General features: G+C 39.8%; 5 protein-coding genes across 18 annotated transcripts; all 5 read right to left on the bottom strand.

Moving 5' to 3' along the window:
- Positions 1-9,996: 9,996 nt before the first annotated feature.
- On the bottom strand, positions 9,997-46,572 carry LOC130915778 (gastrula zinc finger protein XlCGF8.2DB-like). Of its 11 annotated transcripts, XM_057835865.1 has the most exons (5): positions 22,150-22,234; positions 21,792-21,875; positions 20,829-20,899; positions 17,441-17,545; positions 9,997-14,690 (listed from the first exon to the last, which is right to left on the bottom strand). In XM_057835865.1, the coding sequence occupies exons 4-5, from the start codon at positions 17,465-17,467 to the stop codon at positions 13,407-13,409; spliced, it is 1,311 nt and encodes a 436-aa protein (XP_057691848.1). In that variant the 5' UTR covers positions 17,468-17,545; positions 20,829-20,899; positions 21,792-21,875; positions 22,150-22,234; the 3' UTR covers positions 9,997-13,406. The 11 variants fall into 11 exon arrangements, with proteins under 11 accessions (XP_057691848.1, XP_057691839.1, XP_057691829.1 ...); XM_057835856.1 differs by lacking the exons at positions 20,829-20,899; positions 22,150-22,234 and adding an exon at positions 46,364-46,569; XM_057835846.1 differs by lacking the exon at positions 20,829-20,899.
- Positions 46,573-53,198: 6,626 nt separating this feature from the next.
- On the bottom strand, positions 53,199-58,692 carry LOC130915710 (gastrula zinc finger protein XlCGF57.1-like). Its single transcript, XM_057835716.1, has 3 exons — positions 58,549-58,692; positions 57,285-57,385; positions 53,199-55,353 (listed from the first exon to the last, which is right to left on the bottom strand). The coding sequence occupies exons 2-3, from the start codon at positions 57,288-57,290 to the stop codon at positions 53,542-53,544; spliced, it is 1,818 nt and encodes a 605-aa protein (XP_057691699.1). The 5' UTR covers positions 57,291-57,385; positions 58,549-58,692; the 3' UTR covers positions 53,199-53,541.
- A 4,552-nt stretch (positions 58,693-63,244) lies between these two features.
- On the bottom strand, positions 63,245-68,336 carry LOC130915857 (gastrula zinc finger protein XlCGF62.1-like). Its single transcript, XM_057836023.1, has 2 exons — positions 68,036-68,336; positions 63,245-64,480 (listed from the first exon to the last, which is right to left on the bottom strand). Exon 2 carries the CDS (start codon positions 64,397-64,399, stop codon positions 63,464-63,466), a length of 936 nt encoding a protein of 311 aa, XP_057692006.1. The 5' UTR covers positions 64,400-64,480; positions 68,036-68,336; the 3' UTR covers positions 63,245-63,463.
- Positions 68,337-70,831: 2,495 nt separating this feature from the next.
- Positions 70,832-91,732, bottom strand: LOC130923620 (oocyte zinc finger protein XlCOF6-like). Of its 3 annotated transcripts, none has more exons than XM_057849422.1 (3): positions 91,584-91,732; positions 89,745-89,872; positions 70,832-72,161 (listed from the first exon to the last, which is right to left on the bottom strand). In XM_057849422.1, exon 3 carries the CDS (start codon positions 72,088-72,090, stop codon positions 71,137-71,139), a length of 954 nt encoding a protein of 317 aa, XP_057705405.1. In that variant the 5' UTR covers positions 72,091-72,161; positions 89,745-89,872; positions 91,584-91,732; the 3' UTR covers positions 70,832-71,136. The 3 variants fall into 3 exon arrangements, with proteins under 3 accessions (XP_057705405.1, XP_057705415.1, XP_057705397.1); XM_057849432.1 differs by lacking the exons at positions 89,745-89,872; positions 91,584-91,732 and adding exons at positions 73,277-73,452; positions 73,642-73,732; XM_057849414.1 differs by lacking the exon at positions 70,832-72,161 and adding an exon at positions 77,951-82,009.
- A 1,312-nt stretch (positions 91,733-93,044) lies between these two features.
- On the bottom strand, positions 93,045-102,639 carry LOC130923635 (gastrula zinc finger protein XlCGF57.1-like). 2 transcript variants are annotated; one of them, XM_057849445.1, is made up of 3 exons: positions 102,546-102,639; positions 100,238-100,341; positions 93,045-94,996 (listed from the first exon to the last, which is right to left on the bottom strand). In XM_057849445.1, the coding sequence occupies exons 2-3, from the start codon at positions 100,290-100,292 to the stop codon at positions 93,558-93,560; spliced, it is 1,494 nt and encodes a 497-aa protein (XP_057705428.1). In that variant the 5' UTR covers positions 100,293-100,341; positions 102,546-102,639; the 3' UTR covers positions 93,045-93,557. The 2 variants fall into 2 exon arrangements, with proteins under 2 accessions (XP_057705428.1, XP_057705437.1); XM_057849454.1 differs by lacking the exon at positions 102,546-102,639 and adding an exon at positions 102,315-102,509.
- Positions 102,640-104,425: the final 1,786 nt, after the last annotated feature.

Genomic DNA, 104,425 nt, shown 5'->3' on the forward strand with positions numbered 1-104,425 from the left:
TAAACTACGAAGAAAAACTGCAGGGTGCAAGGAAGAACTACTTCGAGGCATGGATAAGGAACGGCCAGGAGAGGTCACTGTTGGCAAGAACCCTCCACTCTAAGCAGGTTGTTTCATTTGACTTTGATAAATTAAAAAAAAAAATCTAATTTCTATTATATTGTTTAAAATTTTGATTAATATGTGTATTTGTTTTAATTCTATGAAAGAAATGAATTAATACAATGTGAATAAAAAAAAACAATTTACAATAGAGGAAGTTAAAAAAAAAAAAGTCAATCACAGATCTTGAAAGACCATGACGAGAATCACGATTCATGTTTTGGGTCTTTCAACATCATACATACACATACATATATAAATATTACATGTGTTATGTATAAAGGATTTCGGCCTCCCTGCCAAGCCGCCAGAATAGCAACAGCCGAACCAGAAGTCTGCCAGAAGGCCAAATTCCGAGCATTCACTCCAGCGTTAAGCCTTTGTACTGACTCCATTTCGAACAGTTTAAAGAAAGCTCACCGGGAACAAGTTGACAATTTATTCGTCGACAGTGATCAAAAAGCAAGGCAAAACAGACGACGGAGCGGAAATACTGGATCCAGGGTCGACAAAACAATGGATACATCGAAATGTCCCCGAGAAGCGACGGTTGTTAGCGAAATGTTCAGTCTTTTGAAAGCTGCGGTGGAGTGGCCCGGGCCTCCCGGGGTGTTGTCTTGGGATCATCCTTCTGTGGCATGTTTGGGCGGTCAAGTTCGTGTGTCATCTTTCGTGGCTGGGTCGTGGTTGCCACGGCAACTGACAAGTCTTGACGTCGAAGGCGCCGAGCTATCAACTTGTTGTCTTGGTAGGGCGAGGGTGTTCTGACCCCACCGAAGAGACGCTGACGTCTTCTCCTTACCTTATAAGCTGGTCCACTTTACTGAGTCAAAGGGCATGGAGTAACGTCTCCTTAAACTATGGTTAAATGCTTTACTATAATGAATGTGTTAGATTAAAGCTAACAGTTAAACGGTGTCTGCGAGAAAGGTAACGGTCCCCTTCATGTATAATAATTATTACATATCCGATAGTTACTAATATGTATTTTATATATATATGGCGGAAATCACTCAGGTGACTTGAAGTTCCGCTCTGAGACACCCAATTTGGCCAAATTTCAAAATTGTCCGATATGCATGTGTGATACATCATTGGAAAGCGTAAAATCTCGACTTTCTGGAGGAAGAAAAATTTTGAACAGGAGGGCATTTAAAAAAGAAAAAAAATTTAAACAGCAAAACCCTAACTGGAGGCAAGAGCACGTGAGAGCAGAATTAAAGACGCCACAATTTTAACGAGATATTATCGCTTGCATACCATGTTTCGATCCAAAAACTCCATGTAACATGTATCACCAAGTGTCAAGACACAGCTGTGAATGGCCACAGTCAGATTTTTTTTTTTTCTTATTTCATGAGTGAAACATGGTGATATAAAAAGGGTCGCGATGCAGAAATCGCAGACAATAAGGAGTGGTTGAGATTTTCTTTTCATATAGTTACTCTTTTAAAAAGTTATTTTTCTTTTTTTGTTTGGATCGATTACTTATCATCTAACATAACTGAGAAAATGCGACAGTAACAAAAAAATACAATCAAGCGATAAGTTATGAGGTAGATGTATGTCACTTTTTCACAGACTTTTTCATTGACGTAATTTGTTTAAAATATGAGAGTAAATAATTTTTAAATTTTTTTTTTAAAACTAAATATTAGACATCAATTAATGATTCTAAGCTAAAAATGACAGACATTTTGAATAATAAATATAATTACTTACCTTCTTTTTATGGCTAGTTTAAAAAAAAAAAAAAAAAAAGCGGTTGCGCGACATCTGTAAACGGGGGTTTTCAGAGTAAAACGGACAAATTAAAAATAGTTTGGGGGCTTAATGCGCCATGAATCTGCTATGGCAGCATATAGACATATTGTTCTATCAAACACAACAGTTGTTTTGGCTTAAAATACAGCAGTTCATTTGAGAGAGGGGTGCAAGAGCAGAAACTGCTTTTTCAGCCTTGTCTGTTTTCCGCCATATATATATTATATACATAAAAGGGGACCAAGCGGGCTGGATCGGCCAGCCAAACCAGCTGATGTTGAAGCAGGGGTCTGATCGTCGCCGAGCCGAGGAAAGCGCATTCTCGGCGGGCACGCCTTTAACGGCCGGCGACCATGGTGTGCAAGAAGCCGCCAGTCGTTGGCAGTGTGGCCTTCTCGGTGAACAGGGAGTATTTTCAGCCACAAAATGCAAGCCAGCTCCTTATTAAAACATGTGCCACTATCCCAGTTTTTGACAAAATATAAAACACATAGCTTACTTACCTCACAATGGTCCCACAGTTGTCGGACTTGTTTTGGCCATTATCTGCGGTGAACGGGAACTTTTTGAAACCCAAAAAGGCTCCCACGTCTCTCCATGGCACATTGGGCTAGCATGATGCGAAAAATAAACGAAATAAATAATCCGTAAATCAGCTGAATCCGCAGTCGTTCTGCATACTGTAGTATTGGCTGGAAACTAATTATTATCCCGCTAACGTCACATTCGCATTCTTCGTCAATCAAGGAAGTCGCTCATTTTCATGACGTGGGATTAAAAAAAATTGACATCTAAATTAAAGACATTGTCGAAAAACAGTTCAATATAAGGTGAATTGTCATTTTCTCATGTTGATAATTGCTCTTTACCTTAAATTTTTTTTAAATCCGATTACTCGATGGAATTTTCAGGAAAATAATCACTAAAATTGCAGTATTGAGTTAATTTTGTCTACTTTTCTAAATTAGACGATTTTTCTTTTATCCCAGACAATAGTTATAGGTGGTTTAATCACCTGACATGTTTCAGCGAACACTTCCGCCTTCATCAGAGTCACTGGCTTTGGCGTGACGCTTCTTTATCAGCTGATGGATGAAGGCGTGACTCACCTGTCAGATTGACAGGCGAGCCACGCCTTTTCCCACAAGAAGGAATGTGAAAAGGAGACAAACAAGGGTTATATAAATCAATCACAGCAGCAACGTAACAAATCAGCCATCACCGATCACTGCAAAAGGGAAAACCACATCATGGACAGGGAAAAGGCCAGAGTCATCCACACCGAAGAAAACAAACATCAGTGCTGGCTCAGGGAGGCCATTGAAATCCGCAAGCAGGGCCCGAGGGCCATCAACAGGGGACGTACATGCGCTCTACAACCTGGACCAGCATCCTGGAAGAGTGAATGGTCAGCAGAGGGAGTGACTCGTCTGTCAATTTGACAGGTGAGTCAATCCTTCATCCATCAGCTGATGAAGACACGTCAAACCAACACCAGTGACTCTCTGATGAAGGCGGAAGAGTTCGGCGAAACATGTCTGGTAATTAAACCAACTAAAACTATTGTCTGGGATAAAAGAAAAATTCGACCAATCACTAAAATATTCGATACATGTAAAGATCAATAACAGATGGATTTTAAATAGATACGGGAATAGTGTGACCTTATTATTGCGATACATCTCAGAATCGATTTTTTTAACACCCTTAAACGTAGTATGTCAGTCATGGAACAATCTCAACACAAATATGGAGGACCAAAGCTGCCAAAATTAAAAATAAAAGTAATTAAAAATAAATCAATAAAAGGCAAAATATAAACGACCATAAATACAAATAAAAAATAGGATACAAAAATTAAAAATAAATACAAAAAAATATATGGAAATAAATAGCTACTTAAATAAAAGTAGAAATAAAAATGAATATATATACAAAAATAAGAAATTATATTAAAAATGAGAATCCAAATGAGAATAGGTCTAAAAAATACGGACAATATGGCGGCCGGATACAGCGACACATCATTTTGTGCCGTAGGTGAGTAGGGTCTATAGACAAGTTTCCTGAGCGAAATATGGGCGCCACCATCTTGGAAAATGTCTGCTTCGCATTTCCGGTCCCGTTGACATAGCAGTGTATTAGCAGTGTATTGACGACGATAAAACTACGAAATCAAGCCAGAGCAACCCATGGAATCTTCAAAAACTGATTCAGCACGACCTAGATGACACGTAGATGAGATTGGATAGCAGTTCGTGTCACTTCGTTGATCATTCGTGGACAAAATTATTAACAACGGTCAGCCTGTGTTAACGTGAGGAATAGATTGATACTACGGTCATTAGTGACCAAAATGTGGTGAAATTACAAGTTATATTACATTTGCCGACTGCAGAGGGGCTGACATGGATTGTTTTGTTACAAGGAAATGCTACAAGGTTATGTACATATGATATAAACACAAATAGTATGTCATTCTTTTTTTCTTGCAGGCATTGATCGCAATAGGGAATGGGACGTACTACGTCATTGTTTGGACGTGCCTCCATGCTGGCAATATGATTCACTTCCGGGCCGGCAGAGTCAATGCAGATTGTAACGTGTGGTAGTGCTAAGCTAACTCTTTCGGTGTTTTAGAAAGAAAATATGGGTGCTTATTGTTGTGTTACAGGGTGCAACAGCTTCTCCTACGACTAAAAAAAGGGCGAGGAAAACTGGACTCACTTTTCACCGTTTTCCTGCATGGAGGACCAAATATCAGATCACGAAGGCACGACGGATGGCTGGGGCGCAGCGGTTCGTTGGAAAAGCATTTCTCTTGATCATATTTCTGCTGGAATGAGAGTGTATTGCCCTCATCTCTACTCTTGTAAGTTGAACGATTTATCCGTTTTGGTTTCAATACGTTTTTTTTTGTTTTTTTTTTACTGTTGTGTAAATCTGCTTCGGTAGCAATGCTAACCTTCTCCTCCTCCTCACCTACCTGTTGTGCTACTAGGAAAACCTGCATATGAATTGCTGACAACACATCCCGATTGGTCACCATATCTCTTCTTGGGTTATTCTGAGGTCAAGCGCACCACATCGGAGCGTTATGAGAGGTTGGAAAGGCGAAGAGTGCACGCTGAAACTTCAGTTTGCTCTGCTCTTACAAACACGATCCCAAGTGTTGTTGTGAAAAGTCAATAAAATATGAATACCAAAACATGACTTGAACAACTTCTTGACAAACTGTAACTGCTTGTTGTTTACTTCAGGTCTTCATAATAAACAGGTGTAATAATTACAAAGTCAGGTGACTTAATTTTGTTATTGTATTTGGAATATGCATTGACAATTTTTGGACAGTGTTGTAGACAAGAACTGGGACTGATAAGTTGCAATAGATTTATTTCAAGTAATGCAATTTCTCCAATACGATATTTGAATTGACAGTTTAAAATCTTTAAATTAGTGCAGACAAGGCCCACCCTCTGACGGTGGCAGCAAATATTATATAAGTAATACACAAATACAAGATCACAATAAACGTGTCTTTGTCAAAGCAGTTTAAAACACTATTTACTGACCTTGGGTAAATTGCCAGACAGGATAAATATGTGCTTTAAAGTTCTTGCATTTCCATTTTAAGTATTGCAAGTACTAGTCTCCAACACAGTATTTTAGCTGAAAGTTTAAAATCCTTTTAGTACAAAATGGCCCACACTCTGGCAGGGGGCAGCAAATATTATAATACATAATACATTATAAAAAGCTATATACTATATAAATACAAGATCACAACAAAACCTGTATTTTTCAAAGCAATTAAAAAAACATCCCGTGGCCTTAGGTAAATAAAGGTGTATAAATATGTACTTTACAGTTCTTGCATTTCTATTTTAGGTATTGCAACTTTTCCAACACTATTTGAATTGACAGTCTAAAGCAGGGGTCGGCAACCTATGACACGCATTTTTTTTTTTTTTTTTTTGCCATGCCCTCGCGTGTCACTGGTTAACCCTTCGCGTGCCAGTGCTGACACGCGAAGGGTTAACCAGTGACACCCGAGCGCATGGCAAAATAATTAAAAAAAAAACAACATGTTTTTATTTTTTTTTAAACCTGAAATTAAGACATTTTTAGTTGCACGCCCGGTTATTTAGGGCTTTACAGGAGCGTCCCTCCCGACCCCTCTGCCTATAGCGTTATTTGCAAACAATTATGGATTTTGAGCACACTTCCAGCTCTTCAATTTCTCGATTCCTGCGCTCGTCGTTTTTTTTTTTTTTTTACTACTAACTACTACTACTAACGTGTCACGAAGCCAACCAGTCAGAGAGCTGGTGGAAGTACACAGTGTTACCAATCTGCACTTTTTGGTACTGTTACTCCAAGCCCCAGCGTGGAGGCAGGCGGGCCAGTAAGCGAGTAGACAGCCGGCGAATCGCCGGCGTCCGCGCCGGGAGCCCCGTCGCTTTAACTTTGAATTGAGATGCCGATGTCACACTCTCGCCCCGGCGCGGAGGCCGGTCGCTTAAGATACGGGGCTGTACACCCCTGTCCCGGCGCATCGCAACACTCCGGTTGGACCCCGATTGCCAGCCGTCAGGTCAGGGCAGCGGGTGAAGCGATGCTTGCACTGTAGTATGGAGTGGACCGGCGATTATACGTGGCTCGTTGCCGTCGATTCGTCCGGTGCTTACTTCGGAGAAGTGGCAATGTGTATAAAAACACTGTGACGCGTTGGATGGCGTTTTACTGGAGACTTTTATTAAACAAAACAAAAACCAGCGGGGGACACAGCCTCTTCTCTCCTTTTCACAGCGCTCTCCGCTCTCTCGCAACACCTTCCTTCGCTCCCTCTCTTTTTCTCGCCCAGACGCTCAATTCTTCTTCTACGCTTAACTAGCAAGCCGATCATATTGTCGGGGACAGCGGCCCCTTGGGGATACCGGTAACAACTGGTTGCCTGGTTACTTCTGGTAGCTCTTTTTGTGCATTATGCCTCGAGAGAGTTGTGTGTCGCACAACAAGTCTCAAATGCCACTACGAGACAAAACATGAAAAATCATAGAAATCAGGGCCAAGGAACACATTAAAGTAGGTATCTTTTATATTTGTTATATAAAATCTAAAATTGTGCATATAATTCACTGTTTAAGTTGCTAGTGAACAAGACAAAATGTAAGAGTCGGCTGTTCTGACTTTGAAGGCTCTCTGTACTGTGAGAGACCTGCACTGAGAATCACACCTGTTCCCCTTTGCATGCTGGGGTGTGTGTGTGTGATATGTTTGCATAAAATGGTGCAGCTGTACAGCTGTTATTACTGTTGCACTTATTTTCAAGTTTTGATATTTTCGACAATATGCATTAGTTTTTAGTTATTTGATGAAGACGAATGGTAGTTATACATATCAAATGTATGTCCATGTTTTTTTTTATTTGGAGTAAAATTACAGCTCTGCTGAATATATAGAAATTCGGATGCGCGTCATTAATCTTGGGGTGGCACACTGATTGACAAGAAAATTTGAAAGTGGCACTCCACACCAAAAAGGTTGCTGACCCCTGGTCTAAAGTCTACATAAGTGCAAATAAGAATATCATAATTTAAAAATAATAATAGAATATATAAATTCAACATTACAATGAAACGTGTCTTTGTCAAAGTGGTTTAAAAAAATAAATAAATAAATAAAAAAAAAACGTCACTGGCCATAGTTAAATAGCCAGGCAGAATAAATATGTGCATTAAAGTTCTTGCATTTTCACAAGTTAAAAGCCCGCAGTTCATCGACGAGAAGGGCAGACCCAGATGGCGTCTGCTGCAGGGGCTTGTTTGAGTACGACATAGGACAAATGGAACCACTCCATTGAACAAATTTTCTTTGTCAAATGAGCCAAGAAGAGAGATGGTGACCAATCGGGATGTGTTGTCAGCAGGTTTACCTAGGAACACAACAGGTAGGTGAGTCGTAGTAGGCGAGCATTGCTACCGAGGCAGATTTACACAACGGTGTAAAAAAACAAAAACGTATTGAAACCAAAAGTGGATAAAGCGTTCAACTTAAAAGAGTAGAGATGACAGGAACACACTCTCATTCCAGCAGAAATATGATCATAAATGCTTTTCCGACGAACCGCTGCAATCCAGCCATCCGTCGTACCTTCGTGATCTGATATTTGGTCCTCCATGCAGGAAAACGGTGAAAAGTGAGTCCATTTTTCCTAACACCTTTTTTTGTCGTAGGAGACGCTGTTGCACCCGGTAACGCAACAATAAGCACCCATATTTTCTTTCTAAAACACCGAAAGAGTTAGCTTAGCACTACCACACGTTACAATCCGCATTGACTCTGCCGGCCCGGAAGTGAATCATATTGCCAGCATGGAGGCGCGTCCAAACAATGACGTAGTACGTCCCATTCCCTATAAAACATTTAAACATGATTCCATATCTTGTTTTATTCAAAACGATTGGTGCACGTCCAAAACAGGTCAATAAATCACATTTATAAAAGTATTGCAAAAATAGCATACGAGAATGTGATATCAGACCGCAGAGCTCCGGAGCCTCGTGAACTAATAGCGACATCACGGAGGCCCTCGGCGGCATTTAGATGTGCTTTTTTCCCGTCCTCGGTAATTCCAGCTCCAATAGCTTATATTTAAAGATGCTGCCGTTCACAAGTTCGTAGTTGGATCACGGCGATCTCGGCGAACCACCGTCTCACAATTCCTGCCTCTCTCTCGGCCTCTCCCGGGGAGTCGAGCTGTCATCATCATTGTGGAACGCAAACGATATATGTTCGATATATGTCCATCAACGTACAAGTCAAGTTGTCTTCCCTTTTATAACAGCGTTTCCCAGCTGTAAACAAACGAAACGGTCAGGAAGGCATCATGGGACATTGAGTAGATCACATGAGGGCCACATGGCCCAGAACAAAGCAAATGCCTTTCGTCTTGCAATCTTGTCTGTGACGTTGGTGTGCACGTCACATTTGCATACAGTCAATTGTTGAGGTAATTCGATCACATCAAGTAGATTGACGAGCAAGTCCTTGTGTTTTACAGGTTTGCCAGTGGAAGTGATCACGCCTCTATTGTCCCAATATTTCGCAAAAGTATGAACAGAAGAAAAAATGTCTTTACTATTCGTATAAATAGTGACTTTTTCACCTTTCATTAGTTTACTGGCTTCCGTTAGAGCCACAAGCTCTGCAGCTTGAGCTGAATAGGAACCGGGAAGCGACCCAGCTTTCAGAATTTCACGAAGTCACGACCGCAAACCGTTTTCGTGTTTCATGCAATCTGTTTTAGAGGACCCGTTGACAAACAACTCCACTGCTTCTGGCAAAGCTGTATCGGTCAGGTCTAATTGCGCTTCGGTGGATTGCTCGGCAACCTCCTGGCAATCGTGTGATTTTCCGTCACCTTCTGTGGGAAGAACAGTAGAAGAATTTAATGTCGTAAATCTTTCCAAGGCCAAATTTGCTGTACAAGACAAATAAATGTCTTGCTGGCAACGTCGTAGACACATGTAACTCAGTTTGCATATCCTCTTCAACAATTCTGATTTTGCCCATTTCGCCAATTAGGGTGTCGCATTCACCGTTTTCTACTTTGAGGGAACACAAACTATTTGATGAACTAAAATGAACAAAAACATCACCATCTAGTAATTGTTGTCCCCGTTTGATCAACAATTGTCCATCTGGTGTGGGTACTAAGGCCAATTGTAATTTTGTCAATGCATCGCGTCCTAGCAAATTAACTGGACACTCAGGATATAGCAAGACACTGAGTGAACATGCAAGGCATTTTGGGTCTTTCATATGCACGAGGTTTGAGACTGGGATGGGGGAAGAGAGACCATTTGCTGCTCTGACCATCACTGTCTCCCCACTCGGTTTCACACCTGGAACAGGGTCACAGCATGTGGTCCTGCAAGAACCTGAATCACAGAGAAACGTCATCGGGGTGCCATTTACACATAATGTAATTTCTGGCTTACTTGGCATGTCACTTAAAAACAAATCTTCACAATATTTGTCGGCTGGGCTATTTTCTTCCAATTTGAAGTCATCTTCGTCAGAAAATAGTTGCGGGGAAACTAGTTGCAGTTTCATCGAATCGGCTAGATTAGTCTCTATTAATTTGCACTTTTGTGTACTTCTTGGAAAAACATTTCAACACTACCTTGTTTCGCAAATAGGTATACACCTGCGTTTTCTTTTTTACAATTTCTATCAGCATGGATTGCATGTGTTATATACTCTTGTAGAGTACTAGTTGGATAGCCAATCTGGTGTTTAGTAATCCAATCATGGATTCTCTTAGTGCTGTTTGCATGTAGAGCGTTCTGTAATTGTTGTCTGTACGGACCAGCATCATCATAATCTTCCATTAAACCACTGTGCTGTTCAAAAACTTCGGTCAAACGAATAACAAAATCCTCAAAAGATTCATCATTTCTTTGTTTTGTTTGACCAATTATACTGAAATCGGCTTTCCGTTTGAATTTGGTTCTCAAACGCTGATTCAATTCAGCAATTCTCCTTGTGAGCTCTCCGTCATTGTGCGCTAAAATATTCTCACCTCGTGTGGGAATATAATCACCTCGGACATGTGCCCAATCTTTGCCTAGAAGTGTCATATACACTTGTTGAATTTCTACACCATTCAAATGGTAAGATTCAATAAAGTGTTGCAAATCCTCAATACAATGGTTTACATTAATTTGAGGGTTTGTGACACCGTTTACCGCTTTTTTGACATCTTCAACTGTCCATGTACGATAAACTAACATTGTGGGGTTTCGTCCATCAGTGCAATTTGGATTCGCAACTTCAATCACTGGAAATGCGTCGCTTACAATTGGATTTCCTCCCATTTCCGGTAAACTGTGTAAGCTATGTTGCATTTGGCTACGTGTTATAACCTGCATTGCTGGTGGGTTATAAATTGGCAAAGTGTTACTTTGAATCGGTAGCTTTGGATATTTGGCTTCCGGAGGACAGACGGAAGTAGAGACGTTAGCACAGAGGGGTACCTCTTGTGCACTAGGTGAGACCTCCCCATTTACAAATTCCCCCTCCCGCTGCGGAGAAGCAGGAGTTTGATTAGATCTCACAGTCACATTGTCCCTCTTAAATTTATTGTATGCTAAGATACCATTTGACTTTGTCCGTTTCTTTGCTTCAGAAAGCCACCTATATGCCTCAGTTAAGCCAGGTTTTTTCTGTCTATCTCTATTGCCACACGCTTTCGCCTTGATGCAATTTATAATAACTTCGATCTCTTCAAAGTCCAGTTTACCATTAAAGTTAAACTTCTTTCGCCACTTCTTTAAGTACTTTTCTGAAACTGGGTAATGTGCCTTCATATACACGCAATCAATATGTTCAAACTTCGCTGTTCTATTCCCCTATGTTATCGATTTGGTGTAACGCTAACAGACTAGCTCCAATTACAAGTTACTGTCGAACACTATGTTTTACACACAATTTAACTCAGAAATGAGCATACTAGCAAACGTTTTAACGAACGACATACACAAAGGAACACAAGCTACATTAGCAACCAAACACATTAGAAGAACACGTTAGAAGCATCCATGTGCTCAGCACCCGCACACCTGTAAAACAGTTTTTAAAAAATTACACGTTTTCATTCACACCCCCTATTAGACTAACTATCGTTCGGGAATTTATTCAAGTTCTGAGAGAATCTTGAAAAGGCTTTTATACTCTTGTATAAAACCTAATACTTTTTTGAGTAACTTCTCAAGGATGGAATACCAAACCCAACTAAACCCCCTATAAGACAAAAGTCCTTCAGGTATTCTTCCAAGTCCTGATGAGAATCCTTGGAAAGGCTTTTATACGCGCGTATAAAACCTAGTAATTTATGAGTAACTTCTCAAGGAATACCAAACCTAGTTTCTGAGAGTTACCGCTCTCAACGATTACACGAACCGTCCTAATTTTTACAAGTTACCGCTCGGAGGAAACCATTGCAAAACCTATTTTAGTACGCTTTTACGAGTTACCGCTCGAAGGAATTTAACCTATTTTACACACACAGTCATACAACAAAAACTAAACCTACCTCCCGCTTGTTCTTCTACTGTGCTTCGGCAACACGTCAATCCTTGGACGCCAACAAACCAGAAAAATCACCTCACCTCAGTAAAAAGTTGAAACTTGATAGTGATAGTTCTTGCTGGCTGGCGTCGTCCAGATATGTTGCGTCCCGGCTCGAAAGGACCAAGAAAATGTTAGAGTTGAAGCTAGGTTTATGTACACCTAGCTTGGCTAAGAAGAACACGCAGGAAGTCGATGTAGCTTTTGTGGAGGTTGGATGCTGCTCCCCCCAAGCTGCTGTGAAGCAGCCTTATTTATTCAGGGGAAAACAATAGGATGGGAGGGGTCAGGAAGGCATCATGGGACATTGAGTAGATCACATGAGGGCCACATGGCCCAGAACCAGGGGTCGCGTTAACTGGATATTTTCCGTCGTTGACCGTTTTTTTAAAACGGTGATGGAAACAACTGAAGTCCGTACGTCATTTTGACAGGTTGCAATTCACACCCCAGACCACAGGGTGGCGAGTTAGCATATTAATTAGCTATTGTCTCTCTTAATGCATGACGTCGTTGGCTCTTCTGTCAGAATATTGTAGCGTCACCGGGGTCTGGCGGCGGCACCGTGATTGACACATCAACGCGAGGTTCTTATTGGTTCACCCGGTGTGCCAGCGCGTCATCCAATTGATGGACAAGATTGCCGCCTGTGTATAGACCCCAATCACATGACGTCACAACTCCGCCCCCCTGACCGGAGCCGCCATATTGTGTGTCAGCTCGTCATGTTTACACATTACCGCTACGTACATGCCTCCTATTACGGCGTGTTTTTCTGCTCGTTAATATTAATAACCAAAATGGTGAAGGCGTGTGTGGCGGTTGGTTGCTGTCACAGACAAGATAGACGGAGAGACTTGAAGTTCTACCGAATTCTGAGAGACCCGAAGATGAGAGCGAGATGGACTGCTGTAATTTGACAAGAAATCTGGGTACCAAACGATCACCACAGACTATGTAGTAGTCTTTTTATATCTGGTAAGATGCATTTAATATATATTTAGAAGATTTTGGGCTGACAACCACAATTAAGATCATTGTGTGACGTTGGTGATTGGGGTCTATTTCGTTGCCTCTTTTTCTTTGGGGGCGGAGTTGTTGGCGGTAAGCAGAGTAAAAAGGGAGAAAAATACCACGACTTCCGTGTCTAATTTTTCGCCGCCAAGCAAGCGTTACAATATTAATTAAAAATGAATGAATACTACATACTATTGAATATGTCATCATTATCATTTTAAAAATTTAAGTGACAGGTAAAAATAGACTATGACCGGATTTTTATGACACTGTCAGTCAAAATGACAGACAACGAAAATGTCTAGCGTAACCTCTGCCCAGAACAAAGGAAAGGCTAACTAGACAGAGGTTATCCTATCTGGTACCTAACTATAAGGAAAGCATAAATTTTAACTGTATGCACAACAATTCCAACAGTGCCTTGCTATAGTTTGTTTCTGAGCGAATCTTTTACCACAATGTGAGCATGCAAAAGGCTTTTCTCCAGTGTGTGTGAGCTTATGCCGTTCTAAATTATTCTTTTTCGAAAATCTTTTATGACAATGTGAGCATTCAAAAGGCTTTTCTCCAGTGTGTGTGAGCTTATGCCGTTCTAAATTATTCCCCTCGGAAAATCTTTTATCGCAAAGTGTGCAGGGGAAAGGCTTCTCTCCGGTATGTGTGCGCTTATGCCGTTCTAAAGAAGTCTTCCGAGAAAATCTTTTACCACAAAGTGTGCAGGAGAAAGGCTTCTCTCCAGTGTGTGTTCTTGTATGATGGTTTAAATCTCCCTTATCGATGAATCTTTTACCACAAAGTGTGCAGGCAAAAGGCTTCTCTCCGGTATGTGTGCGCTTATGTCTTTCTAAATGAGTCTTCTGATAAAATCTTTTATCGCAATTAGTGCAGGCAAAAGGCTTCTCTCCGGAATGTCTGCGCTTATGTCCTTCTAAAGTAATCTTCTGAGAAAATCTTTTACCACAAAGTGTGCAGGCAAAAGGCTTTTCTCCAGTGTGTGTGTACTTATGTCCTTCTAAAGTAATCTTCTGAGAAAACCTTTTATCACAAAGTGTGCAGGCGAACTGCTTTTCTCCAGTGTGGCTGCGTGTGTGTTTGGATAAATTTCCCTTAATGGTGAATCGTTTACCACAAGATGTGCAGCCAAAAGGCTTCTCCCCGGTGTGTGTACGCATGTGTACTTTTAAATACCATTTCGCTGAAAATGTTTTATCACAGAGTGAGCAGGGAAAAGGTTTCCCAACCGCACGTTTCTTTGTGTCTCTTTTCAATGATGACTTCTTTAAGGATTTTGAAGCATTTTGGTCACAGTCATCATCCTCCTCATCAGTATTAAAGTCAGAAGAATGTGATGTTACGTCGTCGCTGTCCGAAAGCGGAGCTAAGAGGCCGTTCGGTTGCAATCGTCCCTCTGCTTTTGTTGTCAAGTGCTGAAATGAGCTGTCGCTCGAAGGCTTCGCTGCTCCGCTCTCTGCGCTTGGTCCTTCGTCTTCTTCGCTCTTCACACCCATTGGAAACTTGGGGATTTCAACTTCCTGGTCTTCTTCTTTCATGTCGGGGGTCTCTGGCTCTGCCTCCTGTTTGATACACGCCATCTCGGACTCCTCTTCTTGTTTAACGTGTGGGGGATCCTGCTTGTCATGGTGAAGACCTTCGACAGTGACGTTTGCGGTACACTGGGTAAAATAAATAAATAAATAACATTTTAAATCATGGGTAAAGACTAAGCTTGAGAACGATAAACCGATACGACCAGATATCCGGTTTTCCAGGTGAGAGATACAGATGTATCGATAGTTAAGTTACCATTCGACAGTAATTAGCCATTAAATATTCAGTGAACCGATAGTAAAGATAGAATTCGGCTATCGCGAGCACAAGAATCAGCTTCTAATGCCTAGTTCAATGCATTGCTTAATATGATAATTTAGCTTTTACTTCACATGCTGCGCTTGTGTCTTTCAGTGAATGACACAAGAGCGCGTCATTCACCAAACAGTGCACACTTAGATCGAGACCGCACGCATGATATAATATGGACAAGCACTCACAGTCGTGGTTGCCTCAACTTTCCATGCATTTCGGCAGAACCGCTACTAGTCGCCGTCATTACCCGATCGTCACGGGCGTGTCATAACCAGTGTTGTTAATCTTACTGAAAAAAAGTAATTAATTATAGTTACAAATTACTTCTCCCAAAAAGTAATTGCGTTACTAACTCAATTACCTGAATGTAAGAGTAATTAGTTACTTGGCAAAGTAATTGGTGATAATTACTTTTTTTTTTTTCCCTCCAAAAAAAAAAAAAAAAAAAAAACATTGGCCACACTATATGAAGTTTTTTGTGGAGGTTTTTGGTACAATTGGCCCGAGCCCAATTCTTTACCCTAATTTACCCTTTACCCTGAATCAACTGTTAAAAGTTGTTAAAATTGCTCCCATTATTGCATTAGTTCCCTTCTCTCTACTTTCGACATATGAAAGTTTGAAAACTGTTTCATCATTTAAAGATAGATTCAAGTCAAGATTTTGCCGATTTAGAAGTATTTTAGATAAAAAGTTACTTAGGTTCGCGAGGAAGGTTCTCTACAACAGAGCCGTCCTAAAATGCCTACTGCTTTAAGATGGCGGCTGTCATTTTGCATCTAGTTATATCTATATACAGTACAAGTGATATCTACCATGTCTACCATATCTACAATAACATGCGGGCGTAGTTTGTCGGCTATCGGCTACAACATGTATTATTGGAGCTACCTAGCATCGCGTTTGCTCGGCGTTACAACTTTCTTGCCTCCTCCCCGCTCCTGCTCTGCTCTGTCGTCTCGGTGAGTCCGTCTCCCTCAGACTTTTCGACCAATATAGTAACGCATAGTAACGCATGCCTTTCCGTCCTCAGTAACGGTAACGGCGTTGCCAAGATGAGAAAAGTAATTAATTAGATTACCCACTACTGAAAAAAATAACGCCGTTAGTAACGCCGTTATTTTGTAACGCCGTTACTAACAACACTGGTCATAACAATGCGAGAGCTAACGAAACCACTGTAACGCACGCTCCGTAGCAATTTCTTCACAGCCCAAAACGAAACTAGTAGTGGCAACGAAGCAACATGCTAAAACAATGGACGTGCTGTGATTGATTTTCAACGAACCCTGGAAAACAAAAGTCGGACTTTGAAGTGATGAAGGCAGCCAGATCTGTTCGCATGGGACAGAGCTTGTGTGAAGTGTGGAGCAGTACAGAAATCGTGAGTTTTAACCCTGAAAATAACCCACTACAATGCTGGAAAGGGCGGCATATTGTTTCCACGAAACGCAGTCTGCTTAAACATGAACATATGGATTAGTTGATCTTCCTCAAGAAAAATCTGCCCTTCAAAAAAGATATGGACAGTGATGAGCAATAAAAAATGAGGAAGCACAGGCATAAGTGAATGACTTTGCTGTGTATTAGGTTAAAGTAATGATTATTGACCTGTCTGTCAAAAATGCCATGTTTTTATTCCCCCAATTATACCAGTCGTAAAGCATAATTTAATATTTATTTATGATAACACTAGCAGGTTTAATTTTTTTTTCAAGAGCTGCTGCATATAATTAATATTTTTTGTTTGTAAGATGTTTACGTTGAAAGTTTGCACTTAAATTACTTACCTCTTGTGTTAGAAACACCAGGAAATACAGTAATTGAATTACTGTACTTTATTGTTGTCTGGGACTGGAGTTTTATTGTATTATCAATCCCATCAAACAAAATGACAGTCATATAGTAAGCCTAATTTTTTTTCTCATAAAAAAATAAAACATTAGTATGAAATTTTGTTGTTTAATTTTGCTATTAAAAAATGTGGTATTTTTTATATTTTTAAAATACTGTACGACACACACAACAAATGTTTACTATCGTATCGTTTTCACTCTGTATCGAACTGTATCGTTCTTAAACTGTATTGAATCGTATCGAATCGCTCAGCCTAAAAAATGTATCGTTTTTTTAATCGAATCGTAACCTGTGTATCTAGATACATATCGAATCGGCTTCATGCCAGAGATTCCCAACCCTAGTAAAGACCCACTTTTCCAGACTGTCCTCTTAATCAGACAAGGGTTGCCTGGTTTTATTTCTTAAGGGTTTTGATGCTTTGAATTTTATCCGTTTTGACTTTTATCACGATACGTTGTTTTTGTTTATTTGTCTCAATGTCATTGTTTAATACTTTCCATCCTTTATTTATCATGAACTACAGTCATGTGAAAAAATTAGGACACCCTATGGAAGCCTGTGAGTTTTCTAACATATTTGGTCATATAGATACTTAATAGAAATTTTAACAATCTTGAGAGGTTCAAGTAATATAACTAAACAATTAAAAAACTGAAAAAAATGATTTGATGAACTTTCTCAAAAATGTAATGTTAAATACATTTGCCTCCTGTTTGATACACAGCATCTCGGACTCCTTCTGTTTCAAGTGGAGGGAATCGTGCTTCTCAGGGTGAACATCTTCTACAGTGATGTCTGCGGAACACTGGGTGGGAAAAAAAAAAAAAAATCACGGGATTTGCTAAAGTCGAGCTTTTGCCATGATATTCAGGTTGCAGCTTTTTTTATAATATGTGGAGAAATATACAGGTCATTTAAGGACCAGCTGTGATGAAAAATTTAAGGCCGTTTCAAACTAGCAGCACCCGAGTGTGAAGAGTTCAGTGGCAACCTATTCATTGTGTATTGTAACGTCCTTAACAATGCGAGGCCCCCTTAAGAGATGATCGGGCTGGGGAGCTGTGACGCAGGGGGAAGCGAGTACGAAGAATGGGAGAACGGTTGAGAAAGCGAGAGATAACGATCCCATGTCGCGGGAGCGCGCTGTTATTTTTTAATCGTTTTTCTTTATTGTTGTTACCAAAATAAAGTGGGTGAGCCAATACAGACTCCTCTCCTTCTTCCCCATATCCGGAGCATTACAGTAGTTTGGATCGGACATTTCGGCGAAAGTGAGCCGTGGACGGCAGTTTTGGACGGAAGGCCAAGTTTGAATGAATTTGCGCCGAGAGGCGGGGCTCAATTTTCAGAGCGCCGGCGCACTAACTCCGATAACGAGGGGCAGGTGTACTTAAATCTGTGTTATCAGGCTGTTTCAGCCGACGCAATCACGACTGACGAAACCTTGATCAAAGCGCTTTTTTCAAGTTTTGCGAACTCTGGGACACTCTAAAAATGACTGTCATACCTCTACTTGCTAAGTTAATGGTACCTCGACATGCGTTTGGGTGGAAATGTAGTTCACGAACAACAAAAAAACTATGAACCTTCCCACCATAACTAGTAAAACTCTTTAAAACGGCTATTACAATTTCCCCCTACTCCTTGAAATCATTCCGTTGACAGAAGGAGTATTATTGTTGAGGTAATGTAGCATGTATTAGGGCTAAACATATGGAAAAAGAAGGACTACGACGGGGGTCTGCAACCGGGGGGTTTAGAGCCGGACGGATATATATATATATATATATATATATATATATATATATATATATATATATATATACATGCAGTGGGGCAAATAAGTATTTAGTCAATCACTAATGGTGCAAGTTCTCCCACTTGAAAATATTAGAGGCCTGTAATTGTCAACATGGGTAAACCTCAACCATGAGACAGAATGTGTGTGTGTGTGTGTGGGGGGGGGGGGGGGGGGGGGGGGACAGAAAATCACATTGTTTGATTTTGAAAGAATTTATTTGCAAATCATGGTGGAAAATAAGTATTTGGTCAATACCAAAAGTTCATCTCAATACTTTGTTTTGTACCCTTTGTTGGCAATAACTGAGGCCAAATGTTTTCTGTAACTCTTTACAAGCTTTTCACACACTGTTGCTGGTATTCTGGCCCTTTCCTCCATGCAGATTTCCTCTAGAGCAGTGATGTTTTGGGGCTGTTGTTAGGCAACATGAACTTTCTACTCCCTCCACAGATTTTTTATGGGGTTGAGATCTGGAGACTGGCTAGGCCACTCCAGGACCTTGAAATGCTTTTTACGAAGCTACTCCTTTGTTGCCCTGGCTGTGTGTTTGGAATAATTGTCATGCTGAAAGACCCAGCCACGTCTCATCGTCAATGCCCTTGCTGATTGAAGGAGATTTTCACTCAAAATCTCTCGATACATAGCCCCAATTATTCTTTCCTATACACAGATCAGTCGTCCTGGTCCCTTTGCAGAAAAACAGCCCCAAAGCAGGATGTTTCCACCCCCATGCTTTACAGTGGGATTGGTGTTCTTCGGATGCATGTCAGTATTCTTTCTCCTCCAAAGACGAGAACCAGTGTTTCTACCAAAAAGTTCTATTTTGGTTTCTTCTGACCATAACAAATTCTCCCAGTTCTCTTCTGGATCATCCAAATGCTCTCTAGCAAACCGCAGACGGGCCTGGACCTGTACTGGCTTCAGCAGGGGGACACGTCTGGCAGTGCAGGATTTGAGTCCCTGGCGGTGCATTGTGTTACTGATAGTAGCCTTTGTTACTGTGGTCCCAGCTCTCTGTAGATCATTCACTAAGTCCCCCCGTGTGGTTCTGGGATTTTTGCTCACCGTTCTTGTTATCATTTTGACGCCACGGGGTGAGATCTTGCATGGAGCCCCAGATCGAGGGAGATTGATTATCAGGGGTCTTGTATGTCTTCCATTTTCTAATAATTGCTCCCACAGTTGATTTCTTTACACCAAGCATTTTACCGATTGCAGATTCAGTCTTCCCGGCCTGGTGCAGGTCTACCATTTTGTCTCTGGTGTCCTTCGACAGCTCTTTGGTCTTGGCCATAGTGGAGTTTGGAGTATGACTGACTGAGTTTTGGACAGGTGTCTTTTATAGCGATAATGAGTCCAAACAGGTGCCATTTATACAGGTAACGAGTGGAGCCTCGTTAGACCTCGTTAAAAGAAGTTAGACCTCTTTGACAGCCAGAAATCTTGCTTGTTTGTAGGTAACCAAATACTTATTTTCCACTCTAATTTGGGAATAAATTGTTTAAAAATCAAACAATGTGATTTTCTGTTTTTTTCCCCCCACATTCTGTCTCTCATGGTTGAAGTTTACCCAAGTTGACAATTACAGGCCTCTCTAATCTTTTCAAGTAGCAGAACTTGCACAATTGGTGGTCGACTAAATACTTATTTGCCCCACTGGACGTGAAGTGTGGAGTCTATATGGTACAGTATTTGTATACCGGCATGTATTGTTCGGTTGTGTTGAATGCATGCATGTTTCACAAACTTCAACAAATTACCCATCCAACCATCTATCCATCCATCTTTTACCGCTTAATCATGAGTTCATACAAAAAAAAAAAAAAGGAAAAACCAAAGCCTGTGTTTTATTGGAGGACATTCAATGTTAGCGAGCTGTCGGGCAGTGCACACGGAAATGCACTGTTTTGGACAGACCACTGACGTACAGTATCTTTTAAGAGCTTAAAAGTAACAATGTAATCCAGAAATACAATGGCTTTTCCAAACGAAATAAAATTATACACGTTTTGCCCTCTAAAACATTGGAAATACAGGCTAATTGGTAATAATTTGTTGTATGCTTTATAGAGCAGGGGTCCCCAACCTTTTTCGCACAACGGACCGGTGGTATTTGGGTCTTTTTTTCACGGACCGGTGTTCTGACAAATTTTGCAACCCATCAAAAATTGCAACGTTGCGGTTCTGCGAATGCACGTAACGTTAAACATAGCCACAAAATGCGCAAATGCAGCGATTCCAAAGTAAACACTACAAACTTTCTTGAAAGAAAGGAATATTAACTTACGTTTGATCATGGAAGGACTTGTAGAAAAGTTCTCCTCAGATACATCCTGCCATGTAACCTGCACACAACAACTGCACACCACTCTCACCATTAACGACTTCGCCTTATCGTTAAGAATTAATTAGGAAGCCCGCTTCACAAAGACACGATGTTGGAAATTGTAGCAAGGTTTTCAGTGCTCTCATAGCGATGTCAGGATATTCCGGCATGACTTTAATCTAGAACCTCAGTAGTTGTTGTCTCAAATGTGCGTTTAATAAGGTCGCCGTCATTTGCGATCTCTACAAGTTGATCTTCCGGTTGCACAGACATGCTCGAATCACTCGGTTTATTCACAAACGGGTCACGAATCCACTCCTTCGTAGTTCGTAGGTCTTCCAGGTTGTAGGCTCGTCAGATGTCCTTTTCGCCGTAAAAATATCTCCAAAGACGTCTGTTTTCCAGTCATCTTCGCTCGTGTGAGGGCTAATTATTTCCGGGAACAAATATGCTGCGCCAGCGGACTAGTAATACGTTATTATCGAGGACAAGCGCACATAGATATATTATATACACAAACAAGATGTATTGCTAGCAGTCCAATCAATGGATTTCTATGACGACATTCTAATCTATCCCGTAGTATTATATCTAGAGTAGACAGGGATATTGGTGTGTTAAGCAGGGGCACAGGGTTAATTCGACCAGAATGCGGTCGTTATTAAATTATTATTTATGTGTGGCCTGTTAGCAAATGCGCCACGGACCGGTACCGGTCCGCGGCCCGGCAGATGGGGACCCCTGTTATAGAAATTGTTGCTGTATTATACTTCACAACACAAGATCGTTTAATTTTAGCAGCTATGAGTAAATAAACAAATTATGTGTGTGCTCCAGAAACCCGACCATATGGATGATCCGCAATCACGTCAAAGCAAGTCTGATATTGCATGAAAAATACAACAACTTATGTGATGATCTTACCCTCATTTTCTTTTGTTTTTCAGTTGGTCAGCTGAATTTTCCTCTCGTCATTGACCTGGACTTTTGGGATTGCGTTGGCGTTCACTTCGTAGTAATTTGTTGCATAAAAGACAAGCGGAGAAGGGTCTTACACAATTAAATGTAATCACTCTCAAATTAACCGATCTACTTTTCCTGAAAACAAAGTTTGCAAATCGGAAGCGGCATTAAACCAAAGCAATCGGAGTGCTTTAACTTGTGTTAGCTCGCAAGCTAAGCTAAGTTAGGTAAAGCTACGCAACTTCAACATAAACAAACGACTTCCACTGTGCTTTAAATGGGACTCTTTAGTCCACTAAATTGTTACGTCGGTACTTACCCGATGAGAATGTTTTGACGGAGCTTTTGGTTAGGAGAACACTACGCAAAAGAACTGCATAACCCGGATGGGTAAACAAATGTCGTATCAAGTGAACCGGAAGTAGAAACGTTCAGGCGCTAAAACTTCAGCGTTATATGTTAAAGCGTTTGGAAGTTCCATCACGACTACACATCACTGGAGTAAAAAAAAAAAAAAAAGAAAGAAAATCAATAAATCTGATCAACATATAAAAATTCGAGTCATCGCTATCAATACCTCAATCTGAAGGCTCAGAATTTAAATATTTCGTAAATGTATACACTGACTTTGTCCAATTTACTGTACTGGTTGGTTGGTGTTATACTTACATAGCGCTTTTCCACCTTTACAGGCGCTCAAAGCGCTTTACACTATCTTACCATCCACCTACTGGTGACGCAGCACCAGGAGCAACGTGGGGTTCAGTATCTTGCTCAAGGACACTTAGGCGAGTTCATCAGGGCGGAGAATTGAACCCACAACCTCTGTGTTGGGGGACAACTACTCTACCACTGAACCACGCCACCCCTACTGCTTCGCCTGCACTTCTTCCATCAAAGAACTCGCTTCATTTTTAAGCATCGAAGCTTCTCAGGCTCACTTAATTTAACTTTTTTTTTCTCCGCAACCCATGAGATTTAATTTTTCCTGAAGTACGAAAGAAGAAGAGTGCTAGAAATAAATCGATGCGAAAAGAGGAAACGGCCAGATGTCGCCGTTGGCAGATGGCTCGACTCAAAGCGGGTTATTTCACAATACTTTCGTCAATGCAATGCGTATTATAATTGCTTATAGATTTTTTAAAATCATTATTCATGTTTATTTCTTACATTCTAAGCTACAAATGAAAATACAAACGGAAATGCACATTGGATATGTCCCCAAGTGATTTATATATCGAACGGAGATTAAAAATAGTTGACAGTTCAAGCCTTTTATTGTTTTAATATTGATGATTTTGGCAAAGAAAAAAAAGTCAAAGAAAACCAAAAATCCCTATCTCAAAAAAATTGCATATCATGAAAAGTAGGGTTGGGAATCTCTGGCATGGAGCCGATTCGATATGTATCTAGATACACAGGTAACGATTCGATTAAAAAACGATACATTCTTACGGCCGAGCGATTCGATACGATTTGATACAGTTTAAGAACGATACGGTTCGATACAGAGTGTAAACGATACGATAGTAAACATTTGTTGTGTGTGTTCGTACAGTATTTTAAACATTAAAAAAAGATTACAAATTAAATTAAACAACAACATTTCATAACAATGTTATGTTTTACTTTTTTATGAAAAAAGAAAAAAAAAGCTTCCTATATGACTGTCATTTTGTTGTATGGGATTGATAATAAAATAAGACTCGAGTGACAGAAAACAATAAAGTGCAGTAATTTAATTAATGTATTTCCTGGTGTTTTGAACACAATAGGTAAGTAATTTAAGTGCAAACGTTCAACGTAAATATCTTACAAGCAAAAAATATTAGTTATATGCAGCAGCTCTAGAAAAAAAAAGAATTAAACCTGCTAGTGTTATCATAAACAATAAATTATGCTTTACCACTGGTATAACTGGGGGAATAAAAACATGGCATTTTAGACGGACAGGTCTATAATCATTACTTTAACCTTATACACAACAAGGTCATTCACTTATGCCTGTGCTTCCACGTTTTTTTATTCCTCATGACTGTCTATATCTTTTTTGAAGGGCAGATTTTTCTTAAGCAAGATCAACTGATCCACATGATCATGTTCAAGTAGACTGCGTTTTGTGGAAACAATATGCCGACCTTTCCACCATTGTAGTGGGTTCTTTTTCAGGGTTAAAAACTCACGATGTCTGTACCGCTTCACACTAACTCTGTCCCATTCGAACAGATCTGGCTGGCTTCAAAGTCCGACTTTAGTTTTCCTGGGTGCGTTGAAATTCAATCGCTGCACGTCGCTCTCACGTTATGACGATCGAGTAATGACGGCGACTACCAGCGGTTCTGCCTAAATGAATGGGAAGTTAAGGCAACCATGACGGCGGTCGCCGGTCACCATCTAAGTGTGCTGTGTGGTGAATGACTCAAGTGCAGCATGTGAGGTTAAAGCTAAATTATTATCATATTAAACATCGCATTGAACTAGGCATTAGAAGCCGATTCTTGTGCTCGCGATAGCCGAATTCTCTCTCTACTATCGGTTAATTGAATATTTAATGGCTAATTACTGTCGAATGGTAACTTTACTATCTATACAGCTGTATCTCTCACCTGTAAAACCGGATAACCGGTCATATCGGTTTATTGTTCACAAGCTTAATGAAAAGGCACTCTAAAGAAGCTACTAAACCTAATCATCTGCATTAACGAATTAACTCAAAACCCCTGCGAAAGATTCCTGAGGCTTTTAAAAGCCCAAAACCGCAATCATGGGCAAGACTGCCGACCTGACTGCTGTCCAGAAGGACATCATTGACACCCTCAAGCAAGAGGCTAAGACACAGAAAGGCATTTCTGAGCTAATAGGCTATTCCCAGAGTGCTGTATCAAGGCACCATAGTGGGAAGTAAAAAGTGTGGCAGGAAACGCTGAAAAACCAGAAGAAGTGACTGCACCCAGAGAAAGATTGTGGAGAAGGGCCGATAAATAATTACCGATTCCAAACCTTGGGGGACCTGCAGAAACAGTGGACTGAGTCTGGAGTAGAAACATCCAGAGCCACCGTGCACAGGTGTGTGCTGGAAATGGGCCACGGGTGACGCATTCCCCTGGTCAAGCCACTTTTGAACCTGAAACAGCGGCGAAGCGCCTGACCTGGGCTACAGAGAAGAAGCACTGGACTGTTGCTCAATGGTCCAAAGTACTTTTTTCAGATGAAAGCAAATTTTGCATGTTATTCGGTAATCAAGGTGCCAGTTTAGAGGAAGACTGGGGAGAAGGAAATGCCAAAATGCCTGAAGTCCAGTGTCAAGTAGCCACAGTCAGTGATGGTCTGGGGTACCATGTCAGCTACTGGTGTTGGTCTACTGTGTTTTATCAAGGACAGGGTCAATGCAGCTAGCTATCAGGAGATTTTGGAGCAGTTTATGATTCCATCTGCTGAAAAGCTTTATGGAGATGAAGATTTCATTTTTCAGCATGACCTGGCACCTGCTCACAGTGCCAAAACCATTGGTAAATGGTTTACTGACCATGGCATTACTGTGCTCAATTGGCCTGCCAACTCTCCTGACCTGAACTCCATAAAGAATCTGTGGGATATTGTGAAGAGGAAGTTGAGAGACACCAGACCCAAAACTGTGGATGAGCTTAGGGCCGCTATCAAAGCATCCTGGGCCTCCATAACACCTCAGCAATGCCACAGGCTGACTGCCTCCATGCCACACTGTATTGAAGCAGTCATTTCTGAGTGCATAGCTGATATAATTAATTAAAGGTTGACTTTTTTTGTATTAAAAAACTTTTTGTATTGGTCGGATGAAATATGCAAATTTTTTTAGATATGGATTTTTGTTTTTTTCTGGACTTTTTTGCCAAAATCATCAATATTAAAACAGTAAAAGGCTTAACTACTTCAGTTGTGTGTAATGAATCTAAAATAGTTGAAAGTCTGTTTATCAGTACATTACAGAAAATAACAAACTTTTATCAAAATATGCTACTTTTACAGCCACTTTTCACGGCGCTCTCCGCGCAACTCTATCGCAACACCTTGCTTCGCTTTCTCTCTTTTCCTCGCCCGGACGCTTACTACTTCTTCTACGCTTAACTAGTAAGGCGATCATACTGTAGGAGACAGCGGCCCCTTGGGGATGCCGGTAACAACTGGTCTACTGGTTACTTCTGCTACCTGTTTGTACGTTGTGTGTCGCACAACAAGTGTCAAACGCCACTATGAGACAAAACATGAAAATTCATGGAAAACAGGTCCAGGGATCACATTAAGGTAGGCATCATTTATAGCGTATTGGCACGAATATAAGACGGTGTTTTTTGCATTGAAATAAGACTGAAAAAGTGGGAGTCGTCTTATATTCGGGGTCTAGACATTATACCCATTCACGACGCTAGATGGCGCCAGATATCATTGAAGCAAATGCTGAACTTGAGGAGTAATGTTCTGTCATGAAAGATCTCAGCTACTCTCAAGTTTAACCAGTTTGCATTATCTTATTGCAATGTTTTTTCATATTCAGATTTGTTTCAAGAGAACAGTTACAGTTAGACCTCACTTTGATGGTGAATGCAGTTATTGCAATTTTGTTGTTTTATCACAATAAATTGGTTTATTTACATTTCAAAACCCAGAAGCCATTCATTTACGAGTGTGATTGCACTTTAGTTTTCATATTTAAATGTTCGGATATTAAGATTTGAATGAGGCAAAATAACATGCTTTTTCTCCCAAATAAATTGTTATAATCAGGGGTGCACATAATTTTTTTGCCCAGGTTCTCAGAGGAGGACCTGGAGATGAGACTTGGTCCTCATTGAGCTTGAGAGCCGACCCGCCTAATGCGATAAATTTATGACAAGCTTTACTTAGAGCCAATTAACTTTAATTAATTATAGTAACAATTAATGCCTGATTAACATCAACTGGCACAACAAAATTGCCATTACTTTGAAGAGAAATGTAAAGAAATAAACATAAACGCACCAATTCAAAATTAAGGGCATTATGCGGCACCCACATTAACTCCAAGCCTTTTTAAAAGTGGGATGTCCTCCTCATAAGACCTCATTGAACGTGCATGTTTAGCTTTGTAAAATGCGAGCAAAAACACGTTTGTCAGTGCATGTCGCTGTTCATTACCTTTATTCTGCCACTTGTCCACAGGGCGAGTGGGGTCCTGTTTGATATCGATAGTTTGCTTAATTGCCACATGCTCTCTGTTTTTTTCGTGCTTTTCAAAGTTTGGATGGCTGAAATTCTTTGACCCTACATAAAATGCGCTGCTCTTATCGGCGACATTGTGATTCTCACGGCACATTTTGTACCGCATTTCCATGCGAGCATCATTTACTTCTAGCCACGGTACCTCCTGCAGCCACTTTTCAGCAAAAGTCCTTTTTTCGGTAGCTCCGGTGACGTCTCTGTCGTCTGTCTGTCTTTTGACGGGGGTGGGGGAACACGGAAGTAATTACTCAGTGTGGCCTGCCTCATCGACATTTTGAGAAGTTATTTTCTCGTGTCCGCCGCAAATACAGTGGTCAGCCATCGGTACGCAAAAGCGTATGGAACCCGTTGAGGGCCAGCGCGTTTGTCTACGTCCGGTACACATGCGCGCATGCGGACCACTTATGTGCACCCCTGGTTATAATCATTTGTTTCAGATGTACTGTAATTATTTTCTGTATAAAAATGAATTTGGTGTTCAAAAAATATTTTTTCAAACTTGAGTCTTGAAAAAGAGGGGGTCGTCTTATAATCAGGGCCGTCTTATATTTGGCCCAATACGGTATTTGTAATATAAAATCTAAACTCGTGCATATAATTCACTGTTTTAAGTTGCTAGTGAACAAGACGAAATTTAATAGTCGGCTGTTCAGTCTTTGAAGGTTAAAACAGCCCGCTCTGTACTGTGTAAGAGACCTGCACTGAGAATCACACCTGTTCCCCTTTTCGTGCCAGGGTGTGTGCGTGTGTAATATGTTTACATAAGATGATTGTTGGATGATGTTATTACTGTTGCACTTATTTTCAAGTTTTGATATATTCTACAACACGCATTTATTTTTCTAGTTAATTGATAAAGAAGAATGGTAGTTAAACTATTTCAATTTATGTCCATGTTGCTTTGTTTGGAGTCAAATTACAGCTCTGTTGGATATCAAAATTCGGATGTGCATCATTAATCTTGGTGTGACACACTGATTGACAAGAAAATTTGAAAGTGTCACTCCACACCAAAAAGGTTGCTGACCCCTGATCTAACACATCGGGGAAAATGCGACAGTAACAAAAACAAAAATACAAATAAGCAATAGTTATGCTGTAGATATCCGTGACTTTTTTGCAGAAAACAATTTTTTTCATTGTGACATCTTTGTTTAAAACTTTAAAATATGCGAGTGAATAATTTTTTTAAGTGTTGTTTTTTAACGGAATATTAGACATCAACTAAGGATTCTAAGCTAAAACTGACAGACATTTTGAATAATACATATAATTACTTTCGTTTTATGGCTGGATTGAAACAAAAGCGGTTGCGCGACGTCTGTAAACGGGTGTTTTCAGGGTAAAACGGACAAATTAAAAATAGCTTAATGCGCCATGAATCTGCTATGGCAGTTTATAGACATATTGTTCTATCAAACACAACAGTTCTTTGGGCTTAAAATACAACAGTTTCTTCCAAAGAGGAGTGCAAGAGAGGAAACTGCATTTTCAGTCTTGTCTGTGTTTTCCGCCATATATATTGGAGAGAATATTTTGTCACAGGCTGCAATTCAGAGGTTTTTACTAAGCTTGAGAACAATATACCGATACGACCGGATATCCGGTTTTACAGGTGAGAGATACAGCTGTATCGGTATTAAACTTACCATTCGACAGTAATTAGCCATTAAATATTCAATGAACCGATAGTAGAGATAGAAATCGGCTATTGCAAGCACAAGAATCGGCTTCTAATTCCTAGTTCAATCTATTGCTTAATATGATAATAATTTAGCTTTTACCTCATCGTGAGTTTCTAACCCTGAAAAATGACCTACTACAATGGTGGAAAGGGCAGCACGACCCTCTGGAGATTTTTTTCCCACGAAACGCTGTCTACTTGGACATTAACATGTGGATTAGTTGATCTTCCTCAAGAAAAAAATCTGCCCTTCAAAAAAGATATGGACAGTGATGAGGAATAAAAAAATGTGGAAGCACATGCATAAGTGTCTCTGCTGTGTATAAGGTTAAAGTAATATTATTGACCTGTCTGTCTAAAATGCCATGTTTTTATTCCCCCAATTATACCAGTGGTAAAGCATAATTTATTATTTATTTATGATAAAATTGCAGGTTTAATTCTTTTTTTCTAGAGCTGCTGCATATAATTAATATTTTTTGTTTGTAAGATGTTTACGTTGAAAGTTTGCACTTAAATTACTTACCTCTTGTGTTCAAAACACCAGGAAATACGGTAATTGAATTACTGCACTTTATTGTTGTCTGTCACTGGAGTTTTATTTTATTATCAATCCCATCTAACAAAATGACGGTCATATTGTAAGCTTTTTTTTTTTCATAAAAAAATAAAACACAACATTGGTATGAAATTTTGTTTAATTTTGCTATTAGAAATGTGGTCTTTTTTATATGTTTAAAACACTGTACGAACACAAACAACACATGTTTACTATCGTTGCGTTTTCACTCTGTATCGCACCGTATCGTTCTTAAACTGTATCGAATCGTATCGAATCGGTCGGCCTTAAAAATGTATCGTGTTTGAATCGAATCGTAACCTGTGTATCTAGATACATATCGAATCGGCTTCATGCCGGAGATTCCCAACCCTAGTTTTTACCCCGTGTGGCCTCTTGCGTGCCTTACTAAAGTTTGTTTCTGAGCGAATCTTTTACCACAAAGTGAGCATGCAAAGGGCTTTTCTCCAGTGTGTGTGCGCTTATGCTCTTCTAAAACAGTCTTCTGAGAAAATCTTTTATCGCAAAGTGTGCAGGGGAAAGGCTTCTCTCCAGTGTGTGTTCTTGTATGTTTGTTTAAATCTCCCTTATCGATGAATCTTTTAGCACAAAGTGTGCAGGCAAAAGGCTTCTCTCCGGTATGTGTGTGCCTATGTCTTTCCAAATGAGTCTTCCGAGAAAATCTTTTACCACAAAGTGTGCAGGCGAAAGTCTTCTCTCCAGCATGGTTTCTTGTGTGCGATACGAAATCTCCCTTCCGAGTGAATCCTTTACCACAAAGAGTGCAGGCAAAGGGCTTTTTTCCAGTGTGTGAATGCTTATGCCTTTCTAAATCACTCTTATAATAAAATCTCTTATCGCAATTTGTGCAGGCGAAAGGCTTCTCTCCAGTGTGTCTGCTTGTGTGTTTGTTTAAACCTCTCTTATCGATGTATCTTTTACCACAAAGTGTGCAGGCGAAAGGCTTTTCTCCAGTGTGTGTTCTTGTGTGAATGTTTAAATTTGCCTTCTCGAAGTATTTTTTATCACAAAGTGTGCAGGCAAAAGGCTTTTCTCCAGTGTGTGAACGCATGTGTACTTTTAAATAATGTTTCCAAGAAAATGTTTTGTCACAGAGTGAGCAGGGAAAAGGTTTCCCAACTGCACGTTCCTTTGTGTCCCTTTTCAAAGATGACTTGTTTAAAGATTTTGAAGCATTTTGGTTAAAGTCATCATCCTCCTCATCAGTATTAAAGTCAGAAGAATGTGACGTTATGTCGTCGCTGTCCGAAAGCGGAGCTAAGAGGCCGTCCGGTTGTGATAGTCCCTCTCCCTTTGTTGTCACATGCTGAAATGAGCTGCAGCCCGAAGGGTTCGCTGCTCTGCTCTCTTTGCTTGGACCCTCATCATCTTCATTCTTCACACTGACACCCATTGGAAACTTGGGGATTTCAACTTCCTGGTCTTCTTCTTTCATGTCGGGGGTCTCTGGCTCCGCCTCCTGTTTGATACATAGCATCCCGGACTTCTCCTTCTGTTTGACGTGGAGGGGATCGTTCTTCTCAGGGTGAAGATCTTCTACAGTAACGTCCGTGGGACACTGGGTGAAAAAAAAAAATCATTTGATTTGTTGATGTCGGCAATATGGAGACAAAAACGGGTAGTCCCCGGGACTACCCGAAATACGTCGACTTTACAACAAATTTTTAAATTATATTATTAAAGATACACCGATACCGATGCCAGTATCAGCAGGGGGGCGATCCAGCCCGAAATGGTGGTGTCGGTATCGGCGATTACCAACGAATAGGGCGCCGATGCCATTTACCGATAAACACTGAACACAACTTTTTTTCTCCTGACAGTCAAGCAGCTTTTTTTCTCCTGACAGTCACTGCAATTTGTGTTGTGATCACTTTGCATGCCAAGAAGCTATCACTACTGACCTGCTCCAGACCAATGAGAGCGGGGCAATAGCCTCTCTAAACCAATGCCTAGGCGCCGTCTTCATACGAAGGAAAAACAAACCAGAAGAAAAACAGAAAAACATGTTGGCGGTCTGGCAATATTTTAGCATCAAAACTTCGTCGAGTACAGTGGCTGCATGTAAGGTTTGCTGCCTGAATGTTTCAAGAGGTGGAATTAAATCATCCAGTTTCAACTCCTATAACTTGCTAGCTTGATAGCCGTCTGGAAAGCGTAGTACTTCCTGCGAATTAATTCAAGGGATCTCACACACCGGCCAAGCTATTGCTGCTTGAAGTCAAAGGTACTTTACTTTTCTTGTCTTTTACTGAAAGAAATGCTGCAATAATTTGAGACCTGTTTCAAATGTGCTCCAGAAGTAAGTAAAAGCTAAATAGCTAAGCTGTGTGTGCACTGTTTGCATTTGAGCGTTGATATAGATTGAGGGGCAGTTTACATGGCGACTCTGCGACACAAAGACGCAATGACAGAGTAGCGGACTCGCCTCGCGTACATACGGTGTTGGCGAAGACGAAAAATTCTGAATCCTGCCTTCAAAGTGAAAGTATCCGATTGCGGGGGGTTGAGGGGGACTTCCTTGGCATGCATATCAAAGGCTCCTGCGGCGCGAGACCGCGCCATTGACGTCAGCACTCGTACATGTCACATTAGGCGTGCGCAGCGGTGCTACTAAACATTAAAAACAGCAAATATGGCGGAATGTCGGCTTTAATTTACCGTTTTAATAATATTTTTAAATTAAATATGTTGAACGTTTCAATTTTTGTGCCTTTTTGAACAAACGAAAAATGACATTGGTTCGAGTGGGCGGGCATATTTTTTTCCAGGCTGAGGGAGCTTGTTGGGGTCAAAGTGCATCATTCTGTCGCCCCGTAAATCTGCACTGCCCCCTAGGGCCTGGCATGAATACTACATCGTTTTCATGCGGAATTGAGACATTGTTCAAATGGAGACGCAAATAAAAATTTGAAATTTTTCGTATTCTCGGAGAGTCACCATGTAAACGGCCCCTGAGTTAAGTTGCTGATGGTGCACAAAGAGGGAGGCTAATAGAGAGACAGGATGCTGTGGTCAATTATCATTATTATTGGGCCTGCACAATGTATAGTTTGAACACCGCCATCGCAATATATGCAAGCACAATAGTCGTATCGCAGGAAATGCAACTGTTTTTTAAAACATGTAAACTTTTGTTTTGCTTCATAAAAGCAGCACGTGTGCAGAGACTTGGCCTCACTGGCCGCTCGTCGTAGATTCAGAAGTGAGTGACGGATGCTATTATTCAGTTTTCACTCCATAATCCCTCCCTGCCGCTGCAATCGTGAGATAGAACTTCCGCGTCTGTCATATGACACGCATGTCAGCACTAGCATGCGAAGGGTTAACCAATGACACGCGAGCCCATGGCAAAATAAAAAAATAAAAAGCGCCTTTTTACCTGAAATTAAGGCATTTTCAGTTGCGCGCCCTGTTATTTAGGGGCTTTCCGGGAGCGCCCCTCCCACCCCCTCTGCCTATGGCGTTATATGCGAGCAATAATGGATTTTGAGCACACCTCCAGCTCTTCCTCAATTTCTCAACTCCTGCGCTCGTCGGATTTTTTATTCTGCGTGCTCAATTCAGCCCACGCTACTAACGTGTCACGAAGCCAACCAATCAGAGCTGGCGGAAGTACACTGTGTTACCAATCTGCAGTTTTTGGTAATTACGTTGCTTTCAACTCCGCACCGTAGTGTGGAGTGGACCGGTGATTAACGTGGCTCGTTGTCACCGAGTCGTCCGGTGCTTACTTCAGAGAGGGGGCAATGTGTATAAAAACACAGTGATTCGTTGGATGGCATTTTGCTGGAAACTTTCATTAACAAAACAAAAACCAGCAGGGGACACAGCCACTTTTCTCGGCTCTCTTCGCTCAAATCTCTCTCAACACCTTGTTTCGCTTTCTCTCTTTTCCTCGCCCAGACATTGACTTCTTCTTCAAATATTCGTCATATTGTAGGGGACAGCGGCCCCTTGGGGATGCCGGTAACAACTGGTTGGCTGGTTACTTCCGCTAGCTCTGTTTGTGCATTATGCCTCGAGAGAGTTGTATACATAAAATACAATATTGGTGCTACCAGCCTACACGACACGCTTTTTGCGACTCCAGGCATTTTTTTTTTTCCCGGTCCAATATGCATACCTGTCAAGTTGTTCGGTTTCCACGCAGTTTGTACATGTGAGCACTGATTTTTAAATCTGTACGTTTTTCTTGCATTACGTTTTTTTTTTCCTCCGTCAGGATTTTGTCGCCGTTTCGGGAACGAGACAATGCGCGTTGTGATGCGTTACTACGTTGGTTGAATGTAGGACTGCAGCTATCGATTATTTTAGTAGTCGATTAATCGATGAACTAATTAGTTCGAATAATCGAGTTATCGGATAAGGAACACGAAAAATTAAAATACCTGAGCTGAGCCACAAACAGTATAAAAAAATAAATAGATAAGGATCTATGTACAACAAAAGAACAATTGGCTAACTTAAATAGCAAAAGTCCGCTAGCTTAAATGCTATAAAATGCAAAGGTTTTTTTACAATGCTCCTAACAAATGGTTCGGACACATATTCCCACAAAAAACGGCTAAATATACCTATAAACTAAATTACGAATGCATTAAAACACGAGCTCAAACAAAAACTTAGCTTACCTTGGTCTGAACAGGGAACAGGTGGATTAAGCCATATGAGATGAGGCAGACCAGAGGGTAATGTATCAAAATAAACCATTACAACGCCACTTTAATAAAACGAATACTCGAAGAACAAAATTTAATTCGAATATTTTTTTCTAATCGAATACTCGAGTTAATCAATTAATCGTTCCAGCACTAGTTGAATGCTGCGAGAAAAGTCAAACACTGAGAGAGAAGAGTGTTTGTTGTGACGCTGTAGCAAACGCGATGCTAGGCGGCTCCAATATTTCCTGACTGTAGCTGACAGCCTACAATCTACGCCTAGATATCACCCGCCTATAGAACGACATGCGAAATGACAGTCGACAGCGTTAATAAACAGCCGCCATTTTGAAGCATTAGGCTTCTCAGAAAGGCTCTGTTTTAGTGAACCTTCCTAGCGAACTTAAGTGACTTTTTATCTAAAATACTCCTAAATCGGCAAAATCTTGACTTGAATCTAACTTTAAATGATGAAACAGTTTTAAAACTTTAACATGTCAAAAGTAGACAGAAGGGAACTAATGCAAAAACGGTAGCAATTTTAACAACTTTAACAGTTGAATCACAACATTAAACGATTTCCAAACATAGCAAAGGTTACTATGTTTTTTTTGTTTTTGTTTTTTTAATCTGTAGTGGGAAGGGCACTAGGGCCTTGGGGAAAACCTTGTGGCAGTAAGAAGCACCCCAGGGGAACAGTTAAAAAGAAAGCTACCAGCAAGGGGCGCTGACTCACTTTCCTAGAGGCAAGCCCGTGATCAGGAGCAATTCACCTCAGGTGCGTTAGCTAGTGATGGCCAAATGAAGCCTTATGAAGCAATGAAGCTTTGCAGCCAATTGGTTTGCACATGTAGCAAAGCTTCATTGTGCTTCATTTACTCTATGGCGCCATCAAGTGGTCTACAAGCCCAAGAGGTCAACATTGTTAAGAATTCAATGGTTATTTGATTATGAGAAAGATATGAATGTGCTTATGTTAGTAATTTAGTATGTGAACAAAATAACAAAACAAAAATAACAAAACAAGTACTAAGGATAATTTGTTATTCATTTTTGTTGAGAAATAATAGCTTTCCCACAGTGGCTGGCTTTAAACGGTTTCTTTTTTTTGGACAATATTTCACCAGCTTTAGAAAATATTCTTCTTTCACAAGGCACAGATGAAGCTGGGGTGCTGATAAATGTGAGTGTCAGTTTTTATAAATTTGGGTAGGTATTCTTTTGTGCCTCCCAGTACACTAATGGATTGTTCATTCTGTTGATGTTTGGTTCAGATAGGTACACACACTCACATTTATATTAATGTAGTTCTTCTCCCTTACCTTATTGAAAGCAATCAAATGAAAATGTTCCCATACAGGGGAGGATCGCTTTTTTTTTTTGCGCAATTTCCATCGCAAGCAAAGGACAAGGCTCGAAAAAAGATTGCACTGGTTGCACTGTTGCGCACAGATCATGTAACAAGTACAGGAGCCCGAAATGCACAAAATGTGAGATAACAGGCGATCGCCATTGCGTTTTGCAACCAATTTATACCGTTGTCTGTAGGCTACTGTGTTTGCAATGCGCGCCGAACGTCGGATCACTTCCGAAGCATATATCACTTCAGCCGGCCGGCGAGGCTTCTCACGTCATCATTTCCGGGTTCTGCCGAAATGACGCGCGCCTCGCTACAAGCCTCGTGGAAACACCCCTCCCATTACTCGACACAAGCTTCGGAACCTCGGCCCATTTCGTCCCATCACTAGCGTTAGCTCGGACGCCAAAGACTGCTGCGTGTGGCGTTCGGTGGATCTATGCTCACTATGGACATAGCAGAAGGTAATATTATTTTATTTGAAATTGTTGCCACAGTCATTATTAACTTAAACTGGGCATTCAATTTTAGCATCCAGGCACCTGTTTGGCCTCATCAGTAAAGTGTGTGTCATCGATTCTTCAAGGAGGTATTTAAGCAATGTGTTTTAAGTTTGTGTACATGCCTTAATTATGTTTTCTGCTTAATCTAATAGGACCCTGGCATGTGTCACTGTTTTTCCCCTTTCTAATTAGTATTTTAAGAGTTTATAGTTTTTATTTATTTGTTTATGAAGTTAATGGGATTGTGCAATTTGTGGGGCTGGCGTTTGCTGTGATTTCAACCAAAGTGGCTTGTAGTGTTGCCGTGTTTCCAGTGTTCTTTTAAGCAGGCCACTGATTATTAAAATTGTTTGTTTTTAAATTATACCAGCCCCACTAACTAGGATTTCTTGCATATGCACTTTCCCGTTTCTGTCTTTTGTTTCTTTTATTCAAAATAAATACAGTGTTTTGATCCAGTCCTAGCCTCTTGTTCAGTTTATTCGGAACATACCTGCATGTATTAAATTATTATGTTGTTGTGCCATTTCTGGCCACTACAATGGAAAAAAAAAAACATGAAAGGTAACACCAGTTACTTTGCCAAGTAACTAATTACTCCTATATTCAGGTAACTGAGTTGCTAACTCAATTACTTTTTGGGAGAAGTAATTTGTAACTAGACATGTGCCGGTTACCGGTTTCACGGTTTACCGTGGTGTGAAAACGTCGCGGTTTCAAAACCACTAAAATTTTCTGTCAAACCTTAGTAGGGTATTTCTATTTTTCATGTGCCAAAATGCAGCCGAAGTGGCTTGGTGCGGCACCGCTCACCCCTTCCCGTTTGTTGCCGTGAGTGTCACTAAACAGCCGGCAAACCCAAAAACAAATCCTCCAAACACAAGGCGTACTTTTCTTCAATTTATTGAGCTCTCAAATGGTGAAATATACAAATACATTTAAAACGCTGTACAATTGTATTTTTCCACGTGTGATTAGGTTCAACAGGATAGCAGTAGCTCCGTTAAAAAGTTCGCCAAAAACAAAACACACATTTTCCTTTCAAATTCAATATACAAACTAACTAAAACTTACAAAGACGAATGTTACCCTGGGCTAAACTGGGAGAGCAGCTTCTTTTATGTCTCACAGCCGCGGAGTGAGAGAAAAGCTTGAATGCAGGAGGGAAAGAAAAAGAATCGCGTCAAAGATCGCTAATTGAGAGTTCTCACTCCATTTTTTTTTTTTTTTTTTTTGGAAACCTTTCCTCAACAATATTTACATTTTAACTAATTTATAAAACTTATACATTTTTAACTAACTTATTAACTTATGAATTCTTTGTTCTTTTTAACACACAAAGGCATGGCATCATGTAGACTAGAGTTGACACAGTGACTGAAAATGGCGAAACTTCACTTGAGCTTCCCCCCTCAAAAAAGTCATACAGTATATATTTTTAATTTTATTTAGAAGTGTTTTTACTTTTTATAGCAATTATTTTGTTCTTACTCTAATATTGAGCAACTTGAGCTGTGGCTGTGGGTATAGTCTAGGTTCTATTTATTTTAATTACCTTGGTCTTTCTGAAAGAAAGAACAAGGTATTGTTATTGTGCAACTTTATTGTACTTATTATTTATTCATCTTATTCTCCGCGTTTTTTTGAGCCAACGCACAGCCCAAACCGTAGCACCGATCGGCACAGTTCAAGTATCGGCACGACCGGAATTTTCGCGTGACGATGGGAATTTTTCAAACCGCCACGAAAAATTTTCCGTTCGCCCGTAAACGGCAATTTTCCGAAAAATAAAAAAAGTTTCAAAATGTATCTAGTCCTACAATTTTTGACCAAATCACATAATTTGGGCATCAAAAATTCCGGGACGGTGAGGGGCATAAAAGTTGTATACAGAATTTGGCAAAAATTTACGGTTCCCCGGAAATTTGCCAAAAACTTTCCTATTCATTTTGAATGGAAAAAAAACGCGCGCTTCACAGCCCGAACCGTTAGACCGATCGGCACCGTTCAAGTATCGGCACGACCGGAATTTTCGCGTGACACAGGAAACTTTACAAATGGCCCCGAAAATTTTTCCGTTCGTCCGTAAACGGCAATTTTCCGTGAAAAAAAAAAAAGTTTCAAAATGTATCTAGTCCTACAATTTTTGACCAAATCAAATAATTTGGGCATCAAAAATTCCGGGACGGTGAGGGGCATAAAAGTTGTATACAGAATTTGGAAAAAAATTACGCTTCCTCGGAAATTTGCCAAAAACTATCCCATTCATTTCGAATGGGAAAAGTTCCCATTCACTTCCAATGGGATTTCCAACGGAATTTACATTGCATTGATGCCATTGACAGCCATGCATGTCGAATCTACTGATGCCAATGTACTTGGATTCAATTGACTATATAGATGTCGATGCCATTGACTGCCATGGACGTCCAAAATTTTTCCCATTCATTTTCAATGGGGAAAAAACAAAATTGCCCCAAATCAACAGAAAATGACCAGATATCAATAGGACGTGTCCCCCAAACTTCCCCAATTCCATTGACGCTTATGAAGGGTGCCGCCATTGACTTACATGGACGTCCAAAATTTTTCCCATTCATTTTCAATGGGGAAAAAACTAAATTTCTCCAAATCAACAGAAAATGACCAGATATCAATAGGACGTATATCCCAAACGTCCCCAATTCCATTGACGCTTATGGGGGGTGCTGCCATTGACGTCCATGGACGTCCAAAATTTTACCCATTCATTTTCAATGGGAAATTTTTTTTTTTCCCCAAATCAACAGAAAATGACTAGATATCATTAGGACCTGTCCCCCAAATGTCCCCGATTGCATTACCGCTTATGGAGGGTGATGCCATTGACGTCCATGGACGTCCAAACTTCCCATTCTTTTCCAATGGCATTTCTTCATGTTTGTTCATTCTATTGATGCCAATGTACTTGGATTCCATTGACGGTTATGTAAGTTGATACCATTGACGTCCATGGACGTCCAAAATTTTTCCCATTCATTTTCAATGGGAATTTTTTTTTTTTTTCCCAAATCAACAGAAAATGACTAGATATCATTAGGACGTGTCCCCCAAATGTCCCCGATTGCATTGCCGCTTATGGAGGGTGATGCCATTGACTTTCATGGACGTCCAAACTTCCCATTAAATCCCAATGGCATTTCTTCATGTTTGTTCATTCTATTGATGCCAATGTACTTGGATTCCATTGACGCTTATGTAAGTTGATACCATTGACGTCCATGGACGTCCAAAATTTTTCCCATTCATTTTCAATGGGAAATTTTTTTTTTTCCTCAAATCAACAGAAAATGACTAGATATCATTAGGACGTGTCCCCCAAATGTCCCCGATTGCATTGCCGCTTATGGGGGGTGATGCCATTGACGTCCATGGACGTCCAAACTTCCCATTCATTTCCAAAGGCATTTCTTCATGTTTGTTCATTCTATTGATGCCAATGTACTTGGATTCCATTGACGCTTATGTAAGTTGATACCATTGACGTCCATGGACGTCCAAAATTTTTCCCATTCATTTTCAATGGGAAATTTTTTTTTTTCCTCAAATCAACAGAAAATGACTAGATATCATTAGGACGTGTCCCCCAAATGTCCCCGATTGCATTGCCGCTTATGGGGGGTGATGCCATTGACGTCCAGGGACGTCCAAACTTCCCATTCATTTCCAATGGCATTTCTTCATGTTTGTTCATTCTTTTGATGCCAATGTACTTGGATTCCATTGACGGTTATGTAAGTTGATACCATTGACGTCCATGGACGTCCAAAATTTTTCCCATTCATTTTCAATGGGAATTTTTTTTTTTTCCCCAAATCAACAGAAAATGACTAGATATCATTAGGACGTGTCCCCCAAATGTCCCCGATTGCATTGCCGCTTATGGGGGGTGATGCCATTGACGTCCATGGACGTCCAAACTTCCCATTCATTTCCAAAGGCATTTCTTCATGTTTGTTCATTCTATTGATGCCAATGTACTTGGATTCCATTGACGCTTATGTAAGTTGATACCATTGACGTCCATGGACGTCCAAAATTTTTCCCATTCATTTTCAATGGGATTTTTTTTTTTTTCCCAAATCAACAGAAAATGACTAGATATCATTAGGACGTGTCCCCCAAATGTCCCCGATTGCATTGCCGCTTATGGAGGGTGATGCCATTGACGTTCATGGACGTCCAAACTTCCCATTCATTTCCAATGGCATTTCTTCATGTTTGTTCATTTTATTGATGCCAATGTACTTGGATTCCATTGACGCTTATGTAAGTTGATACCATTGACGTCCATGGACGTCCAAAATTTTTCCCATTCATTTTCAATGGGAATTTTTTTTTTTTTCCCAAATCAACAGAAAATGACTACATATCAATAGGACGTGTCCCCCAAACTTCCCCGATTCCATTAACAATTATGGAGGGTGCTGCCATTGACGGACATGGACGTCCAATTCTCCCAATCTTTTCTAATGGCTTTAACTTTGTTTAGTGCCAATGACTGGCATTATGGTCCATTCTATTGATAGACCTGAGTGGGGCTAAGATTTGTATCTCCACAGAGGAAAGACCAAGGTGTGTAATTTCTCCCGAAATTGCAGTTTCTAGTTATTATTATTATTATTATTCATCTTATTCTCCGCGTTTTTTTGAGCCAACGCACAGCCCAAACCGTAGCACCGATCGGCACCGTTCAAGTATCGGCACGACCGGATTTTTCGTGTGACGATGGGAATTTTTCAAACCGCCACGAAAAATTTTCCGTTCGCCCGTAAACGGCAATTTTCCGAAAAATTAAAAAAGTTTCAAAATGTATCTAGTCCTACAATTTTTGACCAAATCACATAATTTGGGCATCAAAAATTCCGGGACGGTGAGGGGCATAAAAGTTGTATACAGAATTTGGCAAAAATTTACGGTTCCCCGGAAATTTGCCAAAAACTTTCCTATTCATTTTGAATGGAAAAAAAACGCGCGCTTCACAGCCTGAACCGTTAGACCGATCGGCACCGTTCAAGTATCGGCACGACCGGAATTTTCGCGTGACACAGGAAACTTTACAAATGGCCCCGAAAATTTTTCCGTTCGTCCGTAAACGGCAATTTTCCGTGAAAAAAAAAAAAGTTTCAAAATGTATCTAGTCCTACAATTTTTGACCAAATCAAATAATTTGGGCATCAAAAATTCCGGGACGGTGAGGGGCATAAAAGTTGTATACAGAATTTGGAAAAAAATTACGCTTCCTCGGAAATTTGCCAAAAACTATCCCATTCATTTCGAATGGGAAAAGTCCCATTCACTTCCAATGGGATTTCCAATGGAATTTACATTGCATTGATGCCATTGACGGCCATGCATGTCGAATCTACTGATGCCAATGTACTTGGATTCAACTGACTATATAGATGTCGATGCCATTGACTGCCATGGACGTCCAAAAATTTTCCCATTCATTTTCAATGGGGAAAAAACAAAATTACCCCAAATCAACAGAAAATGACCAGATATCAATAGGACGTGTCCCCCAAACTTCCCCAATTCCATTGACGCTTATGAAGGGTGCCGCCATTGACTTACATGGACGTCCAAAATTTTTCCCATTCATTTTCAATGGGGAAAAAACAAAATTTCTCCAAATCAACAGAAAATGACCAGATATCAATAGGACGTATATCCCAAACGTCCCCAATTCCATTGACGCTTATGGGGGGTGCTGCCATTGACGTCCATGGACGTCCAAAATTTTACCCATTCATTTTCAATGGGAATTTTTTTTTTTCCCCAAATCAACAGAAAATGACTAGATATCAATAGGACCTGTCCCCCAAATGTCCCCGATTGCATTGCTGCTTATGGAGGGTGATGCCATTGACGTCCAGGGACGTCCAAACTTCCCATTCATTTCCAATGGCATTTCTTCATGTTTGTTCATTCTTTTGATGCCAATGTACTTGGATTCCATTGACGCTTATGTAAGTTGATACCATTGACGTCCATGGACGTCCAAAATTTTTCCCATTCATTTTCAATGGGAATTTTTTTTTTTTCCCCAAATCAACAGAAAATGACTAGATATCATTAGGACGTGTCCCCCAAATGTCCCCGATTGCATTGCCGCTTATGGGGGGTGATGCCATTGACGTCCATGGACGTCCAAACTTCCCATTCATTTCCAAAGGCATTTCTTCATGTTTGTTCATTCTATTGATGCCAATGTACTTGGATTCCATTGACGCTTATGTAAGTTGATACCATTGACGTCCATGGACGTCCAAAATTTTTCCCATTCATTTTCAATGGGATTTTTTTTTTTTTCCCAAATCAACAGAAAATGACTAGATATCATTAGGACGTGTCCCCCAAATGTCCCCGATTGCATTGCCGCTTATGGAGGGTGATGCCATTGACGTTCATGGACGTCCAAACTTCCCATTCATTTCCAATGGCATTTCTTCATGTTTGTTCATTTTATTGATGCCAATGTACTTGGATTCCATTGACGCTTATGTAAGTTGATACCATTGACGTCCATGGACGTCCAAAATTTTTCCCATTCATTTTCAATGGGAATTTTTTTTTTTTTCCCCAAATCAACAGAAAATGACTAGATATCAATAGGACGTGTCCCCCAAACTTCCCCGATTCCATTAACAATTATGGAGGGTGCTGCCATTGACGGACATGGACGTCCAATTCTCCCAATCTTTTCTAATGCCTTTAACTTTGTTTAGTGCCAATGACTGGCATTATGGTCCATTCTATTGATAGACCTGAGTGGGGCTAAGATTTGTATCTCCACAGAGGAAAGACCAAGGTGTGTAATTTCTCCCGAAATTGCAGTTTCTAGTTGTATATAATATTTGTTATTTTTTGTTAATTTATTTATTTTCACATTATATTCATGTTCCAATTTGCAAATATGTTTTGAAAAAATCCTGTTCGTGTTTTTTTTTCTTTTTTTTAAACCCATACATCTCAAAATTTTGGAGCTATAATTGCAATACCGTGATACCGTGAAACCGCGGTATTTTTGCTCACGGTTATCGTACCGTGAAAATCTCATACCGGCACATGCCTATTTGTTACTGTAATTAATTTTTAAAAGCAAGATTAACAACACTGGTCATAAAGATGAAGTCGGCAGAATGAAAACTGACGAAAGCGGAGATTTTATTTGGCCAATTTGTTGCCGAACACAATTTGCCCGCAACTATTGTTGATCACTTCTCAGAATTAGCAAAAGAGATGTTCCCTGACTCAAAGATTGCATCAGTCAGTTAATTTTATCAATTTACCTTGTTAATTTATAATTGGACACACTAACGAACTACCTTCAAGTCAAACTGAACAGCGAGCTGAAGTGCAAAGAAGTGCAGCCATCAAGACATGATAGAAATTGCCAAAAGTGCTACATACAATTACTGTATAACAAAAGTCACTGTTAAATTTGAGTCATTGTGATGTAGCTGAAGATATTGATTGTTCTTTGATTGCACCAGGTTATATGTTACAATATTACCAACAAAATCATATTATTTTAGAAATTGAGTTTTATTTTTGTTTCATATTGTACGCTATATACAACGTAAGATTAGTCACCATTAGTCACTATTTGTGAGATTGCCAACCGCCTCGAGTTGACAGGTATGAATATGGCTCTTTCACCATTTTGGGTTGCCGACTCCTGCGTTAACCGATCAACTTTTCCTGAAAACAAACTTTACAAATCGGAAGTGGCGTTAAGCCAAAGCAATCGGAATGCGTTTGCGTGTCTTGGCTAGCGAGCTAAGCTAAGCAAAACTAAGTAAAAGGGTATGTCAACCCCTGGGGAAATGTTAATATTCCATCATTTATCCATAAACGCGTGCCTTTTGTATTCATATCATGCCACTTCGTGTACCGTGATTTTCTGACGATAAGCCGCTACTTTTTTCCTTCATTCTGAATCGTGCGGCTTATAGTCCAATGAGGCTTATTTGTTGATTTATTTGGGTTAATAGGTAGCACATGCCTCCTAGCATTTATTGCAGCGCCAACAATGTAAATACCAATCAAAATTCATGTTCTGTGCAAATTATTTATTCAGTCACTGTTCCAACTGTTCCATTAATTGCTAGTTATGGCATTTGGGAACACTTTATTTGAAATGTGTGTCATGAGAATGTCATAATTATGACATGACACTATTATGGGCATTACTGAATGCTTATAACAGATGTCATTAAGTGTCATCCAGCAAGTTATGTTAAGAACTCTTTTTATGTCCAGCTCGGATCTTTTAAATCCATTCAAAAGTGAGATAATTTGCCGGATAACACTAATGACTTCTGTTATAAGCATTCATTCATGCTCATGACAGTGTCATGTCATGATTATGATTGTCAAATGACAGTCTTGTGGCGCCACTGTCAAATAGTGTCACCAAATAGCATAAATAGGAATTAATGAAACAATTGGAACACTAACTGAATAAATAATTAGCACAGAACATGAATTTTGATTGTTATTTTCATCTGGAGCACTGCAATGCAAACTAGGAGGCATGTTGGAGAGCAACCGGGTTGACAGCAGGTGGCAGCAAAGGTTGACTGTCTCCCCCAAGGGAGCAGTAATGGCCAAATGAAGCAATGAAGCTTTGCAGCCAAATGATTCAAAGCTTCATTGTGGTTCATTTGGTCTTATGACAGTCGTGTGATGCCACTGTCAAATGAAGTGCTACTAGTTGATATCTTTCGGTGTAAATATCCCATAATACAGTGAGGACAGTTGCAGCTTATAGTCCAGTGCCGCTTATCTATGAGCAAATGCAGTTTTTGTGTCACATTTGGTGGGTGGCGGCTTATAGTCAGGTGCGCCTCATAGTGCGAAAATTACGGTAATTACACACAAGAAAATGAGAGAAACTTGGATCGATTGTCAAGCTAAAACGACCGGCGCCCGAGATCTAGCAGATTGTGTGCGTGACATCATTACAAGTGAGGAGAGTGCCACCGGCCACTAGGGGGCAGCGCCTGTCTGCATCAATATAATTCCTTCTAGTGAGGGGAGTATTAGGGGTGTTTTGAGCTGTTTATGCTGTTGCATTGTGTTCGTCTTGCTCTGCACATATTCCAGGTTCCCTCATGAAGAAACACCCCTCGTTGTCAATAAAAGAGAATTCAGAATTGACTGTGAGGGGTGTTTCTTCAACAAGAAAAAGGCTCAGTGCTTTAATACTGAATGGCGGCGATGATGGCAGACAATTTTGTTTCTAATTCCAGCGACGAATCCAACGTAGAAGGGCGTAACGAATGTTCATCTAATGGTGACAAAGAGAGTTACGAAGCTTTAATTGGTGTTTTAGGTTACCAATTTGAGCCCAAACGAACGCCAATGCAGCGTAATGAAACGGTCACTGAGGGGAGCAATGACACTGATGAAACATCGGCAGCAGATCGTGTGGGAAACACCGAATGGTTTGTTTTGCATTTCTTTTTGTGAAGCTGATACACGACCGCAAATTAAAGTAATATATAGAATGATTATCATTTATTGTGCTATCATAGGTTTTCGCTTTGCCAACAGACACAAATATGAATGGGATTAAAGGATTTGTTCTATATATTTTACGAGCGATGATTAATACATGTGTCCAGTCCTATATCCAATGCGTGATATGTTGTTTTTTTTTTAATTATAAAAGAGTACTCACTCTGGCCATTTCCAGCTTAGCAACTACCCTCCTTTGCTTTGCCTGGGGTGGTGGGGTGGTCTCATCAGTGGCAGTCTTCGTCCTCTTTCTTCGTGTCTTGGGACATTTAGGTGGCTGTGCGTGTATGGTGGGCACCGCATCTGCTTTGAGCAGCAAACTTTTAGCAAAACCCGATTTCACTTGTCCATAGTTCAAGAAGCTTTCAGGTGGAAAATGCATACCACACAAAACCGTGCCGGAGGCTGGGTCTGGAAAATTAGCCCTCTTAGCACGGACGAACTTTACCCATTGTCTGCGTAGTCCAGCTTTTTTTTTCGCGTTCGGGAACTCATGGATACTATATTCCGATAAATAGCTATTTGTACACCACATAGCACAGCAGTTTGTAACCATTTTAGTGATGTTTTGGTCAAACAAACCGAGAGGACAAACCCGAACGCTTCTCTCTCGTCGATAAAAAAACAATGGCACCTGGCTCCGCCTCGACTTTCATTCCCTTGTAGTGACGTCGCCGCCCCCATTCGGCTGTTTCCGCAACACTTTCGGAAATGTTCGTCATTTTCGATCTATTTTCGATAATTGCTCATTAATGTGATTGATTTTTGTTAACTTTATCAATATTTGTTATCTTGGCACATAAAGGTTCTATTGATGTCTCACACCCCCTTTACGTTTTCATACTCTTTAAGTAAGCCTGCGAAGCTTCAACATCAGGCCAAACGACTTCCACTAAGCTTAAAGATGGGACGTTTTAGTCCACTAAATTCTTACTTGGGTACTCACCCGATGAGAACACTTGGAAGAAACGCGTTTCGTTAGAAGAAGGCTACAGGAAAAACCTGAAAGTCTGCGTTGCGTCAAGTGAACCGGAAGTAGAAACGATCAGTTGCTGAAACTTCAGGGTAATACGTTGAAGCGTTTGGAACCAAAACAACTTCAAATCACGGGACTCCAGAAAAAGACAAAAAAAGATATATATGATTGACATATCGGAATTTGCGTCATAACTATCAATAACTTAATTTTGAAGGGTCAGAATTCTGTTCGCAAAATCTAACAAAAATGCTGCACTTCTTCCATCAACGAACATAACAATGAAGTCGTTACATTTTAGAGCACTGAAGCTTCTCAGGCTCACTTTCTTTAGTTTTTTTTTTTTTTTTTTTTTTTTTTTTGCTAGCCATGAGACCGAGTTATTCCAAAAGTACGAAAAATGAAGCGTGCAAGAAATAACTACTTCGAGGCGAAGAGAAGGAACGGCCAGGAGAGGTCGCTGTTGGAAAGAAGCCTCTTCTCGTAGCAGGTTGTCTCATTTGACTTTGATAAATAAACAAAATATATATTTGCTAACATATTACGGTATTTAAAATTTTGATTCATATGTGTATTTGTTTTAATTCCATGAAATAAATTGATAAATTATTACAATACAAATAAACTATTTACAATAGAAGAAGTTTGGGGAAAAAAAGAGTCGATAACTATGGGGCACCGTTTGTAAAGCAGCAGATGCTCAAAATTACGACAACATTTTCTCACATTTAGCACAACACAATGTTTAAAACGTGGTGTGAAATTTTTTGAGTCACTTTTTTTTTTTTGCACATTTACAACATTATTTAGCAACTTAAATATTTATTTTTAAATAAGAAGTTTTTGACCTGATTGTTGAAATCCAAAACTAAATATTTAATTTAAATCTTAAATTTATATCCTATATTGGAAATGGTTGGAACTAAATATTTATATGCAAATTCACATGACCGGAGACCGGAAGTAACAAAATAAGAGCTGGTGGAGCAGCTGTCTGTTAACGTTGGTTGAAAATGAATAAAACCTACTCAACGGTGGCAGTCTGCTCTTGGACACGAGTCATTGTGATAATCACAATATATAGGTAAAATACATATTTAGGAGAAATTATTTAAAGAGTATTTTGTGTGCTCCAGCTTTTATTTTGTTACTTCCGGTCTCCAGTCATATGAATTTGCATATTAAGCTAAATATCTAGTTCCGACCGTTTCCTGATTTAACATTTAAGATATAGGATATAAGTTTAAGATTTAAATAAAATATTTAGTTCTGGATTTAAACAATCAGGTCCAAAACTTATTATCTAAAAATAAATATTTAAGTTGCTAAATAATGTAAATGTGCAAAAAGAAAAAAATGTGGCTCTAAAAATTTCACACCATTTTAAACACTGTGTGGCGCTAAATGTAAGAAAATGTTGTCATAATTTTGAGCATCTGCTTCTTTACAAACGGCGCCCCATAGATAACACATCTTCAAAGACCATGACTTTAATAATAAGGTGTTTTGGGTCGGTCTTTCAACATCATACATACACATGGCGGAAAACATACAAGATTGAAAAAACAGTTTCTGCTCTTGCACTCCTCTTTAAAAGAAACTTCTATATTTGAAACAAAAACAACTCTTGTGTTTGATAGAACAATATGTCTATATGCTGCCATAGCAGATTCATGGCGCATTAAGCCCCCACACTATTTTCAATTTGTCCGTTTTACCCTGAAAACCCCCGTTTACAGACGTCGTGCAACCGCTTTTGTTTCAACCCAGCCATAAAAAGAAGGGAAGTAATTATATTTATTATTCAAAATGTCTGTCGTTTTTAGCTTAGAATCATTAATTGATGTCTCATATTTTGTTTAAAAAAAAGAGAACGACTTTAGAAAATTATTCACTCGCGTATTTTAAAGTTTTAAACAAATTATGTCACAATGAAAAAAATGGCGTCTATAAAAAAGTCACGGGTATGTACCTCATAACGATCGCTTAATTGTATTTTTTTTGTTACTGTCGCATTTTCTCCGATATGTTAGATGATAAATAATCGATCCAAACAGAAAAAAATTGAAAGAAAAAAAACGTTTAAAAGGGTAAATGTATGAAAAAGAAAATCTCGACCACTCCTTGATGTCTGCGATTTTTGCATCGTGACCCTTGTTATATTACCATATTTCACCCATAAAAAAAAAAAAAATCCAGCTGTGGTCATTCACAGCTATGTCTTGACACTCAGTGATACATGCTACATGGAGTTTTTGGATAGAAACAAGGTAAGTACGGGATAATACCTCGTTAAAGTCATAGCGTCTGTAATTCTGCTCTCGCGTGCTCTCTACTTCAGATAGGATTTTGCTGTTTAAATTTTTTTTTTTTAAATGCCCTCCTGTTCAAAATTTTTCTTCCCCAGAAAATTAAGATTTTAATCTTTCCAATGACGTATCACACATGCATATCGGACAATTTTGAAAGTTGGCCAAATTGGGGGTCTCAGAGCGGAACTTCAAGTCACCTGAGTGTTTTCCGCCATATATAAGCATTACATGTGTTATGTATAATAATTATTACATATGTGTCATAGTTACTTATATATACATATATTAAAGAGGACCAAGCGGGCTGGATCGGCCAGCCAAACCGGCTGACGTTGAAGCGGGGGTCTGCTTGTCGCCAAGCCGAGGAAACCGCATTCTTGGCGGGCATCTTTACCGGCCGGTGACCATGGTGTGCGACAAGCTGCCGGCCGTGTGGATTTCTCGTTGGACAGGGACACCTACAAAATGCGAGCCACCATCTTATTAAAACATGTGCCGTGATCCCAGTATTTGACAAAATACAAAACACGTAGCCATCTCACCTCACAATGGTCCCACAGTTGTCGGACTTGGTTTGGCTCACACGCCTCTCGCTGGGACATTGGGCTAGTGTGATGCAAAAAATAAACGAAATAATCTGCAAATGCAGCTGAATCTGCAGTCGTTCTGCATACTGTAGTATCGGGTTTATACTGAAGATGATTATACCGCTGACGTCACATTCGCATTCTTTGTCAATCCAGGAAGTCGCTCATTATCATGGTGTGGGCTTAAAAAATTGAATAAATTTATCAATCTCTTCCAAACAAGTCCAAGTGGTCCATTTCATTCAGGAGCATAAGATACTGCGTGAAATATGAAATAAACATGCTTTTTGCCGTGATAGGCAATTTAAGTCTTTTGAGTGAAAGCAGGGAATTTTTTTTCTCGTCACATCGGAGATGCAATTGTTGGCTGTTTTCAACAATGTACATCTAAAATAAAGACATTGTCTATAAATGGTTCAATATTAGGTGAAATGTCATTTTCTCATGTATATTTACGTATAATTGTTCTTTACCTTAAAAAAATGTTTCATCCGATTATTCAATGGAATTTTCAGGAGAATACTCAATTACTAAAATAGTTGTATTGAGTTCATTTTGTCTACTTTTATAGATAAGTCGTATTTTTCTTTTATCCCAGACAATAATTATAGGTGGTTTAATTACCTGACCTTTTCCCAGTCCATGATGTGATTTTCCCTTTTGCAGTGATCGGTGATGGCTGATTTGTGACGTTGCTGTTGTGCTTGTTCTTTTATTGCCCTAGTTTGTCTCACTGTTAAAAGTTTGCTTTATTGTCAATTCTACCACATGTGCAAGGACAGACAGAGAAGTGAAATTGCGTGACTCTCTAACCTCAGTGGCAAGTAAAAAATGAAATAAATAAATAAATATAAAAATAGACAACTGTACAATCTGACAAAATCTATGAAACAAGACACAAAATAAAAACAGGTGAATGGAAAAGAAGCTGACTAATAGTACAAATGTATTGTTCTATATACATATACACACACACATATATATATACATACAGAGGGGAGAACAAGTATTTGACATTGGCAGTGTATCAAATACTTGTTTTCCCCACTGTACATACCAACATTCATGGTTGTGCAAAAAGGGTTGGTTATATAAATTGACTAGATGACTATTTATAAATGACTGTTATAAAGTGACTATTTATAAAGTAACTGTTATAAAATGACTATTGTAAAGCGACTGTGTGTAAAATGACTGTTCGTTGTGAAGTGGGACTGGGGAGTCAGAGTCCAGATGGAGTGGATGTGAGGAGCGATGGCAGAGCAGGGAGAGAGTTGAGCATCCTGACAGCCTGGTGGATGAAGCTGTTCCTCAGTCTACGATTTCTGGCTCGCTGACTCCGCAGTCTCCTGCCTGATGGCAGCAGGCTGAAGAGGCTGTGTGACAGATGGGTGTAGTCTCTTTGTAGGGCTTTGCGGGTGAGGCGAGAGGTGTACAGTTCTCCAAGAGAGGGAAGCGAGGTACCAACGATCTCTTCAGTGGCTCTCACCATGCGCTGGAGGATCTTCTTACAGGAGCTGGAGCAGGCTCCGTACCACACAGTGATGCCGCTGGTCAGGATGTTCTCAATGGTGCCTCTGTAGAAGGCTGTCCTCAATTTGCGGAGGAAGTAGAGGCGCTGGTTGGCTTTCTTGGCCAGTGATGCGGTGTTGGTGGTCCAGGAGAGGTCTTCAGTGACATGCACCCCCAGAAATTTGGTGCTGCTCACCCTCTCGACCACCGCACCTTTGATGGTCAGGGGCGCATGCTGAGGGCCTGTTGTCCCCTTTTCGGGATTTCCCTTTTGCACTGATTAGTGACAGCTGATTTGTGATGTTTCTGTTGTGCTCGTTCTTTTATTTCCCTTGTTTGTCTCACTGTTGTCTCCTTTTCACATTCCTCCTTGCGGGAAAAGGCTAGAGTCCTCTGCAGCGAAGAAAACAAACATCAGCGCTGGATCAGGGAGGCCATTGAGATCCGCAACTGGGGCCCGAGGATCATCAATAGGGACGAGGGGGCGTACATGCTCTCTACTAACCGGACGAGCATCCTGAAAGAGTGAATGGTCATCAGAGGGCGTGACTCGCCTGTCATTCTGACAGGTGAATCACGCCTTCATCCATCCGTTGATAAAGGCATCACACCAACACCAGTGACTCTCTGATGAAGGCGTGTTTACCAAAACGTATCAGGGAATTAAAGTGCCTGTGACACGAAAAAGCATGTTTACTTCATAATACACGCGGTATTTTACGCTCCTGAAGGAAATGGACCACTTGGATGTGTGAAGAAGCGATCGATATATTTAACCAATTTTTAAAATCCTGCGCTACGAAAATTACAGACCTCCAGCTTCGGTCTTGCTTTGAGGAAGAGGGTGCTGTGACGTGTACAGGAGAAGGAGTCCTCTTCACGATACAGCCGTACTGTTGTATGAGAAGGACTTTTTTTGCGGATTAATACGTTTATTTTTCGCATCACGCCAGCCAAACGGCTGTAGAAAAATCTTGCTGTAGGAGGGAGAGGCGTGTGCGCATTTTTGGGGTTTCAAAAGGTTCCCATTCACCGGTGGATATTGGCCAAAACAAGCCCTACTACTGTGGGACCATGGGACTTGCGAGGAAGTGAGTAAACATCTTGTTTTGTATTATTTCAAATATTGGGAACATTTTAATATGTAGGTGGCTTGCATTTTGTGGCTGGCAATCTCCTTGTCCCCTCGGCCGATGACCGGCAGCTGGTCGCACATCCCCCCGCCAGGTGACCACTATAGCCGGATTATTGTCCTCTTCATGTGCCTGCTGTTCTGTCAAATTTTCTGACCGATCAGAAATTGCAACTTTGTGTTAAAAATAGCCGCGAATACAGCGATTACAAAGTAAACTCTACAGACATTCTTGAAATAAAGGACTACTTACATTTGATCATGGATGGGCATGTAAAAAGCTCTCTTCATACACAAATTATCCTATTGGCTGCACAACAACTGCAGCCGCCCTCCTCCACTGAGTCTCTCGCTGTTTACGACTTCGCCGTGTAGTAAAACATTATTTTGCCATATTCGTGTTGACCATTTGGCAGCTTCACGCTCCTCCGACGTCGGCCGGTTTGTTCAGCGGTCATTGTCCAGCCGTTTCCCTGGCGAGCGCTCCTGTCCTTAGTAGCTGGGGATTGAGCTGTAAATTGCGCTCCGCCGGGCGAGTTGCCCATCGGCGAAGACAATCGACAACCCAGTTGTCATGTGAAATGATCAGGGCTAGTTATCTGTGATTTTCCGCTTTGAAGACTTAGAAACATCACTCGTTTCGGGTTAGCATGTCGGCTAGCTGTCATGCCTCTTGGTTTGTTTACATTCTCCGAAGCCGGGGAATGGAAATGACATAAGCCCCATTTAGGTGGCATAAAATATCGTTCGGGAGGTGCGACAGTAAAGGTGAAGTCGACAGTTTTGACCATTATGGAGTAATTTTGCCATGTCGTCTTGAATAAATGCATTTTTATTATTTCATATTCCATTTAGCACAAGATTGTTATTTGTCATGACCATGCCATTTATTTAGCTATTGGGGAAAAAGACTTGGATAAAAAGAAAATCCTGTAAAAATATTCGTCAAGTTTTCCCCGTTGTGAATAATTCCCACTCAATAGGCTGCATACTAAATCAGATGAAATCGTGACTCCGCTGACGTCATCCATCTGTTGGGGACGCTAGAGCCCCATAATGGTAGGCGTGGCTAACCGGCAGAAGAAAAGACTGATTTCTCGTCATCTGCGCTTTGCTAAATTGTTGTATATAGTCAAATCGTCTCAAAATATGATTTCAATTCACATTATAATGCTATTTAAGACTTTTTTTCTCCTGTTGTACGCACTTTAAACCACCTATAACTATTGTCTGGAATAAAAGAAAAAATTGACCAATCACTAAAATATTCGATAGCGGCAGCCCTATTTATTTCCACCAAAAACACACATGTAATGATCGATACAGACGGATTTTGAATATTTACGAAAATAGCGTGACCTAATATCGCGAAATATCTCAAAATCGATTTTTTAACACCCTTAAAAGCAGTATGTCTGTCATGGAACAATCTCAACACAAAGACATGTAACACAATTTATTCAATTTTAAATATATATATTGGATAGAAAAAGAACAGCAACTGAAAAATAATTTAAAAAACGTTATCAAAAGAGGCTTAAGGGAAACTGAACAAGGAAATTGAAATGCTTTTTCCACTGTAAATGCAGGAATCAGAATATTTTGTCAGGTGCTGATATTCAAAGGTTTTAACCCAGTGTGGCCTCTTGCGTGCCTTACTAAAGTTCGTTTCTGAGCGTATCTTTTACTACATTGTGAGCATGCAAAAGGCTTTTCTCCAGTGTGTGTGCGCTTATGCTCTTCTAAATAAGTCTTCTGAGAAAATCTTTTACCACAAAGTGTGCAGGCGAAAGGCTTCCCTCCAGTGTGTCTTTTTGTGTGTGTGTTTAAATTTCCCTTATTTGTGAATCGTTTACCACAGGATGTGCAGGCGAAAGGCTTTTCCCCAGTGTGTGTACGCTGATGCTGTTCTAGATAAGGCTTGTGATAAAATCTTTGATCACAAAGTGTGCAGGCAAAAGGCTTCTCTCCACTGTGTGTTCTTGTGTGAATGTTTAAATTTGCCTTCGTGGAGTATTTTTTATCACAAAGTGTGCAGGCAAAAGGCTTTTCTCCAGTGTGTGTGCACTTATGCCTTTCTAAATCAGTCTTCTGATAAAATCTTTTTTCGCAAAGTGTGCAGGCGTAAGGCTTCTCTCCAGCATGTTTTCTTGTGTGCGATACGAAATCTTCCTTCTGAGTGAATCCTTTACCACAAAGTGTGCAGGCAAAAGGCTTTTCTCCAGTGTGTGTATGCTTATGTCTTTCTAAACTAGTCTTCAGAGAAAATCTTCTCCCACAAAGTGTGCAGGCAAAAGGCTTTTCTCCAGTGTGTGTACGCGTATGCCTTTCTAAATCGCTCTTATAATAAAATCTCTTATCGCAAATTGTGCAGGCGAAAGGTTTCTCTCCAGTGTGTCTGCTGGTGTGTTTGTTTAAACCTCTCTTATCGACGAATCTTTTACTACAAAGTGTGCAGGCAAAATGCTTCTCCCCGGTGTGTGTACGCATGTGTACTTTTATATTACGTTTCCAAGAAAATGTTTTATCACAAATTGTGCAGGCGAAAGGGTCATCTCCAGTGTGCCTGCGTGTGTGTTTGTTTAAATTTCCCTTATGAGTGAATCGTTTACCACAAGATGAGCAGGCAAAAGGCTTTTCTCCAGTGTGTGTATGCTTATGTCTTTCTAAATTAGTTTTCAGAGAAAATTTTTTACCACAAAGTGTGCAAGCAAAAGGCTTTTCTCCAGTGTGTGTACGCTGATGTTTTTCTAAATCACTCTTACAATGAAATCTTTTATCGCAAATTGTGCAGGCAAAAGGCTTCTCTCCAGTGTGTCTGCTTGTGTGTTTGTTTAAACCTCTCTTATCAACATATCTTTTACCACAAAGTGTGCAGGCAAAAGGTTTTTCTCCGGTGTGTGTACGCATGTGTACTTTTAAATTACGTTTCCCAGTAAATGTTTTATCACAGAGTGAGCAGGGAAAAGGTTTCCCAACCGCGCATTCCTTTGTGTCTCCTTTCAATGATGACTTGTTTAAAGATTGTGAAGCATTTTGGTCAAAGTCATCCTCCTCCTCATCAGTGTCAGTGTCAGAAGAATGTAAGGTTATGTCGTCGCTGTCCGAAAGCGGAGCTAAGAGGCCGTCCGGTTGCGATAGTCCCTCTCCCTTTGTTGTCACATGCTGAAATGAGCTGCCGTCCGAAGGGTTCGCTGCTCCGTTCTCTTCGCTTGGTCCTTCGTCTTCTTTGCTCTTCACACTGACACCCATTGGAAACTTGGGGATTTCAACTTCCTGGTCTTCTTCTTTCATGTTTGGGGTCTCTGGCTCTGCCTCCTGTTTGATGTACGGTATCTCGGACTCCTTTTCCTGTTTAACACGGAGGGGATTGTGCTTCTCATGGTGAACATCTTCTGCAGAGACCTCTGTGGGACACTGGGTGACAAAAAAAAATTCACAGGATTAGCTAAAGTCGAGCTTTTGCCATCGTATTGAGGTTGTATTTTTTTTTTTATAATATGGGGTATATACAAAGCTCATTCGGCCCAAAAATTCCACATTGTGATAAAGGTAATTATTTTCCACAATGTAATACCAATTAAATTTTCATATATTTTAGTTTAATTACACACAGTTGACGTAGTTAAAGCCTTTTATGAGAACTCGTATGTAGATAAATTAAATAACTTCATATGTCATGTTTCCTTTATTTATCTCTGCAACTTGTTCAAAATGCTGCTACTTGATTTTTAACCAATCCACCCAGGTGCAAACATATTACCCCCGTGCCGTGCTATCATTCCACCACTGGCTTCCGGTTAATTTTCCAAATTATTTCCAACTTTCATTTTTTTCTTTCTATTCATGACCAGGCTACTTATTATTTGTCGGAGATTTTAACCCTTCATAACTCTGGCACGGTTCTTCGTAGGGCTGGGCGATATGGCCTTAAGTAAGTATCACGATAAATTGAGCAGATTTACCTCGATGACGATAAATGACGATAAATTCGCCCAAACGGACTGTTATATAACTTGAAAATTTGAATCAATGCATGGAATACAAATGAACCGTTTCTCGTTAAATTTATTTAACCAGCTTTCAATCTAACAATTGCACATGCAGTCTAAACACTAAGTATTAAAAAAAATCTTGTAAACAATAAGAATTCTAGTGTGAACATTTATAACAGCTTGTATGACTTGGAAAATGTACAACATTATAAAAATCAATATGATGACTGTGCAAACATGTCATTCTAACACAAATGACTTGCAGCTTTAACAGTACACTTCAGACAATTTATTGGTAATGGCTGCGAATTATTCAACACAAGTGTTTACATCAAGGTTTCAGTCCCCCCCCCCGAAACATTTTTTAATACATGCACCCCCCCACACAGACACAACCAGATTAAAGCTGTATTGCTCTGATGCCAATGAAACATTTAAGGTTTTATGATGGCAGAATAAAGCAAACACATACAGAAAAATAGCTGTGGCCATTAAACTGTCATATTATATATAGGCTTCACTGTTGGATTAGGCTACTTTATGCTGAGTGCTTTACCATCATGAAAGCTTTCAGAACAATCACATAGAGATGCCAAATAACGCGACATGATGATTTCTACATGAAGTCCGTGCCCAGTCCACTCATTAATTTCAGCCGTTTCGACAAGGTTAGAGCCGCTGTCCGACTCTTTCACGTTCATTTGTAGCCGTTGTTAGCTGCTAGCGTTAGCCTGCTAGCGTTAGCCTCTGGCTTGGCTACCAGAAAAACGCACTGAAAGCATCCTCTCCTAATATCGTGAGAACCAGGGAGGACAGCGGGTGAAAGTTACTTTTAGCGTTAGCCGTTAGCATTAGCCTACCGGGCTTCTGTTTGATTGGCTTCCTGAAAACCATGTGACTCCATACGTAAGCACACTGTCTGCTTTCTTAAAGGGGAATGAACATAGCCGAACAACACAGCGTCAAAGCGGGATAAAAAGACTATATTTTCTTGTTTTATTAAATTACCGAATTTACTGACATGGTCAAAATTACGTCGGTCATCGTGAAGAATTTCGGTGACGGTAAATTTTCGGTTTACCGCCCTGCTCTAGTTCTTCGTTCAACCAGCTTCTTTTGTGGCGTCTACATGGTACAGTATTTGTATCCCAGCATGTATTGAATATTGTGCAGTTGTGTTTAATGCATACACATTGCACAAACTCCGTCCGTCGGTCCGCCCGCCTGCAGTTTTGAGTGAATAAACAAGTTATGTGTGTACTCCAGAAACCCGACCTTATGGATGATCCGCAATCACATCAAAGCAAGTCTGCTATTGCATGAAAAATACAACAACTAATGTGATGAACTTACCCGCATTTTCTTTCGTTTTTGTCGTGACCTGAATTTCCTCTCCTCATTGACTTGGATGTTTGGGGTTGCGTTGGCGTTCACATAGTAGTAATTTGTCGCATCTTAAAGACAAGTCAGGAAGGGTTGTATTCAATTAAATGTAAACACTCTCTTGTTAACCGATTTACTTTTCCGGAAAACACAGTTTGCAAATTGGCAGTGGCGTTAAGCCAGTACTTCTCAAATAGTGGGGCGCCCCCCCAGGGGGGCGCAGAGCGATGCCAGGGGGGTGCGCATGTGACCTCGGGGAACATGCTTTTTTTTTTTTTTTTTTTGCCGTACTAGAATAAAGTGTACTTGTATATCCACTCAGTGGGTGGCAGTGGCGCTCTCATTTTCAGAGTGCACGCAGTATTTTTGAACTACGCAAGAGGACAGAACAGATATGAAGAGCTGTGCGCCGTTTTCGAAAGCCGTTTTCCGGCCGGACTCATGCAGCTACCCACCGTGTTCTCCGGTTCTCAGGTGTCCGCCCGAGAAGTGCCATTTTCGGTTTGGGATCGTCACGACGACCGGACTCACCTACAGTTCTCCCTCGGCCGCCGAGAATGCGCTTTTTTCGGGCAGTTTGCCTTTTGGCTTTGACCTTTAATACAGTGGGAGATGAGGAAAGACCACTGTTTACTGTGTCCAAAAATGATTATAGCGGACAGCCGGAAGCCAAATCCATTAAGACGCCACTTAAAGACATGAGTTAATGTTTCTAATCAATTTGAATTAGTTATTGTTTACTGATTTTATTACATTTTATTTTTCAGTATCCAATGGTCAAAAATGTACATCGAGTGTATTTTTTAGTTTGCATGAGATTTTTTTTTTTTAAATTCAGGCAACAAAACAATGTTAATAAAGTTACACTTTATCATAAGTTGATCTATGTTACTTTTTTTCTTTAATAGAAAAAAAGCACACAATGTTAGGCAGAGGCGTACTTATAATAGTCATATTATAGACAAATGATACTATTTACAGTGGCGGCAGAGAGTTTGGGGGGGGCGCGAAACATTTCCGTCTTCTTTGGGGGGGGGGGGGGGGCGTGACGGAAAATAATTGAGAAGCACTGCGTTAAGCCAAAGTAATCGGAACCATTTCACTTGTATTAGCTAGCGAGCTAAGCTAAACTAAGTTAGGTAAAGCTACGAAACTTCAACATAAAGCCAAACGACTTCCACGATGCTTTAAAATGGAAAATTTTAGTCCACTAAATTGTTACTTTGGTACTTACCCGATGAGAATGTTTTGAAGGAGCTCGTTTGGTTAGGAGAACAGTACACAAAAGAACTGCACAACCCGGATGGGTAAACATAAACAAATTTCGCATCAAGTGAACAGGAAGTAAAAACGTTCAAGTGCTGAAACTTCTTCTTGTTTAATGGCAGTTTACCCCTCGGTACCGTGGGGCATTACCGCCACCTACTGGGTTGACGATTTGGTACGAGATCAGGAAGTTACAGTCTAAAATTATTCTCTCCTGACAAGTAATGAAAAACACCCAGCGTGAAGACAAAACCTAAACCCCCCAAAATAAAATGAAAATACTAATAAATAAATCAAATAATAATAAATTACCCTCTTCCTATATCCTTTTCAACAGCCCTGTGTCCTTGAGAAATGTTATTAGCTCTTTTTTGAATATTGGCCGTCTTTACCTGTAGAACATTCCTCATCCCAAATGCCTCTTTTGCCTGTACCAGTACTGTTTTCAACCGATTCCTCTGCTCTCCCTATTTCCCACACACCATTAAAACATGTTCAACAGTTTCACGCTCCCCGCAGTATTCACATTTCCCATTTTTGTGTCTTCCTATCCTATGCATCAAATCATTCAGCCCCGTGTACCCTATTCTTAGTCAATTTATAACAACCTCCTCCCTCCGGTTGCTCCCTAATCTATGCTGAAACTTCAGTGTGATATGTTGAAGCGTTTGGAAGATCCAACACGACTTAGCTATATACTGTACTGCTTCCGCTGCACTTCTTCCATAAATGAACATTACAATGAACTCGCTTAATTTTTACCCATGAGATTTAATTATTCCTAAAGTACGAAAGAGTGCAAGGAAGAACTATATCGAGGCAAAGAGAGGGATCGGCCAGAAGATGTCGCTGTTAGCAGATGCCTAGACTCAAAGCAGGTTCCTTCACAAGACTTTGATAAATACAGTACATATTATAATTGCTTATATATTTTTTTTAAATCATTATTCATGTTTATTTCTTAAATTCTATGCTATAAATGAATGGATCAAACAAAGGAGTTGAAAATACAAACAGAAATACACATTGGCTATGTCCCCAAGTGACTCTATTTGATTTATATATCGGAGACTAAAAATAGTTGATAGAATAGGTAGTTTAAAGTCAGTTAGTAATGAACAAAAATATTGAAGTTGGACTAAAAAAGTCAAGTAATTCTATAATTATGTTTGCGAACCTGCTAAACATGGATCTTGCTTAAACACAACTGCTTTTATTGTCTGTACTACAGCAGTACCTAAGAAAAAAAGATTGATCACATTATGTTTTCTTTAAACAATTCTATGCTATAAATGAATTGATAATACAATGTTATGAAAAATTGAATTGAAAATACAAACAGAAATACACATTAGCTATGTTCCCAAGTGCCACGCCAGTCTAAAGTTGATTTTTGTAGGAACAGACAAGAGCGTTAAAAATAGTTTACAGTGGAGGAATTTGGGAAAAAAAGTCAACCATTATTGTCCAAAATAGAATTACTTGACCTTTTAATCATGCTTTGCAAACCTGATATACATCGATCATGCTTATGCTACTGCTTTTACTGCCTATACTACTGCAGTACCTCATAAAATAAGATTGTTGATACACCATGGTTTTAATAGGGGGGTAGGCAACGACGGCGACTCAGTCCATTTGAAAACAACAAGTGTGTCTTAGCCTGGATGGCGCCGAGATAGCAGCGAGCAGTGAGGACAACAATGTACGCACCCTTGCCGGGTTGGGGCGACAGGAGCTAGAATAGGAACAAACCCGGTCGTCAGATGTACTAGAGCCTGATAACAACTTTCGAAGATATGTGTAGGGGGGCATTTTTTGGCCACCTGCCTTCCCTCAATCTCCACGCATATGCTGAAGGAATCTGACCTTTGACCAGACCGCCGGAATCAAGCATGTTGGACCGCCGGACTCGCGCTGGCGCAGCTCCAACGACCCGGGCCAGCGGGACCAGGCAATCTGGCCAAAAGGGCAAACTCCGCGCATTCACCTTAGTCTTAACCCCTTGTCCTGACTCCATTTTGAAAGTTGGAAAAATGCTTCGAAACACAAGTTGACTACTTCTTCTGAGTCGACAGCCATCATACAGCACAGAGGGACCTAGGTGATGATTCAGGGTCACCTTATGGCAAGTCAACAAAAGGTTCCCCAGAAAAGTGACAGCGATTAGTTAAACATTCAGTCTTTTGAAGGCTCTAGGCAGGAAGAGGGGTGTGTTTGGGTATTGTTGGGCCGGACGAAGGGTGTGTGTTTAGGATAATTCTTCTGTTGCTAGGTCATGGTTGCTAAGGCAATTGAGGTGGGGGTTTGGCCTGCCTTGACGCCCGAGAGGCACCGAGCTTATCAAGAGTTGCTTTGGTAGGCCGGGGTGTCTTAACCCCACCGAAGAGATTATGATTGACGTATTTTCCTTTGTTTATCAGGCAAGGGCTGATAAGATAGTCCACTTCACTGTGTCGAACTCCTCCTCCGTCTCATGGAATGTGCTGATGCTGGCCTTCTGCTTTGTGAGGAGTGTGTCTGTGTTAATCTGCCTCCCCCCCCCCCCCCCCCCGCCCCACACACACACCTTTCACACTTTACAATATTGCTTCCTTTAACTATGGTTAAATGCCTTTTGATTATATCGCGTGTGCTAGAATAATGCAAATAGTTTGACAGTGCTTACGAGAAAAGGCACTATTTCCTTCAATGCATAAAAGCACACTTATATCAATTTATTCCCAAAACCTCATCCAGCATTCAAGTAAACATGTTTTTGTTTTATGTTTGAACAACATATGGCTTTCATTATTGCATTTTCTCTTTTTTAATGTGTACCAGAGAGGGCAAGGCAAGCCCTTTGGAACTGATGAAAACACAGGGCTGGCAAAAATAAGAAAGCAGGAGATATTTGTTCTCTGTGCTACCATATTTTTTAGTGGATTTATTTTGACAATTAAATAAAACACACGCTTTATCAAAATCATAAAAACCTTTGAATGTTTGGAAAACAAGAAAAATCGCTGCAAACAACTCAAATGTGAAAATACCCCTAACCAAGAAAAAGGCAGAAAAGGAAAATAACTACCCAAGTTGCTCGTTCAGCTAAATTCTTTAAAACATACCCGATTAAAAGGCCAAATAAAAGGAAGCCTAGTTGAAGGAAGTTTGGTCAAAGGGTGGCTTAATTAAACAGGGACTTGATTAAACAGCAGTTGACAAAACCACTCACGCCCCAGGTGGTCGCTGCTGATGAAACAAAAGAGTTAACAGTTATCAAATTCATGCACACCAGGGCAGTCACTAGGTTTTAAGAATAGGGTGTGCTTAGCCCCCATTACTTACACATGATGTAAGTGAACGTAGCGTACAAACACAAAACTTCAAAAACAGCTAACAAAGACTGATAATTTATATATACAGTATACTACCATTCAAAAGTTTGCGGTCAAAGCAATCCCCAAACTTTTGAACAGTAGTATATATATTGTGACCTCATGCAGGGGCAGGTAGTGGAAGACCGTTACATTCTTTGGCCAGAGATGAAGAATCCAGTCAAAATGGCCGTTGGCCAAAAGACTACACCTCCCAGCATGCCGCACAACTCCTCCAGGTGTGGCTGCTTACGCCACTTAATTGCAGCTGTCCTGGAGGACTATATAAGAGACGACCGGATGCAAATCTGCTTTTGTCTGAACCTGCTCAAATGAAGGATTCTAAATACTACATGCCTGCGTTTTTGCAGTAAAAGCCATAATGAGCCCAAATTTCAGATTTTTGAAAGGACGAATAATCCTAGGCGGAAAACACTCAGGTGTCGTGAAGTTCCGCTTTGAGGCCCCCAATTTGTCCCAATTTCAATCGTGTCCTCTTTGCATGTGCGATACATCATTGGAAAGCTTAAAATATTTATTTTCTGGGGGACGAAAAATTTTGAGAAGGCAGTTTTTTTTTACACCTTAAAAGTAGGGCAAATCAGGTGAGTGAAAAATATAGACATTTTTTTAAACCTTTGAAATTTTCTTTAAGTTTCTCATTTAAAAAAATTTTTTTTTGGACAACCATCCTAGTTCATAAAAAATAATGGACAATTCAAGATGATCCCCTTTGTCTACTCAACTCTTTGATCATCAATATGCATTCACAAGACGTGGGTGGATGTACAATTATAAAGGAATTTGGTGTGTGAGTAAATTTGAGTTAATTTAGCCCTGTGTTTTATTTTGTAAATAAACATGGCTAAAGGGGGAGTTGGCTGCATTGTTAATGATACTTTTACTGGTTTTGTTTTGGCTTGACTTCAATCTGTGCAAAGAAAAAATGATTTTTTCAATTATGATAAAAGATTGTTAATGCAAGATACTGAGAATAAAAGGCTCCATATGCATTAAGGGAACATATAAATGTGAGTACATAACACTATTTATTGCATTTAGCCTTGAAGCTTAGGAACTAGGCTTTATGATTTAAGCATCAAATGTATCTAATACTGTACATCGATATCATCCTGAAGGAATTCGGCCTTCCAGCCAAGCTGCCCGAACCGCGACAGCCGAACCAGAAGGCGTCCCGCTGGTGCCGCTCCAGCAATTCTGCCGGGAAGCCCAAACTCCGCGCGTTCACACCAGCGTTAGCCCTTTGTACTGACTCCATTTTGAACGGTTAAAGAAAGCTCACCGGGAACAAGTTGATCATTTATTCGTCGACAGTGTTCAAAAAGCAAGGCAAAAACAGACAATGGAGAGGCACTGCTGGATCCAGGGTCAGCAAAACAACGGATACATCGAATCTTTTACATCATAGTGAGCATGCAAAAGGCTTTTCCCCAGTGTGTGTGCGCTTAAGTTTTTCAAAATGATTCTTCTGAGAAAATATTTTATGCAAAGTGTGCAGGCGAAAGGCTACTCTCCAGTGTGTGTGCGTGTGTGTATGTTTAAATTTCCCCTTTGGGTGAATCGTTTACCACAAGATGTGCAGGCAAAAGGCTTTTCTCCAGTGTGTGTTCTTGTGTGAATTTTTAAAAGTTCCTTGCCGGCGAATCTTTTTTCGCAAAATGAGCAGGCGAAAGGCTTCTCTCCTGTGTGTCTGCGCGTGTGTTTGTTTAAACCGCTCTTATAAACGAATCTTTTACCACAAAGTGTGCAGGCAAAAGGCTTCTCTCCAGCGTGGCTTCTTGTGTGCAATACAAAATATCCCTTCCGAGTGAATGTTTTACCACAAAGTGTGCAGGCAAAAGGCTTTTCTCCAGTGTGTGTACGCGTATGCTCTTCTAAAACATTTTTATGACAAAATCTTTTATCGCAATGTGTGCAGACGAAAGGCTTCTCTCCAGTGTGTGTTCTTGTGTGAACGTTTAAATTTGACTTGGTGAAGTATTTTTTATCACAAAGTGTACAGGCAAAAGGCTTCTCCTCATCGTGTGTATGCATGTGTACTTTTAAATTACGTTTCCAAGAAAATGTTTTTTCACAGAGTGAGCAGGGAAAAAGTTTCCCAACTGCACATTGCTTTGTGTCCCTTTTCAATGATGACTTCTTTAAAGATTTGTCTTCCTCCTCCTCATCAGTATTAAAGTCAGAAGAATGTGACGTTATATTGTCGCTGTCCGAAAGCGGAGCTAAAAGGCCGTCCGGTTGCGATCGTCCCTCTCCTTTTGTTGTCAAGTGCTGAAATGAGCTGTCGCTCGAAGGGTTCGCTGATTCACTCTCTTCGCTTGGTCCTTCGTCTTCTTCGCTCTTCACACTGACATCTATTGAAAACTTGGTGATTTCAACTTCCTGGTCTTCTTCTTTCATGTCGGTGGTCTCTAGCTCTGCCTCCTGTTTTATGTACGGCATCTCGGACTCCTCTTCCTGTTTAAGGTGGAGGCTATCGTGCTTTTCAGGGTGAAGATCTTCTACAGTGATGTCTCCCGGACACTGGGTGGAAAAAAAAAAAAAAATCACGGGATTTGCTTAAGTCGAGCTTTTGCCATGGTATTGAGGTTGCTTTTTTTTTTTTTTTTTTTTTAAATAAAATAGGGAGAAATATACAGGTCATTCAGCCGTGATGAGACCACAGGATTGCAATGTTCATTGATAGAATATTACACTTAATATCACCAATAACGTTGCATCTTTAAAGTGCTATAAAATTGACTTGAAGTGATCAGAATGCTTTGTTTAAAAAAAAAAAAAGAAAAAAAGAAAACCTGGGGTGTTGTGTGGATTCTATTACGTTTCTGCCTTACAAACTATATGTCTGTAAGTATTTTACATCTATCTGTGTGTTTGAGGGGAAAAGAGAAATATGAAACAAATTTGTTAAGTCCTCCTGTATGTAAACAAACCAATACTTTAGAGAATTTTCAAGACTGCGTTTGATCACCGCGTGCGTGTGTGCATACAAACCTATACTTATAACCTGTGGCTTACATGAACTGTGGCGTCTACATGGTACAGTATTTATATACCCAGCATATATTGTTCAATTGTGTTGAATGCATGCATGTTTCACAAACGAATTACCCATCCATCATCTATCCCTTAATCATGGGTTCATACAAAAACACGAAAAGACCAAGCCTGTGTTTAATTGGAGGATATTCAATGTTAGCTAGCCGTCAGGCAGTGCACACGGAAATGATCTGTTTTGGACAGAAAACTGGTGTATTTTTAAGAGCTAAACAGTAACAATATAATCCAGAAATACAATGGCATTTCCAAAAGAAACAAAAATAGTCACGTTTTATCCTCTGAAACATTGGAAAAAGAGGTTAATGATAATATTTTTTTGTATGCTTCATAGTAGGGTGACCAAACGTCCTCTTTTGCCCGGAGAAGTCCTACTTTCACCTACTATCCTCGTGGTCCGGGCGGTTTTTTATAAATTCATAAAAATGTCCGGATTTTATGATTTTTCACGGGACCAATTTGAAGAGAATTCCTCTGGCTGCTGGGTGGCAGCGCCTGCCTGCGATGACATGACTCCGAGTAGTAGGGAGGGAAGGAGTAGTTCTTGTTTTTGTTGGCAGTTTACCCCTATCATGAGGCATTACCGCCATCTACTGGGTTGACGATTTGGCCACAACGCCTGCCCAGTTATTAGGTTTTTTACGATAAATACGTATATAATGGCAACTGTTGACTGCTGTCGGAGCTTTGACTGTAAAATCCCGTTTGGTATCGCATCGTTGCGCTGCCGATGATTGTAAACTTTTATAGCAAAGTTTGATTTTTGCCTCAGCTAGCTATCAGTAAGCTAAACCGCGCTAGGCATTATGGGAAACGTAGTTTTTAACTGCTACGTTTGGAAACATGCTGGTTGAATAGTTTGTCAGTTTATTTCGGTTTTTGTTTGTGTGCAATCTAGAACATTGAATGAGAATATCAATTGAATGGGAATAACAATTTGTCAAGGACAATTGTCGTTATAGTAATTTATAAAAATGTTTACTTGGCACATAGCCTACTCTGTCTATGTGTATTGACTGGGCTACATTTCTATGGGTCTGCATTATATATTATACGTATACGTAGACATACATACTGTATGTGTGTATATATATATATATATATATATATATATATATATTAGGGCTGTCAAAATTATTGCGTTAACACGCGGTAATTAAATTTTTTAATTAATCACGTTAAAATATTTGACGCAATTAACGCACATGTCCCATTCAGACAGTATTCTGCCTTTTGGTAAGGTTTACAGCAAGGCTTTTTATGCTGTCTAACAGCGAACTCTTGTGGTCGCTTTGCGACATGGTTTACTTTTTTCTTGCCAGTTCTATATGGCTGCACGACGTCTCTGTTGTGCTTATATGATCCTTGGACAAGATTTGTCCGTAAGTATGGTTGTTGTAAAGAATGTACATATTATGTTAATAAGCGAAATGTTATATTTTTTGTATGAGACGCTTTTTGTTTATGTTTAGTTAACCTGTATAGGGTGCTAAGCTAACGTTGTTGCTAATGCAATGCTTGTGTACTTTTTTTTTGTAGCTTTACGATGGTCTAAAGAGGAAAATGGTTTGAGGCAATTTTATTAATAAATCAGATGAAAAAGGAAGAAGTCTGATTATTAAGGCGTCGTTCACTAGCTGTCTAGCTTTGGAAAAAGTAGACACTTCGGCGTGAGGACAGCATAGACAGATTTAAATGACAGTAGAGTGAAATGCCCACTACAGTCCTTATGTACCGTATGTTGAATGTATATATCAATCTTGTGTCTTATCTTTCCATTCCAACAATTTATTTTACAGAATATATATATAATTCACAGAAAAATATGGCATATTCTATAGATGGTTTGAATTGCGATTAATTACGATTAATTAATTTTTAAGCTGTAATTAACTCGATTAAATAATTAATCGCAATTCATTGCAATTCAAACCATCTATATAATATGCCATATTTTTCTGTAAATTATTGTTGGAATGGAACGATAAGACGCAAGATGGATATATATATATTCAGCATGCGGTACTTAAGGACTGTATTTGTTTATTATAACAATAAATCAACAAGATGGCATTAACATTATTAACATTCTGTTAAAGTGATCCATGGATAGAAAGACTTGTAGTTCTTTATGAAAAATGTTAGTACAAGTTATAGAAATTTTATATTAAAACCCCTCTTAATGTTTTCGTTTTAATAAAATTTGTAAAATTTTTAATCAAAAAATTAACTTGTAGCCCGCCATTGTTGATGGCAATAATTACTTACACTATAAAATTAGTCGCACCCAAGCGCCAGCAGAGGGCAGCAAAACTCCGCAAAACACAATTTACAAGTGGGCCTTTCACTCCTCTGTCATTTAAATCTGTCTGGGCTGGGCCAATTGCGTTAATTGCGTCAAATTTTTTAATGGGATTAATTTAAAAAATTAATTAACGCCCGTTAACGCGATAATTTTGACAGCCCTAATATATATATATATATATATATATATATATATATATATATATATATATACACACACATATATATACCCCCCCAAGTCATTATTTTTTTTTTTTTTCAAACTGCATTTTTCCATCCAGAGTGAGGGGGCACACATTAAATATATTAAAGTGATATAGGCATCTTGGAGTGAACTTCGAGTAAAATTCAAGTATCTTGAGGCCAGGCTGAGTGTCCTCTTTTTTGGAAATCAAAATATGGTCACCCTACTTCATAGAGGATTATTGATGCATTACACTTCAGAAGATCGTCAAATTTTGGCAGGTTTGAGTGAATAAACAAATTATGTGTGTGCTCCAGAAACCCGACCTTAACACAACCAACAAACAAAGTTTGCAAATGGGAAGTGGCATTAAGCCAAAGCAATCGGAATGCTTTAACGTGTATTAGCTAGCGAGCTAAGCAAAACTAAACAAGTTTGGTAAAGCTGCGAAGCTTCAATATAAAGCCAAACGACTTCCACTATGCTTTAAAATGGGACTCTTTAGTCCACAAAATTTTTACTTCGGTACTTACCCGATGAGAATGTTTTGAAGGAGCTCGTTTGGTTAGAAGAAATCTCTCCCCATAGGAGAACAGAACACTAAATAACTTCTTCTTCTTTAGTTGAATTCAGTCGGACTCGATGCCTACTGGCACATTGCTGCCTTTCTCAATGGGGCTAAATAACGTAATGACGTTCATACCCATCTCAGCCCAGTTGCAACTAACAAGTCCGCCAAAGCGTTTATCGCTCTATCCTGCCCCTGCCTTCGTGGGCCACAACAAATCGTTTAGAGTCACAGCACCTTGCGGCAACGGCCCACTTTTTTTTTTTTTTTTTTTTTTTTTTTAAAGCTCCCGTCCCTGAACACTGTATATTGTACACTCCATCATTACACGTTTCACCATATGATCTTGTTTGCAGTGTTCACACATTCCATCAGGATCTTTACCCATCTTGGCTAGAACGCTAGATCCCACGCTAGTCCACAGTGACCCAGTCTAAGAAGCGTTAATATGACAACATACTTTCTTTCTTTACCGGTATATACTGCAGTAAATTTGACAGATGGGTTAATAGAAAAGTAATGGCGCCCCCTGGTGTCACTCTCCCATATTTTTGCCAGAAAGCTGTCACATATGCTCTAATTTTACCCTTCCACTCATAAACTCCAGGGACTATTTTAACTTGAATTTCTAGTTTTAGAGCCCATTTTGCCACCATATCAGCCATTTCATTTCCGAAGATTCCTACATGGGCTGGAACCCATATAAAACCTACTTCACCACCTGCTCTCTCAATTCTATGAACGATTGACAACAACTCTGACATGAGGTCAGGTCTTGTACCAAGTCCTCTCCTCCACAAAGATTCCAGAGCAGATGCTGAATCAGTGCACATCACTACCCTTTCATGTTTCGTACTCTCTGCCCACTGTAATGCACTTATTTGTGCTGTAATTTCAGCTGTATATACAGACATATTGCAAATACTTTTGAACTGTAGAACATCATAATTGGGAATGTGAATTGCAAAACCAGTTTTTCCCAACTTTGGGTCCTTTGACACATCAGTGTAAATCTGAACAAACCCCTCTCATCTATTTGCTATCAATTTTTCCACAAGCCCCCACTTAATTACTTCCTTCTTTAGCCAGTGTCATCACTGATATATCAATGTCTGGGGTAGGTAAAGTCCATGGTGGACTACCAGTCCAAATCATATTTGAGGCCACACCCACCTCTCCTAGTTTCAGCCTTTGCAGTTGTTTACTCATTTCGTATACATAAGGCACAGTCTTGTTAGCCCCCCACTCCCACACCTCCTCAAGGACCTGCTTAGTAGGATGTCTCCCTGGATAGGCAATTAATTTAATCACATATTACATGGCTAATTTTGCTCTTCTAATTGACAGGGGAGTCTCACCAAACTCTACCTGCATTGATGGGGATGGGGGTTGTTCTGAGGGCACCACAACAGATTCTTAAAGCTTTTGCTTGAACTGTATCCAGTTTTTTAAGATGGGAGGCTGCAGCTGGCCAAAAACACATCCATAGTCTAATCTAGAGAGGACCATTTCTCTGTAAACATTAGCTGAGTTTCCCTATAGGCCCCCCATGCGCTTCCAGAAGGCATTCACAACACATTAATAACTTTCTCACACTTTCACACTACACTTTCAATTTGATTTTTCCACATATGATTTTCATCAAAAATAACCCCCCAAAATTTAAAATCTTTAACTTTTTTAATTGGTTTTCCATACATCCGCAAGCTCTGGTGATCTCTAAACTTCTTATTGCCAAACAGCATACATTTAGAATTACGACACAAAATTTAAAACCCCATTTCTTTCCCCATCTAACAATTTTATTCAGGACAGACTGCATTTGAGGTAAAATGTGATTCACATTACGCCCTCTCTTCCACACTCCGGCATCATCTGCAAAAAGTGATGTGCCCACTCCCTGACCAACCATCTTAAAGATGTCATTCACCATAATGTTGAATAATACTGGGCTGATAACATGTTTACATCGACTGACGCTGGGCTGCTAGAGATGTGTAAACACCCCAGTAATAGCGGACAACCATTAGAGGGTGACGTGCACAAATCTCTACTCAGATCTTAGTCAAATGTTGTCGGTACTTCAGCAGACTACAAGATAATGCTACTGGACGGGAGTGGAAGTGCAGTCACTGAATTATGTAGTTTCAGAACAGAAACGATTACTCGAACAATTCGAGTAACTCGATTTAAAAAATTTATCGAGGAATTTTCTCCACCTCGAGGAATTGTTTAATTTTGCCAGCTCTAGGCATGACGTTTTGGCCGGACTACTTTTAATGTGGCACAACGAGCTGACGTCACGAGCGGACAGGAAAAGAGACGCGGCAGATACATCTGATTTCAACCACGTACGAATATAGAGGTAACGACAAAGAAGCTGATGAAAGCAAAGAGAGAGGCACCAAGAAAAATAAATTGTCAAAAGCGTGAATTTTAAGCTGGACACCAAAGCGAACACTGTTTCATGTATTCACTGTCAGACAGCACTTTTATAACACTACTCGCGGCCCCGCCAACACTTCCGCACCACCAGCTGGACGACAATTGTGTGACCTAATATCGCGATATAAAGTGGGGCGAACAAGTATTTGATACACTGCCAATGGGGTATCAAATACTTGTTCTCCCCACTGTATCTCAGAATCGATTTTTTAAAACACCCTTAAAAGCAGTATGTCAGTTATGAAACAAACACAACAGAAAGATATATAACACAATTTATTCAATGTACAAAATATATATATATTGGTTAGAAAAAGAACATGACATGAAAAAACATTTCAACAACTTTTCCAAAACAGGCTCGAGGGAAACTAAATAAGGAAATTGATATGCTTTTCCCACTTTAAATGCGCAGCAGGAATCAATATTTTGTCACACGCTGTAATTCAAAGGTTTTTACACAGTACGGCTTCTTGCGTGCGTTACTAAATTTCCTTTCTGAGCGAATCTTTTACCACATAGTGAGCATGCAAAAGGCTTTTCTCCAGTGTGTGTGCGCTTATGTTTTTCTAAATGATTCTTTTGAGAAAATATTTTATCGCAAAGTGTGCAGGCGAAAGGCTACTCTCCAGTGTGTGTGCGTGTGTGTATGTTTAAATTTCCCCTTTGGGTAAATCTTTTTCCACAAGATGTGCAGGCAAAAGGCTTTTCTCCAGTGTGTGTTCTTGTGTGAATTTTTAAACTGCTGCTGTCGATGAATCTTTTTTCACAAAATGAGCAGGCGAAAGGCTTCTCTCCAGTGTGTCTGCTTGTGTGTCTGTTTAAGCCCCACCTTTCGACGAATCTTTTACCACAAAGGATGCAGGCAAACGCCTTCTCTCCAGCGTGCTTTCTTGTGTGGGATACAAAATGTGCCCTCTGAGTGAATCTTTTACCACAAAGTGTGCAGGCAAAAGGCTTTTCTCCAGTGTGTGTACGCGTATGCTCTTCTAAAACATTTTTCTGAATAAATCTTTTATCGCAATGCGTGCAGGCGAAAGGCTTCTCCCCAGTGTGTGTTCTTGCGTGAACTTTTAAACTTGCCCTCGTGAAGTATTTTTTATCACAAAGTGTGCAGGCAAAAGGCTTTTCTCCAGTGTGTGTGGACATGTGTACTTTTAAACTATATTTCCAAGAAAATGTTTTATCACAGAATGAGCAGGAAAAAGGTCTCCCAACCACGCATTCCTTTGTCTCTCTTTTTAATGATGACTTGTTTAAAGAATATGAAGCATTTTGGTCAAAGTCATCCTCCTCCTCATCAGTATCAAAGTCAGAAGAATGTGACGTTATATTGTCGCTGTCCGAAAGCGGAGCTAAAAGGCCGTCCGGTTGCGATCGTCCCTCTCCTTTTGTTGTCAAGTGCTGAAATGAGCTGTCGCTCGAAGGGTTTGCCGTTCCGCTCTCTTCGCTTGGTCCTTCGACTTCTTCGCTCTTCACACTGACATCTATTGAAAACTTGGTGATTTCAACTTCCTGGTCTTCTTCTTTCATGTCGGTGGTCTCTAGCTCTGCCTCCTGTTTGATGTACGGCATCTCGGACTCCTCTTCCGGTTTTAAGTGGAGGGGATCGTGCTTCTCAGGGTGAAGATCTTCTACAGTGACATCTGCGGGACATTGGGTGAAGAAAAAAAAAAAATCACGGGAAAGTCGAGCTTTTGCCATGATATTCAGGTTGCATACTTTTTTTAATATAGGGAGAAATATACAGGTCATTTGAGGATCAGCCGTGATGAGACCACAGGATTGCAATGTTCAGTGAGAGAATATTACAATTAATATCATAAATAACGTTGCATCTTTAAAGTGCTATAAAATTGACTTGCACTGATCAGAATGCTTTGTTAAAAAAAAAAAAAAAAAAAAGACAACCGGGGGTTCTTACGTTTCTGCCTTAGAAACTACATGTCTGTAAGTATTTTACATCTATCTGTGTGTTTGAGGGGAAAAGTGAAATATGAAACAAATTTGTTACTCAGTCCTCCTGTATGAAAACAAACCTATACTTTAGAGCTGTCCTTACTGATCGACGTTGTCGATGTCATCGATGACGTAAATGTACAACATCCCCTCGACGGTTAAGGAAGGGTTAAAAAATTAATTTTCGGTCATTTTTAAGACTGCGTTTGATCACCGCGTGCATGCGTGCATACAAACCTATACTTATAACCTGTGGCTTACGTGAAGTGTGGAGTCTACATGGTACAGTATTTATATACCCAGCTTATATTGTTCAATTGTGTTGAATGCATGCCTGTTTCACAAACGAATTACCCATCCATCATCTATCCCTTAATCATGGGTTCATACAAAAACAAGAAAAGACCAATCCTGTGTTTTCTTGGGGGACATTCGATGTTAGCTCGCTGTTGGGCAGTGCACACGGAAATGCAGTTTTTGGACAGAAAACATTTATTTTTAAGAGCTAAAACGTAACAATATAATCCAGAAATACAATGGCATTTCCAAAAGGAACAAAAATAGACACGTTTTATCCTCTGAAACATTGGAAAAAGAGGTTAATTGGTAATAATTTTTTGTATGCTTTATAGAGGATTATTGATGTATTATACTTCAGAATTTCGTCAAATTTTGGCAGCTTTGAGTGAATAAACAAACTATGTGCGTGCTCCAGAAACCTAACCTTATGGATGATCCGCAATCACATCAAAGCAAGTCTGATATTGCATGAAAAATACAACGACGAATGTGATGATCTTACCGTCATTTTCGTTTGTTTTTCAGTTGTTCGTCGTGACCTGAATTTCCACTCCTCATTGCCTTTGATGTTTGGGATTGCGCTGGCGTTCACTTAGTAGTAATTTGTCGCAAAGACAAGTCGAGAAGGGTCTTATACAATTAAATGTAATCACTCTCATGTTAACCGATCTACTTTTCCTGAAAACAAAGTTTGCAAATCTGAAGTGGCATTAAACCAAAGCAATCGGAATGATTTAACTTGTATTTGTTAGCGAGCTAAGCTATTAAACTAAGTTAGGTAAAGCTGCGCAACTTCAACATAAATAACTTCCACTATGCTTTAAAATTGGACTCTTTAGTCCACTAAATTCTTACTTCGGTACTTACCCGATGAGAATGTTTTCAAGGATAGTTTGGTTAGGAGAACACTACACAAAAGAACAGTACCACCCGGATGGGTAAACAAATGTTGCGTCACGTGAACCGGAAGTAGAAACGTTCAAGTGCTGAAACTTCAGCGTGATATGTTGAAGCGTTTGGAAGTTCCGTCACGACTTCACATCACTGGAGTAAAAAAAAAAAAAAAAAAAAAAAAATCAATAAATATGATCAACATATAAAACAACCAACAAACAAAGTTTGCAAGTCTGAATTGGCGTTAACCCAAAGCAATCGGAATGCTTTTACGTGTATTAGCTAGCGAGCTAAGCAAAACGAAACAAGTTAGGTAAAGCTGCGAAGCTTCAACATAAAGCCAAACGACTTCCACTATGCTTTAAAATGGAACTCTTTAGTCCACTAAATTCTTACTTCGGTACTTAACCGATGAGAATGTTTTCAAGGAGCTCGTTTGGTTAGGAGAAGGGAACACGAAAGAACAGCAAGCCCCGGATGGCCACATAGAGGTTGCGTTCAGGTTGCTTCAGCTGCACTTCTTCCGTCAAAGGACAGTCCAATGAACTCGCTTCATTTTTAAGCATTAAAGCATCTCAGGCTCATTTAATTTAGCGTTATTCATCCGCTACCCATGAGATTCAATTATTCCTAAAGTACGAAAGAAGAGTGCAAGGAAGAACTATATCGAGGCGAAGAGAGCATACGACCAGGAGATGTCGCTGTTGGCAAATGCCTAGAATCAAGGCAGGTTGTTTCACAAGACTGATGAATACAATACATATTATAATTGTTTATATACACTCACCGGCCACTTTATTAGGAACACCATGCTAGTAACGGGTTGGACCCCCTTTTGCCTTCAGAACTGCCTCAATTCTTCGTGGCACAGATTCAACAAGGTGCTGGAAGCATTCCTCAGAGAGTTTGGTGTCCATATTGACATTTGTCGGCTGCACATCCATGATGCGATTCTCCCGTTCCGCCACATCCCAAAGATGCTCTATTGGATTGAGATCTGGTGACTGTGGAGGCCATTTGACTACAGTGAACTCATTGTCATGTTCAAGAAACCAGTCTGAGGTGATTCCAGCTTTATGACATGGTGCATTATCCTGCTGAAAGTAGCCATCAGAAGTTGGGTATATTGTGGTAGTAAAGGGATGGACATGATCAGCAACAATACTCAGGTAGGCTGTGGCGTTCCAACAATGCTCAATTGGTACAAAGGGGCCCAAAGAGTGCCAAGAAAATATTCCCCACACCATTACACCACCACCACCAGCCTGAACCGTTGATGCAAGGCAGGATGGATCCATGGTTTCATGTTGTTGACGCCAAATTCTGACCTTACCATCCGAATGTCGCAGCAGAAATTGAGACTCATCAGACCAGGCAACGTTTTTCCAATCTTCTATTGTCCAATTTTGATGAGCTTGTGCAAATTGTAGCCTCAGTTTCGTTCTTAGCTGAAAGGAGTGGCACCCGGAGTGGTCTTCTGCTGCTGTAGCCCATCTGCCTCAAAGTTTGACGTACTGTGCGTTCAGAGATGCTCTTCTGCCTACCTCGGTTGTAACGGGTGGTTATTTGAGTCACTGTTGCCTTTCTATCAGCTCGAACCAGTCTGGCCATTCTCCTCTGACCTCTGGCATCAACAAGGCATTTCCGCCCACAGAACTGCCGCTCACTGGATATTTTTTCTTTTTCGGACCATTCTCTGTAAACCCTAGAGATGGTTGTGCATGAAAATCCCAGTAGATCAGCAGTTTCTGAAATACTCAGACCAGCCCTTCTGGCACAGACAACCATGCCACGTTCAAAGTCACTCAAATCACCTTTCTTCCCCATACTGATGCTCGGTTTGAACTGCAGGAGATTGTCTTAAACCATGTCTACATGCCTAAATGCACTGAGTTGCCGCCATGTGATTGGCTGATTAGAAATTAAGTGTTAACGAGCAGTTGGACAGGTGTATCTGATAAAGTGGCCGGTGAGTGTATACACCGTATTTTAAAATCATTCATGTTTATTTCTTAAATTCTACGCTATAAATGATTTGATCAAACAAACTGATTGAAAATACAAACAGAAATACACATAGGTTATGTCCCAAAGTGACTCTAGTCTAAAGTTGATTTTATAGAGAACAGAGAAGAGCTTTAAAAATAGTTTTCAGTGGAGGAGGTTGGGAAAAAAAGTCATACAGTAATGAACAAAAATATTTTAGTTATAGAATTAATTGACCAATTAACTTTGTTTTGCAAACTGCTAAACACAGGCATGCAAACTGGTTAGGGGTGAAAAAAGTGACAAAGTAAGATGGACACGCGGCATGCGCGGAAAAGTGCATTTCATAGTGCAACCGGAGACATCTCGAATTAAACACAGTACATAATAATTTAACATATACAAGTCTAAATCTCTCATCCTGAAATCAGAACATATAAGACACATTGAGTAGCAAATTATACAAAATCTAAAAAATAAAATATACAGTATATCCCATTTGCATTAAGCAGAGAACAGCTGTACAGCATAAAATATGAATTTACAGGTACAGTATAAATTCCATTCACTTAACTATTATGTGTTAGATAGATAGATAGATAGATAGATAGATAGATAGATAGATAGATAGATAGATAGATAGATAGATAGATAGATAGATAGATAGATAGATAGATAGATAGATAGATAGATAGATAGATAGATAGATAGATAGGTAGATAGGTAGATTAAAAAAATTACAAGTCTTCAAAAGCATTAACTGCAGTGATCATAACTTTATTTACATTCAACCAACATTCAAAGATATGGGTGGGGGAGCATTTTTTGGCCACCTGCCTTCCCTCAATCTCCACGTCTGCATAAAGGCACATTTATATCAATTTATTCCCGAAACCTTATCCAACATTCAGGTAAACACGTTTTTGTTTGATGTTTGAACAACATATGGCTGTCATTATAGCATTTTCTTTTTTAATGCAAAGCTGCTTTTGTCCAAACCTGCCTAAATGCAGGATTCTAAATACTACACGCCTTCGTTTTTGCAGCGAAAGCTAAAATGAGCCCAAATTCCAGATTCTTAAGAGGACTAGGCCGAGGCAGAAAACACTTAGGTGGAGGTTCCGCTCCAAGACCGTCAATTTGTCCCAATTTCAATATTGTCCTCGTTGCATGTGTAATACATCAGTGGAAAGCTTAAAATATCTATTTTCTGGGGAGTGGAAAATTATGAACAGCAGGGCATTTTTTGACACCTTAAAAGTACATAGGCCAAATCAGGTGAGTGAAAATAGACATTTTTGAGACCTTTGAAATTTTCTTTAAGTTTACCATTAAAAAAAAAAAAAAAAAGTTAGGACACCCATCCTCTGGTACATAATAAATAACAAACAGTTCAAAATGATCCCCTTTTTTCCTAGTCTTTGATAATCATTATATATGCATCAGACGTGGGTGTACGTACAATAACAAAGGAAATTGGTGTGTGAGTAAATGTAGATTTAATTTAGCTGAAGGAATCTGACCTTTCAGCCAGATTGCCGGAATCGCACCAGCCGAACCGCGCTGGCGCAGCTCCAGCAACCCGGGCCGGTGGAACTCTGACAACCCGGCCAAAAGGGGCAAACTCTGCGCGTTCACCCAAGTCTTAACTTCTTGTACTGACTCCATTTTGAAAGCTGGAAAAAGTCTTTTTAAACACAAGTTGACAATTTATTCCGAGTCGACAGCAATCATACAGTACTGAGGGACCCAGGCGAGGATCCAGGGTCACCATATCACAAGTCAATAAAAGATTCCCGAGAAAAGTGACAATTAGTTAAACATTGTCTTTTTGAGGACTGCGGTGCGGTGGGCCAGATGAAGGGTGGAGCTGGGTGTTCTTAAGTTAATCTTTTTTTGCAGATTTGGGGGGTCAAGTTCGTGTGTGACCGTTCATTGCTGGGTGATGGTTAATGATGCAACTGAGGTGGGAGGTTCGGCCCACCTCAACGTCTGAGAGGCGCTGAGCTATCGAACTTGGGGTTGTTTTTGTTCTTGGGTGTTGCTTTGGTAGGACAGGGTGTCTTGGCCCCACTGAAGAGATGATGATGATGGCGGAGTCTTTTTCTTTGCTTATCAGGTAAGGGCTGATAAGACAGTCTGCTTCACTTTGTCGAATGGCATGGAGTCCCCTCATTCCCCCCTTCATCTCATGGAATGTGTTGATGACTCAGCGCTGACCTGCTTCGTGAGGCGTGCGTCAGTGTTAATCTCCCCCCAGCCTTATGGTGCGACCACATTCGACACACAAGACCACATTCTTGATGTCCATCTTCTCTGGTCAGGGTGAGTTTGTCCTCTACCTGTTAATCATTCACCCCCCACATTCATTCCGCCTTCCACGCATCAAAATATAGTCTGCTTGTTTCCCTAAACTAGGATTATGACTAAGCTTTATTATATTGAGTATATTAGAATAATACAAACAGTTCGACTGTAACTACGAGAAAAAGTACCGTCTCCTTCATAGCCCTGTTTTATTTTGTAAATAAACATGGCTAAACAGGGAGTTAACTGTATACAGGGTGACCCCAAAAAAAGTTTACAGTGCCATAATACAATTTAAATGCAATGTTTATTCAGCTTAGAATTAGAATTTAATCACAAATTATACATTATTGTAAAGAACATGTACAGTACACTCTATTTTTCAATGTGTCCTCCCTTAAGTGTCACAAAAGCCTCCAGGTGCCTGCAGAACGCTTGACAGGTCTTCTTTATGTAGGATGCTGTCATCTTTTCCCAAGATCTAACAATGGACCTCTCCAAGGCTGCCACAGAAGTTTGTGGCTTCTTACAGGCACTGTCCTCCACAGTTACCCATATGCTATAATCCAGGGGATTGAGATCTGGACTCTGGGGTGGCATATCATCACCTTGTCAATCAACTTTTTGGTCGGATCGGCACTTCCAGACCCAGGTTTTCGTGAGGCTGTTCCAGTCTCTTTTAGCTTCTTTTTAACTTTGTAGACTGCACATCTGGATATTCTCAGATTTGCTGCAATCTCAGTAGGTGTCAGACCGGCACGCAGCAATTCAGGTACAGCTAAAGTTTTCTTCATTTTCAGCAGAAGCACAGGAATTGTAGAGACAAGAGATTACCAGCTGCATTGAGTGACCTTAATGAATCACTTAAGCATGACAACCTATTTAGATATGTTTCAATGGCTTTTAAACAAGCAGTCAACTGAGTGTTAACTTTTTTTTGGGTCACCCTGTAGTTAATGATAACTCTACTGCACACATGTTTGATTTGGCTTGATTTTAATCTGTGCAAAGAAAAAAGGGGTTAACCAATAAAATAATATTCTAATTTAAATTAAAGGGAACATATAAATGTGAGTCCATAACACTATTTATTGTATTTAGCATTGAAGCCTAGGACCTTGGCTTTATGATTTAAGCATCGAAGGCAGTCATGTCCAAAGTCCGGCCCGGGGGCCAAATGCGGCCCGTGGTCAAATTTATAACGTCTGGCCCGCACACAGACTTAATAAATTGGTCAGCAGTACTGCTACCAGCATACGAAGTAGCTTACACACTAAATGCTGCTCCTCATTTACCCACTAAAAGGCAGCAGCACTCTAACCAACATTACCCATGTGACACTTTACTCCCAATTTTCTAAAATGACAACATTCAACAAAAACAAAAAAAACGAGTGTGACGGCCGACGCTTCAAGGATAGGTGGAAATTGGACTATTTCTTCACAAAAATACGGAACAACTGTGTCCGCCTCATTTGCAAAGAGTCAGTCACTGTTTTTAAAGAGTTCAATGTGAGGCGATATTACCAAACAAGACACGCTGACATGGACCGACAAAATTACAGGGAAGATACGTTGTGAGAAATTGAAGCAACTTGAAGCCAGTTTATTTCACAGTAGTATTTCGCAAGAGCCCGAGAGTCGAAAGAGAACGCCACAAAGGCTATTTGTGAAATTCTTAAAATTATAAATTTAAAAAAATAATAAAGCAAATGTGACGCACAGAATGGCTTGCTAAAATTTGCTTAAATATATTGTTCTACGTAAAGGACGTCAGCCAATGTCGGCCCCCCACATTTTTACAACACCAAATCTGGCCCCCTTTGCAAAAAGTTTGGACACCCCTGATCTAAGGTATCTAATACATCAATATTATCCCATAATAAGCAATCCAAACGGCAACAGTTGTTTTGGCTTAAAATACAGCAGTTTATTTTAAAGAGGGGTGCAAGAGAAGAAAATGCTTTTTCAGCAGGAATCAGAATATTTTGTCACCCGCTGCAATTCAAAGGTTTTTACCCAGTGTGGACTCTTGAGTGCGCTACTAAATTTCCTTTCTGAGCGAATCTTTTACCACAACATGAGCAGGCAAAAGGCTTTTCTCCAGTGTGCGTACGCGTATGCGTTTCTAAATCAACCTTCTGATAAAATCTTTTATCGCAAAGTGTGCAGGGGAAAGGCTTCTCTCCAGTGTGTATGCGTGTGTGTTTGCTTAAACTTCCCTGATGGGTGAATCGTTTACCACAACATATGCAGGCAAAAGGCTTTTCTCCAGTGTGTGTACGCTTATGCGTTTTTAAATCAGTCTTTTGAGAAAATGTTTTGTCACAAAGTGTGCAGGCGAAAGGCTTCTCTCCGGTGTGTCTTTTTGTGTGTTTGCTTAAATTTCCCCTATTTGTGAATCGTTTACCACAAAGTAAGCAGGCAAAAGGCTTTTCTCCAGTGTGTGTACGCTTATGCGTTTCTAAATCAGCCTTCTGTTGAAATCTTTTATCACAAATTGTGCAGCCGAAAGGTTTCTCTCCAGTGTGTCTGCTCGTGTGTTTGTTTAAACCTCCCTTATCCACGAATCTTTTACCACAAAGTGTGCAGGCAAAAGGCTTCTCTCCAGCGTGGTTTCTCGTGTGCACTACGAAATGTCCCTTCTGAGTAAATCCTTTACCACAAAGTGTGCAGGCAAAAGGCTTCTCTTCAGTGTGTATACGCTTGTGCTTTTCTAAATAAGTCTTCTGAGCGAATTTTTTACCACAGAGTGTGCAGGCGAAAGGCTTCCCTCCAATGTGTGTACGCTTATGCTTTTCTAAATAAGCCCTCTCAGAAAATCTTTTGCCACAAAGTGTGCAGGCGAAAGGCTTCTCTCCAGTGTGTCTTCTTGCGTGCATGACTACATTTTTTTTGTGATCGAATCTTTCACCATAAACTCTGCAAGCAAAAGGCTTCTCTCCAGTATGTCTTCTTGTGTGCGAGACTAAATTTTTTTTGTGAGCGAATTTTTTACCACAAAGTGTGCAAGCGAAAGGCTTTTCTCCAGTGTGTTTGCGTGTGTGTTTGTTTAAATTTCCCTTATGGGTGAATTGTTTACCGCAAGATGTGCAGGCAAAAGGTTTTTCTCCAGTGTGTATACGCGTATGCTTTTCTAGATGAGGCTTCTGGTAAAATCTTTCATCACAAAGTGTGCATGCAAAAGGTTTCTCTTCCGTGTGTTTTCGTGTGTGTTTGTTTAAACTCCTCTTATGGGTGAATCGTTTACCGCAAGATGTACAGGCAAAAGGCTTCACTCCAGTGTGTCTGCTTGTGTGCGTTACTAAATTTCTTTTCTGAGCGAATCTTTCACCACAAAGTGAGCAGGCAAAAGGCTTTTCTCCGGTGTGTGTATACTGATGCTGTTCTAAATTAATCTTTTGAGAAAATCTTCGATCGCAAAGTGTGCAGGCGAAAGGCTTCTCTCCGGTGTGTGTTCTTGTGTGAATGTCTAAATTTGACTTTGTAAAGAATTTTCTTTCACAAAGCGTGCACGCAAAGGGCTTTTCTCCAGTGTGTGTACGCTTATGTCTATTTAAAGTAGAATTCCGAGTAAATCTTTTGTCACAAAGTGTGCAGTTGAAAGGTTTCCCAACTGTGCATTCCTTTGTGTCTCTTTTCATTGATGACTTGTTTAAGGATTTTGAAGCACTTTGGTCAAAGTCATCATCCTCCCCATCAGTATTAAAGTCAGAAGAATGTGACGTTATGTCGTCGCTGTCCGAAAGCGGAGCAAAGAGGCTGTCCGGTTGCGATCTTCCCTCCCCTTTTTTTGCCACGTGTTGAAATGAGCTGTCGCTCGGAGGGTTTACTGCTCCGCTCTCTTCGCTTGGACCTTCATCTTTTTCGCTCTTCACGCTGACACCCATTGGAAACTTGGGGATTTCAATTTCCTGGTCTTCTTCTTTCATGTCAGGGGTCTCTGGCTCTGTCTCTTGTTTGATACACAGCATCTCTGACTCCTGTTTAAAGTGGAGGGGATTATGCTTTTCAGGGTGAAGATCTTCAACAGAGACGCCTGTGGGACACTGGATGAAAATAAAAAAAACGTGATTTGCTGATGTCAGAGATATGGAGAAATACAGGTAGTCTCCGGGTTACGACTTACCCGACTTACATGATTTCGACTTTCCGACGCAGGGGTTTTGTTTATAATGTTGAGTTTTGTTATGTAAAGCACGCTTTTATTTTGGCGTAGGAAGCATAGCAGGTCGTACTTCCGCACGCGAGACTAGCGAGTAAGAGCGCATTTACACAATAGTACCTGACTGCGGCTGACAGCCAGTATAAACAACGGCCAGTTGCTCGAACTACGCCTACGTTGCAACAAACTACACCCACATAATGCTACGGTAGATATCACATGTATAAAGAACACTCCCGGAAGAGCGGTAGAGGAAGTACTATAAACAGTACAATACCGTAACATGGAACTTTGTTAAAAAAATAAAATAAAATAATTACTTTTTTTCTGTATTGGATCAGGACATTGTCCGCATTTTCTCAAAATCAGATGCAAAAATATGTGATCGGGACATCCATACCAACAGCCCATCAATGGGTATTACCTTCAGCCCTAAAATTAGCAACCAGAGTACCTACCGGTACATAAGTGCGCTGGTACATCCTGGGCTTAAGATAAAATAACTCGTAAAGCAAAACTGAGAAGCATAAACACCCAAAGCCATCCAGAAAAATGCGAGTACAACCATTAAACGGTCATATTATAGGCATCACTGTTGGATTATATTTTATGCTGAATGCTTTACCATCATGAGAAATCACACACACACACAGATAGGGATGAGAATCGAAATCCGAATACAATTCCGAACCGGTTCCTAGTGTTTCGAGGCCTCGACATCACAATGAAAAAGCCTTAACGATCCCTTTAACGATTCCTAAAGACGCGTATTGCGTCATCACGTGACGTGACGTGTCCTGTTGTCCAGACGCATTAATCTAGCATGGCGCCAAGAACCAATCGCTCCAAAGTTTGGCTACACTTCACCAGGAAAGAGGGTGAACATGAAAGGTTACGATGGTTCAGCACGAGCATTGCAGCCGTAAACATAACAATGACAGCACATAGGTTCAAACGCTCGAAAGTGCGTCTTCACTTCACGAGGAAAAATTACAAGAAAACGACTTGCAGTCATTGCAAGGTGGAGATAACTGCTTCGGGAGGGAATACGACTGTACGGTCTCACCGAGACACTAAGATTCAGTCCTGGCTATATAGCGACCTAAACTCCTAAATGACGATGCAGAAGACGTTGGTATAATACGCTGACTTTATTCAGCCGTTGTTATGACACCATCACTTGAAGAGTGAAACTAAAAATAGAAATGAAACAAATCAATTTCGTCCCCCATAACAAACAGGTTCGCATCAACGTAAATCAGCAATGATTAGCTGCTAATACAGTAATAACACAAACGGTTGGCATGCGTTCGCTAGCATTAGCACATCGTTCAAACCACTACACAACTGGATTTAAGTGTCCGATCGCTAGTGGACACACAACAACAAAACAAAAGATTATACATACAGGCGTTGCCTCTGTAGATATTTTACAAACGATTAACAAAGAACGTAGGCTCGTAGCAGTGTTTCTCTCTCTCACTAACTCGCTCACTCGCTTGGATGCTTTGTAGCTGCACTTCTTCGCGTGTAAGCGCACTCCTCTTCACGTGAGCGCGTTCTTCGCGTGAGGAAGGGCAAGGGCGCCCCCACTTGAGCGTGAAAGCACACTTAAAACTACAAGGCATGCATTTCAATATAATGGTAAATAATACACTTTAACTCGTATTGCCAAAGGCAGAACAACGACCTATATGCCAATTAAAAAATTCTATTAGAAAAATGTTTCAGTAAAATGTTACAAATTCTTGCGTATTTGACACTTATTTCTACAGTTAACATTGAGACTTTGAGCCTCTTTTGACATCGGTGTGAGTTTGTAAGGTTGTGACTTCTGATTAAACAAACTCGATGTCAATCAAAATGTTTGTTCTTCTTTATCCCCAAATTAGAATCGATAAGAGAATCGATAAAGAATAGAATCGTTACGCAATATCGATAATGGAATCGGAATCGTAAAAATCGTATCAATTCCCATCCCTACACACAGATATATGCTGAGGTAGATGCTGGGTTGCAATCCGTGCCCAATCCAATCATTAAATTCAGCCATTTCAACAAGGTTAAAACCGCAATCCGACTCCATCAGGTTCATTTGTAGCGTTAGCCACTAGCCTTAGCCTATGTCCTGGCTACCAATAGAAAGCACTGAAAGCACCCTCTCCTGAAATCGTGACTAGGGAGGACAGCGGTTGAAAGCCCGTCTGCAGGCCGCCAAGAGTCTACCGAATGTTGGGTGAAAGTTTGGCGAGGCTCCCTTAAGCCCGACTCCATCACGTTCGTTTGTAGCGCTAGCTGCTAGCGTTAGCCTACCGGGCTTCTGTTTGTTTGATCGTTTGATTTTTGTGCTTTTCAGTGTAAGCATACTGGTTGCTTTCTGAAAGGGGAATGAACATAGCCAAACAACACAAAGCCAAAGCGGGATGAAAAAACTATGACTATTGACTTCGATGATGACTTTGAAAAGACTTCGGTGTTTCGTTCAAACACCGAATTTACACACATGGTCAAAATTACGTCGGTCATCGTGAACCATCTCGGTAACCGTAAATTTTCGGTAAACCGCCCAGCTGTAGCCCGAATTTTGACAGAATCAATTTAATGACTTTTAATGCTTCTTAATGACTCACACAAACAGATTTCCTCTCCTCATCTTCCACCTCTCTACTCTTTAATCACTCAAATTAGAGGTGGGAATCTTTGGGCACCTAACGATTTGATTACGATTCAGAGGCTACAATTCGATTATAAATCGATTATTGATGCACTTAACCGAACCCCCCCCCCCACCACCACCACCACCACCACCACCACCAGCTATTGGCGGCTTTTAATGTTTTGTACATTACTTCCGAAATTGTACAAAAATCCTCTCTGGCTTAAACAAACTACTATTTCAGTATCAAGATAACAGCTTAAAGCAGTTAATAAAATACTCAAGTCCCCATTCTGTATCAGCAGCTTTAAACTACATTCAATGAATTTATTGTTGTGAATCAACCGTTAGAGTTGTTAAAATTTTCCCGTTATTCCATAATTTCCCTTCTGTCTACTTTCGACAAGTTATAAAATTGTTTCATCATTTAAAGATAGATTCAAGTCTAGATTTTGCTGACAGAGCCTTCCATAGAAGTCTACTGCTATTTTGCATCTAGAGCTCTATAAATTGCCAACGCCACCAAGTCTGTCATTTCGCATCTCGTTCTATATACAAGTGATAGCTACCTATTATATCTATGTGCCGTAGTTTGTAGCAACTGGGCGTTGTTTGTAGCGGATGTCGGCCGCAGTCAGGTATCATTGGTTTTTTATCTAGCAGCATGATGTAAACTCTCGGTCTGTTCCTCGTTGCGTCCCGAAGACCGAACTGACTGTGTTTTAGTTCCGCTCTACCTCGCATTATTAAATAATCGGAATTTGGATGTTTGTGAATCGTTCTTGAATCTTCCACGGCCGAATTGCAAAGAATCTAAGAATCGGATATTTCGCACACCTCGAATTTTAATGCAGTTGTTCTTAACTGGGGTTCGTTCTGTGAGTAATCCTCAGGGTTTCAGTGAAGGTTAAGAAACGCAGAGCCGTATTTTGTACGCTGTTAAAATCTAGGCAAAGTGGCATTTTAGACCAGGTTTTGGACTGGTTTGCTCTCAATTTACAGGCTTTATTCTTTCAACTGCTAGCCCCTCCATCTAATGGGAGGAGAGGTCGGTTTGCTCAGTGGAAGGTTGACTGGCACTTGGTATGAGGAAGTATAACAAACCTCCAGACAGCGTGGACTGTGTACATAATTAAAATAAAAATGTATTCATAAAAAATAGTATATGATGCAAGGATGCAACAATAAAATGAGAATGTTGTAGAGCCGGGCAGTTTCCCGAAATTTACGGTTATCGAGATGCTTCTCGATAACCGACATAGTTTTGACCATGTCGGAAAATTCGGTGTTTGAATGAAACGAAAAAAATAGTCTTCTCATCCCGCTTTGGCGCTGTGTTATTCGGTTATGTTCATTCCCTTTTCAGGTAGCAGTCAGTGTGCTTGCGTACGAAGTCACGTGATTTTAAGGAAATCAAACAAACAGAAGCCCGGAAGGCTAACACTAGCGGCTAATGCTACAAGCGAACATGATGGAGTCAAGCTTTAGGGAGTGTATGAGCAATGTTCCTGATTTGTCTTATTATTTGTAATTTTATTCCTTGCCACTAGGGGCTGTAAGTCGTGCCTGTCCACTGACCTGGAGTCATCCCCGGTACCCTTAAAATGCTTAAAAGCTTTCCAATGATGTATCACACATCCATATCGTACAATTTTGGGCAATTTGGCCAAACTGGGGGTCTCAGAGCGGAACTCCAAGTCACCTGAGTGTTTTCCACCATATCTGTGTTTGTGTGTGTGTATGTGTGATTTCTCATGATGGTAAAGCATTCAGCATAAAGTATAATCCAACAGTGAAGTCTATAATATGACCGTTTAATCGTCACAGCTATTTTTCTGTATGTACTTACTTTATTCTGTGTCGTTACTGCCATCATAAAATGTTAATTTTTTATTTGGCATAAGAGCAATGTAGCTTTATTGTGTGTGTGTCTGTGTAGGGGGTGCACGTGTGTGTGCATGTATTAAAAAATGCTCTGGAAAAAAAAAACTGAAACCTTTGTGTTGAGAAATTACGTCAAAGCAGCCATTAACAATAAGTTGTCTGAAGTGTATTGTTCAAGCTGTAAGTCATTTGTGTTACAATGACATGCTTGCACAGTCGTCAAATTGATTTTTATAATGTTGTACATTGTTCAAGTCATGCAAGCCTTTATATATGTTCATACTTTAATTCATATTATTTATAAGATATTTTATATACTTAATATTTAGACTGCGTGTAAAATTGTTAAATATGTTCATTTGAAAGCTGGTAAATAAATCAACGATATACAGTTAATTTGAATTTCATGCATTGATTCAAATTTTCAAATTATACAACAGTGTGCTTGGGTGAATTTATCATCATTCATCGTTATCGAGGTAAATCTACTCAATTTACCGTGATATGTACTTAAGGCCATATTGCCCAGCCCTAGAATGTAGACATAAAAAAAAAGGAACAGTGTGAAATTAAATGAGTTTCATTTCATTTTCCAACATGACAATCAACAGTAAAAGGCAAAATGATTTGTTGTAAATTTAAAATGTGCAAGAAATTTGAACAGGAATTCACTTAGATGCTAGCTCTCTAAGTCTTAAATTAATAAAAAAATGGCTTTATTATTAAATTCCAAAGGGTTTTGGGGTTTGGTACCTTTAGCAAGTTTAAGAACCACTGCTCCAATGTTAACCGAGCGAAACACCCCACATAAAACAAAATGCACAAATCGGAAGTGCCGTTAAGCCAAAGCAATCGAAATGTGTTAACGTGTCTTGGCTAGCAAGCTACGCTAAACAAAACTAAGTTAGAGTGACCAAACGTCCTCTTTTGCCTGGACATGTCCACTTTTCACATCGTGTCCGAGGTGTCCGGTAGGGTTTTATAAATTCAAGAAAATGTCCGGTTTTCATAATTTTTCCCGGGACCAATAAGGGTGTGTTGAAATTGACTGAACTGACGCTTTGCATAGAATACTACGGTACTGTTTTACGATCAATACGTATATAATCAAATGCTCATGTACCCGATAGAGTAATTCAGTCAAAAATACCTTTATTACACTTTGGATACAAATTTGCGCATGCGTGGGCAGTCACAGACTGGCTTTATAATGGCGTTACCTGTCAATTCTTATTCACAAACAAACCTTAGTCACGACAGGAGCTCGCAGGCTATCGGTATGTTACTTTTCGACAACTGTTGACTTCTATCGGAGCTTTGTATTGGTGTGATTTGTAAAATCCCGTTTGGTGTTGCATCGTTGCGCTGCCGATGATTGTAAACTTTTATAGCAATGTTTGATTTTGCCTCGGCTTGCGGTGCTTGCGAATAAGTTAGCTGTCAGTGAGCTAAGCCGCGCTATGCATTATGGGAAATGTGGTTTTGAACTGCGGCGTTTCGAAACATGCCGGTTGAATCATTTGTCAGTTTATTTTGGTTATTATTTGCGTGCAATTTAGAACATTGAATGAGAATACCAAGTGAGTGGGAATAACAATTTGTCAATGACAATTGTCGTGATAGTAATTTATAAAAATGTTTAGTTGTCAACAAAGCCTAATGTATGTGTGTATTGACTGGACTACATTTCCATGGGTCTGCATTATATTATTGTTTTTTTTAATCATGATTTAATTCCAGTTTTTTTTCTTTTTTTTTTTTTTTTTTTTTGCATTTTTATTGTTCGATAATTTATGGGGGGAATAATAAAGTAAAGTTGCGTAACCTCTGAGAATTTCAATTGTGTCTTTGGTTATATACAATATGGCTATATATATATGGCGGAAAACACTAAGGTGACTTGAAGTTCTCTTTCTGAGACCCCCAATTTAGCCAAATTTCAAAATTGTCCTACATGCATGTGTGATACATCATTGGAAGGCTTAAAATCTCAATTTTCTGGGAGAACAAAAAATTTGAACAGGGCTGCATTTAAAAAAAAAAACAAAACTGCAAAACCCTAACTGGAGGCGAGAGCACGCGAGAGCAGAATTAAAGACGCCACGATTTTAACGAGATGTTATAGCGTACCTACCTTGTTTTGATCCAAAAACTCCATGTAGCGTGTATCACTGAGTGTCAAGACACAGCTGTGAATGGCCACAGCCGGCTTTTGGGGGGATCTTATCGGTGAAACATGGTGATATAACAAGGGTCGCGATGCAGAAATCGCAGACAACAAGGAGTGGTCGAGATTTTCTTTTTCATATATTAAACGTTATTTTTCATTTTTTCTTTTTTTGGATCCAATATTTATCCTCTAACATATCGGGGAAAATGCGAGTTACAAAAAAAAAAATACAATTAGGCGATAGTTATGAGGTAGATATCCGTATAAATTTAATTTACATATATAAATTTAGATAAATTTACAGACACCAAATTTTTCATTGTGACGTAATTTGTTTAAGAGTTTAAAATATAAGAGTGAATAATTTTTTAAAGCCTTTTTTTAAAACTAAATATTATACATCAATTAATGATTCAAATCTAAAAATGACAGACATTTTGAATAATAAATACAATTATTTACCTTCTTTTTATGGCTAGGTTGAAACAAAAGCGGTTGCGCGACGTCTGTAAACGGGGGCTTCCAGGGTGAAACGGACAAATTAGAAATAATTCAGCGGCTTAGTGCGCCATGAATTTGCTGTGGCAGTATATAGACATATTGTTCTATCAAACACAACAGTTCTTTTGGCTTAAAATACAGCAGTTTATTTTAAAGAGGAGAGAAACTGCTTTTTCAGCCATGTCTGTGTTTTCCGCTATATATATTTCTTTAATAAAACTGAATTTATCCATCTAGACGGTGGAGGCAGACTTTAAATATATTATAGGCATATTATATATAAGCATGTTTGAGTGAAGGTCATGTAAAATGTATGTAAGTAGCTGGGCTGAATGTCTTCTTTTCAAAATATGGTCAAAGTAAGTCTGATAGTGCATAAAAATACAACAACTAATGTCATGCGCTTACCTTCATTTTCTTTTGTTTTTCAGTTATTCGTCGTGACCTGGATTTCCTCTCCAAATTTTCCACATCTCCACTCTTTGACTTGATGTTTTGGATTGCGTTGGCCTTCAGTCAGTAGTAATTTGTCGCATCTAAAAGACAAATCGAGAAGCGTCTAGTACAATTCAAGGTAATCACGCTCATGTTAACCGATCGACTTTTTCTTAAAATAAACTTTACAAATCAGAAGTGGCAGGCTACCCAGATAGCAGACCGACATTGAATAAATGTTGATTTTCCATCAAAATAATCAGTGTGGTTGACATTAGTGTTGCACCAATACCATTTATTTGGCCCCGATACCTGGCTGTGCAGTTTCGGCCGATACCATTCCGTTTATATGTGGCGGAAAACACTCAGGTAACTTGAAGTTCCGCTCTGAGACCCCCAATTTGACAAACTTTCAAAATTGTCTGATATGCATGTATGATACATCATTGGAAAGATTAAAATCTCAATTTTCTGGGGGAAGACAAATTTTGAACAGGAGGGCATTTTAAAAAATGAATTAATAAATAAACAGCGAAACCCTATCTGGAGGTGAGAGCATGAAAGAGCAGAATTAAAGATGCCATGACTTTAAGGAGATATTATCGCGTACTTACCTTGTTTCGATCCAAAAACTCCATGTAGCATGTATCACTGAGTGTCAAGACACAGCTGTGAATGGCCACAGCTGGATTTTTGGGAGGATTTTATGGGTGAAACATGGTAATATAACAAGGGTCGTAATGTCTAGAGTCGTTTCTACAAGTTCCCTAGCAGCAGTACTTGATTGGCATGTTCGTTTTTTAAAGATTACCGGAGAAACCTAGCAGAAATATAATGGTTTGTAAGCGAGGGTGTGTGTATAATGTCCCACATCCGATTTACGATGAGACGTCACGGTCTGAAAATAGCATTTGTGTGGTAAGCTATTGTAGCCCTGGTTTGGGATTGGTTGAGAAACTCACTTCACCACAAAATACCCATGACACCTGGTTGAATTCCTTGATATGAACTGTGATTGCCGTTTTTTTTGTATTTTTCCACATTCACTGAAGAGGCAGATAGGGATGGCCGCGTTTCAATATGCATTTGCTGCTGTTGTCCAGAAGTGACTACGTTATGTTCCAGACCGCGTTGGTGGCAAAGTTCGCAGCAAAGCTCGTCAGACTGAGGAGCAGGCTCAAGTTTGAAATAACTTTGCAGGGAGTTAATGAAGTTTTCTTTTGTTTTGATTCAGTTAAAAATAATTTTGAAGTCTAGCAAAGTTTTGATTTGATTATTTATTCATTATTATATATATATATATATATATATATATATATATATATATATATATATATATATATATTTTTTTTTTTTTTTTTTTTTTAATCGTTCATGTATAATATTTTATTAGTCAGCCTTGCTGTTTCTTCTGTCTGTAAATAAAGCAGGACCTCAAAATATTGGCATATTTGAAAGCAATAATACCATCATGGTTGAAAATGAAGGGAAAACATAACATTGATTCATCGTTGTTCCAATATTATTCATAATCGAAATGACGTTTAGGTTTTGTTAGGATTTCAACGTTGGAAAAACATTAATTGATGGTGCAAAAGTGATGAGAAATTAACGTTGGGTGTTAACGGTGATTCAACGATATAAGATTGACAGCGGAATATTGATTCAACATCATTTCAACATCTGTCCGCTATCTGGGTAAGCTAAACAAGACTAAGTAAACCTGGGAAGCTTCAACATAACGCTAAACGGCATCCAGCAAGCTTTAAGACGGGACGTTTCCGTTAACTAAATTCTTTCTTGGGTACTTACCCGATGAGAATGCTTTGAAGCAGCTCGTTTGATATGGTGAGTAGGGGACACGAAAGCACAGCAAGGCCCAGATGGGTACAAAAAGGTGGCGTCAAGTGAACCGGAAGTCGAAACATTTAGGTGCTGAAACTTCAGTGTAAAATGTTGAAGCGTTTGGAAGTTCCATCACAACTTCACATCCCTGGACTCCAAAAATGTTGTAAAAGTATGATAAACATATCCAAATGTGAGTCATAACTATCAATAAGTCAATTTTAAAGGCTCAGAACTTCCGTCCGTAAATCTATACGCTGAAAGTGTGGTCGTGATCCAATTTACTGTACTGCTTCCGCTGCACTTCTTACATCAGGGAACAAAATAATGAACACGCTTCATTTTAAAACACTGAAGCTTCTCTCGCTCACTTGGTTAAGCTTTAGAATACGCGAAAAACTGCTGTACATCGAGGCGAAGAGAAGGAACGGCCAGGAGAGGTCACTGTTGGCAAGAAGCCTAGACTCAAAGCAGGTTGTCTCACATGGTAAATGGTGTTACACTTGTATTTTTTTTTTTTTTTTTTAAATCATGAGTCATGTTAATTTTTAAATTATATGCTACAGATGAATTGATGAAATAATACAATGTTATCAAACCTCCTCAGGTGTAGTTTTGGCTGAGCATAGCAAAGGACAGTCTCTATGGTACTGATAATCTGATGAATGATCTATTCGAAAAATGATTTTGACCTACTATGAAATACTTTGTAGGATTCGTGTTCATTTAATTCATTTTTGTTGCTTTATTGCTTTACAACTTTTATAGACAACATTTAAACGGCTAGGTCTTTATTGTAAAGGGGAAGCTCAGAATTTTTGACATTAGGTTTAATCTTCGTGTTAGCGGGGGTTTAATTAGTCGTTGGAGTTGATTTGAAAAAATTCTGTGCAGTTTGTCAGTTATTTGTTAGTTTCAGGGCTCCGGAGTGACTAAGCTAGCGTGAGTCAATAGTGGTTGAAATCAACTCCATCGACTAATTAAAGCCCCACTAACTAGAAGATTAACTCTTATGTGAAAAATTCAATTTTAGCGACAACATTTTTCTGTTATTTTTATGTTGAGGCATCAAAAAGAGGGAAAAAATGGTAAAAAGTAAATGATCAGTTTCTTTTAAAGTAACTTACTTTGACAATAAAGTAATCAGTAAAGTACCTAGATTACTTTTTTGAGGTGTCGTCAGTAATCAGTAATTAAATTTACCTTTTCATGTAATCTGTGACAACACTGCTTATCTCTTCAATAACGTGTGCCTCCTCCGACTGGATAGAAAATTCAGTTTTATCAAAAAAATAATTGCAATATAGGCAAACACACAAAATCTCAGATGTTACTCAACAGGCTTTATTATTCCTCAAATAGCATAAAAATAATGTTAAAAACATGGAATTAACCATTAAAAAAAAAAAAAAAAAAAAAAAAGCCTCTTCTGTATTTGCGAATCATCCTTGAACAAAATAGCTGTCTTTTCAATTCTTACCGTACAAATAAATAATCTGAAAAAATATTCTAAATAATAACCCTCCTGTAAAAAAAATCCAGCTTTAACAAAAATAACTTTCCTCTTTCCAGTGAAATAATGTAAATCAAACTGTAGCTTCACAAAAATACTAACACAAAAAAAAAGTCACTTTAGTCAGTTTTTGTGTGTGTGTGTGTGTGTGTGTGTGTTTAAGCACTTTTGGGGGAAATGTAACAATCCTCCGACGTTTGTTTTCTGTGTTACTGAGTACAACAGAACCAGGCTCTTGGGATCATGTCACAGGCAGCACAGTACCGTAGTATTCTGTGCAAAGCGTCAGTCAATTTCAACACAGGCGTGAAAACCGAAAACATTTTCATGAATTTATAAAATCCCGGCGGACACCCCGAAAAGGGTGTAAAAAGTGGACATGTCCGGGCAAAAGAGGACGTTTGGTCATCCTAGGCAAAATGCTTCTCTCAAGTGTGTCTTCTTGAGTGCGAGACTAAATTTCCTTTCTGAGCGAATCTTTTATCACAAAGTGAACAGGCAAAAGGTTTCTCTCCAGTGTGTGTGCGTGCGTGTTTGTTTAAACAACCCTTCTGACGGAATCTTTTATCACAAAGTGAGCATGCAAAAGGCTTTTCTCCAGTGTGCGTGCGCTTATGTATTTCTAAATGACTCTTCTGAGAAAATCTTTTGTCGCAAAGAGTGCAAGCGAAAGGCTTCTCTCCAGTGTGTCTGCTCGCGTGTTTGGTTAAACTTCCCTTCTCGGCAAATCTTTTACCACAAGTTGTGCAGACAAAAGGCTTTTTCCCACTGTGTGTACGCTGATGCACTTCTAAATGAGCCCTCCAATAAAATCTTTTATCGCAAAGTGTGCAGGTGAAAGGCTTCTCCCCTGTGTGTCTGGTTGAGTGTTTGTTTAAACCTTCCTTCCCGGTGAATCTTTTACCACAAAGTGAGCAGGCAAAAGGCTTCTCTCCACTGTGTGTACGCTGATGCACTTCTAAATGAGGCTTATGATAATATCTTTTATCGCAAAGTGTGCAGGCGAAACGCTTCTCTCCAGTGTGTCTGCGTGTGTGTTTGCTTAGATTTCCCTTATGGGTGAATCGTTTACCACAAGCTACGCAAGCAAAAGGTTTTTCTCCAGTGTGTATACGTTTATGTCTATTTAAACAAGAACTCCGAGAAAATCTTTGATCGCAAAGTGTGCAGGCGAAAGGCTTCTCTCCAGTGTGTGTACGCTGATGCTTTTTTAAATAGGTCTCCAGAGAAAAACTTTTATCGCAAAGTGTGCAGGCAAAAGGCTTGTCGCCAGTGTGTGTTCTTGTGTGTGCATTCAAATATCCCTTCTCGGTGAATCTTTTACCACAAAATGTGCAGACAAAACGCTTTTCCCGGGTGTGTGTGCGTGTGTGTCTTTTTAAGTGATGTTTCCAAGAAAATTTTTTACCACAAAGTGAACAGGGAAAAGATTTCCTCACTGCGCATTCTTGAGTGTCTGTTTTCAACGATGATTTGTTTAAGGATTTTGAAGCATTTTGGTTAAAGTCATCCTCCTCCTCATCAGAGTTAAAGTCAGAAGAGTGTGATGTTATGTCGTTGCTGTCCGAAAGCGGAGCTAAGAGGCCGTCCGGTTGCGATTGTCCCTCTCGTTTTGTTGTCAGGTGCTGAAATGAGCTGTCATTCGGATGTTTCGCTGATCCGCGCTCTTCGCTTGGACCTTCGTCTTCTTCGATCTTCACACTGACACACATTGGAAACTTAGGGATTTCATCATCCTGTTCTTCTTCTTTAATGTAGGGGGTCTCTAGCTCCGCCTCCTGTTTGATACACAGCATCTCGGGCTCCTCCTCCTGTTTAACATGGAGGGGACCGTGCTTCTCAGGGTGAAGATCTTCTACAGTGACGTCTGCGGGACAGTGGAAGAAAAAAAAAAAAAAGAAAAATCAACTGTTTTGCTAAAGTCGAGATTTTGCCCTGATTGTCATGTTGCATTTTTTTCTAACACTAAGAACCCTTTAGCTGTTGATACAGTAAATACATTGTAAGATGTACACGTCACCCTGGGCGATAAAATGATCACGGTAATTATCGTCATTTAATATTTGTCAACAAAAATAATAAAAACGTTCGATCACAGTCAATAGATTTGAACTATAACTACACAACCCCAACACAGGCGAGTAATGGGGTGCTGATGCTCGTTTTTGAAATTGAACTTTTTGATTTTTTTTTTTTTTCATTTTTTTCCTGTAGTCAAAACACTACCACTTTTGTCCACCGGAATTGCTAAAACCGACCAAAACTGAATAGTTACCAAATGTTGCTTTAAAGTGCATTTGACACCAAAAAGCATGTTTATTTCATATTTCACATGGTGTTTTATGATCCTGAATGAAATGGACCACTTGGATGTGTGTGGAAGCGATCATTTCATATATTCAATTTTTCAGTTCCGCGCCATGAAAATGAGTGACTTCCGGCTTCAGTCTGGGGTTTAGGACGAATGCGAATGTGACATCACCCGGGTCAGCATCTTACAATACAGCATTGCTTTATAGCATGCAGATGGACTCCGAATTCAGTTGATTTTGTGGATTAATTCGTTTATTTTTCGCATCACGCCAGTCAAACGGCTGCAGAAAATTGTTGCTGCACCAGGGAGAGGCGTGTGAGCCTTTTAGGGTTTCAAAAGGTTCCCGTTCACCGCGAATATTGGCCAAAACAAGCCCTACTACTGTGGGACCATTGGACTTACGAGGTGAGTAAACATCGCATTTTGTATTATGTCAAATACTGGTATCATGACACACATTTTAATACGGAGGTGGCTTGCATTTTGTGGCTGATTTTCCACCGAAAATGCCACTCGGCCTACGACTGGCTGCTTGTTGCCCCCCACAGGAAGAACGCTATACTCGACTTGTTGCCCTCTTCGTGTGCCCGGTGTTCTGTGAAATTTTCAACCCTATCAGAAATTGCAACTTTGTGTTTAAAAATGGCCGCGAATACAGCGATTACAAGGTAAACACTACAAACTTTCTTTAAATAAAGGACCATTTACTCACGTTTGGTCATTGACAGACATGTAAAAAAATTCTCAGATAGATCTTGCCATGTTAGCTGCACAACAACTTCACGCCGCTCTCTGTTTACATCGTCACCGTGTAGTAAAGCTCTATTTTACGCCATATTCGTGTTGACCAAGTGGCAGCTACGCTGTTAGAAAGGTTCCTGTTTATCAGTTCGTTCCTATGGTAACCGCCGCTTCCTGTTTTTTGTACTACGTCACGCGCGCGGTGCATTGTGGGATTGAGAGTAGCGTAGTGGCGCGAGTAGCACCAGGTGCACATTCGGAAGAGTGCAGCCACCAGTTAAGACGAGTGCAGCCGCCTGTAAAGACGTGTGTGAGGGAAAGGCATTCCGTGTGCGTCATTGAATGAACGTGAGTATTTTCCCTCCATGTTATTAAGTTTTGTGAAGTTAGAGCCGCTATCAGCGCGACGTTTGTGTTTACAGTTACGTCGGCGGGTAGTTATTGCGGCCGCTCGTCCTCGCGGTCCCGCTCGTCCTTGCTGCGCCGAGGAGAGCGTTGTTTGCGTTATATATTTGCCGCACATTTATGCTAAGAGAGGATGTGCTTGTTAAGCATCTCTTGGACATTATATACATTCAAATGAGTGTAAAACTGTTTAGTTTCGCCACTTTGTGGATAAGTTGGCCGCACGTGCACGAAGCGTGCTTCCGGGTGTGCGTGCGCATTTCGCCCCCACCTTTGTGTTCAGTAATACTCTGCGAGTAAGATATGCGTGTATTGGTGACTATATTTGCACTCAATGTGTATTGTTATTGCATTGGCACTAATATACTGTATTTCTTCTCTCCTTTAGAACCACACAAACACCTATATATATATATATATATATATATATATATATATATATATATATGCCTAGTCAAGTTCCCTCCCTGCACACATATTGGATCCACAACACACCCAAGCTATCCACATACAGACATACAAGTGTGTCCCACACACATACAAGCTCCTCACACTCAGCTAGTCTTCCTCCTCAAACAAGTGCCATTTATGTAAATAGTTCTGCCTGTTGCCACCCTGCTGCCTGTATATAGTTGCCAATCTGTTGTCAAGTTGGATTAAAGGTGAAAAGACCAACTCCGCTCTCCTTCTCCTGTGTTCTGACCGACACCCCGGGGCGAACGGACCATAACCCAAATTGAACCAGAAACCTATACAGTCCACAATCTGCCTCTCCAACACATACGCGTTCCTCCGACGTCGGCCGGTTTGTCCGGCGGTACTCTCCAGCTGCTTCCCCGGTGAGTTCTCGTGTCCGTAGCAAGCCGTGTGAAATGATCTGGGCTAGTTTTGTGTGATTTTTCGCTTCGAAAAGCGAAAATAAGACTTTGAGACGCCACACGGTTCGGGTTAGTATGTCAGCTAGCTGTCACGCCTCTTGGCTTGTTTACATTCTCCGAAGCCGGGGGGCAGGCAAATGACTAAAGCCTGACTAACTACGCTCACATAAAATATCGTTCAGGAGGTGTGACAGGTGAAGTCAACAGTTTTGACCATTATGGAGTAATTTTGCCATGTCGTACTAAATACATGCAGTTTTATTATTTCATATTCCATTTAGCACAAGACTGTTATTTGTCATGACCATACCGTTTATTTAGCAATTGGGGAAACATAATTTGATAAAAAGAATATCCTGTAAAATTATTGGATTAAGAGACTGAAACAATGACATTTTGCGACTCTCTTGGTCGCATTTTCCTCGTTCTGAATCATTCCCCCTCAATGCGCTGAAGTCTAAAATCAAATGAAACTTGAAAAAAAAAAAAAATTCTCCTTGGATCGACACAATTCACGTAGGTCACCCTTTTTTTCCTTCAAAATGGCGGATTTCGTCAAAAGGTGACAGATTTTTATGCCTGAAAAATCTATAATATTAATACATGTTTTGTCCTACAGAGGGCGCCTTGTTTTACACGTGCAATGCACGCTGAGGGTGATGATGCGGTTGGGCTGGACTGGGAGAAAAGCTGTGCTACCTAGCAAGCGAAGCTAGTATGACTACTGGCATGATTTTGTCACATTCTGCTGCTGGTCAGATTGTTTTGTTTCAGAGATGTGGGATGAGTTCCTTATGTCGTACCTGCATCCAATTCAAACTCATCAGCAGTGTCTTTAAACCGATCCTAGGCGGCTTGTATTGATTTGCTGCCATTTGAATATCCATTCGTTGTTAGTGGCAACATTGCCTTGATTTTTTTGTTTGTCTGCCCCTCAACACGGTTTTCCCTCGTTTTTTTGTTTTTTTCCAATTGATCCCGTCCTAACTATTGTTGTTTGCTTTCTGTCTCAAGTGTTTTTTAATTCCGTGGTCAAGCCAGCCTCACTTTCTTTTCAGTTGCGTTTCCCTTTCAGGTTTTACCGCACAAACAGACAGCGCTTGTGGGTTACGATTACTTTATAAGGACTATCATGACGCTAACTTCACGCGGAGGTATAGTCCTGTGGTCTAAGTGCTCTTTAAGTGCTCTTGCTGCTTGTTTTGTGAAGTATCAACTGTGTTGTCCTGCTCACCACTTTTTCGCTCAGGTTCAAAATGGAAGGGCAGAACCGACGACATGCTTATGTACAGTAGCTAACGGGCTGAGTGTAAATTAAAATTAGTTTGTTTATGGTTATATAATTTTTGAGATTGCATGTATTCCTCAGACTTTGTGCAATGTTCTAAATTCTGTCAACTTTTAACTAGGGTTGTTCCGATCATGTTTTTTTGCTCCCGATCCGATCCCGATCGTTTTAGTTTGAGTATCTGCCGATCCCGATATTTCCCGATCCGATTGCTTTTTTTTGCTCCCGATTCAATTCCAATCATTCCCGATAATTTTTCCCGATCATATACATTTTGGCAATGCATTAAGAAAAAAATGAATAAAACTCGGATGTATATATACATTCAACATACAGTACATAAGTACTGTATTTGTTTATTATGACAATAAATCCTCAAGATGGCATTTACATTATTAACATTCTTTCTGTGAGAGGGATCCACCGATAGAAAGACTTGTGACTTTGTATATTGTGACTAAATATTGCCGTCGAGTGTATTTGTTGAGCTTTCAGTAAATGATACGGCAGCCATTCAACCCAAATGCATGATGGGAAGTGGAACCATGACTGTGCGTAGTGCTACCAATTCATATATCTTCTCTGCGTTGGGAAATAACATAAGGTATTAAGAAAAAGATCAATTGCTACGTTGCTTCCCATGATATTTCTACTCGTAGGGAGAGGAATTGTAAGGCTTTATTTAGCCTATTAAAAAAAGGCTCCAAAGGCTGCCAAAATTCACTCTACTCATTTTATGCTGCCTTTTATCTCTCTAAATGGGTAAAACAGCGCCATTACAGATTGTGCGCGACAATGCGTGAGTGGGTCGTGCAACGCATACATTAATTGCGTTAAATATTTAACGTGATACATTTTTTAAAAATTAATAACCACCGTTATCGGGATAAATTTAATAACCCTACCTTAAGCCTAAACTAAAGACTCTGGATGATTGCAACATATTATGTCTGTAACGTTAAATACAATTAGAAAACAATTTAATTTAAAAAAATATATATATATATTAAAAAAGGCATGGCCAATACTTTTTTGCCGATTCCAATACTTTGAAAATTACGTGATCGGACCCGATCGATCGGCATCTCTACTTTTAATTACCTCAATGTAAAAACAAAAGTGCACAACATATAGCAATGTTAATGTTGAACATTGTTGTATTTAGTTCCCTTTTGAACAGTTCAAAATAGACACATGTAGCGTCCTTTCACATGGCTGCAGCCTGCAGTAAAGACAATGCGCCAGCAGATGACTTGCACGTTCTTCATGAACGAAGCTTCCAATAATGAACCATTTTCAACACAAAGATGTTCAAATCACTTCTTACAGGTCATTTCCTGCACATTTCAGGACCTTCATATGTTCACACTTGTCCAATATTGAGTCAGATATGGGAATTCTGCTCTACAGATAAAATTACGGTCGCATCAGAGCAAGCCTGATATTGCATTAAAAATACAACAACTAAAGTCGTGATCTTACCCTCATTTTTTTCATTTTTCAATTGTTCTTCGTGGACTGGATTTTCTCTCCTCATTTTCCAAGTCTCAACACTCTGGCCATCAGTCAGTAGTATTTTGTTGCATCTGTAAGAAAAAAATCGAAAGCGTTTGATACATTTAAAAGTAATGATTCCAATGCAAGGGCGTAGGTTTGCATAGGGACGGTAGGGACATAACAGTAGCAACTTCTCAGGATACTCAATTTGTCCCTACCAACTTTTAAAGCAACCTTATTTGCATTATATAATGAGGTAATTTAGATTGTGTTCCCATAAGTTGAAAGGCTAGAATTGACCCTACCAATATTAAGAGAACTGTTTTGATGATGTTTACACTTACATTTACCCAGAGGTGGGTAGTAACACGTTATATGTACTCAGTTACATTTACTTGAGTAATCTTTTGAGAAAAATGTACTTCCAAGAGTAGTTTTACTCAGCTATACTTTTTACTTTTACATGGGTAGATTGGTGAAGAAAAAGAACACTCTTTATTCCGCTACTTTGGGCTACATAAGAGTCGTTACATTTTTCTTCTTTATCCTACATATTAGATTTTTTTTTTTTTTTTTTTTGCTAGCGATAACACGAGTAGAGAGGTTCCTGGTGTATTACCCTGGTAGCTCTACCGATTTCAGCAATGAGACGTCGCAACAAAAATCACGTGCTTTAATTATACCAATCAGACGCAAGCTTGCCGTTCTAGCTTCACCCTAGCCTGTTCAATCATGTGGTGTCTTTAAAACACCGTAAAAAATGAAGTATTTAATATAGATCGCTGCCTTCAACATGACTCAAAAGCGTGGATTTGACCTCTTTCACAGTTTTTATTTGGCACCGATTGACCATGAAAAACCGGAGGTATGATCCTTTTAATTTCAAAATAGTAACTATGAAGGAACTCTTCACTTTTCAAACTAGGAACTATTTTTTCCACCAGTGGGCAGTCATGCTCTTTGGACGAATAATGCTGCATTTATGTAATTTTTTTTTTTCTATCGTCGGAATTCAATTGTTTTTTTTTTTCCTCTTGGCTTAATGTAGTTATGTAATGGGTTATTGTACAATATCATTATAATTATATACCATATGGATAACTTTGTACTCAAAAATACCATTTTATTGTAAAAAAAAAAAAAAAAAAAAAATCCAACAAAAAAAAAAAAGCAGTTAATCACAATGTTTCTCATTATTTGAGTATTCTATTCACGAAATCCTTTTTTACTTGTACTTGAGTACATTTTTGGACGACTACTTTTATTTTTGTAAAATTATTTTGAAAAAACGCTACCCTTGCTTGAGTACAATTTTTGGCCACTCTACCCACCTCTGCCTTTACCCCCTTTCAGTTGAATTCCCTCTCAATCGCATGTTTGATTGGCTGCTGATTTGCATTTATTTAAAATGTATTTGTCTAGTTTCTACATTATTTATTTAAAAATATTTTTATTTGCAGCCTATGCAGACATTTTTCCCAGATAATCATACATTAATCAGAGTCCAGGTAAAAAGTTTGTTTTTTTGTTGAGATTAGCTGTGCTTGTGGTGTTTTACCTTAAGGAAAGCTCTCTTTTAATTTAATTTAGTCACACACGGACTAAGAGTTTTTTTCAGTTATATTTATTTTCTTTATTTAGACAGACAATGTTGGATAGTCTTAAAACAAATGTTCTTTTTTTTTTTTCATGCCTCGATAGTTAAGATATTATTAACAAGTTTGTATTTATTGTATATGTTAATATAATTTATTTTCAAATATTGCCATTTAAATTTGCTGATAAAATCTAGACATATATTGTGGAAGTTTTCAAAATTTTTCTTCAGTACTTTTAGAAAACAAAGGTTGTAATTGAAAGGTGCATCATCGGAGCCTAAACACATGAAGGTTAGTACAGTATAATGCAATATAGATTTATTTTACGTTGATCATTTAGCCTATCAATAAATTGGGTTGATATTTGTGAGAAATGTAGCCCTGACCCCCGTTCAGCCAATCTGTTTAGTGTTATTAATGTCCCGTCTCCAGACATGCAGTTTATGCTGTTATATCGTCCCTACCAATGTTGAGACCTTGGTCCAGTGTAAAGCGAGTAACGCCCTCTCAAAACAACATTAACAAATCGAAGCAAAAGCAGATCGAAATGCGTTAACGTGTCTCGGCTAGCGAGCTGAGCTATAAAAAAAAAAAAAAAAAACGAAGTTACGTAAGCCTATGAAACTTTAACATGAAGCCAAACGACTTCCACTTCGCTTTAAGATGGGACTTCTTTTGTCCAATAAAACTCTTACTTCGGTATTTACTCGATGAGAATGTTTTGAGGAGCTCGTTTGGTGAGGAGAATAGTCCACGTCACGGATGGGTACACAGAGCTTGCGTCAAGTGAACCGGAAGTAGAAACGTTCAGGCACTGAAACTTCAGTGTAATGTGTTGGGGAGTTTGCACTACAAAAATATTGAATAAATATGATTCAAGTATCAGAATTTTAGTCACAAGTATTAATTTCTCAATTTTGAAGGCTCAGAAAGACAAGTTTCCGTGGTACTTCCGCCTTACTTCCTTATGTCTGCAAGCAACTTCCGTTTTAGAATTTCTCCATCCAAAACAACAGTGGAGCAGGAATAACTTTACTCATCAAAATCCCTTAAAAAAGCCAATTTGGAAATACCGCGTCCATCTCCATCATCACGACAGGGGAGGACAAAGTGGTGATGAAGGAAGATATGGAACCAAGCTCGTGCCACCACAAAGACCGGGTGTTTTTGTAGCCATGTTGCCGCTGTTTTTTGATAGGTATGTTCTTCCTATCCCTTCATTTTCATGTGTCCGGTGCTCAATAAATACTAAAGCTAAAATCTTGCGAATGAAATGACTTGTTGCCTATGATATTGATATTACAATGATGATTTTAATTATGATGATCTTTAATATTATTTACTACAGCTACTGTATCTGCTGCTAGCCTGTTGCTAATTAGTACGTGGAGATGGTAGCCTGATGCTAATTAGTACATGGAGATGGCACAATTATGTCAACGATAAATGCAAGTGTTACAAGTTTTTTGTTAGTTTGCTTACAGGTGGAAAACGCTGTTAGGCATTGAAGATAAGTTGATGTGCCTCGCAACAACACATACTGTACGTTGATGGACATATATCGAGAGTACGTTGTTTTACCCGGGGGCGGCCGATAGGCTGAGGCTGGAGGTGGTGGCTCGCCTCGCGGCGGACTGTCACCTCGATCCCGAGATCCAACTACAAGCTTTTTAATTGCAGCAACGCTATTGGAGCTGGAATTACCGAGGATAGCGGGAGAAAGCCTGTTTGGATGCCACTGAGGGTCTCCGTAATGTCGGGAGCTCGGCTGTCTGATAACAGATTCCTCGTATGCTCAACCTTCATTAATATTTTTGTAATAATTTGATAAATTGTTATATATTGACCTGTTTTGCACATGGACCAATTGTTTTAATTAAACAAGAAATGGAATCATGTTGTCCAAATGTTTTATTGCCATCAGTATCTGCAATTAAAAAGAATGACATACTATTTTTGTTTATATGATTTGTACATACCTTGTAGTATTTCATTGCAACAACAAAATCAGTGTCAGACCTTCTGCATTCGGAAAATGTAATATAATTTGTAATTTCACTTTATTTTGGTCACTCAAGTGGCCATTCGAAGATGGCGTTTTTTTCTTCTTTTTTTTTTAAGGTGTTATGATGTTCAAGTAGGGTACTCTGTGGTGTGTCTGCAGCCAGTCAGCACACACATACGCACCAAAACAAACAGGGGCATAATGCACCATGTAACTGTTATGGCAGCATATAGACATATTGTTCTATCAAACATAGCAGTTCTTTTGGCTTAAAATACTGCAGTTTATATGAAAGAGGGGTGCCAGAGCAGAAACTGCTTTTCATTAATGTGTGTGTTTTCCACCATATATGTATATTAAATAGTTGTGAAAAAGAACAGCACCTGAAAAATAATTTCAACAACTTTTTCAAAAGAGGCTCAAGGGAAACTGAATAATGAAATTGAAATGCTTTTTATAGTGTAAATGCAGGAATCATAATATTTTGTCACACGCTGCAATTCAAAGGTTTTTACTCAGTGTGGCTTCTTGTTTGCGTTACTAAATTTCCTTTCTGAGTGAATCTTTTAT

Source organism: Corythoichthys intestinalis, chromosome 1 (genome assembly GCF_030265065.1).
Source record: "Corythoichthys intestinalis isolate RoL2023-P3 chromosome 1, ASM3026506v1, whole genome shotgun sequence".
Taxonomy (NCBI): Eukaryota; Metazoa; Chordata; class Actinopteri; order Syngnathiformes; family Syngnathidae; genus Corythoichthys; species Corythoichthys intestinalis.

Bases quoted from the DNA above. Each gene is read 5' to 3' on its own strand.
- LOC130915857 (XM_057836023.1), bottom strand. From the start codon at position 64,399: ATGCCGTACATAAAACAGGAGGCAGAGCTAGAGACCACCGACATGAAA.
- LOC130915778 (XM_057835836.1), bottom strand. From the start codon at position 45,973: ATGGTTACAAACTGCTGTGCTATGTGGTGTACAAATAGCTATTTATCG. The intron at 45,721-45,801 runs GTATGCATTTTC...TGCTCAAAGCAG, and splicing joins CTCCGGCACGGTTTTGTGTG to ATGCGGTGCCCACCATACAC. The intron at 30,888-45,580 runs GTGAGTACTCTT...TTTTTCACCCAG, and splicing joins CTAAGCTGGAAATGGCCAGA to TGTCCCACGGACGTTACTGT.
- LOC130923635 (XM_057849445.1), bottom strand. From the start codon at position 100,292: ATGAGGAGAGAAAATCCAGTCCACGAAGAACAATTGAAAAATGAAAAA. The intron at 94,997-100,237 runs GTAAGATCACGA...ACTGTCCCGCAG, and splicing joins GAAAAATGAAAAAAATGAGG to ACGTCACTGTAGAAGATCTT.